The sequence below is a fragment of the Ylistrum balloti genome, unplaced genomic scaffold (genome assembly GCF_031769215.1).
Source record: "Ylistrum balloti isolate Yb309-2 unplaced genomic scaffold, AGI_CSIRO_Ybal_v1 Utg369764, whole genome shotgun sequence".
Taxonomy (NCBI): Eukaryota; Metazoa; Mollusca; class Bivalvia; order Pectinida; family Pectinidae; genus Ylistrum; species Ylistrum balloti.
This window is the reverse complement of record NW_026781961.1, coordinates 1,682,754-1,826,932: the sequence shown is the minus strand read 5'-3', so window position 1 is coordinate 1,826,932 and position 144,179 is coordinate 1,682,754. Positions and strand designations below refer to the sequence as shown.

Here is a 144,179-nt window from a genome sequence, read left to right as displayed (position 1 = left end):
CTACACATAGATTTAAAGAAAGAAATCATCAAATATAACATCAAAGACTACCTGGTACATGCGACTCAAGTGGAAACTGTCGTTATGTGAACATTGAGTAGTCCTACCTCCTGTGGTGACTGTCGTTATGTGAACATTGAGTAGCCCTACCTCCTGTGGTAACTGTCGTTATGTGAACATTGAGTAGTCCTACCTCCTGTGGTGACTGTCGTTATGTGAACATTGAGTAGTCCTACCTCCTGTGGTGACTGTCGTTATGTGAACATTGAGTAGTCCTACCTCCTGTGGTGACTGTCGTTATGTGAACATTGAGTAGTCCTACCTCCTGTGGTGACTGTCGTTATGTGAACATTGAGTAGTCCTACCTCCAGTGGTGACTGTCGTTATGTGAACATTGAGTAGTCCTACCTCCTGTGGTGACTGTCGTTATGTGAACATTGAGTAGTCCTACCTCCTGTGGTAACTGTCGTTATGTGAACATTGAGTAGTCCTACCTCCTGTAACTGGTATGTGACTTGTCGTTATGTCGTTATGTGAACATTGAGTAGTCTTACCTCCGGTGGTGACTCGTTATGTGAACATTGAGTAGTCCTACCTCCTGTGGTAACTGTCGTTATGTGAACATTGAGTAGTCCTACCTCCAGTGGTAACTGTCGTTATGTGAACATTGAGTAGTCCTACCTCCAGTGGTGACTGTCGTTATGTGAACATTGAGTAGTCCTACCTCCAGTGGTGACTGTCGTTATGTGAACATTGAGTAGTCCTACCTCCAGTGGTGACTGTCGTTATGTGAACATTGAGTAGTCCTACCTCCAGTGGTGACTGTCGTTATGTGAACATTGAGTAGTCCTACCTCCAGTGGTAACTGTCGTTATGTGAACATTGAGTAGCCCTACCTCCAGTGGTAACTGTCGTTATGTGAACATTGAGTAGTCCTACCTCCAGTGGTAACTGTCGTTATGTGAACATTGAGTAGTCCTACCTCCAGTGGTAACTGTCGTTATGTGAACATTGAGTAGTCCTACCTCCAGTGGTGACTGTCGTTATGTGATCATTGAGTTGCCCTACCTCCAGTGGTGACTGTCGTTATGTGATCATTGAGTTGCCCTACCTCCAGTGGTAACATAGTGACAGTTACCACCGGAGGTAGAACTACTCAATAATTAACGATAACGGTGATCTTCGTCTGTCATACACAAAACATTAGAAAGGCGTTTTTGGTTTAATTCCCAACATTTTATGAAGCTTTTAAAGTTTGTTGTCTATCTGATTTATCGTTACTGTCCAAATACCAACGAGAAACCATATATTTATATTATTCATTTCTGTGAACTAAGTTATGAAAGTAAGCCACTGGATACTGTACTATATTTGAAATGGTTGTCTATTAAAGTTCACACGTTCACTACGTAAAACTGAGACGTTTTAAAGATGTTTTTTATAAATATTTCAGATTTTTTAGTAACTATCTTCTGATCTTAGTATGTCTCTTATACAACTTGTGTTTGTGTAAGTCGATAGTTGGTATTTTGAATAATTGTGAGTGTATAGACAGACGAGGCTGGTACCTGAGTGCAATCAGTCAACGCAGACATAACTGATTGTAAATGAACGTTTCACACAATTGAAGCCATCTTTATTTACTTCAATGTCATGGGTCATTCACGATCATTTGCTCCGGTCCCGGCTCTGGCTTAGCAATTAGAAGCCCTTGTTGTTTTTCCGGTCGAAGATAAGTGGTGGAAACGCCTCGTGCGGCACACTCACAGCGGTATCTGCAGATTTGCGAGGTTTGTAATATGAATTTTTGTCATTACATTTTACTTTTTTTCAGTTTTTGATTGTAATCTAATCACTTTTGTTCGTGTCGAAGCAATTGAACATAATGATCGTGATCTTTTTACGGTCCGACCACGGCTTAAACACCTTTACGCGAGATTAACGGAAATTAAGGGGTTATCTATACATCATGTTACTCCGGGCATATGTCGTTTAATTACATTTGTTGTGGTATGGAAATGAAATTATGATTTTCTATGAAAGAAATAGCTTAATCCCTTCTCGGACTCCTCCTTGGGACTCATCTTTATCGGACGTTTCACAATATTCCTCTTTCGACGAGGAACATTGTCAAACTTCCGATATAGACTAGTCCCAAGGAAGAATCCCAGAAGGAGAAATACATGTAGATAACCATAATCATACTTAAAGCCTCCTTACAGTAAAACGACTTCTTTCACGTTTTTTTTTATTATTGCATTTAAATATCTAGTGTATCATCTTATGAAGAATAACAACTGGTTTTATCTGAAATATGCACATAAAGACGTTAAGTAGTAATTATAAAAGGGAAATCCTTATATCTTGATCAACAGTCTGGATAGGTCAATTTTGGCGTCATTTATGATAATTCATGCGTACAAAGCATTGTGCCAGTAAACAAAAATGGATTTAATTTTCTGCCTGAATCGTTCGAAACAATATTGGTGATTGATATCACTGATTTTGTAATTTGCATTGAGTTGGAGTTATCAATTAATACATGCTACACCCATAAAAAATGTGGTGCTGAAAAACAGGATTTTACTTACTGTGTTACTATTGTCACTGTCATATCTGAAAACATCATGTAATGGTGTTTAAAAAATTAACTGCCTTGTTTTCAAAACTGTTATGTAACATTATCAGTGCTACATTTGAGAGAGATTTCCCCAACCCAAATAGGTGGACTTTGAATATCGGGATAGTACTCAGGGTTTTCCATAAGAGCCGGTCGCCGGCCAATTTGACTTTGATCATTTGGCTGCCTACACCAATCCAGTTCCGTAATAATGTTCCGTACACGACTACACGTACACGGCAGGCCAGCCTCCTACTTTCACTACCCAGCCTACTACCCTGGCACTTTAAACATAACTGTAAGACACATACAATCAAAACAAAAAAGCAATGTTTGTACCTTGATGTTCCTTTAATAATTTAGATTCAAGTAAACTGTGCAACACTTATCAGAGGTCAAAGTTGAAAAAAAGTATGAATGAATACAATTCCAAGCAATTGATGAAATATCAAATAAAAGACTTGTGTAAAATATAATTGGAAACACTTCTGTGGTGGTTTGTGTTTGTAGTAATAAAGTTCTATCTAGTTTCCTTGTATCAGTGTAGTTTAATAAGTGTATACATACAGGGTTTGGATGAGGAGTGACAATTATAGAGCTTTCTCTCATACTTAATAACAGAAAGAGGTCAGATGGGTAGACCATATTTAGCTAGATATTAGATATGATGGTACAGACAAGTGTCACATAAGTTACATAAGGCACCAGCAGACAGATGAGCACTGCCACACCGACTACACACAATTCACATGGCCCTATCTGAATGCTGACCACGTGTAAACCAACATCTGATCGCCTACCTTATCACAACCTAGGAACAGTGTACATGCACATTTCTAGCTATACATTTGTATTTCAAACTAAATTACTTTATGAAATTACTTTGCTAAAATAACATATAATGGTTAAAAAAGTTTCAGTGCAGCTTGTATATCGTGTCAGTATTATCACTCAGCTGACAGAGCATGCTTTATTGGTTCAGTTGGTGGAGCCACTCAGTTATCACGCTGGAGGCTCCGGTTCAAATCCTGGTCACAGTGCAAAATCTGTAATGAGAAGAAGTAATGTAAAACCCACTGCCATCAGTGGGGTTGTAACTAGCAACCCCTCTGTCTCCAGCAGGACACTCTGAACTTTTGACTAAAGTGAAATTCCCACAAGCCAAGACTAGTAAGGCAACCTGTACTCTCAACTTCTACATCAGAACATGTTCAAACACATGAAGGTGACAAGGAACAGTTTATAAGCAAACTTCATTGATTAATGATTTTGGCTATCTGTCATTTGGTCAAAAAATTTTCTCAGTAAAAATAAGATTTTTCCATCTACCAATATCACTTTATTAGAAAAAAAATGTAATATACAATTTATAAAATGTAATATGAAACTGGTTATTAACAGATAAGAAATATTTACTTAGTATTAATCATTTCATGGTACAGAGAAGAGATAGCTAAGTAGCTACATTATATTACAAAAAAGGAAGGTCAGGAATGTTTAATCTTCTTTTCCATGTCATGTTCAGTTAGTAAAATGATAATAAATTTGTGACTGTGTAACAGTGTTTTCTTCTATTTAACTTGATAAATAATTCTAATATTATTAAAACTGATTGTGACTTGTCAAGTTCAAAATAGATAAACATGAACAAAAATATACAGCTGTTTACATGTCCAGGTATAAGACTGGTACTGGAACTTAAAAACCAAGATGAAGGAGAATAATACTTGGAGAATAAATCTAGGTCATATTAGAACAATATTTTGCTAAGATGATGTTTATTTTGCTTTTCTACATAACTGTTAAATATATTTTGGTAGACTTATTACCAAATAAGTGCTTAATGCAGGATAGATAAAAACAGCCCCACCCCTCCCCTGCCCCTAAAAATGAAATATCAGTGTTTGTCTTTTGTGAATTCTTCAGAGACAGTTGTATAATTATCATCATTGTATACTGTACTGATTCTCTACCATACACTGGGTCTATCAGTCAGTCCTGGTACCAGGTCATTACAGTGATGCTAAGGTTAAGATCATCTACCTAGAAATGTTTGTCAGGCAGAGGTGTATCCACATTATACACAAGAGGTTACAGGTATGTGAAATTAAATACCATTACTGTAGGTTAGATTTACAATATTTAATTGTAAATAAATTTACCTGAACTGGTGTTTATTGAACCATGATGACTTCAGCTTTTATTTACTGTTGATATATGAGTGTATATTTAAACTTATTTTAAACTTCTGTTTACTTGTCTGGAATTTCTGTAATTTCAAAAAAGTGGAAAATCTAAATCAACTTTAAATTAAACTGTACTGGAAAATTGAATAAATTCATGTAAAGCACAGATACAAACATACAGAAAATTAAGAACAACAATCCAATTTCTGGCAAAATATCAATTTTTGGTAGAAAAGCATACAAACCAATTCAATTTAATTATTCTGCAATAAATTCCTCCCCTCTTCCAACCCTGCATTATTATTTGATAAATATAGATTTTACTTACTATAATAAATTGTATAATTAGAAGTTTGGTAATAAAACAGCTGTGATAACTTGTTATAATGAAATGAGATGATAGACGGACTTAAATTATTCCCACTGTTAAAAAATCTGTTGGCAAATCTTCTGCTGCACTAATTGTTTTTAATCTCTAACTATTATACATATATTTCATGTGCTATATTGAGAGCAGAAACAGCTCAATTAGTAGAACATTGTCATGCACAATCTGATGAGAATATCAGAGTTGCGTGGTATGATGCTTCCTCCTCTGTGTGTTTCTTAGGAAGATAAGGGACAGCTCAGTCTGTGTTGTTGAGATTGTGTTCTTGGGCAAAGCACCAAATTTCCTCGTATTGTTCTGGATGGTAATGTGATGAACCTCTTATATGTTACTAAGTGAAGTGTACTCACCAGGTCTAAGAAGTCTCGGCTGGCCATCTTAAAATAGCCCTGGCTGTTCACAGGATGATAAACCCTTGGCCAGCAATCTAACCAACAATAATCTATATCCAACAAATGATTAGTACAGGTAATTGATTAATTGCTTGATTTTCCTTATTTGGTAATTAAATATTTATGATTCTGCAGCTGCAGCGGCATTGGACAGACAAGGGTAATAAGTAAAAAGCTTGTTTGCACCTAAAAACTTCCATACACTAAATATATGTTAGAACTTTTTGTATGATGTTATGAGTGTTTATGTGATATGTGTTTGTGATGGGATTTTAATGGTTTGTACTTTGTAACCTGTTAATGTTACTGGAATTTGCTACTGATTTTTATCTTAGGTTTTCTGGCTATCAAACACGTAGCATGGTAAGAGATGATAGAAAGGATAATTTTCTCTTTAATTCATCAATCTTCCTGTGATTTGATGTGGGAGAGTTATAAGTAGTAAAGCTGATTAGTTATAAAAGATGATGCATTTTGTTCTTGCACTCATTATATGGAGTGCTTAACAAACTGAATTTTTTTTATGTTTTTTTTTTTTTTTTTTTAAATTTCAGGAAAATGAGTATGAAGCCGATGGATGTTAAATACAAGCTACACTGAGAATGTTCAACGGAAAAGCAGAAGGATTCCCTCCATCAGGGAAGGTCCCAAATGGAATAATCTCTTCTGTACAGGTAAGCCAGATCTCTCTCTCACCTGTTTGATTTAAATGATGAAAGAGTGAATTTTAATATACATGTAAGATTTGTGATGTGTTGGCCATATGTCAGGCATCTGTAAGGCATCAGCTTTTCACTTTAAATGTCTTATTTTCAATAATAATCTTACAAAGTTTGTGAAAAGAAATTACTTAAACCTATGTTCACAGGGATAAAATTTGCTAAAACGCTCACACGACTTCTCAATTATCGAAAGCCCAGAATCATGATTCTTGGCTGCATTCAATTTTGGAAATGAAGCCCAACAAAATATTTGAAAAAGAAATCACCTTGACCAATATTCAAGGTCAAAGGGGTCTAATATGTTAAAACCATGGAATCATGATATTTGGATAGAAACTGTTTTAGATGAGGCCAGATAAACAGCAAAAAAGAATGACGTTGTTACATATTCAAGGTAACAAGGGTCAAAAATGTCAAAACTTTAAAGCAATTTATTCTGATTGATCAAAAGGCCCAAAATCTTGATATATGACTGTTAGGTTTGCTGAGATGAAGCCTGATGACATGCCCGAAAAGAAATGACTGAGCAACATTGAAAGTCAAAAGAATTAAAACAACTTCTTCAGAACCATGATATATGCTTAGTATGTTTCCAAGATGAATAAGTCAGAATGTATGAAAAGAAGTGACCTTGACCCCTATTCAATGTCACAGTAGTCAAATTATAGAATTGCTCAAATGGCTTCAGAGTACCTGCTCATAATTTGTAATGACTGAAGTTATACAAGATCCATCTAGCTTGTGTTTAGGCTTCACCTTGAAGTGTAAGCATGCTTGTTTCAATGATACACTGGTAGACATAAGTTAAATGTAAATGACTTGTGTATTTGTGAAATATATTTAATACCTTGTGTACAATGCAGGCCCATTGGGCCTCTTATTATTGATGTTGGTAAATCTCACAGACTCTTCATCATAGTTCAGATATTGATTATGATAAAAGTACATACAAAAGCTATTTATAGACCTCCATGTTTATTAGGTGATCATGTGATCATTGATTTTTATCATGATATTAATCCAGACATGTATATCAATGGGTTACAATAAATCTGAAAGAATGATGACACAGTTCACACAGGCTCTGCAGTATTGACTAGATAAGGTTTACTTACATAGATAAGTACCTGTATATGATTTATAGAATTTATATCATTTAAGGTGTCAACTACCAACACTATACAAAAAATACCCTAAAGATTAAACACCCTTCACTGAAACTTCTCACCACTTACAAGCAAATGATTGTATAGTGCTATTTTTAGCACAGATCTATTAGGGTCATCAGATAAAATATATTTCAGCTTTAAGTAAACAACATTTTGAATTACATACTTCAAATTTTTAATTTCACGGCTAAAAGTATTCTTACTAGTTTTGTCTGTTATCATGGCTATAATTTCTGTGATTGATGTTGAGGCCAGGACCTTTCAGCTGATACCTTGCTTTGACATATATAGTGTTGATCTAGATTACAATTTGTATAAATGCTAGAAAAAACATTAAATTCATAAAAGGTATCCTTGGGTTCAATTTAGATAAACTTCATACGGTATTTGTAAATTTGTCTATTTGTAAGCAACAAGAAGTTTACTAAGGTGTATTGGGTGAGAGTTTAAACTTGGATACTGTTTGGATTTGGTAGTGTGTATTTTTCTGTCAGGGGATGTTTTGCTGCTGTCTATAAGATGTTTAACTGCATACAGAAAGAAATTTCAGGGATCTTAGAACAATTTTTTTCATCTTTCTTGTCTGAAAGTGTTTTTATAAATGATGAGAAAACTTTATGTTGGTAATAGCATGATTTCTTTAATACCAAAAGAAAAAAGGATTTCGTGTATGAGATATTGTCTTACTCAGGAAACTGGTTTCTTCACTTGCTCATACCTGTTGATAAATCAATAGAAATTCATATCAAATATTTAGGCTTAATGATTAAAAGAGATGTTTGGTACAAGTATGCTTTTCACTGCTCTTTCACAATTTGGCCTAAATACGATTGATGTACAATATCATAATGTTCAGAGTCTTGGTCGAAATAAGCTGAGTTTCATAAAAAGGAGAGGTAAAATAATTTCATATAAGGAGGGTCAAAATAATTTCATAAAAGGAGGGGTAAGATAATGTCATAAAATGGGGGGAGGGGGTGAAATAATTTTATAAAGGAAGGGAAAAGAATTTCATAAAAGGAGGGGTTAAATAACTTCCATAAAAGGAGGGATGAAATAATTTCATAAAAAAGGGTTAAAAATCATTTCAAAATAGGACGGATAAAACAATTTCATAAAACGTTGGTTAAAAATAATTTCATAAAAGGACTGGTAAAAATAATTTCATAAAAGAAGAGGTTGAATAATTTCATAATAGGAGGGGTTAAATAAACAGCAATAAAGCCTGCTATAATAAATCTAATAAAGCTGTCTCTTACCTAGGTAGCTATATTATACCATTTTTCATTTTTTAGATTACCTACCCTCATTTTATGTTTTTTCTTGCTTCAATTTGTCATGAATTTGAACCAACGAAAAATTGACCACAAGACAATCATTCAGAATTCTGCATCCCAAGGATTTGTTAGTACCCCGGTAATGGTCATTATAGTGATCTCATTGAGAAATATTCTATTTCTTTGTAAGACATGAAGCTGGACAAATTTGATGCTCATAATTTGTTTGCCTGTTGGTTCGGTTGTTATATACCTTGTTGTCATTTGAGAACGTGACATTACTTACTTGGATTGAACAAGGTTTACGTGTCGGGTGTCGGCGATGAAGCAGAAGACACTTACTCTTTCAGAACACCTGGTCTTATTTTCCTTGTGCTTTTTCAGGAATCACTGCATAAATGTTTCTTTTGTTCATATGTTGCCCTGGTTTTATGGAATATGTGTTTGCATTATGATTATGTTGCCATGTGGGTATTTTCTTGATGCATTTTGCTGAGCTTTAATAAGGAAACAATTATCATACAATATATCATTACAGTCTCACTTCTTCTTATTTAAATTTTATCATGAAATGAAAAATATGTCACCACAAATCGTCTGATCATGGGTTGAAAAAATATGATTGCAAGGAAAGACTTTGACACTTTTTTCAGAGTAGATATTGAACGGAATGATAACTTATATAGAAATCTACATTGTCCCTATGTTTTTATCGTCTGAGATTATTCATGGCAAAACCAAATAGGGGTAATACAACTCAAATTATTTCACATTTAAACTCTAAAACTACTTCATTAATGGACCATTGAATCAATATATACATGTGTATTCATTTATTGATTATTGTGAAAATTGAATTGACTCCAATCACAACATTTCAAGCATATGTACATGTGTACATTATATGTTACTTTTACACATACGTGAAACATTTCTGAGTTTTTCCGAAAGTAGATTGAGCAATGAAGTATCTAATGCTTTGGCATTTATGTTCATGGTAAACGACAAAGCTTTCCATGCAGGCAAGCATCATATGTTTTAACTTATAATTAAATTATGTTGTTTTAACTAGATGTTAATAACTAATTAAAATGATTATTAAGAAGCTACACTTTCATGCCTGTCCTTTAGATTCATTCCTGATAATATGCAAAAATTATATACATGTATATACTTTACCTTCAAATCAGTGATACATGAATGATATACCAGGTAACTTTAAGTAGCTTGACAGAAAAATGTAAGCTAGCTTTGCTTGATTTTTTCTTCATATATACACTTTCAATAAGCAAACATCACATTTAGTATCTTATTTATTGATTCCTTATGTCAGCCCCACCTTGGCTTGCCCTGCCGTTACCTTGACCAATGCCCTTTCCTGTCTTGCCCCACACTGCCGTGCCCTTCCCTTCTCCCATTACAGCCCCAGCCTGCCATTTCCTTACCTCCCATGACCTTCCATGCCTTGCTCTTTTCTTCCCAGCCTTGCCCTTACCATGACCGATGCCCTTTCCTGTCCCACTCTGCCCTTACCTTGACCAATGCCCTCTCTGCTTTGCCCCACACTGCCTTGCCCTTACCTTGACCAATGCCCTCTCTGCTTTTCTCCACACTACCTTGCCCTTACCATGATCAATGCCCTTCCCTTTCCTGTCCTTACCTTGACCAATGCCCTCTCTGCTTTGCCCCACATTGCCTTGCCCTTACCATGACCAATGCCCTTCCCTTTCCTGCCCTGCCCTTACCTTGACCAATGCCCTCTCTGCTTTGCCCCACACTGCCTTGCCCTTTACTGCCCTGCTTCCTATTACAGCCCCACCCTTTCTTGCCCTTCCCTTACTTTGACCAATGCCCTTTCCTGTTTCCAAACATCCTTCCTAATTACATGTGTTTAGCTTACCTTGAGTTGAGAGGTACCTCCTATTCAGTTTGAGTCCTTGATGTTAATGATGTATTATACTTATCATTGATCAAGGCAAAAAAATAACACCATATGATTCCTACACGTTGATACATATGGAATTATTGAGAATACTTCATTGCTGTGCTATTTATAAGTGTTATTCAACGGTATCTATCATGTACACCAATAATGAGTATCTCCACTGTCATTAATCTGTTTCCATGGTAACAAGCTGTAAACTCACCAGTCGCGTTTGATGTCTGTACAAATATTTATTAATCCTGCTCTCACTTCTGAGTTTCCTAGCTGGTTTTCAATTTCCGTCGTTTTCTTTGGCTTTTTGGGTCACCAAGTGAGCTACCTTACCTGTAGGACTTACCTGTAATGAACCAGGTATTTATCAGGTACAGGTAGATGTGTACATGCTACCCGCCTAATTAAGCGACAGAGTCATCCCCGGAATCAACAGATAGGAAGGCTGATGGATACTGATGTCTGGGATTTTACTTAATCTGGGGTAGCTGTGTTAATTTGCTACGGACACAATAATCATCTGTTTTTACCAAGGTATTACGTTCACAGATGATCTACAACACAATGGCGTATGATTGCTCAGTTTGAATCCAATTTCTAAACTGTCCTGAATTTTGACTTAGTGAGGAAGAATAACAGGTATTATTCACTGACAAACAGAGCCTGACCAGGATATTGGTTTATAAATGGGTTTCTGTATCAACACTATCTATTTGTGACAATTTTTATTTTTGGCAACATTTTAATGGTCTGGGTTGTACAGTGATATGTGGGATATGTCTTAATCAGTGCATGTGGTACACATAGATTTCTGATATCTCAAAGTTTGTATTAATCCACCAGCAATATCTGTGTAAAACCGTCTGTGGATGGACACAACACTCAGCACTGTAGCTAGGTGAGATTATGATGTTTTGTTTCTTTAAATTTTTGAAAATTTGAATTTGAGTTCAGAATAATATGGATATTTTCTAGTGAGTTATTGGTGATCCTTGGACTTGAATATAAGCTGTTGTTTGACTGCTGTGAATGTGGTGACCATGGGAGGTTGTCTTGGTAAGCAAAGTTACCATCCCTCAGATGAGCGAGGGATTGAGGCTCAACATGAGTCCCCTATGGTAAAAACAATGGTCCCAAAAGTAAGGAAGCAACAGTTTAAAAAACGAGTATCCACAAGAGGTGTAAATTTTCCTGAATTGAACGTCAGTATCTCGAAAGAGATGAACATTGACAAGCAATATCGCTGTAACCTGCATAAGACAACTGGAGATCATATTAAGGAGGGCTTCACATTTGGGCGCTTTCCAAAGTGGAGAGGATATAAGATGTGTGGTTTGTGTGAAAGTGAGGTCAACAGGACAACAGTCTATGCTCAGAAAAATCACCAGCATATTGTGGAACACAAGCCCTTATGTAAAAAATGCAATGCGGCAGCGGTTGCATATGGTATGAACAATAAACATTCAACATCTGAAGGGCAGAATCTCACCTACACCGCCCTAACACACCTTCTAGCATTGGTAAGTTCTGGAACATTTCCTTCATTTTGTTAATGTAAATAGAATAGAAGTTCTTGTAACACAACCAGTAGAAGATTAGAGTGTGACGTTTCGGTGACTACACAGTCACCTTCATCAGGCAATGACAAATGCAGAGCTTACTAGCACTTACGTACGTTATTTACAAGGTGGTAAGGCATTAACCAACTTTTTTAGCTGTAACATAATCCTTTGTATTCTAAGGTCCAAAATAGTGTGATGAGATGGTAAACAGATTACAGACTACAACATACACAGATGGTAACAATGTGTTGTGGTACGCTCAACACTGGTCATTTGTCTGATAAACGTGACCGTGTTGCCTTCAGAATGTCACAATAAAATTTTCTTCTGGTTATGTTATAAAGAACTTCTATTCCAATGGAAAGTTACGTTTAAAAACCACAATTTTTTTGTTAATAGTGTATTTTGTTCTGTCCAAAATTTCAACTTTTAATTGACTGCATACAAGGTATAGCAAAAGTTGTATAGTGTAAACATGCCATTTTCTTTTGCAAATTTGCAAAAAGTAGCTGTTGTGAGGATGATGAACAAAGTTTATATAGTATAATATATAGAGGCGACGATGATGGTTTACAACGTTTATATAGTATAATATATAGAGGTGATGATGATGGTTAACAAAGTTTATATAGTATAATATATAGAGGTGATGATGATGGTCAACAAAGTTTATATAGTATAATATATAAAGGTGATGATGATGGTCAACAAAGTTTATATAGTATAATATATAAAGGTGATGATGATGGTTAACAAAGTTTATATAGTATAATATATAGAGGTGATGATGGTAAACAAAGTTTATATAGTACAATATATAGAGGCGATGATGATGGTTAACAAAGTTTATATAGTATAATATATACAGGTGATGATGATGGTTAACAAAGTTTATATAGTATAAGATATGATATAGTATAATAGATTTAGGTTGCACAGCAGATGGCTGCTGTTTAAAATATTTCTTTATTTAATTTTTCCAAATTTACTAAAAGACTCGCTTAACTACTGCCATCCATTCATTCAAAGTTCACTCATATATAGACGTTTTCATTGTTTGTCAGCGTTGTTGATATTTGTGTTAAATGTGTCACCACATATCAGACCTACAAACAGAATTGTATATAAATAGTAACAGTGTTCATTGTCTGTTCATAAGCATTGTCCTTGATGATGTATGAATAATCTACATATGACTTTGGACTGCGTTATTTAAAACAGCTAGTCCTCGGGTCAAAGCTTGGTGTGTTAGCCAATCAAAACATGTTTATATTTTAATCCAAACATTGTTTAAATGTTTTGTCTAAGCAACAGTTGTAATAATGAATTAGATTCTTCCTGTTGTGGTAGAAAATGTGTTTATGATCACAAACTTGTTGTGATTTGAAAGTTACCCAAGAAAGAAAATGTTATAAGAAATTTTGTTTACTTTAAGATAGTCCAAGTATAATTATCTCTATTACTGAAATATCACTGATGTTGATAACATGAATACCATGCACTAAGACCTCAGCTGGTACTTTTTAGCTCACCATCATCAGTCTGTTTGGCCATCCTTAAACAATTTTTGATATTGCTATTTCGTGAGAAATAGTGGATGGATCTCACTCAGATTTCATATGCATGTTCCTCTTGGTCCCTAGTTGTGAAGGTTTGATTTTGGGACTGATCAGAGAAAAAAATTATTGAAAGGTGACCATCTTTAATTTGGCAGTTAAATATTATCATTGCTATTTCTGCAAAGGAGTGTTCAAATTTTGTATTACTAAGAGCGAAAATAGAGAAAAGAAGTAAAAAGAAGGGAAAAGATACATTTTTTAAAGAACAAATAAAGATCAAACATTAGGTGCCAAGATCCCAGGTCTGGGTTTTAGAAGACAACCATAATCACCTCCGTATCTAGACAAACTCGAAAACCTGTGACAACACTTCAGTATACTATATTGACTCTTTCTTTAAAAATTCTTTTGCCATTCTGTGTACATTAGAAAGAACATATGACATGAGCTTTTATCATATATTTTTTTCCACTAATATGATGCTACAGTTGCTGTGATTTGTATGCATATTTTGTGGCAATAATGAGGCTGATGGAATTGCATGTAATATCACTACACATGGTACACTGATTCTTGAAAGTCAGCCATTAATACATATGTAGTCATGGAACAGTCAAAACACCTGTTTAATTCCATTTTTTAAAAACCTTTAACGGATTTTCTTTTGATAATTTAAACTGTTTAGATCAATTTTTGTGATATGTGTAAATACAGAGGTGAAAAGCTGAAAGAATGGAGTTGTGAAAAGTAAATTTTTTTAAGAAATCACTAACAGTAACTATGATGATGTTGATAGACAAATACAGTTTTGCATATCATGTTATGCAGAGGATAAAGCAACCAACAGAATAGTAAATAGTTTTGCTGTCTTGTTGATGGTGCAGCGTGTAGTGATCGGTTGCCGCGCTTTACTTGGCAGGTGTAATGTAACGCATGAGTGGAAAGATATCAGCATGCGCACATGTTGATTGGTACAGATGCGATCAAAGTGACAAAAGCATTTCTCGTAAAAAAATTTGCAAGTGTAAGTGTTGAAATTTGTCATTTGGATAAACAAACTCAATTGAATTTAGTATGAACTGCTGGTCTGATACTAAAGTACAAAATGTGACGATGGTTGTTTCACAAATACCAAAATTTATGCATATGTTTCACATATTCTACATCTTTTACTTTAACAGTTTAAAATTTTACAAATAGCTTATAAGTTATGTTGATACATCTGTATAAAGCAAACCATTATGGAATGAATGTACTTTTCTTCCAAATTTACACAGGATATGGAATATAATGAAATATGCTGTTATAACTCTCTTGGAAAAATATGACATTGTGCTGATAAAATTTCTTTATAGATAGAAATGGTTTTACATGTTTACTTTCTAGAAAACAATTTTATTACATTCTTGTTTGGGAAGTATAGAGAAATATCTCATTTATAAAAGTGTTATTTTTCACTATTGAAAAATAACTTGTTATTTTTCTCTAGCACTTTCATAGACTTACACCAATGAAAAGAGAGAACACAAATCAATTTAGAAAATTGACGAATCATAAAGCCCGGTACAAGAAACACAAAACCAGAAACCTTAAGAGATTGTTTACTAGTAACATAATCTTTAATTCCATGGTAAACTTTCATTTTCATGGAAGACAGCAAACATGGCAACACATACCTGGTATTACCTTATTAGAAATTAAACCGAAACCCCAACCGAACGTCTTAAAAGCAGTGCTAGCCTTTCAAGAGTATTCATTATCATCAACAGCGACAGCTTAAGGTTGCCGCCATATTTTCAGCTGTGTAGTAACTTGTCACAGGTTAAACTCTCTCAGCAGATTTTGTCTGTTAGTGACATTATTAACAGTGAATATGAAAAAATTACATTGACATGTACTGTGAAGTTATGATGAACGAGTAGTGTCCAGGAAAAGCTTAATCAGCTTCGACCTTTTATCTCTGCCCTAAATATGCCAGTAATTTGGCTATTTTTGCTAATGAAAATGTAATAAATAGAATATTTATTAGTGTCATCAGTAATAACAAAAATATTTCATTTGTGTGTTTAATATTTTTTGTATCTTTCACTGGTGCTGTGCTCTCGGGAAAGACACACTTGTGAAATATGTTTGTTATCACTGAAGACACTATCATTCATTCTCTACTTACTGTTAGGGTCTGCTAGAAAATGCCAACATAACAGACAAGAATACGGTTTTGATATTAGAAGTACATATTGGTATGCATTGGTTGATAAGCTGTTTAGAAACTATCGGTCATATTATTGAAATTTGTAAAGAGACAGATGTGTTTACGAAGTCACAAAATGAAGAGTGATTATAAAGATCAATCCCAGGTAACTGAAGTCCCAATAGTTCTGAGATACAGATAATATTCACTTCAGAATCAGGTAGATTCTATATTTCTGGTACCTGTCAAAGGTATGTTGATTCTATCAGTACACAATGATCATTTTACTTGCTTTATAAAATTATAAAAAAAAGTGTAAACAATTTTAAGCATTCAAATGAAATTATAATCATTTACAGACACAATATGTAAAACTTTCACAGAAATATATAAAATTTGTCCAAACAAGTGTTTATGACATCTCCTAGGTCGGTGGTACTCATGTTTGCTAATTGTGCAAATAAATACTAGAAAAGTGACATATGATAGCCTTGTTTGTCACCATCCTTTTGCTGTGGTCAGCGACCCCAGGAATAACAGTTAATCTGTTAATGTAACAGTACAGGTAAATCACAGAGATGGACATTGGAAAATTGTTCAGTACATATGCTGCATAATTGTTAAATGTATGTTCTTGACCAGGAGTTATCTGTAGTTTAAGTGCCTCAGCTCTATGCAAAGTGGTGAAGTTATGCCTTACTGCACGAAGTGTCCATCCTCCGTACGAACCTTTTCTCCTAAAACTTCCTTCTACATGTATTTATAGAAGACTTTGAGGATTTTGACCAGATTTAGTCAGAAGTATCCTTGGAGAAAGAGGGAACAAATTTCTTACAAATGATTTGTCTCAATCTCCAAACGGCTGAGGAATAGGTGCCTGAAACAGGAAATTTTAAAATCCTACTTCTCCTCTAGGAATCATTGGATTTTGATCTAATTTGGTCGGAAGCATTGCTAGATTTAGGAGAATCAATTTTGTATAAACAGAAGGTCTTGGCCCCCTGGGATGGGAGGGGCAGGGACCAATGGGGAAACAGAGCAAATTCTTTAAAATCCTACTCCTACTATGCAAGCTACCCTTGCCTGGTCCTATGTGCTGCGCCGTTTTGTACTTCCCAAATATCATTCCCTTTAATATACAACACATATGTTCTTTGATGTGACCCATAATTTGCCCTGAAGCAGAATTACAGCTTGTTTTGAAACCATGATGATGTTGTATAATGTATAGAAAATAAATATTACGAAATGAAAAAATCTCAGCCATCAAAATCAGTGTCTTTTGCCTGTCTCACCTGTAACCTGATCATCTGTTTGGAACATGTTCCTTATGTAATTAACCATACATTACCTGCCAAATTTAACATATGAGAGTTTTTGTGGATGTTGGTGTAGAGTTGCAGTAACAATAGTAATGTGCTGTACTAGCTTTGTCCATGTATAGACATGTTAATGTAACCTTTTACAATATTCAGAACGTTCTGAAATTGGATCATACGATCGTCATCATAAGGAGTTATGGGCCTTTAATTATGTAATAGTTTGTTTTTTTATGTGAGTTTTGGCATTGGGACCAGTAGTATTAATGTTTATGTTCACATTATGTAAAGATGTATACCCCCTTTGTCCTTTGTTATATATTCCAGTCAGATGGTAAATTTTCACTTTTTGTTATTGTGTACCAAAAATAGAACCTGTATTTACATTTCATTTAAATTCTTGGTTTGAGGTTACAGATAAATGTCTTTTTTTCATGTCTTAGATACACACATATACATGAAACACAACATGCTGCTTGATGTTAATTTCTTGATAGTGGACTGTGTTAACATAAAAGCTTTTGTCTCACTATTAAGATAAAAGCCTGATTGTTGATTAGAAGACATTATTTTCTATGATTGATATCCCTGTGAACGACGTTAGTATCACGGCTGGGTAGTGTATCTACTCTCTCCTTAGGCTATTCTTTCATGGCTGACGTGATATGGTGACGGTGACATCATTATATGATGCATTGTTGTTTTGAATCAATCAGAACTCTTCTTTTCTTGTTTATATCTATAAATAGGATGACCGATATATCACTTTTGTGATCATAACTGGAGCTGCCTGGAGATATTTCTGTTAGGAATATTAATACACAAGATGTTTTTATCTAAATTGTCTTTCCTGTTGTTTATTTTAAATTTAATTGTTGTGCTCATGATGAACTCAGAAGAAATATTGAGTACTTCAGCTTAATTTTATAACAAAGATTCTTTCATAAAGTCACAATCTGCTTGATGCAAGACAATGAAATACTATATATTTGTTTTTTTGTAACATGGGTCTCCATTACTTTGATTGCTTCTGCTGGGATTCGAACCAAGGACCTCACTACTTAATAGATGGGCTATTTACCTGCCAGGCTGTTTATTATTTGATTGGATGATGTACAGTGAAACTGTCAGTAAACAGAATTATTCAACTGCCCAAGTTGAAAAAATGTTTTTTTTCTAATCCTTGGAGAAATTAAATCTGGTGACTTCTGAAGATAAAGCTCAATGGGAATTTTATATTCCTGAAATTTGTGTGTTACCCTAACCCTAAGTAAAACAATATTTCATTTTTTTTTTTCTTTTTAATTATTTTTTATGAGGATTAAATCCTTTCAAGAACTTCTGCTTCCTATCTGCTTCTGCTTAAGAGAAACAGAAAGGTTTATGGTGACAAGGCTGTAAAAATGGATCACAGTCTTATATAAAATTCATTAAATTTGAGAAAAATTTCTGATGCTTCTTTCAAGATGGCTGTTGTTATGAAAATAAACTTGTTGTTTCTTCTCTTGAACTAGATATGTATCAAAACAGGACTTAAATGTTGTTAAACTTGAATTTATGTCTCATGCAATCAGATAGAACAAGATTTGTATTAATCAAAACATTTAAAGAAAATTTTACACCAGTAGAGCATCATTAGTTCTGTCAGAACAAAACCAATATTGCACATGTTCTGTGTATGACAGCCGTAGAAATAAGAAATCAGGGTGGTCGGGTGGCGCAGTGGTAATACACTCGCCTTTCACCTAGCCGACCGGGGTTTGATTCCCGGAACGGATGTGAAAAGGTAAGGGGTCACCTGTCCGACCACGTAGGTTTTCCCTGTTTTGCAATTGTTGTAAGATAAATAAAGTTTATATTTATATTAAATCAGAATATTTCTTAATAATTGATCTCCTTTATTGTAATATCAAATGCATTTGTACCATTGTGTAGTTGCTGTCTTAACTGAACTAATTATTTAGGTCAGTTGCACTCCTGAATACAGCTGATAATTGTTTAATGATATTGATCTCTGAATCAAGGTTAGCTCAGGAGATCTTGACAAATTTATACAGTTGTAGTATCCGTATTGTAAAGACTTAATTACAACGATGTAATGTTATCAATCTAGATAAATCCATTAATTTGGACCCAGTTGACATGACACATCCTAGTAATGTGATAAAAAACCTGTTCATTTTGAAGGGAACTAGAAATCAGTTTTTGGCATAATTGAAAGTGTTGTTTTATCATTTACCAAGCAGCATTATATATGTTTGTGTTATTTATATGGTCATATTTTGTTTGTACTGCTCAGTAAATATAAACAGTCATACCTCTGTCATTCAGAAAATATGAATGTCAAGGCTTTTTTTTACAGTCAAGGGGAGATAATTCATATCCAAGAAACAGTTCCAGAAGTATAACTTGTTAAAGGATTGCTTAAATTGATGGTATTTTATCAGTATAATCATGCCCATTATAATGGTTTAGCAGACTGTACAAATTCATCATTCAGGTTATTGGCAGGGTATGCAGTCACATATTCTTTGTCACCTGTAGAAAATGATGTTATTGCATACTGTAAATGACATGCTGAATTTGGCTTAATATAATTTCAATGCATTATCATTTTTTGGTGAATTAGCACATTTTTAAAATTTGGACACATATCTACCATTATTGTTGTAATATATCTTTAACTACATAAAGGAGAGCTTTTGCTGAGGGCTCAAGGACCATTGAGACAGATGAGGCTGTTACTAGTGGTAGGACCAAATATGGGCCTCACTCCCACAGGCACTCGAGGCCAGGATATTATTTTTTAAACGTTGATTTTTGTTTTAGCACTCATGACTGACGTTATTTAAACGAAATATCAGCAGAATTCAAGTTTATGTGCCGGTTGACAAATCCGAGGTCCACGGTGTATTTTTAATGACCGTGGACCTCGGATTTGTCAACCGGCACATAAACTTGAATTCTGCTGATATTTCGTTTAAATAACGTCAGTCATGAGTGCTAAAACAAAAATCAACGTTTAAAAAATAATATCCTGGCCTCGAGTGCCTGTGCTCACTCCCAATAGGATTTATTTCATAATATGGTTTAATTCCCAAGATTGTTCCGGCCTTAAAATTTCCTTTCCAAATGATCAGTTTTTCCCTAAATGAGATAAAAATACCCTTTCCCAAATTTGTTGAAAAGGGTGTTTTAAAGAAACTGTTGTATGATTATGCTGTGCTTAATGTACAGGTTCTTTACCAGACCATTTTGTCCTGCTCAAAAAAAAGCAAAAAAAAAAGCTGAAATAAGATTACTACTAATAAATGTAGGTTAACAGTATATTGCATAATTTTGTTGGGCTCTCTTTTTATTTATTTATTTTTTTTTTTAAATATCTATTTCGTGGATACTTGTTATCTTCGTTATATTTAGCTCTATAAATCTACTTTATCAATACCCAGATTGACAGTCTGTGGACATATCATTATTCCTGGATCAGGAATTACGCATGAAATCATTGAAAATAAATCTCCCCGGGAAATTAATAGTTTTATATTCGCCCATGATAACAAAAAATGAATTGTTTAAAAATAAAACAAGAGTCCGTTAAGTACTTGTGAGGTAAATGTGAAGTTAGCTCTTCATCATTAGATGTTTCCTTTCCTGTCAGACTGTACTTTAATTAAACGTAAACCCCATCACTTATAAAGTCTTAATATAATTGTGGAACATGATCCCAACAGAACTCAGTCTTTACAATTAAACCTTGTAGCTATTTGCATGATCATTAGAAGACAAACATAATGGTTTGATAATGTAATAGGTACCATTGTTATCCTGTAGAACATTAAGTCCAGAAGGTTCAGGGAATCCAGGGCACAAATTCTAACCCTGCAGAGTGAAGGGATTGGCTTATTACAGGACAGTTAGTGAATTAGCGATTCTGAAAACTACTTTTGATAGCAATATGAATGGACTTATCACAAGGTATAAGCTTATTTCCAGATATTTACAGTACCACTGTTTGTGGAATGGAAATTTCATGTTCTTAAACCGGACTAAAATGTAGTTTTATTAGTTTATGAATTTAAATGATAAAATGTAAACTTATGAAGTTAAAAAGAACATGGAATTTTTGGGTGGGAGTAAATAGGCATAAACAAATATTGTTTTGATTGTGATTGTGAAATTGATATGTCTATGATTAACAGTAATAACAGTTCTGTAGGTGTGTTCAATAGTCACCTTTCTCGGGTACAAACACGTTCACGTCATTTAAAAATATCACATACACGATCATCATCATATGCATGTTTCTCACGAAAAAAATCATCAACTAAAATTTTGTTATTATCGTGACATGCAGATTGTGTTAATCTTCAAATTAGACAGAATCTATGAGTACAAAAAGTAATGTTTTGCCTTGTTTATTTAATATGTTGATGGGTGTGTTTACTTCACTGGTATGGGTATGACATAGCCACAGGTGTTGTATATCATTAATGTCTGCCAATGATATAAAATAGATATGGTGTACCTGATCGACAAGGTAACTTTACTTCTGGTGCAGTCACCTCAGATTTAAAAATACCCTTAAGGTTCACCTGTAAAATACACACACACCCGTGATATAATCGCCAATCCTAGTTGTAACTTATTTACCTGTAAATAAGTAAAAAAATTACAAACGTCAACAGTGAAAGGAGAAACTTTTCACAAAGGATATCCGAATAGTGAATGACGGATGAGACTTAACCCCACGATTGTCCGGTGATTCAGACGACTGAGACAGAGTATATATGGGATTGGGGGGCCTCTATGTTGACATGCCTGAGTGTCACGTAAGGATGTATAGGACACAGAACGGCAATTATACACATCATATATTATAGTCATTAACACACTCTAGGACGTGTGTGTGTGTGTGTGTTATACAGTAAGTCAGTTGTACTGATAATATGTACAAAGAACGTTTGTGATTTTGACGAAGGAGAAAATTTACTCTTAAAACGTACAATGAGATTCAGTGTTTAGGTCTAACACTACAGGAGCAAGGACATTTAAAACAAAATACAGAAACATCTCTGTTATAACACAGGGTATCAACATTGTGTTCTAAAAACACAGAGAGACCTGGATTTTACAGCTGTCAGGAAGAGACCATAGTGTTTAAGGATTAGATTTCTGTTGTACAATTATTTGTGTTTAAATGTGACAGAAACTAGCTACAACCAGTATCTACCTATTACTGCTGTGGATAAAGAAGTCTGTACGTGTTCGGATACATTTAATACAACCGTGAACACAGCGACAGAGGGATTTTATGTTTATCTAGGATGCAGAATTTTCTTACAAAAATATTACACATGCATATGGAAAGCTGCTTGTCACTACTGTTAAAGGTAATTAAATTAAATTTCTGCTCTTTATTATTGTAATACTGAAGTCACTCCACAATCTTTTCCAGTGTATGATATTACCGCACTTCCTTTTTTGTCCCTTCTCTAGTTCATTCTGTCTTCCGACTAAATTCTTTATCTATTACTTGTTTACTTTTGGAATATACATTTTGAATTTTCAACTTTCCTTTTTAATTAAGCCTTTTATGCATATCTTTAGTTAGAAATCAGTGATCTGTTATATCAAAATGTACAATTCATGTTATTGACTAAATATAAGATAAAAAATGTTCGGAAGAAAAGTGACACTTAATTTATAAACTAATTAGGAATTAATAGGAATGATTTATTTATTCCACTATGTACAGTGTTATTATTCCACCATGTACGGTGTTATTATTCCACCATGTACGGTGTTATTATTCCACCATGTACGGTGTTATGTAAATATTCCACCATGTACAGTGTTATTATTCCACCATGTACGGTGTTATTATTCCACCACCATGTACAGAGTTATTATTCCACCATGTACATTGTTATTATTCCACCATGTACGGTGTTATTATTCCACCATGTACAATGTTATAATTCCATGTACAGTGTTATTATTCCATCATGTACGGTGTTATTATTTTCCCATGTGCAGTGATACAACACCTGTACTCCTGTTGTAAAACATGTACACCTGTTATAACACTGATCACTTGTTATAAGACTAGTAGACTTGTTATAACACCTGTTAAAAATCTGTACACCTGTTGTAACACCTGTTAAAACACAAGTTCACCTGTTGTAACACCTTTAAACATGTTAAAATACCTAGAAGAATTTAGGCATTTGAGCCAACACTGTTCATATTGGTAAGTTAGCTGGATACTCTGGGGTATGCAGGGTGATTGAGCAGTTGGAAAAATCGTGGCAGAAATATTTATTTAGTACCGCCTACTGGTATCACCTTCTCTGGGTCTCATCAAGACCAAATCAGCTAAATAGATTAAAGTACCTACTCTGATGTTGTTGTGATTGATATTAAAATACCTATAATTATACCTGTTATACCTGTTATATTACCTGGTACACCTGTTATACTACCTGTTACACCTGTTATAATACCTGTTACATCTGTTATAATACCTGTTATACTACCTGTTACACCTGTTATATTACCTGTTACATCTGTTATATTACCTGTTACACCTGTTATACTACCTGTTATATTACCTGTTACACCTGTTATACTACCTGTTACACCTGTTATATTACCTGTTACACCTGTTATACTACCTGTTACACGTGTTATATTACCTGTTACACCTGTTATAATACCTGTTACACCTGTTATAATACCTGTTACACCTGTTATAATACCTGTTACACCTGTTATAATACCTGTTACACCTGTTATATTACCTGTTACACCTGTTATACTACCTGTTACACCTGTTATATTACCTGTTACACCTGTTATACTACCTGTTACACCTGTTATACTACCTGTTACACCTGTTATATTACCTGTTACACCTGTTATATTACCTGTTATACTACCTGTTACACCTGTTATATTACCTGCTACACCTGTTACATACCTGGTACATCTGATTACAATACCTGGTACACCACCTGTTACTAACAGACCAGTGTAGATAAAGATGTAATATTCTGGCTGATAATATTCACATTCATCAGTGCCCCCTCAGCTTACACGGACGTCATCTACGTATTAAACATGTTTTGAGGATTATCTATAATAATTTGCATCACACTTGCAATACTACACATAAATTGTTCACATTAAGTAAAAGAAACGGAATGGAATCAACTCTGTTTGGGAAATCAAGGACTTGGGTAAGTTAGGATTCAGAAATCTAAAATTTGGGTAAATTAGGATGTAGAAATCTGATGTCATTTACATCTACAGGTTTCACTGTTATAGTTTAAATTTTGTGTATGGAAAGTCAGTGAGTTTACGTCAAGTTTTTATGCTTCACAATATCAGATCTTTTTCCACTTCTGTCTGTCAATTACAACCATAGTTTGAAATGTAATGCACTAATTGTGGTGAATATTTTCAACATGACAACAAAAATGGCTCACATAAAGTGTTAAAGTATTAACATGTAACGTAACCATCTATTTTCATGAATGACATAATTATTATCTTTTTGCCATTGTAATCCTATAAATTTACATATAATTTGTATCATACAATTCGAATCAAAGGTTGTAAGGACTGAAATAGTATTGTTACTGAACAGTCATAGACGTGGGTGGGCTTATTAGCAGACATGGTCTTGTAGCTTAGTAGATATATAGAAATTTTCCTTATAAGCTTTCATCAGCTACAACTACATGAATCATGGGATATGAATGTGGTCCTATGACACACTTGACTTAAAATATAATTTAGTTTATAACTGTTTCCAGCAGTTATATGTGTGGAGAATTAAGTGTCAATATCTGTATATTATTATAAATAAGGATATATTTAGATCTAGGAGTGTAATGGTGAAAGGGTCAATCATAGTTTAATATTCTAAACAGTTAAGTGATCAGTCGAACTGCATTTCTATATCTACATCTAGTGTTTTTTTTCTGTCACCTTTTGACAGTAATACGATGCTAATTCATTGAGTTTATGAGATGAAAGTTGTTTACCATACAAAACAATAAGATTTACCTGTACAGAGCTATAATTTTCACATGTGTATCTGATATGTAATGTAGTAAAATATCAAATGAAAAGTTCCTGATATATTTATAGAAAGTAGATAAGATTTCAGATGAAGTCACGCAGTGCACTGTCATAATCAGCATTATGTACATGCAGGTTGGATTCAATTATTTCCTTGTGTGTGTATTAAGTCATTATAAATAAATATATATAATATCTTAGCCCTGTGGGCTTATAATTACAGCTAGGATATATATGGTAATTATTACAGACAATCCCTTAAAAATACATTTTGAGTTTGGATAATAGATCTAAATTTTCTAATAGATCCTGCTTGTTTTCATATTGTGATGCAAATTCAATGTTAAAATTGTTAGTGATAGTGACCGACGGAAATCTGATACAGACATCATTTAAATTTCATGTAGATAAGGATTTGACAATATGGACTGTCGTAAATAGATAAAGTTCTCAATGTTTACCTTAAATTTTGAATTAAATGTTTCTTATACTTGAATATTTGCAAATGGCATTTTTTTATTATCAAAATCATAAGATAAAATACCTGACATTGGTTTGATGACTTGCCCAAGATGGTTCAGTTTCACTTTATATAATAAGATGGTAACACTTGCAGTGTTAAATCATAAGAAACATTTTTGAAGAAAAGTTCTTTTGGAAAAATGTCGGCCATTTTGTCAATGAAAGTGACAGCTGTAGTCATGGAAACATCACACATAAATGTTTAGTATGGTCATGATATTACTTGACAATGATTGGCATTGAATGTATTTCAGTCACAATTTACTAATACGAGTGAAAATCTAATTTTGATGTTCAGAATTTGTTCCTATTTTTGGATCATTAAAGTTCAAAGGTTAATGTACTTTTCTGAGACATGGTGATCTTATTTGCATATTGATGAGCCAATCAGACAACCTACGATGTATTCTTAACGAAAGTGTCAATGAGGGGCGAAAAAATGCTGTACACAATATATATAATTTTATATTAAAAGGTTATGGTAGAAAGAAGTTCTACAACTCATTTTTCAAATTTTCAAATTTAGAAAAGACATGAGGCGTTATGTCGGCCAAATGATTTTTCAATCAGGTGACAGATCATTAATGAACCACACAACATGCAGATTCATATTATTTTATTCCTTGTGTCACAAGAAATATCGGAAAGTAAACATTTCATATACAGCATACTCATGTGCAATAGTGCTGGACAATCAGTAAATCAATTACCATATACAATGCATTATCTTAGATGAATTGTAAATCTAAATTAAATCAAAATGATATTTAATAAAGATTGAAGTTCATATGCCAGCCATAAACTGAGATAAATCCATTCATCATATCATACATTTTCAATCCACACCTCTATAGTAATATTGACAATACACTATTTTCAAGATTCTGAAAATTACATTAGTAATACTTTGTGTGTACATTTCAATTAAACAATGTACAGAAATATTTTTAAAAAAATTGTGAATACAGGTACAATATTCTGTAGACACAATAAAACTTGGTTACTTCAAATATGTTATAAATACAATACTGCACAAATCCTAAGACAAGTACAGGAAAAATTGATGATTTGATGGGCAGGTTTGTATATAACACGTCTTCAGTCAAAATCAAAAAGGAATGCTGTGGTGTTTTAGACTTATTACCTGTACTGAATGTGTGTCACTGGGTTATGCAATTATAACCTTTCTCTGGCCTGAGTCTGTACATCAGGCAAACAATCCAGACATAATTTGTCTGGTTTAGAGTGAAGGAAGGGGAACTCAAGCCAAAAAGCTTTCACTTCCTTCTATTGAAACATGTAACAAATTTTAGTCGTTTATTTCTTTATTGATAGAGAGTTTGCTATTGATGACAAAAAGGGGCCAAAAGAAATCAGTGTAAAAAACGGTTTTCTAATAACTAACAAAGTCAAATTCGTGATTAAATAGTCACCAAGGACTGAAACGTGTTTACTGGGATCTCTGATGACTGTATAGTATAAGCTAGTGACTATTAAGTGCTGTGGAGTCAAGTTTCTATACCATAGATTTTGTTTATAGTCTCCAATATAACAAGGTCAAGGGTCAATTTCATTTATTTGATGATAACTGATAGGTATCATTTATCTGTTTTACCAGGAAGGAAATGTACTGGGTGTCTCATCTGTACTCACTCAGATGGACATTCAGGATTTTCTATGGTTCGGTTTTTTCATAGTTTTTCTGAAAAATGAAGCAAAAGTGATTTGTTTCACGAAACTTACAAAGAGGCCAATTACTTTCCGTTTTAATTTCATTTTCAAAATATCCATTTAGATTTTTTTTATTGTAGTTTCCTTTCAGAAATAACCATTACAATATTTCTTTGGACATTTAGATAAAGTCCCGTTCTTTACCGTTTCAACGAGTAAAATTGATTCACTTTGTGTGAAATTTGACTGCTTATATCAGTTATGTTACACAGCGCTCTATTGCATTGGAAGTGTCCTTCTAAAACCAAACATGTACTGGTAATTGTTCTTATTGTAAATTCATATTTACATAATTCATTCAGATTACGCTGCTTAACATTCATCTTCGTGTTATTTAAAATGAATGTGTCAACAAAGATTAAGATATTTTGATTTTAATTAAATCAGTTTAAGTTAAATTAAGGAAGTAATTTGATTTCAGACATGATTAACACATATGACACAGTAACCTTTCACACCTAACATAACTTAGCAATACTTTGTTATTGGTTCTTCATCAATGAATGAAACATTTTAAAATCTAGGTCACAGCCATGCATTGTTTTCATTTTTTTTTTTTTTTTGAGAATTCAAAATGCTAACTTAAAAATGAGTAAAAACTGGTTTATGTCAAGTGATGGAAGAATTCAAAATATAAGAAAACAGATAAAACTGTATGTTATGTTCATTGTGTCTAAAACAGCTGCTACCTTTGGATAAAAAGTAGCTATGATAATGAGAAAGGTATGTAGAGATCAATTCAGGACAATATACACATATATACAGTACATATATACGGGACAGAAAACATTTATCCAGCAATTAAGCCAGTTACATTACCTGGTAATTATTAAGGCTATCTGTATAATGTGTCCTGCCCCCCCTCCCCCCCCCCCCCCCCCCCCCCCAACCCCACCCCCAACGGAACACCTCAATTATATACTTATTCTAACGTTTTGTGGACATTTAAATTTGTGGTTTAAAATTACCCATGAAATCAATGAAAACTTTCAAATTCCCCACGAAAATCGAGAGTAATTCTCAGATTATGAATACAGTTTCAATTTAAGGAAATTCAAATTTATTTTACTCGAAATTCAGACAATTAATTTAAGAATTAAAGAAGAAATCATCATTTCACTCGGAAATGATGAAATGTAGATAGCGACATGATATGAATAAAAAGGTCTATCTTATCGAATAGAACAGATATTTATGGAATGAAAACAGTGATAAAATGTCATTCATAGATAACATTTGGCCATGAAGAGCTGTGTAAACTTTGTTAGGATATTGTGTCATCCAGGAAGTGCGTGGAGTGTTTTCACTCAGTCTTTGATGTAAGCACTCCTACAGTGTTGTTTATGATATATTAGTCATAAGGTTTCCGACTGGATAAATGTTACATAATCACAAAAGTATTTTCATTTACCCTGTATATTATATAAGATGAATCAGTTCTAGTAAGTAGATTATTAAATTGTTAAAGTTTTTAATGTATATTTCGCTTCTCATGAAATTCTTAATTCTAGATTTAGATGATCATATTGCCTGCTCATGAAGAGCAAATCTTTCAAGAAAAGAAAAAAGAACAGAAAAATAATGAAAATTTACATAAAATTATCACAAAATATAATATATAATTTGTCTATTTTGTTCAAGGGTGAATTAGTAAGAAGTTTAATGTATACTATAAAGAAAAATAACTGTCATGACTTTTGATTTGGTTCGTGAAAAAAAAATCTGAGATATTGGTTTTTTTTCATAAGGGTTATCAAATGTTTATGCAAAATTCTAAGACTCCGAAAAAAATAAAAAGCTAATTTCATAGATCCTCTTTTGACAACTTGAAATTTGTAAGCGTTCACACATTTTTAAAGTTTTGTCCTAAATTTTATACATGGGCATAACAAGTAATCATTGGAAAAATCAAGTTGGATGTAATAATGCTTCCTAAAGATATGTGTGATTTAAACCTCACCTTGAAGGGTTTGTTTTGTATGTGGCAGAATTGGACTTCAGCATGCAGACCATTGCTTATTGTGTTTAAGGCTATTAAAATTCATATTAGATTAGACTAGAGCTAATTAAAGCATTAATTGTCTCTAAGATTAATTATAAGACACTGACAGATAACAAAGATTTATTAAGATACATGTAAATATTTAAGTAATTTAGGCACATATCCTGTATGTGCTGTGGTGAAAGTTTAGATCAGTTTTAGCATATTTAGAGAGAACATTTTTTAGTTTTTTTTTAAGTCATTGTCTATTTAGGAAAATTCTGAACATTTTTAAACACTGAAATTCCAGATATGACTTGTGGAAGCCTGAATAGGCCACTCGAGGTCTGTATTACAACGATCAGACTGCATGTGGAATGTTTGTATTAAATGCAGGCTTTATTTCACCCTGGAACACATGTCAGTAGTCAATTCACTTTTTGGTCTGAATTGTAAATTGTGTTGATATTTGGAAGTAAAAAAATATAGTTTCAGAGTGTATATACAGAGAATCTGGTCATTCTGTGGAATCCAAAGTGGCAATCGGATGTATTGGGTTTGCGAAGATATCGTAATGTTTGATTGGATCTTAGTTATATAAGGGACCATTGAATATACTCGGTTTGTGAAGACAATGTAATGGTTGTTGTAGTACAGGTATTCAGATACAGTATTTATCCTTCCAAAGCCCAGTTGGGCTTATTACAGAACAATGAGTTGATATTTGTTTATAATCTTATTGAATTACGATTTTCATGGATGGGCTTATAAGGCGACTTGTGGGATTGAATGGCTGGATGGATATAGTAATTTTATTGATGCAGCAATTTGAGTGGACTACAAATGGACATGCAGTCAATATGATGAGATTTAACAAAGTCTTTATAGAAAAACCTAGGTCTGATGTAATAGTAAATCACTGTTACAATGTTTGTATTTTACAGACTGCCTTAGATCTGACAGCACCTGCCAGTGACGCGTTACTGAAGAACCGAAAAAATGCTTGGATACAGCTGGCTGGTCATCCAGGTATATATATATATCTTACATGACTTACCATCACATACATCACAGGTAAATCTAGGGCTTTGCTGTAAACTTACTTAATTTGGCGCCATCAAATTTTAGCTCATGACTACACTCTAATCCAATTATAATTTGTGCATCATTATTAAACTAATAATTACTACTTTTTGTATATAAACAATATGCAGAAACTGTAATTAGTACAACTAGATTCAAGCACAACACTTTTATTGCAAACAGCAACAAAATAAGATTTCTGTAAAATATAGGGTTATAGTCTATTCATAGGATAAAAATCACTGAAATCTCCCAGTCTGCCATGTGTGTTTATGATATATTGCTAAAGTAACAGGTGGAGAATTTTTGATTAACCTAAAAACTTGTCATTGGTAAAAGTGTTGTATGGTTGTGGTTACTTAGCTATAGGTTTATCGTCTCCTTCACTTGTCCTATTTCTGAGTGTTGTTTTGCCAATGAAGTCAGTGTTCTGGCAGTATTGTTGTGACTATGTGATAAATTGTGCGGAAAGTCTGGTGAATATGTTCCACAACAAACATATCCTAAATTTGTTAGTTTGATGACTGCTATTAAAAATAACAAACAGTTCATTCGTAATGTAAACAGTTAAAACAAACATCATTTTGGTGTCCTTACAGGCTCATTTGCCCCAGCTGGCCCAAATACCATCTGGAAACGTCGCATCACCAAAGACAACACTGAAACGAAGGCATATGAGGCCCTGATGGAGGACACGGCACACGATATTGTCCCGATCTATTACCGTGAAGTGGAATACAATTCTGAGTGTATCCTTGTTACTAATACCAAACATGGCATCTCCCTGGCAACCATAGTTACACCAACACAACATATAGATATATCTCCCTGGCAACCATAGTTACACCAACACAACATATAGATATATCTCCCTGGCAACCATAGTTACACCAACACAACATTCACATACATCTCCTTGGCAACCATATAGAGTTACACCAACAGTGTTCATACAACTTTTTTCATATAAACCATGTAACCATGGTGATCTTACACTCACCATAGAAACAAGGTGCTGGTAACTTTAGCATGGTTCTACAACTACTTATTTGAGTCAGGTAATTGTTATCAAAGAAATGTCTAGGAACCATGGAAATATTTCATATCTGGTTTTTGATCCTTAAGTATTATTCAGTCTTCATAGAGATGGAGGATCTGTTACAACACTTCACCAACCCAAACATCATGGACATCAAGATTGGGAAAAGGTGGGTAAAAGATTGAATTGTGGTCAATGGATGGTAAAGGTTTAATTGTGATTAGGGAAAGTTAAATGTTGAGTTCTTATTGGGGAAGGTAAAGGCTGAATTGTAATCAGGAAGGTTAAAGGTTGAATTGTGACAAGGTAAGGGCATAGGTTGACTTGCGATAAGAGAAGGAAAAAGGTTGAATTGTAATCAGGAAGGTTAAAGGTTGAATTGTGACAAGGTAAGGGCATAGGTTGACTTGTGATCAGGGAAGGTAAAAGGTTGACTTGTAATTTGAGATCAGGTGAAGGTTGAATTTTAATCATATAGATGATATCAAAAATTTCATATTGATGGCAAAATTTAGAATGATTTTGGTATGTTGTATAAAAAAAAATCTTCAACTAAAACTGGTTTCAAAAAAGCATTATTTGTGATTGGGAAATTGAAATAAAAACTGTTTAAATGGACTTATGTATATACATTAGAGGTATAAGCTTCTAGTTTGATTTCCTAAATATTCTGTATATGTACAATACTTGTAACATATGAATGTGAGAAATAGAATATTGTTTTAATATGATTCTTGAAAAGTTGAGAAAAATGTTGATTCTTTGAAAGTTTGGATTGATCTTGATTCATATGAAGTTGGGATAAACATTGGTTCTTGTGAAATTGGGATGAACATTTATTCCTGTCAGATTAGTACATATAAATATGTTAACCCTAGTAAGATTTATATGAGAGAAGTTTGATTTTGTATCAACAGAACATTCCTAGAGGCTGAGGTGAAGAACCCAGTACAGCGTCAAGACCTGTACGAAAAAATGATAGCGCTTGATCCAAATGCTCCCACAGAGAGTGAACAGAAAACTAAGTCCATTACCAAACTGCGATACATGCAGGTGAGGTTTAAAGTTAAAGCTACGCTGATTTAATTGTTCTTGTAAAAACTCCAAGTTTTCGAATATTCAGTAGATATACTTAAAATCAGAACCATTGTCCATCCTGGTTCATATTTATGGCAGTGTTGGTCCATAGTGTCTCTCATAAGTCCATGAAGGAGAAACAAAGTGATATTTCATCACTTTGCTTTACTGTATCTAATTCTAAATTTGAGTCATAGGGCAGAGAGGGTGATTTTTACTTGTGTGTCGTTTGCACAATTTTTCATTATTTTTTTCAGTTTCGTGAACAGGAGAGTTCTACAGCTGAATTTGGGTTTAGAATTGAAGCACTGCGGGTAAGTAAGATTGAGACATCGTAAATACATGATAAGTTTGTCCAGCAGTTACATTGCCACACTCTGAGTGGATGAAGAAATTCCATTCTGTATACGGATTCAAACCTTAAAATAAGACTTTCAGTTACTGTATTTAAGTAATGATAAGTTGGAATGTATTTGGAGATTTTAACTAAATTAGGAATGATCAGTTTGTTTATATGTAAAAGTACCGAATACATCTTGTATTTTCAGTTGTTTTTATGTTCATGGGTTCATAACAAATATCATTCATCTTTATTTTTCAGCTTGCGGGAGAAGCTCCAGAGACAAATTTAAAGAAGGTGAAGACAAAAGATCAGGTGGGTCAAACATCATAGACTTGTCAGATATGTTTTGATTCAGAAGATATACCTCATTTTGGCCATTTCTGCTTAAACTTTGAATAAATTCATGCTTTTATTTTGGAATAAGCTTTAAAAAAAAGGGAACTTGTTATAGTCAGATATTGTATTTGATTCTGTTCTGTCCTGTTAGATACAAGTATGATGTAACGGTACATCCAGAATAATTAGTGAATAAGATGATAGAAAATAGTTTTGTTTTTGTGTTGATCCAAATATAAGCCTACCAGTAGTAGTTTTATAAGCCCATGATCGGTATAAGTCCACCCATAAGGGTTAATGTTCAGCTGAATTACAAACAAATGCAATTTTATTGTTCATAAATGAGCCCAACATCAAACTCCATGACTGAATTTGTCTGCCAGCTCCAAGGCTTATTGCAGGATAAATATGGTCAAACTTGATCACACTTTTTTGAGTTTGATATCCATGATATTTTGTTGGTGAAGTGTTGTTCACTGGTCCAAGTTTCACAAATCTTCCTTAACTTGAAAAATATTCCTTAACTCAAAATTGTCTGTCAGAAAGCATTACATATAAAGTTAGGGAATTTCATTAAATTTAAGATTTTCCTTAACTTATGTTATGTATTTCTGTAGTAGGTAAGATTCCCTTAAGTTAAGGAAGACTCATGAAACATGGCCCTGGGCTTAATACAAAATAATTACAGTTTTACGAATAGAATTAAAAACCCTTACCAATGTAAATGAAATTGTAGAATTTAGCAGTAATTTTTGTTATAAGATTCTTCACCAAAACAGTAAAAAACATAGCTGATAACATATCATAATTTAAGTTTAAATACCACTAGTTGTGAAGACAATTTAAGGTTTTTTTCTACTTCTTTTAGAATTTGTGCTTGCTAAAAAAGTACTTGAGGAACAATGAAAAAGCCAGATGTGAGATTTGTGAGAAACTGCGCTGTGTAAGGAGGAAATTTGAGAAATCAGCATTCCTAATGTCACATGAGGTAAGGGGTTCACTTTTCTTTGTTAGATGATATGCAAGTTTTCATCATTTGTTTTTATAATGATGTATTGCACATTAAATCATATTGGCCATGTAAAATTTATCATAAAATATTGTATTCCTTATAAAGTAAAAGTTTTGGAATGGAGGACATTTTCCATCATTGAGAAAAATTCATTAAATAAGATAAATATCCATACTTTATAACAAATTTACAAATGAAAAAAATTAGCTGATAGGGAGAAGTTTCCTTTTGGTAAAAAGACCAGATATGACTTCTTTTGCAAGTATCTGGGTTTAAGTTTGACATATGTTTTGCAGATATAACAGAAATCAGTGTAGATTCATTTGTTGAAATGTTTTTCTTGGTGTTTTTTTTTAGCAGAAACTTGTTAATTACACATTACAGTATCATTAATTCTAATTCTCCCAAAAAATGATAACGAAGAATAGAGAAATTAATATGGAAATCTTGTAAAACCGAAATAAAATAAAATCACAATCACAACCATTAATTAGGAACTAAATTAAGATAAGAATTAGGATATCGACACTGAAACCTATAGCTTTTAACACATCAGTTTTTGATATGACTATTTACAGATACTTCCCCTATCAGCTCTCATGCTGATTTAGTGATCTAGACTTGACAGAGTGTAGGTTGATATAAAAATACTATGTTATGTTTCATTTCATTGGATGGCACGTTTGTTATCTTGCAGATGATTGGTAGTTCCTTGTTAGTAATGTATGACAATGAAGGTCACACAGGAGTGTGGATGATAGATTTCTCCAAAGCGATGGCAGTAGACGAAGGCAAATTACTAACGCATAGAAAACCATGGGTGCTAGGCAACCATGAAGATGGCTACCTATCAGGTTTAGACAATCTAATCAAGGTATTTAGAATTTCAGAATACTTATTTTGAATGTCAGTATTATAACTAGAGCTCTTTAAAATTTGAAAACACAAACCTCAATTCATTATTTAATTTTCAATTACAGACAAAAGTATTTTAAATCTAGATTGCAGTTATGATTTGTAAACTTGGTCTAAATAATTTCACTTTCAAACATCAATTTTTTGTGTGTGTGTTGAAAACAATTAATATGTAAATTCAAAGGTGAATTTTTGCAACAAATCCACAACAAACAGTGACATTTTCATTTTCTTTTTCATTTATTTTTTTCAGATATTTGAAGAATTAGAATTTCCAGAATCTAGTAAAAATTCTACATCACAGACTTTTCCTTCGCATTCCACAACAGAACGGTGAAGTTACTATGTTATGATGACCTTGGTCAAGGTCGGAGTGTTATGATATAGAGGTCACGTTCACATTGACCTCAGAAATACATGCTGTGATAACAATGTTTTTTCTGTGAAATTGATCATTAAGAGGAGTTGTCACAAGTTGCATAGAGACTAGCAAGTGTCAAAAAGTTTACACACCTTTACTATAAGTCTGGTCAGTGTTGGAGTTATCTCCCCTGGATGAAAAGCGGCATAGTATATACAACTATACACTCTAAAGCTTTCTAGTTGATGCTTTACATATGGTTGTCAGCCTTTTATCTTATTTCAGTTAAGGTAACCTGTCATAACTGGGATATGTATATTTGATTAATGGAATCACTTATTTAAGATGTTGATTTTTAGTTTGAACTTTTTTATAAGGCAAAAAAGATTTCAAATTCACACATATATGTTCTGAATTTCCATGCATGACAAGAATAGACAACTCTAAAGGGCAGATGTGTATAAGATCCCCCCTCCCATCCCAGAAGAAGGGGAGATAACCAAATCAGTAAATACTGTGTTACTGGTAATACCTGATTATCTGATGATAATGTATTCTTATTGCAATAATTCAATTAATTTTGTCTGAGTTTGAAAAAGTATGTTTACTTATCAAACACTAGGTTGGAAAACTCAATAGGAATAAACAATATAAAGATAAAAATAAATAAGTCTTAATGAATTAGGTATAAAATGTTTGTTAATTCAACCAGGGTAAATATTGATGCAGGTTAGAGAATTCTAAAAGGGTAGATAACTCACTGATCGATTAAGGGTAAACAATGCAAATTAACTAAATGTATGGTAATTGTTATAAAAATTTCATAAATAATTGCTGATTTGCAAATATCCCAACATAATTCATGTTCAAATAATGTTATATCTCTTTGGTTACAATATTTATCTTGATGGGGAAATTTTTATAGAGAAAGTCAATTAATTATATATGTCAATCAAACAATTGGATGTTAAGGGCTCACTTGTCTTCATGCTGTGTATCAGCCAAGGTTGTAACTTAATATCTACAGTCTATCAGAAGCATTATATACATAATAACAGTCAATTTATTTTATAAATCCTGCATTCTTTACATCATTACATAGAAGGTAGATTGAGATTGCAAGTTTATTATAAACGATTAAAACATTTACAAATTACAATTTACATGTACAACGCCAAAGGTGAAATATGCATGATCGCTTATGTAGACAAGTCAGAAAGTGATAGCACAATTCTCGCTTAAAGCAGAGTATATATATAAGATGAAATAAAATTTTATACTTATGTAATAAAAAAGTAAAAACTGTTAAAATTAGAGCAATAAAAAGAAAAATATTCAGAGAAATATACAATTATTTTGGATTCATTGCAGTGTCAAGATAAAACCCTTTTTTTAATAAACAGCAGTAGAATTCTTAGCACTATCATTTCATTTTGTGCATTCTGTTTCGAGGTGCAATATTCAAATTTGATATTACCAGCATTGATTGATATGTAATATGAATACATATACTAATTGATATATTGAGATATAAATGTACCCTATTTAACCTTCAAAAATCCCAGGAGGCCAACACAAATTTTTACTTATTATCAGGGTTAGGCATAATCAGGGTTTGGCTTATATATTGCAGACAATTCAATAACATTTTTTTACGATAAAAGTAGTGTATATGGGTGGGCTTATTACCAGACATAGGCTTATTGCCAGATAAATTCTGAAGGATTTAGGATGCTTTTTATAAACAATATTTTTAACACAATAAATGGGTGTTATTCACCTCCAAAAGCATCAATTAATTATTCCAACTGTTGTATAAACATACATGTTATACCACATGTGGTGCAACACTTCAAAGTGATTTGATTGGATGACAGGGTGAACTTTGCTTCATGCGCTCTCCCAAATTGAAATGCACAATAAGTGTGATTCACAAATATTTTGTTATAATTTGAACTTTGTTTGGATTTCTTTCCTTCATTTTGTTTGAAGATAACAAACCAATCTATTTCCAGTTATAGTTAGGAAGAATGGCAATATTTCCATTTCACTGTGTTAGAAACAGGTCACACAATCTTGTGTTAACTTATATTGGAACAATTAGCAGAGATCAGTGTAGGATATAGGGGAAAGTTACCTTTATGAGACTAGGGGAAAATAACTTGGGTTCCAAAGGATGCGAGTAGGAGCCTTCTGGGCTTAAAATGATTTACAGTTATTCAGCGCTTTGTGATTGACTGTTCTAACAACTTCAGAATGATGTAAGACCATTTTTAAAACAGAATACATATAAAATCTATCAAATGGTACTCTAAAACCAATAAAACTGAAAGATCTAAATGTAATTTCTGTTGAAATAGGGGTAATCCAAAGAGAAAAAATAGTAATTTATGAAAAATAGGTTATTGGAAGATTCAAGAAGAATATTCTGTAAGAGAGGAATTTGAGGTATTTGAGAAACTACCCAATACTGGTAGTAAAATAACCCAAGATTGATCCCTAATCAGATGTTAGCACATAATTACCGTTTCTGCAAACTAGGGCATTGATGGATTCAGTCATTCACAATTATTGTTGTATAAACAATATACCCAAGTTAATAGTTAATTATTTGTCTGCAATACAAAATTTCTGTATTCTGTAAATCTTGGGTTAGTAAGATACAAATAATATATTACTAAAAAACTTAAAAAGAGAACTGAAAGGGACATTTCCACAGTTCTGCAAAATAATTTACACTCTAGCCCATGAGAGCCTGAGTGATAAAACAAGACAAGTTTGAAAGATTGGATGATGAAAATGAAACAGTGTCAGCTATATGACTTGTGAATTGGTATCAAATAAAATACCTTTAGATAAGACCACCTCTAACATGTTTACATTGTACACTAATTGGAGTCCTATAACATGATTTCTGAATTGTTAGAATTTGAAATGTTACTTCTCTTTACTCTCAGCAAATTAATATTTTCACTAAATTGTTGTGTCATACATATTTGTTTTCTAAAATTGATTTTTCAAAATGATCTAATTTGTAAAATTCATATCAAATCAGATATAGAAGATTTAAAAGAGGCACAAAGAAATATTAATGATCTGTTATTGCTGAAATATGTTACTTTTGGAAAGCTAGTTTTAATTGCACAAAATATCTGATGTTAAATGATATTAAAGCAGTGTGATATTTAACCAATGGGGTTTTTGAGCAATGCTGTGTATGTTTTTCCATTTTTGAAGATTGAGAAAAAATCAAGTCTGTTTAAAAAATGTTGAAAAGTATGATTTATAGTAAGGATGAAAGGACATTGGTTATAGAAATAACCTCTTGTACCTGTATGTATTGTCAAGGAAAAACCACTATAATTATATCCCTTATGATATTTACGAAACTTTTACGAATTATGTTTTTATGAACAGATTGGAGCTGCTTTGTCTATGGTTGTGTTTTGTATATTTGTAATGTTATATTTGTTTCTGGTTTTAAATTAGATAATCATGGTTTGAAGTAAAAGTACTTCTAAACCAAGTATCCTTGTCATACAGAAAGTAATTAATGGTTGAAACCTTTTATTTCAAATTTTGATGAATAAGAGAGACTCACAGAAATCAGTCAGTACAGTATAAACGTTTAAAATTTAGTGCAATCATATCTTAGAGCATTGACAAATGATGAATTCACATATGTACATGAATTGCGACATAAACAACATGCAGAAAGAGCTATAAGCACATTAATGCTTTCAGTTCAATGCTTTCAGCACAAAAGATACTAAAATATGATAAGCGCTAGTAGCTCGGTCTAGCAGTCAGATAAGTCAATTACGACAATGAAATATATATAAATATTTGACATGAACAATTGCATTCACATGTAATATTTCTGTCTTTTTGAAATGCAGAGTTATCTGCCCTTGTGAGAGGTGTTGAATGACAGAATTGTTCATGTCAAGTATATGTATATCTATATCATTATTTCAATAATTCAATCATACATGTCACATGTATGTATTGTGTGTAACATACAAGAATTACTTGACTAAATCTTGGCTTTATATTTGGTGTTAATTAATATGTAAATTACTGGCAAGATGTATGTACTTTACAACATAATAGCTGATTTTATTTCAGTGTTGCTCTAGAATAATTGATTTTTGTAACATTCAGACAGAGTGTTTACATCATAAAGGATTGATAGTAACCAATACAAAATATTTACATATTAAAGTAAATAGTTACAAATATGTAATATACATGCAAATTGATTTTTTTTTAATGTTTTTTATAGTCTACTTGTGTAGGTAGGGTAAATAGTTATGATGACTTGTTTGTCCTTAGAAGTAATTTTGAAAGTAATTTTTTCAATACATTCCTAGATTTTAGACAAGATAGATACTTTAGAATTGATAATTATGTCAAACTATTTAATTTGATTTCTAGATATTGAGTAATCATGAGATTATTAAGTTTTTTGAAACTCATTTTTTAAAGAAAACAGTTTTTATATCTGACAAACATTTTGAAAGTAGTAAATAAAATTAAAAATTCTGAAGATAGGATTATCTATGTGTTTTTTTTTTAATTGCATTTTTGCATCTTAAGTTTGCTCAAGACATTTTAAAGGTTTGTTGACAATGTATATGAAGTTTGATGTTGTTGCTGAAGATTTAGTGTGTCTCTTCATTGCTTGTGAAGTATTGTATGGGGTATGTTATAAGCATAGTTAAAACCATCTTTGCTAGATACACTGTATTTTAATTACCCGATAGATTTTGAATTGAAAAAATTCCCCAAAATAATGGTAAATGATTAATTAATTAGTAATCTTTATGAATCTCAGAATTTACAAATACTTTATTTTGTTTATAAAAATGAGAAAATAATACAGATGGACTACAACAAAATCCTGACAACTCCATTTTCCTGATTTGACAATAATTGTCTGTTTACTATGTATTTCTGATATTAATGTTTTTGACTACAAAGTCTCCACTTCAAGTTATATAAGACTTACCACGTAGGATATCTACAAACTTGTACGAATGGGCAGTGTGGTTTTATATGTAAATAGAATTGATGAAAAATTATATTTAAGTTTCTCAGGAAGAATCGTTAGCTACAGTGACTTGCATAATTGAAATCCATCATATATACATGAACATATATATATATATATATATAAATGTGCATCTGATTGAATAAAATAAAGAAATAAACATAATCAGATTTTGTATTTTTATCTTCTTAGAGATTTTACGCTGGACAAATAAAAAAAATAGTGGACATTTTGTTTGATTATTGACCTATGAACTGACAAGGTCATATTGATGGGGAATTTCCCACATAATAAAATGATGTTAGAGGTGGGGTGGGTGAGATTGGGATGAGGCTTTAAATGATATCCAAAAAACCAGGAATGTCCAGGTTATAAAGTTTGATGCTCTTCCATGACTGACCTTGGCGTCTCTTTAAATATGAATTAAGTGTACATGTGTTATGAACAAGGTATGGTCAATAATGAATGAACTGCTAATTGTTTACCCCATAACGAGGCTGTACTATATAGGGACCAAAGGTGTAAACATCTCTACAGTGGTTACAATGTAGAAATATCGAAATGTTTTTTTTTCAGTAGCATTAATTAGATGTGTAACACTTTTATGTTTCCACACTCTCTGTTCCCAACATTCAACAATATTTGCAAATGCATATTTTAAGTTGATCTACGTTCAAAGTTGTTAAATATTGTTTCAAAATCACAAATTCAAAAATTACGATGAAATCAGTGTAGGATCATATCAGTATAGCATAAGATCTCACGAAGTAACTGTGACAAAAACATTTCTGAAAACAAGTTATATCCATTTGTCGTGTCATACATGGTGACTAGTTTTGTCTCTCTTCCAAATCAATTCAGAAGAGAACGATATCCCAACACAGTGAAGAAGTGAAGGTAAAATTTAATGATGTATCATTCTGTTTAGATTGTGTGTGTGAACAAAAAATACATCCATATTCTAAAAATTTGAGGAAGATTATGGTGTAACTAACTTTGTCATCATGGTCAAACTGGAATTTCGGATCAGTTCGATACCCCTTAGTATTTCCAGATTATGTGATCGATTGGGTTTCATTTCCGATAACAAGTTTTTGACCGCCTTCATACCATTCCATGAAAATACGTAAACTCACATATTGATGAACTATGCTTTTTGAGAATTAGAAAATTTTAATAGAAATCATTTGCATCCAAGATATTAAGAGTATTTGACATGGAGTTTGAGTTGCTTGGTGCTTGTTAGTATGTATGGTGGTTTTTGTGTTATTCAACCTGACAGCAGAAGGGAATATGACTTGGATTGACAAACAGATTTTAGACAGCAAGTGTCTTCAATTAAGCATAAGACACTCACCCTTCCAGAACCTATTGTCTTATTCACCTTCTTTTATTTCTTTTAACAATGACGAAATTGCTGGATATACTAACAAGCACAAGGAAATAATTTTCCTTAGTAATTTTGGCGACCATTAAATTTCCACATAATCTTCCTCAATCTGCATCTCTCGAAACCCTGTTGGAAGTTTATCCTTCAGCTGTTAACATCTTACACATACATCATAAAACTGGAAGGAGGATTTGGACATCAAATCAACTGATATATCTTAATGTGATAGATTGATGATGCAGGTATATCACTATCTAGAAATGGAAAGTTTACATTAGCCGTTTCTGGTAGTTTTATTGTAAAAGAAGACCAAGGTAAAGAGTTGATGTTGAAGTGTCTTATATGTGTTTAATTTAAATTCTTGCGAGGATATACGATGGAACAGGTTAATTCTTTTGTTTTTAAAGGAAAGACTAAACATACCTTAAAGTTAAAAATGACGGAATTCGAATCGTCTTTGTAACTCTTCGATAAACTCAGCCTTGTGTGTAACCAAAAATAAGGCAACTAAGAGAGGAATATAGTTTGTTCCCTTATCTTTTAGAAGAACGTACCATCAATGTAAGTTAAAACTTTTATGGTAGATTGTATTCATACAAAATATGTATTTAAAGTTTGCAAACTTATTTTCAGGAAAAGTGTAATTATAAGAATATCAGAATTTCAATGCGTGATAGAAGATACTGGAGAGGTAAGAGTATGACGGAGTCATTATTGCAAATTTTGCAGAACATGAACGCCTCTTTTGAAGTATAAAATACATTGCTGACACAGAGGGGCGTTGCAGTGACTATGCTTGTAGTGTTTACTGGTAGTATTGTGGTATTCATATTATCATTAGAACACTTATATACAATCATTGACAACAGTACTCTATCAATGGCAAAATAAAAGTGAGGTGTATAGAAGATGATTTGTTTCAAACCGGTTTTTCTATTGTTATCTATGATGTATATTCACCTACAATTACCCTTAACTTCTGCAATAATGGTAGCAGTCATTCTCTCGCGTCAAGAACTTTCCTTTCATAGAAAAGTGAATGACGAAGAAAGTTTGCGATCATAAACTATAGTGTATTTCTTGAAAAGGATGTCTGTCAGAATGAAACTAGATCAATCAGTATCCTTGTTCAGCATGGAGATGTAAAATCCATAAATGAAGGATATACTATTAAGTTTGCCTAGTGGTTTGTTGTATAAAGTTAGTTCTGATTTCTATTTTTTGAATATGAAATTACTTGCATGGATTGATCAAGACCTGCATGGTGGGTGTCGTTGGTGAAGCAGAAAACGTTTACTTTTCCGAAACACCTGGTCTTACTCTGATTTTTTCAGCACTGTAGGAATCTTTTGTCTACAGCTGCTTGAGTGCCGTCAACTTTTAATTTGAATTCAGGTTTTAATAATGATAATAATAATAAATCACCAAGTAAATACCAACATATCACCTTAATCATTTTCCAAAATTAAATTCAATAAAACTAGGACAAATTTGAACAAAAGAAAAAATTACACAGAGACTCCTGAAAAAGTACAAGGAGAATAAGACCAGGTTTTCCGAAAGAGTAAGCGTCTAAATGAATTTTCATTGTTTCCTTGATTTTTAAATTGAAAACAATTCGTATATCAATGAAAATAATTGTTGAACTTCAAACTGCGCTGGTTGTATACTGCATTTGAAGTTAGAAACAGGCCATTATCGATATACCAGGGGTTATGCTTACTTTTGCTCTCTGCAACCCCTGCAGAATTGAAGTCCCATAAGCGACACTTTGTAGATAAGACAAGATGACTAGTTTGATCCTTTGATGCACATCAAACGAATCTCGAGGTCAACATGGTATGTTGTATACTGACTTTGAAGGTGTGTGACAGTGTGTTCGTAATCTTCAAAGCAGCGTATCAGTCTGTGATTGGTCAGTTTGTTTTTCTCCTGAAATCCGCACAGATCTATCAAATTACTTCGACTGTGTCGTCAATGTTCCAGGGGTGCACCTAGCGAATGTGAGCCTAATTCATGGAATATCGAGGGTGGAAAAAACATCCATATACACTCTTTGCTATATGCTCCACGTCAACACCTAAATAGTCTACATCAAGAAGACGACAGGTATTTCCCGCACCAATGAAAACGTTCGTTAGACTCATTATGATACGTCAATACAAATTTCGGCTTGGCCGTAAAAAGTGGAAAGTTCCTCTTACTTAAATACGTAAAAACAGTTTCCGCTACAAATTAAAAACATGAAATCATAAGTTATCAACTAGGTTTATACAGCCAAGAGATAAGGTCAGTGCTGTCACTTCTATGTGTGTGCTTTGGGAAAGTGTCATTAATTTTGTTAAAATATGCTATCAAATAAAGCTTATACTTTCAAAGTTCTGTTCAGGACCAAAAAAGTTATTTATTATCATTACATCTTGTATGTTTTGGTTGTAACTATCAAACATCATTGTGATAAAATATTTTCTGTAGCTAAATCCAACCAAATTAGATAGGATAATGTGGCACTTTGAGATTCTTTTACAGATGTGTTTATATCAAAGGTAATATTAAGAATCGATCAATGAAAAACGTTTGCGATAATTCATGTCGTGACATTCTCGTCCGCATGAGAAAAACACCAGGTAAGTACTAATTTATGAAATGAAAGAATCGTTAAATATTTTCTATTCTCTGTCTGTTGTCTGACATTTGCATTTATTGAAGTTTTGAAAATTCCTTATAGTGAAAGGAAATTTTTTTAAAATAAATGCTGTGATGCCTGCAGTTTTATTGACAGGCGAAGAAAGAAAACTATTTTATTCTTATCATCGCACATGTAATTGACGTTGTTCTTAAATTATCAGATTAACGAGAATTAAGAAATTTATTAAATTATTTGGCTAGTGTACCTTCTCGGCTAGATTTTGCCTTTCTTTCGATCGCGCCAAAGCTTAAAAATTAGCCCCTTAGATTCACTGACGAGTCCTAGACGGACGAAACAGCTGTATGACGCAGTTTAATTCATTGTAAGACTCCACTGTATCTCACTCTAATTTGTTAATAGGTGTTATTCACTTGATAATGTGTGGTTTTTTTTTTCAACTTTTAAAGAATTTTCGTGTATTAATTCTTTGCATAATTTTCATCCGTTTCATCGATTTTAAATTTTGATAATTGTTTTGTTAACATATTTGTATTTTGTTGTTGTCAACAGATAAAAAAAGACATATCCATATTAAGATTGTTTTATTCTTACATTAAGTATGACTTCTACACAATGCCGGGCCCAATGGTGAATGATTGGTGATGAATATGTTCAATGAGGACATGAAAACATTGTCATGATAAAATAAAAAGCTTATGCATGGAATGTATGGTCATGTTGGTCATTTAGATATGAAACATTTGTAAAATATCAGTAAATACTATTCAGTGAAATCAGGCCAGCCAAGACTTCCGACATTACGTAACGTTCAATTTTCGAACGGTTATACAAAATAATGAATTCAATTTAGATTATTTTCTGTACAAACCATGTTCGCTCTAACGAGGTTTCACTAAATACAATACAAAATATCACTGAAATTTCTCAAAAATATTTTGATTTTACATCATTTCCTTTCATCATTTTCACAAACAAAACTTTTCTTTTTGTATTTTTTCCTGAAAGATAAAACTGAAAACTAAAAGTAAGAATTTCTTTTAAATACTGGAAATAAGTGCACGAGACGTTGCATAGATATTGTACAAGCAGAACGCTGTGGTCATGCGATATTTTTTTCATAAAACTAGCACCTACATCCCCAGCCTGTGTTTAATGGCACACGTACTGTGAGTTATCGAGATTTGGCGGTGTTGATATTTTCGCTTTAGTAATACCGGAGAAATTATCACGAGCTTATACAAAGGATTACTATTTTCAGCTAAATCTGTTCTTTTCTAATTTTAGTATTATATCAGTTTAGAACGGTTCTTCTGAGAGTAAAATTTAAGATGTTTGCAACAAAATATTATCAATAAATATCAATAAGGTTGAATTACTTTATACTATGTATCGTCAAACGCCAATATTCTCCCTTATAACACTATAATATATAATGGTTTAATAAAATGAGCCATTAATCATTTTATATAACCCTGTTATATTATTTTTGGAATGTATAGTTAACTACAGGAAATAATATTTAATGGTAAGTATAAGTATATAATACCCACAGATAATTTCTGTGTTGATATGACGTCACAAAAAGTAGAAATGCTCATAAATAAAAAGGTAGTATATGCGTGAGACATTTATCTCATAGAAATTGAGACATTCATTTTTTCGGAGTTTTGCTGTTATATAAAACAAAATATCATATACACTAGACTGAATTTAAATACGAGTATAAACAAACACGGCAGTATATTTTAATGTTTTTGCTCGTTATAATAAGCTTGATTCTATAAATTTACTTTTATTTAGACGCATCCCCTTGTACAGTCCCTATACATATAAATGATTAACTTTGTACCCAATCTTACTTTAAGGCGTCTAATCAGGCGAAGTGTAATCACGGCGAAAATCAGACTAATTTCAGACCCTTTAAAAATAATATCTGGATATAAAAATATGAATTGAAAGACATTTGTGTGTATTTTCTCTCTTCCGTCTTTCATGCAATTCAGTCTCGTGCCAAATCACGTGATTTCAATATTGACAAAAACAATCACGAGATTGTGCTATCCTCTATCATTTCTATATTTTATGGTATATACATATTTATATGTATAGATTTGCAAGAACACAAGTGCATAATGGCATTTTATCAATGATAACGAATTCTTGTACTGTTCAAAACTTCCATGGAAGCCAATATAATATCTGTTTTTCGGGTTTCGAGTCCGGTACTTTCAAATGTTTATAAGTGACAAGTTTCCTTTATGATAATGTAAATGCCATAGGGTATTATATCATACGACACTATCAGTACTAATTTCAGAGTCCTCATTCTGAAACCATGTAACATACAGCACAAGTACATCCGCACTAATACATGTGTAACTCCTGACATACACAACGTACACAAATTCCCTCAAGGTCCTCTTGCGCATGTTCACACAATACATAAATCCGTTCACGCATGCGTATTTCCACTTTATCTCAATCGATCACCGAACATTCTTTGGTGTTGAGGGAAGTCTCCTGGTACCACTAGTTCCATTTGTCATAGTTGGTGTGGTTCGACCCGAGGGGGTTGACCTTCCGGTGAATGTGGGTGTTGTCCGTCCTGTGCGTGTTGGAGTTGATGTTTTGGGGGTAGGAGTCGTTGCTGTTCTGTTTGGAGTTCCCGATGGACGGGAAGATGATGTCGACCTAGGGGTCGGCGTCTTTGAACGTGAAACATAAGTCGGAGTAGGTTGAGGAGTTGTCGACCTTGATATTGTATTGTTTAGCCGAGATGGCGTCGATGGGTTGCGCGAGCGCGAGCTAGACGGCGAGGTTACATTCGTGGTAGAGGTGCTTAATCGCTTCGTTCTTGTGAGACTTCCAGTTGACCCTAAACCAAGAAATATTAACAAAATACTTAGCAATGGTATTCACTTTGTTATTGTAAAGTATTTTATCTTTTATTTTCAAACAATAAGAAAAAGGGCGGACATTTTGACTAGATGAACTGTGATCCAAACGACCACGGATAGAATATTCCAATATAGGAGCAAAGAACTTATTCAAACAGACCGAACAAATGTAATGATGTGATGTATAATCAACATTACTGTCCGTCTCTCTATCGGCACAGATAACGATACATCAGCCTCAGTTACACTATCGGTCTAAAATTGCAACTTCAAACGGGAAGAAAAAATAGCTTAATGTTGTCATCTGATCAGTTTTTCTACTGTATATACGACGTAAATGAATTATTTGAACAAGAGCTGTGATCAGTTTGTATAAAAAAAACGTAAATTACTTCCTGACTATCTAGTCATTGTAATACGACTGTACAAAAAGGGAAATAATCGACATATATCTATATTTCATGAGCGGAACAAATTGGTATTAGCAAAGTATACTGAATATGTTGGAACTCTATCAGGGTGTCTGAAATAATATCAAAACATTATTATTTAGCATGTTAGACATCACAATGATATATAAATAGTAGGACAACTAGACGACTGAATACAAACAGAACAAATATGACCAGCATGTGAAGGTGATGTGGGAGGGAATGCAAGGGGGGAGGGGAGGCACGTGCGAAATTAATTATCAGTTTATAAAAAACATGTGCAAGGTGCTGTTACATCAAACACGCACGTGCAAATGACAATAAACGTAATGTATCACTTAAAAGAAATAACGCAAGAAATTCAAATCGAATATAGCCACTGTTGATTCAGAATCAATCACATAGGGAATCGATAAGTTGGAATCATATATCTTTCTTTCGTAAATCATGTCATTTGGTAAAAAATAATACTGATGTAATCCTAATACCAAATAAGGCGAACAACGTCATGCACATACTGAACACCTTTAACATCAAGATCATACATAAACATGCTTCTTTTCACCTAAACCTTCTCATGCAAAAATACAGTACAAAATTACATGACATCGAGCAATACTGAAACACTCATAAAGCATTTCAAAACATGAAAGGCAATTCAAATTTTATTTTCTAATATCTTATATATTATGTAGTATATAAAGTTATGTAAATTAGAAGATAATATAAAGAAGCTGGTACGGGAAATTAAAAAAGCTTATTGTCAACATTGTGAACTATTATTTATGTATATTTCAAATATTAAGTTTGGGTGATTGCTAACTAGCGAATTAAACCATACCACCAAGTTACAGCGAACTACTAAATATCTGTGATACGTATTCTCCTCTAGCATTGGTATTGCTCATAAAATGAATATCTTGAAACACCTTAAGAATTCTGCGAAAAGTCATAATTTTTGTTCACCTTTCATGTGTTTATAAGCTTTTACCTGACCGAAAGCACGTGGATCTGCATGGAATGATGATGAAACGTCTGACCCAGAATTTAGAATTTTTTATAACTACTGATGACATAGCACGTGTTCTACATGTATCTTTAATGTGTATACTACCAAATTGTTTGTGACGTCTACCTTGATATCCCAAAATATGAACAAATATTTACATAGAAAGATCCTGCTGCACTTTAACTGATGACATGTGTAATATTGAATACAACTCATAATTTGAACGGAAGCATTTTTTTCTCTTTATCGTTTATACTTAAGGAAATCTAAATTCCATAAAAAGTATTTCATTCTAAAGCAGATTGGTTTATTTGCTTGGCTAGATAACCCCAAATTTCACGCCTTTTCATTTGTGGAAAAAATTGTAAATAGATAAAACGATGATTAAAATGTTCTCATAGCCGGGTCAGACTTTCATATCGTCATTCCAAGTGCGAAGGTATTTTATTTAATTGGATCAGACCATCCACATACCAAAGTCTGCGTTTTTGTGAATCCGGTTGACTGAGGGCGAACCACCTGCCCCAGAAAGATTGATCATTGAAGAAGTCACCCTACTTCGGCGCAACGAACGGTCCCCAGAACTTCCGGCTAGAAGAGAGCAATGTCATATTGTACCGTAGTAGTTCATCTACGATACAAACGTTTAAAGGATGTGCATGTCTCTACGTTGTTCGAATGTCTTCCATAGAATGTAAGTTTACCAAGCTGTGTTGATTAATACGTGTACAGGGGGTAACCACTCACCATTAATTATGCATCATAATCTTTGCCGAAGACGTGCTCATGGGACCAGATAACATAAAAAGGTAATACATCATGATTTGTTTCTGTTTTCATAGCCTATCAGCTACAGACAGGAAAATAAAGCACAAACGTCAAATGTTTCTCTTCTAGCAACTGATTTCAAACTCAATGCAACTTTAAAAAATACTTTTTTAAATACTTATTTTTGGATGAAATCGTAAAGCACCTAGCAGTTTCACTGCGCAACACACACAGAAGTGATATGTTGGATTTGAAAAGATGTAGTACCTCTTTCAACTAAGAAATACGCTCCTCGCGTTTTGTTAATCATTAGTGAAGTTTAGTCCATTTTTCGACCTGTTGAATGTTAGTCTATAAAGACTGTTTGGTGCAGCCGATACTTGTGTGTGCTTATAGTAATGGCATGTTGGATGTACAATTAGAATTATCACATGTTAGGCGTGAAACATACACAGAACATTTAACGATGAAACACTTGATTCTTTCCGATACCAGAATGTTGAAAAGATTAATAGAAATTTAGATAAATCAGCTAGGCGAGACCCCTCTGTAATTATCTACTCCTTATCCCCAATTTATTTCCTGTTACTTCAATTAATGAAAAATGTTAAACGTTCTTTAACATATTATGCGGTAAAAGATGAAGTAAAATGAATTATATAGTATATACGAATCTTAGTTTATATAATAAATGATACGACAGCATTAAACCTACACAGAGTATGATAAAATATTAGCGTTTCAACATTAGCGAAAAAATATTTCAAAGCTAAATTAAACGTTGTGTATTAGCTATGTAGCATTTAAAGTCAATACTAAATTATGTTTTATTATCATTTTAGCAATTACGTATCAAATTCACAAAAGTATTATTCAGAAATATATATGGCATGCCCACTAGATACCCATTGGCAACGTATTTAATATCTATTAACTAAGTAAAAAATATTAACTATCTACGCTAAAAATATGGAAATATAAGTAAAAGTGAAATAAAAACTAGTTTACATCAATTATATTCTAATTAGCAGACAATATGGATCAATGAATATAATTTTGAATATTAATAAAATTGTAATGAGTGTAATAATTTTCTTAAATATTTGTCATCGATTAAAAGTAACAATTCAACACGCAAAGATACAATACTTTTGTGAATTGATAATTGAGTATTAAAGAATAGATATGAGATGAAGAAACACTTTACTGGTGCGAGGTCGCCGTACTATCCAACGGACATCTATAGAAACAAAGAAAATCACGTTTCACTACCTAAGTCTACGTGGTATACCTGAGGAGACCGACGAAGCATATCCCGTATCGTTAAGTTTGGACTTATAGCCAAACGTGCCACTACCCTTTCGGGTCCGGAAACTGGTCTGTCCTTCTGGTGAGAGGGTGTCCCTGAGGTCAAAATTAGTTCGTCCTTTTGCTGTGGATACAGAAGTTAGTATATCCGTCACCATGGTTACGAGCGACCATTTTTGGTCGTATCACTATCACCTTTTAGACAACCGTTTGAGAGCATTTGTATTAACATCAGTGAAACAAAAACACCAAAACGATTGTTGAGTAATCAATTGTTATTCTTCTGTCAGTTACTCTTTTAGATAAAATTTTATCGCAGTATATATATTAATCAATTTTGGTGTTCAATGCTTCAGTCTCAGAAGGTTGCAGTAGACCTGAAATAAAGGCTACGATGCACATCACATTTCACCATTACCTGAAACAGGATCGATTTAAAACAAGATGCGTTTGAAAATTAGTTTTTCCCACCACGTTTCAATATTAACTCGTTAAACATTCGACCTAACAGATGCAAGTCTGTTTCATCAATCAAATCATTGGGTGAAACATCCAACCGACACCGATCGATTTTGGAAATGGAACTCTCCTCATTTTGGAGGTACTTACAAGTTGAAGTTGAGGGATATATTACTCTTTCGCCTGTTGAATGACACATCAAGTTAGTGAAACAAGAAGCGACAGTTAAATCACAACGTAACCCAATTCCCAATCAAGACAGTAATCTTGTTGTAATTAACAGCAAATTTTAACGTGTATACAAATAACAAAATATTGAAAAACAAGATAAAAAATGAGTTTAGTATATCGACAACGTAAACAAACAGTCACTGGCGTATGGCACGTGAAAAAGTAGCATTAAAATAGTTTATTGAAAAGGCGATATCATACGGCAAAGTGACCGTAATAATATGTCTTTGTATATATACAATATGTAAGTAATGGATATAATCAAAAGCAATTTGCTTCGAGCTCTGTGTTAGAGAGGTGTTTTCCGGTTACTGTATTTAATGAAGCAAAGCAAGTGTCCAAAATTAATGTTTGGTAGACTCTGTTATATCAACACACGAACTGTTATGGTAGATTTAGGACGCGTACATCAAAGACATATTTATTGTTTACACATGGAGACGACAATTATGTTACAGAATGTTATTGCAATTCAGTCCCAAATAAATAATACTGAAACAAAATATAACAAGTGAACAAAGTTTGTAATCTAACATAACTAGAATATCGCGCAACGGGAAAAGGTACAGGAAAATCAAGAAATGAGTTTACAATATTAAAAATGTTCCTAAATTCGATGCATTAACTTCCTCCTCAACCAGTTACTTTAAAGAACAATATTAATGAGGATGGATTTTTTTAAAATAAATTAGATAATATATCGACAACTTAGTCATGAAAAAGTGGTATTCTAAGAGTAGAATATTATAAATGAATTATGAATCAATTTATACACGGTATCATCCATCTTGCATGTCAGTATTCATGAATAATATGTAAATACAACGTACCTCGACACGGGTCATTTGTTTCTAAGAATTCATCTAGTGTGACCCAGCCTCCGCCAACTCGCACCATCACTGTACTGTTGAGGAACCGCACAAGTCGTATGTTCTGTTTCTCACCAAACTAAATTGAAAAAATGAATCAAACTTCATTTTTTTATCTAATGGCATTCATAAACATGATTTTCCTTTTACAGATACATCTATAAATTGTATATTGATACTAGTATCTAAGTGTTACTATAACCATACCCTGTACTTTCCCTCTGCAAGCCTCTCTGCTCTGAATGGGTTTCTACACTGACAGCCAGATATTTCTTTCTCAATATTATCATGGATCAGTTCTGCATCCGTCATCTGCCGGTTACTGCTGTTCAGTCGTGTCTTTTGCTGCAATATATCCGCCAATCTTTTATTAGTATACAAAATATCAGTTGTCAGATTATTCATATCATGAAACTCATCTACTTTTTTTAATCTTAATTTAACAGGAAATACATTTTAGATGTTTCATTTATCTAAAATTTATGGGTCGTTGCTTTTTAAGTGTATATAAACTGAATTGCTCACGACAGTTATTTTGACGCTCAGTTTATTCGATCTTTTTTATCGCTATTTTTAGAAATTGGTTTGTTCTGGACTATATCTAATAAAGCCGATAAGAATTAAGCATAAAATATTTTTCAATGACAATAGTTTATCATAATCAGTTCTACGTAAAAGTGTTGATCCAATTGTAATATATATATATATATGTATGTATATAAGCCTTTACTCGATAGAGGTTTTAATTGTTATTTCCTCTAAAAGAAATAATATCTTCAAAGCAACAGAATGATTTGGAACAAAAAATGTCACCACATTGAATCATTGCTGCATTAACAATTGACTTGCAAGGTTTATCGTTTTGAGCTCTATGATGTATTGATTTTGAATGAACGCTAACTTACATGTCGTGTAGGCTTTAATGCTTCAATGAAATCTTTGTATTCTATTACGTCTCTTCCATCTCGATCAAAAATATCGAATACTGCGTGAAGCTCTGTCCGGTTAGTAGGGAAGCCTGCAAGAAACGTTATTCACAAATTGACATTTTTTCTTGAATTTAATATTTAGAGTCATATGACAATATAAGATAACCCTATTGTAATATCATTTTCTAACAGGAAGTATTTGTTTGTCCTTAATGTTTACGCACAGGATTGATCTGTTCTTGTCGTTGCTTGAACTTTGATAATGCCATCTTGACAATAAATTTGGTTTACATGTTCTATTACAAAATGTTAAGACATATTCTATGTTTAATTGACTACTTACGTGTAATCAGCATCCCGTTGACGAAGTCATCCCTGAGTAATAATCCATCACCGCGCTTATCCTGGCGTCTGAAAAAATCTGTTATCCGCATCTTTTTGGCTTTAATCCAATTCAAGTACTTGGTCTTCCAAACACCAAAGTCAAACGTTTTAAAGCTTTCCAACTGTAAAGCAATTTTAAAATGCGGTTGAAATGTTGCATAATATACGGCTTGGTGTAATAAATGCTTGATGTTGAAAGTTTTCATTAAACTAACAATTTTTATCATATATATACATATATATTCATGATTTGATATATCGCTCTGTTAATGCTATATTTCGGTTTGTGTGGCTGTCTTTGTCTTTTCCAATGTATTGAAAATTAGAAATGGTTCCATATAGACTGACGGTTTTATATTTTCTTTATTTTTACTTTTACGACACGACTTTTTTAAAATTGAATCACACACTGACTGCGACCGTTACATGACCTACCTCAAGAAGAGTGTCCAGAGCATCCTGTAGGTTCTTCTTCCGGTCAACGGACATGCGCCATACAATCCTCCATTTGTTTTGTAAGGTTATTACCCGTGGATTGAAGATGTCACTTTCATTTAGCTTCATGTTGCTAAAAATATATTATGTTAATTTATATAAATAGAAGCTGATGATAATCCTGGAAATGTACTTCTCTGAGCGCACAAGTTTTCATGTAATTAGTACAAAACAAAAGACCATTGCAGACCCACATCTGTCGTGACGTTTGCAGCACATAACAAACATTATGGTTACTCTTAATATACTGCAAGAGGTTTTGAGGGAAATATTTAGATTCATGTTTTATAAAAAGATAAATCTATAATTCGATATTTTGCTGTATACTCTATATATTTATGTATCATTTGTTATCTTACCTGCCGTGAATACGTCCGGGGGACTTCGGCTCCGCGTTTATAATTTTGGTTAATCTCTCTACATCGTTATTTTTACTTGTAATTTCCTCGTGGAATTCCTACAAAAGAACACCATATCATCAAACCAGATTCATCACCATTTATTAAGTAAGCCGAGAAAGTAAAATGTAAACGATATCAAAAAGACCACGTGATACAGACTTTGAATGATCTGAACTTTACGATGTAAGTAACAGATTCTTACCACATGATCCTTGTAAAGATCGTCTACAACTTTCAGGTCATCTGGTATGGGATCCCTCTCTTTGGTAGACAACAGGACCTGGGCATCTGTTAGCCAAGCCAAGAGATCTTCCACAAGGGCGGCGTTGCCTTGGATACTGCGCAGTGCTTCCTGTAACCTCTGACCCCTGTTCTTCGCACGTTGCAGTAACTAAAACGGGACGAAATTTTTTTGTAAAACTCAACCTCGTAAGAAAGGTTATATTTTGTTTCAGGTCAATAATTAAAACAATAAAAACTACAACACTGTTGGTCTTACCTGGTCCCATCTTGTTTGTGTAATGGTGAGGTAATATTTCACGAATCGTATGGCATTTGGATGACAGTTTTGTAAAATTTCTTCCGCTAAAAGTTTTATTTTGTCTACACATTCCTGATGATTCCTGAGATCCTCTTGAAATTTCTGAAAAAAGACAATTTATGAGGAACAGTAGAATTAAATGATGAACTGAACTGTATCATTTAACTGCTTCTTTCTTTTAAGACTTGTCAATGAGGGTAAGAGCCGAAATTTTGAAACCTAGGATCGACTGAAATGTCAAAATCGAGATGGTAGGTGTAAAGCCTTATTAATTTTAAGAAAAAGAAAAAACATCAGAACAAATCTCAATAAATACAAACATTTCGTTAAAATATCACTAAACCTACCAACTTTTATTTATGGAAGTTAAGTGACGTTCTTACCTCGTGCTTCTCGATTAACTGAATTATTGCCACCTCATCATCGGGAAGCGCTTTATACTTAAGTTCAGCTTCAGCCTGAGGCAAGAACTCCCTCATCACTTGGACAACATCTTGGAATTCCTCCGCCTAAAAATGAAAACAGTTCCAAATTTAGTTACAATTTGCTGAAATACACTGACAAAGCGAAGGGATGTTTGCTTTACGGTCTTTGTATCATAGAAGTTGCAGGTTATCTACCAGTGGAAGAGTATGCCAGTATTTGACATCAATCAAATGAAGGTAGATGACAGAAATTGTAACAAAACGATTCAAGATTTGTGTTTTCTTCCTTATCATGTTGTAGCATTATCATGTACCTGAAGAATTCTGACATTGACATATTTCGTGAGGAGCCAACTATTTATCTCACAGCACTATATTCTGACCAGTGAGGATAGCATACATTCTCCAGGTAAATGATAAGATACTGATGTATATTTACCAGTTGAAGTGAATCACGCAGTTTGTTTTCACGGTGGTCACTGAGCCTGTTGACCCGATCCCACGTGCTTTCCAGCTCCTCAAGGTGTGCGGCTGATACGTTCCCGGCAGCCTTCATTGCTGCTACAGTCTGTTCCCGAGCCCCTAATTCCTGTTGCATACCCTTGATAAGAAAGAACGTCGCATTAACCAGATGTAATAAAGCTAAATTATTTACGTGACCATTGTTACGGAATAACAAAACATAAGTTAACGTTATCTATTTTAGACGAAATTCATGACTGCATATATTAGACATATATCTATATAAAATCATATTACATATAAATCTACTTTTAGGTAATAGGCAAGATATTTGAGGGTCAAACTATAGCAATTTTCTATGACTGTTGGACTTTTGTAGTGACACATACGAATAATCCAATGTCCAAATTGCAACGTCTGCATTACTGGTATTTGGATTAAAAGCAGATATAATGCCATGAACATTTGCCATGTTCTAATGTCTACGGTACATATTAGAGGTCAGAGAGTGAATAATACACATATGAGTCAGTCAGGACTGGCGTAAGTGATGTCCAGTCAGCAGGTAACAGTAAAATTAATTTGTCGTAGAAATGTGCTATTACGATGTCAATCAAAGGACAATTACACGGCCAATTGTCCATGCCCGAGGCCATGGCCTTAGAAGACCTGTCTGAAGTGGTCAAGCACGTGCCCTGCGTACATACAAGCTATTAGACTCCTACAAACGTTTACAGTGGTAATTTTGATATATATTTTGATAAATAATAATACACAGGGATATTTATGGCACATTCTCTTAAGCCGATGTTTACCTTGTGCTGCTCAATGAGCATATGTATGGTATCCAAATCGCCTAGGACGGGCTGGTCCTCCGCCAGGGTGGCTTCCGCCTTGCCCAGCCATTCCAGCAGTGACGTCAGAGCGTCCGTCACCCGCCCCGACGTTAGTAACGCCTCGTCCAGCTTGTTCTGGCTGAAATAACAAAACACGGAAAGTCATATTACTGACCAGTGGCAGAAATGCAATCGAACTTAGTGTCATGATAAAATAGTATGCAAGTGTGTTTCACGAGCGAACGTATTGGCATTCAGCGGCTTCTGTCTTGATACACTCTTTATTTATTATCTATCCGATGAAGCAGAAGAGCTTGTTCTTCCGGAACATATGGTCTTGTTCTATTTGTACATTTTCAGAAGTAACTCATTTCAATATTAATAAAATACACGTACGTATTTATATATAAATATTTTGGTACGGATTTGTTGATTTCTCTGTTAGTCTTATTCCCTCTAGTTATTTCCAAAATGTCCCATCGTTCTACCCCTATCCTACTCTCCACGTATCCTAATCTCTCCCAAACACACCATCCTTATACCCAATAAAAGCAACATTCTTTAATGCAAACACCGGTCAGGATATATCTTACAACATACCCCTGTGATAGGAGGTCAGAACAATCTTCAGTATGATAATTCTGACCTGTCGGTATACGTGAAGTATAGGTCAAATCACATGTTAATACCCGGTTCATCTACCCCCATTACACTGAAAGTATATAATTAACTCTGGCGTGTTTCAATAACAAGGGGGTTGTTCGATGTTTGGGGAATTTATCCGCCAATCACCTATATAAATATCACGACGGTCAACCCAAGTCTGGTATGGTGTTCAAGTTATTGTATCGAGGAAAAGACGCTTATTTGACAAGATTAGACTTAACTTAAATATCTACTGACTTTGCAAAACCCTAATTTCGGTTGGTTTTCCCCACTAACATGTATGACTATACAATATCAGTTCTGCGAAGAAATCACTAAAATACAAAGAGACATGTACAAGCTAATTTTACATAAGTTATAATTATTCCTGGTAACCATCCAATCATATGAATGTATGTTACTGCTTAAAACGTTCACGACCTCCTGCATGTCTTGATGAAACACTCAACTATACGAACTTTTTCAACAGCGATTAAAAGTTATTTATCAACCACAAGAAACATACGATTTGAGTATACCTAAATGAATACGCGTCTACGTCACTAAAGAAGTGTTCTTACCTAAAACATGTAGAGAACAAACCGAGAGAAAGACAACGTGTTAAATAACTTGAAAAGCTCCTTTAACGTACATGATACATTATAGGGTAACTAATGGAGTATGCTCTACCCTCGTAGTCCCATATTCATTAATTACTATGTCACTGCTGTGCACCTTCGTAGGAGCAATGAACGGTCTCAGATTCGGCAGTTAAAATACTTGGATTCAGATTTCACTTGGAGACACAGCAACAAAAGCAATTTGGAATGTCAAGCCAGTGGTGTACAAAATTAAGAGTTTTAATAGGCTATTTCCTGTTTGACAAAACTTTTTAGACAATGACTTGGTAGACAGTGTAAGTGATCAATGTCAATTCGATACCACGTGACCGTGATATTTCTTGTATTTAAGCCAGCTAGATAAACACCAGTAAGACGATATTATCAACATGAAGATCTTAAATACCTATAAAGTTGAGATCGGAACAGATTAGAACCTAGTACGTTCTTAATCTAGGGATACAGACTTCGTGGTCATGATATCAGTAATCTGCATAGAAGGAGATAAATGGAGATTTATGATGTGTTTTAGCTCGATGGTCCTTGTCATCTTTGATCTAAATTTAAAGTTCGTTTATATATTTCTGAAGCTTGCATAGAATTCTTGTTCAAAAATGAATACCCAATGGGGCTGTAAGATTACGATGGGAACTCATTCAGTTCTTTTATTAACTGTGCTTCTACAAACGGATCAGAACAATTAAGAAATCAGGAACGGTGTGACTAGAGACTAGTACATAGTTTGGCACCAACTTTATTGATTTTAATATCAGTCTGAAACATCACTAGAGATAATCATTACTGCTGCCATTCTTTTGTTTTTATGCGAACTTTGCATTCCTAACTGTGTCCTACTTGTGTTCTGACACCGCAGTGCATTTTTGACACAGGCTCTGGTCCCATATAGGATGAACCTATTTACAAATAGTCACGGCCCCATCTACATTTATACACTGACTCACCTGTGTAAGTCTCACCTGTATGACTAGGTGTACGACCAGGTGTGTGATTGAACAGACGTTTGATCTTTTCCGTTAGCAGTATAAACTTCCCCCTATTTTACATTCCACAATTGTCATGTTTAAAATTCCCCCATCGTACACAATGATGTTGAGATGCTCGAAAATGGAACAAACAGTCAAAAAGCGATACCATGAAACACCGGTTAAAACCAGATTACGTGAACAATATGGCACACATGACAAAAAAGAGTTCTGAAACGCATTTATAGGTATTGGTACATGTACGATACGTGTTAACAAAGGATGAATACAATATAATGAGACATTTTAAATTTTACTAACGTATACTATTTAAGTACCTTTCCATTCTTACTCTTGGGCTAGATAAGGTCTTCAAGTTCAAATGGGGGTTTTGTTAATTCGTGCCATATTGGCAACAACAGTTATTCTGAATTGTTGGCACTTGGGTGACTGCATAAATACACCAAGAACATGTGTCACTAACCTGTATGATCACGAGTCCAATTATTGGACAAACTTGGCATTTTACACCCTACACAAAGGGGTCAAAAGGTTCAATATTACTCAGAAATACCCAGCGATTTATATTGCACAAATATCTCATTTTTATCAATATTAAGTTATCAGATATATCAGATGATAGAAAAACCAGAATCGATAAATGTCAATAAAGGTAAATCTGGACAATAAATACGGGGAAGGCACTAAAATCAATGGTTCCTGCACCGGATTTTGTACCGCTGATGACGTGTTCCATCTAATCTAGAAATCTCTACAGATCGTTGACGATCAATTAATGTAAACGTCTAACTTTTTATTACTTAACTGTTTTTATCTGGTAGTTGGAAATGAGATGTTCATATGTTTTTCCAAATTATTACATCACATAATAATATAATGATCTTAAGTTTACATTCCACATCTCAACATCTTAACAACCTCGTGGAGAATGACATTTCATAATAAGAAGAAAAATCCCTTAATGTTTATAACATGATATAGGTAGATGTGATTAAAACACAAATCTATCCAGAATGCTTATTCTTTAATTTCTCTTTTGATTTTAAATCAGAGCAAGATACTTATTCCAAGTCAGGTAAGCGTATTGCTGGTAGATTTTACCTGTAGACTTAGTGAAATGTCATTACTGGAACGAATACATCAAATTATCGGCTACCTGTCAGATATTTAATCCTGAATACACAGCAGGGCTAGCTTCAAGCCAGACAAATTGATGATATAAACATTCAAATGTATGCTCAGAATTATTCCTCTTTCTGTATTTTACCTCATCACCAATGTTTACAATACTCTTTCACCTGTAGTATAGTACCATATGGATTCCTGTCGTATTTATATAGTGCTGTAATGTGGACTAACAAACAATTTCCGATGTCCATTTCTCTGCATATGAATAACAAGCTGCAAAGTCCAAAGTCGAACTAGGAGATAATTTAATACAGATTCATATGCCAGTTTGTTTTACGAGTATTTTTGATTCTATAAGCCCAGGTGTGAACAATTTTGTACGCTTAAGCTACCTTACGTATGTATGGCAATATTTACTACAATCGATATCTCCCAGCTGCCACTTGACGTTATCGTCTGCTCCAATAGTAATCTCCCGCCATAATTCCCCGTGCATATGAATTATGCACGAACGATACGGCATTATTCCTAACTCGGCATGCTACCGTAGTGTGTTGTAATCTTACGTTCGCGACATTGGTAAGTTTATTACATTATATACAATACATAATTCAAATTTGTTATGATATGTAATACACGCGAAAAGAGTATGCTAACTTATGCAATGACAAAATCCCGCCTTTGAAAGGACGCTATTGAAGATGAGTGGAGTGAAACCCTTTATGAATATATTTAGAAGAAATCACCTACAACTGAAGTGTGCATAAAGAGAGAAAATAGTCACCCTAAATCTTACCTACTATACATATTACACCTTGTATTTTCACAAAGTAACACCTGCCTGGTAAATGTTTTCATGCTACCTTATAAAGTGTTTTAATTACGATCTAGGTAAACAGAGATCAAACAGTACATTTAAGCTTCTCAAGGATCAGACAGGTAATCCCTGTATCATAATTGGATTAAGAAGTCCTATTCAAAGTACAGGTTATGTGTTCTGTTCCTCTGTGCAAAGCCTGACTGAATGGTTTATACAGACATTGGGTTATAATTACATTAACGCGACATAACCAGCAAGTACGATGGGACGAGCCAATGAACCAGAAAATAACACTCACCGTCAGAAAGAAATCACCATAGTTACTCAACTACATGAGTGCATTACGACCGCACCTTTGTTGCAACTCCGGTAGTAGAGTTACTTATACGGAAACTTTCATTTTGTCGATGTCCTTATTTGGATAAAGTATAGTGTATGTATACAAAAACTGATAGGTTTAGATATATGAACTGTACACATGTAAAATATAGGTGAACTGAGAAACATATTTTGTAATCATATTTATACCTGTCGATTACAAGTACCTAGAATACAGTACAAAGGTAAAGCTCAATGTTACACCTGTTTGACTAGTAAAGCACACGTACAGTTATCTGAACACGACGCAGACGGACAAACATAATTCCACGACATGGCGGAAAGATATCCGCCATATCACATGTTTATGTGTAAGCGGACTGAGAGATGCGACCAACTTACCTGGGAGCTACAAACGTCAGTCGCGGAATCTGTGTCTGATCCCATTCTCCATTGTTTACATCGTCCCCATCAGGTAAATCCATGACCCATGTAAGGGGCTGTGCACTAACTGTTGGCCCCTTTTAGGGTACCATCAAGTATATAACGAGAAATCCATGAGAGCTATTTAAAGTTAAGATGGCCCCGATGTTTTCACACACACATACATGTTAGAGTGGGTTCTGTAATGTGTGCTCAATCAGGTGCGACCTCAGCACTCTACAGACTCAGGTATTCGCAGGTAAGTATTGACAGCACTCGCGTCTAATGCTAATATATTATCCTTGGGTCGTTCGGTAAATAAACGCCTTTGGGAATCATTCTTTCCGTTCACTTTTTTCTGTAACCTTTAAATAGACATGAATTCCAGAGGTATTCATACTTTTCTTCAGGTGAGTTATTTAAAGATTCTCAGTTTTTGTACATATAAATGTGTAATGAGATGGCGGGAAATGTACACACTCCAGATCCCTGACATTACCTTTTCGTCTAATATAAATTTGAGTCGGATGATATACACAGTTTCACGTGACGTGTTTAATTGTAAATAAATCCAGGTATACTTGTGTATACATACAGAAAATATTCCACCTACTCAAAGAACACACTCCATATTATGAATGCCAATCTTGTTAATCCAACAGTAAACACAATCATACCCGTAGAACTGTAGTTACTGATATCAGCTAAGTTATCACTCTCCCCTTACACCAACGTGTACAATCCTATGTAGGTATTTAGTCATCCGTATATAAATAACATTAAGGTCAGAACCTGGATCTACATCTGTACACAGGTCGACACATCCATTTGTAGTTATCTGGTGTTTGACAGAGCCGGTAATCCCTCCAGTTTACCATTGAGTTTTCGTATCAGTGTAAGGTGAAATAACCACCGTCTACAATAACCATAGCCTTTCCTTCCATCGTGTACTGTAATGTTTCGATGGTGGACGTGGCAACAGGTGAAACTGATTTCCAACGTCTGGGATAGCGGTTATAGGTCAAACGTCAGGTAGATACAGGTGAGACAGATAGGAGAGCCCTTATATACCCATAGATGTAATACCTAGCTATTGAAATGTTCATTAATATATATGTAATGTCATTATTGTCGAGCGTTCTGCCATATCTGAAGGGTGTAATGACATAAACATATATTTTTAAAAGACATGGCTAATAACCTTAAATAACACAAAAATAAGATAAAGCTCAAAATCACACATACACAAGTTATTTCTTATCACTCTTTCGCCATAAATATCGCAATTAATTATACGGAAACAGAACACCAAACTGTTTAGAAAGCACGATGAAGTATATTGTTGCAACATATATGAAACAAATTCCTCCTATTTTCATTTTTCTTATGTGTGTAACTCCAGGTCAAAATAAGCAAATACATTAGATACTGTAATATACGGAAACGTGAAGAATGTGTCTGATAGAAACACGGGCATCAAACGACTTTAATTATCAACATTAATTAAAACACGACCATAACTATCAGGTACCATGTCTTTCCTACTTGTGGGACACATTTTCATGCATAATAAAAGATAATCAATGATTGAGGATTTCTCTCAGTCTACACATCATTTCCGACAGATCACTATTTAAGTCATACTCTCCGTTCATCCATATTTAAGTGCAGTTGCCTGTTTACGTTATATATTGGACACAGAGCGCATGTAATTAACATTTTAATGCTTTCCGTCTATTGGTTATGGTATCCCATATGGGCAATAACCTTTTCTCAGTCTTGAACTCGTACTGTGAGAGACAAGAATACAAAGAGAAAAATAAATGCATACAAACACCGACAGTACAACTCAAAATATCATTGGAACGCCGGAAATTTTTTTCTGTGTATCTTCCGATCAGATACGTTGTCATACCCAAAAATCAGTATGGTATTCACATGACATTGTGAGATTATAACATAACTATGACAGGTAGGGATATAAAAATGTCTATAACACAGGTGCACAGTCGCAATTCATTACAATATTTGACATCGTCGTTAAACCAGTTCGGAACATTCAACTGACAGTATACTTAAAATTGCGTTGAAAAATGATGACACGAGAGGTATCTTATGATTTATAATTTTGTTATTCAATTTCCCACTCACAACCAAATGCTATTCCTCCATGCAGAACCATTTTACTATACACATCATGCGTTAATAACAATTTTACAGTTTTCACGAAACTTTCCATATAAATTGTATATCATAACTTGATAATTTGACACCTGACCTGGAAGTACACGCAATAATGCCAAAACAGGTTCAAAGATGCAGCTACATCATATGTACACTCTTAACAACATATACTCAATATTGCAATATGTAATGCACCGACAATGAAAGTGACAGGTGTTTTCTTTTGTACATAATGTTGTAAATGGTGTCACAGACAATGTTATAAATGATGTCATAGACAGTGTAATACATGGTGTCACAGACGATGTAATACATGGTGTTATAGGATACTCTACTGTAGTTCTAAAGAAACAGTAAAAGGTATGTCTTGGTCTAAATATGGTAGCAGAAATGATGAAATGTATAAACGGTTTGTCCAATCATTGGCTTTATTTGCAGTTGAAAATAACTGTACATTCCTTCGATACATCAAAATTTATCAATCGATATTGATTTCACTATTCCCTTTCCTTGCCAATAGCAATGTTTCAGATATAATACTTGGACACAATGCTGCATCGATCTTTATTTATTAATAAAACTGACAAATGTAAATTAAGTAGTTTTTATAGGAAGCACATATGAGATAAAATAAACCGCACACCCGTTTACTATGTCTGTGTTCTATGTGCTCCTTACATGACTGGCATACAATACTAGTGAACTTTAAAGTGGAACACAAAGAGGAATTGTTCTCGGGGTCAAAATACTTTCTATGGTCCAGGTGGACAGTGATTAATTAGATACAGAAAGAGGCGCTAGATTTAGGTCGATCAATGACACGTTCTGTTAGCTAGCTGGTATTGAAAACGGGAATTGTACGCCATTCATATATTACAAGCGTGAACAGGAGTTAGGACTACAAAGAAACAATTTCTAGCAACATTTTGCGATTATTGTACATACAACACACCTGTGAATAGTACCATTTACTATATATTAAGTGACGATGCATTTGTGCCATACATAACACTGCATCAGACAGCTGTTTCATCCTGCTAGAACTTGGTAGTGATGTTAAGGACCTAAATTTTGAAGTGAAGGAGACGACTAAGGAAAATACAAAGTGATAGAAAGAAATGTCAAAATCTAGATAGGAAGTTACATTAACTCTATATTTTTTCGGTATAATATTAAGCAATAACTGCTAGATTATACCAACACAATATTAGATATTTATAAGTGTTGGATACATTACACTATTCACAAGGAAACAAACGAACCTTAGTGATCATCTAAGAGATGCAGTCAACACGTATACAACTTGCTTCACTAACCACCTAAACAATGTAAAAGATTAATTCTTCAGTCGACAATACACACCTGATATAAAATCTAATGATTACACTATATAGGACCTACACCATATAGAAAGTAATAGTTAGCAGAAGACTATAGAAGAAATCGAATGCCCCTATTTCCAAAATAGAGAAAATAGGTCAACATGGCGACTGTAAAATGTCTTCATTGTTTACTGAAACCTCTCCGATTTCATCCGCTTGTATTTTACACAAAAGTACCAATTTGTATTTTGTTTAAAGTATTATAGAGTTCGATGTCCTTTAAAACTGAACATTACTGTGTGGAGTTCAGATGTTATCGGGTGCGACTTTTCAGTTATAACCCCACTAAAATGCGTTGACGAGTATAGATTAAGAGTGGACCTCTCTTCAACAATTGTTAAGGGACATAGCTGGTTTTTGACGAGAGACATTAAGCCAATCCAACTCTTGTATCAATAGGTATAACTGGTGTAGCTTTTGATTTCATATTGCCAGTACTTTGAAATTATACAGACAAAAGAAATGTTGGTTAGTTCGGAGGTACCACAGTGCAATAAATAATTGCTTTGCATGAGAACCTTTATGTCATATAACCAAGTGGCTCCTTATAAGGAGTAAACTAAATACGTTTCTCTGGATTTAATGTCTTCCCATGTTTAATTATTGAACGTTTGAGTCAGATCAGAAATAGCTGTGGTATTGCACAGGAAATTACAACGTTGTAAGTTATTTTTTCACAATATGTGGGTGTTATTCAACTCCTAAGGCAACAATCAATATCACAGTTGTATAATCCAAATGTTATACCACACGTTGAATAGACATTTACCGCGTTTTGATTGGCTGAAGCGATGACAGTTTTTGCCGGAAGGAACACAATACACATGGGTAAAATATGGTCCATCTTTGAATAGAGTGGCCCCTTTTATTGTAGTAAAAATGTCTCCAAAAAACTGTTGTTGTATATATTTACTCCCGTTGAATGTTTTTTAAAAGTTACCAAAACATTCGTTAAATCTCGTGTTTTTTGTAACATTTGAAAAACAGCAAACGAGAATGGACGGAATATCATATCAATAACTACTTTCTATAAATAAGACCATAATGATATTATACCGTCTTTACTCTTACGAAGCCAGTAATGGGTACATGTAACTTCCCACACCATTACAGAGACATGGTGACTCATAGCCAACCATATCTACACATACATCATTCAGTTATTGACACTAGTACCCAACACTAACCCTCGCCACCTGCATTTTACAAGTACCCACAAATAGTTTACTCAAAATTTATCAACACTACAGAATGCTCTACACAAACGAGATAAATGTTTTACTTCTTAATGTCTACTCTTGCCATTTGTATAACCCGATACATCCATCTCTCTACATCATACCAGACATATGAAAAAGGAAATCCAGTAACACAGCTCAGTGAATAAAACGTCGTTAAGATAAGAAAAAGAGGGGATACAAGACCTTGATAAAGAAACATTCCATTTCAACAGATAATGAATAAAGTGCCACATAAAGACCACAGAACTAATAAAACGACAAAAATATAGGTAACGTTAGCATTATCTACACAAATTGCACAAAGATGACTTCAACATTACATAACGACTTACACAAAATTTTCAGAGACTAAATCATACCGGAAACGAGTCTTGATAAATCTAATAAACACCACAGGCGTTACAAGCAAAAGTTGAAAACATCTGATGACCGACATCCGACGAAGGTAGATTTATTCGCGAGTATGGCTTGTTGATAACGGCTAAATTGTGGGTTTATGGACCATTTAGGGATACATAGCCAGCTCTTATCTGGCAGACTTACATCCGGCCGTCATGTTGACCATTTCCTTTTAGATACGGGTTTTGGCACTTCTACGACCCGTAGTAAATACGCTGAGACTCGTGTAGTGAAGTAATAACAATTTTGATAAACCTATTGTCTGAACAGAACGTCTTAGAGGCAAATCTCATATACTTGTCATGACTTGAATGTAATGTTTGAAACCATGTTTGAAGACAAGTGGACAATAGACGGAAACCTTGTCAGCAATATAACGATCTCATCCTACACTATGAAAAGAACTAGCTATTTCCGTGACTTATAAAAATTACTAACTTAAAACTGATATTGTAATCCTAGATGTGTTTTACAGAGAATTATACAAAAAAGAAACATGTGAATAACACCTTATTATACAAATTTGGATACGATATACGATACTGTAGAAACAAACAATGATTCTAAATGCGTCATACAGCTGTTTCGTCTTTCCTGGACTAGTGATAGTGAATTAAAACGCGGTATGCAGGTAACGATAAACCTTGGAAAGTAGCTGGTACACCGTAGATTAGTATTTAGAGAGTCAAATCGTTTACATCATACGCTTAAGCCGCTACATCTAACATTACCAAATATGGCACTGAACTGATATCGAGATTTCCTAGCATCAGACAAAACAGTATATATAATATGTTTCTTATCGTTACCACCTGTAGTATTGAGGCGACTTGGGTACTAATTTATCCTCAGAAATTAAAAATGAGTGATATCTGATTCACACGAGTACGCGGTTACCCAGACAGGATACGTCATCTCGCATGATTACAGACGTACTTGATGGGGTGTTGGATTCCAGGGTTATTTGGCGACCTCAGTGGATGTCAATACAGGTCGTGTCTTACAGCCTTTACTAGATGATTCATATGAACATGCAACCGTAAATGCATTTGTAGTTTACATCAAGTGAAAGAAAGTAGAAATATGAGAAAAAAATCTCGTTAAGCTAATTGTTTAAAATGTCCAATAACTTCGAATACGACAGTCCAGTAAAGCTTAAAAAGACACAGAAAAATAATAATCTTTTATGATATTATACTTTTATGTTATCAATCACTATAGGAAGAAACACCAAAGATATGAGAAAATAGATTTGAAAGAAAAAGTGAAAACATTAATGTCTCACAGAGAAGCCATTTAAACGACATTTTCTCCGACCAAGTCAAGGGACACATTAAGTCAACTATTTCTAATGCCTGTTAATGTGGGTTATAACAAAATATTGGGCATGATTGGAATACACGTGACATCAGAAGACTTTTCTTATTTGTACAATATGCATGCTGTTTTCAAATTTAGATAAAGATTACATTTCTCAATATAACCAGTTTCTTTATAAAGATTCGAATGAGGCCCGGCGTGTATATAGTAGAGGAGTATAATGATTACAGAACCGTATATAACTCTGTATGTTCTTTTGATGGTTACTTAGTAGGATATTTACAGCAGGTAGTAAACGTGTTTGTGAAGAAAAAGTTTAGTTATTTTGTAGATGGTGACGATAACGATGACATTATACCACACCGACATCCCTATATTTTCACAATAGACTCTTCTTTCTATTAAAGAAGACGAGGCATAAAGTAAATAGAGGTTAAAGGTTCTCATTTGACAAAACTGCTCTGTCACAGCCTTCACCAAATATACGGTACATTGAGTTTTATTTTCGGTCTCCCGTGTTTTTTGGCACAGTTGATACACTATCCGACAATAACACTCCAACAAAACATTACTTCCCAAACAGGTTTTTTAAGTGTGCCCTCTAGTCACGCTTTTCTTCGGCTGACTTATATTGACATTTTCATCTTTCTATTGTTTTTTATTTGACATCAGTTTCCCAAATATCAACAAAAGAAAGATTTACACGCAGACTCATGTAAAACTACAAGGAGAATAATACCAGGTATTCCGCAAGAGTATGCGTCTTCTGCTTCATCGAAGACATACAGCATATAAACCTTGGTCATTCCTAGTAAGTAATGGTACATTCTCCAATGAGAACAAGAAATACAACGATAGAGCCAGTAGACAAGCTATCTAACATCACACACGTTCAGCTTCGTTAGTGAAAGCGGTTTACGAGGATTGCAAACGGACGACAGCCAAAGTGATGTAGCACTTACAAACATTAACATTGCCATCCTTTGTTAAGGAAAGAAAACATTTGTGTCCTACGTTCCCTTTATAATCTGTAGAAAATGTCACAATTCAGCAGTGTAAGATACTTAACGCTGTTTTACCATAAACCATGAATGCATACAAACTTACCTTCTTGATATCACGGATCTAACTGAGTTCCATCTATCCTTTAAGTCATCGAGCATCTGCTGTAGCACCTCCCTTTCAGGGTCAGATTTGGTGCACCTGTCTTTGAGGTTCCTACCAAGACGTGTTGCTGAGTAGAATGTAGTATGTTTACCGGCGAGCTCGTGTTGGAACCGCTGTAGAAGATCCGACACAATATAGAGTTATTACATACAACAATAAATCAAATGTATACCTTGTATATCAATTACTTATAGTTGTGTGATTTAAATGTTGATTGATAGATAATAAACTACACATTGTTGGTTGAAAATGAAAATTCAAACTTCAATTGGTTAAGATATTATTTGGAACTGCCTATGTAAACTCGATAACACTATGACGTATTATATCTGATTAATTTTTTATCTGGGAAGTATTGTTTAAGGCTGGGAGTATCATTTTTATCGTTACAATCATACGTTTTGTACGATGATATCATAATAGTGGAATGTATTGGTGCACGTATCGATAAATAGATAAATAGAGATAGGCACACTACTGTACGAATCGCCTCATCCTTATACTCTCCACATATGATTTATCGATACAGTCAAACCAGTGCATTAACGTATCAAGTAAGTAAAGAAATGTAACATAACATCAGAAAAGACAAAAAGTAAATAAAGAAAGAAATAAGAAGGAAAACATTATTACATTTCACAAAACCTACCACGTGTTCATGAGATTCTAATCCTAAAAAGGAAATCAAATATCACAAGCTCGATGTCGAACTGACAACAACTTGCTAAATATCACTTTTGTAAACTATGATAAACTGTTGGATAAAATGAATGACATATACACAGAAACTAGTTACTCATCATGATCAATCAATATGATGCAGCTGTGTTCATAAACATCTGCTACATCAGCACAGTGTAGATCGTTAAAAAACAACTGCCCTACATACGAGTTACGATGTTTGTCACTAGAAAAAAACAAATGATCTCCCTTGATTAAGTCTTGGCGTGCGACAGGGTAACCTTTTTTGAGATATTGCGTGCAAATACAAACACGGTTAAGTAAATTGAGGACGCATGCTGAATAGAAAAAAACCGTTTTTAATGGAATTAAGATATTAGGGATCAACGTTGTATGTGGTAGCCAATACATATATTTAATGAGTTGTATTTAAATGGTCCTTTGCATGTTGCATGTCTTCTTAAGCAGCCGGGCTGTACAATAGTGTTCAATTGTAGTATATATCAAGGCCATTACAACATCAATCATTATATCAAATCACATATTTGGTAATTTATAACCATTGTTGTTTGTTCTGCATGAGTGACGGAACAAGGTAGGTAGAGACTGCCTTGAATTGAGCACACGCACGAATAGAACGCGTTTCGCATAATTTTACATATGTCCATTATATATTAGATATGGTTGAGTGAAACTTTCGAGATTGTTACAGGAGCATGACGTATATGAATATCCAAAGTGTACAAAAAATGTCACAACTTAGAAATTCATATAGAATTACACAGATTGTACAAAAGACAACCATGTATATAAATACAATACCGCCTTAATATACAGTTAGATACAGACTAAGAAACCTCAAAAGTGATTGAAAAAAGTCAAAATCTACGCAGGAATGGTCACTAGCCCTTTTTTCAATACATTTGTTGATTTTCATATCTCAGATCATTTTAGAAGAATGTCAAGTATGAATGTACATTCTAAACCGTGCCACTATTCGATTTTGTCATTTCGTGCTTTTAATTAGGGGATATGTCTTAAATATCACTTTCTTAAGTATCCTAGTAGACTACACGCCGCTTGCATTTAGTACAACGGTTACTGTACTAGACTCAAGGTCAAACATGCTCGTCTCGTGCTCGTCTGCCTGGTGTCAGGACAGGTAACAGGTGATTAATTACATGTGTTATATTTTACGTTAAGATGCGTTGTATACATGGAACTAAATGGATTTTAATTTCTTACAGTGCAACAGAATGGTCAGGATTATGATTATGTCCGAATAATTTAAACAAATAAAAGAATACTTTACAAGAAAACAGAATGTAAACAATATTAAGATGACTGTCTTCCTTATCTATCCACAGTTAACTTTAAGAGTAAAAAAAAGCGAATATTCGGATGACAAAAACAGAACTTTCTCACAATGGGTTTTCTCCATAACGAACGACAAAGATGTATATTTGAATCTTTATTTTCCGAACATCAAATCGAAATCGTAGCAAATGTTTACATCTGTCAATGAATCATTGTTTAGGATGAATACATACCTCCTTCAAACACGAGGAACAAATAGAAACCAAACGATGTATGTTTACAATGTAGGTCAACGAGATACAGGTGAGATTCCTAGGTAATTATGCATGAATAAGAGAGGCTTAAACCCAACCACACCTGTTTAAGAAATATATAACTTACCTGTATATCTAAGACTTGTTTGGTACATACAAAATATCACAAATATTCAAACTAGGTAAGAAATCCTTAAGCACAATTGCGTAAATCCAGGTTTAAAGAAAATCCCGTCAGTTGGTTTGAGAGATACAACCAGTGTTCCTTTAGGATTCCATCACAGCCATGAAACATACACCTAAGTTAGTCTGTTTGTGGAAAGTCTGGTCATCAACCAATCAGAAAGCATGTTCAACGATGCATGAACACCTCTTCTACACGAGTGAACCTCCGGGGTTTAAAACTTATCTGATGCACTACCATAAACACAAACTACGTTAAGACCAAATACAGTAAAGCTTGTAAAGAAAAAAAAAAGATTTCTCAACTTAACGCTATTGTTAAAAACAACGCATGCGTGACAGGAAGTTTAAAACATTCGGTCGCTTTTGTCCAAGCTGTGCGATAGGACGTCCAAGGAGAAAGGCCAATATTGTTGAGAGAGATGACCATACCGTGTCAACATATGAACTTGCCTGCGGCTCTGTGAAACTGTTAGCTTTGTGCAGTTTTCAGGGTAATATCTCCAATCATATTAAATATGATTCACAATTACTTTTTTAAAACTATTTTTGTAGAAGCAGTTGCAACAGCTTTTGACCGAATGACATGCTCTGACGAAGAAAATTAAATTTGTCGCTTGTAAAGCTTAATTAATTTGTAATACCAGAAATATGTAGTATTTGAGATGACAATACTTATGAAAGTTTGTATCAACACAGAGATTGAGTTAAGGATACTATAGTAGTAAATTCGTCCTGGGTTAACATATATTGTCTATTAACAAATCAAGGAATGATTTTATTCTATTGAGGAAATGTGTTGAAAGACTTACTGATCTCGATGAAAAGGCCACAAATGCCTTTTCAACGTATCTAATAATAGTCTTGATAAATTTATGTGTCTGTGGAAAAGAGTATGATCATTATTTAATTTATTATGAATATTTGATGATAGGGTAATACGACTTATGCCCAATGGATATGAATATATACAATTGTAATAATCTGGTCGCATTCTGGATAGTAGAAAGGAAAAGTCTAGCAGTGTATGTATATGCGATGATAATTAAATCATAGCAAATATTGCTTGAATATCATTGAAAGGAATAAGTGGTTTATTCAAACAGATGAATAATTGTAAACATATTTACAGGTTTTAAATGCCGCCCATGAAGATAGTTACTCTTATGAAAGTTTGATGGATTGATAAAATGGTAACATTGTGACACCGTTTTTATCAATTGTGACTCTGAGTATACTTTTAATATGATCGATACCGTTGTAGCATACATAAGGATCTATACATCTGTACACAACATTAAACATACCGCCTTCCGTTTCTCAATAACAGCTTAGTGAACCCAAGGTACGCCAAATGTTGAATAGCATGCGTACCTATGCTTATGCTGTATATATCAATTTTAATTCATCAATATTGTGATACGTCGCGTAAAGATTGAAAATATGCACAAAGAAATAATTTTACGATTATGAAGGGTCTTTATAATACATCTCAGGAAGACGTATTGTGATACCGAAGATTTAGAGCACACACAAAACATCATCTATTTGATCATAAGACATCGAGAATACACAAACAATTAATAGGTAAGCATACACACATGTCCCGTATCAATATATTGATGACAAAAAGGAATGCTATTAATATGTCAACATTGATGTCGGTACAAACACAATGACACCTACACCACACATATATACACGTAAGCAGAAGATTTATGGATACATATTAAGAACTCCAACAAAAATGGCTGGTGAATGAATAACAACAAAAAAAAATAAAATTATATTATCAAAGTTTATCAAAATTAATTTTAAAAAAAATGATTGTTATACAAGGACAAATAACATAAGCATAAGAAACCATAACTATAAATGTTGAAGACACAATATAGGAATGGAATGATCCTTCGCAATGAAGGATCTTACACGCTTCCCACACGAAAAGAAAAATGAAAATGTTGAAACAACAACATAGTGATGGGAAAAGCACGTTCACCTAGTTTGATAAAAGTTAAATACCTGATGAAATGCCTCAGCAAATATTTTCTGGAAATTGCATGTAAATGTGTTAGTAGATCTAAAGTTGTTTATATGGTATTGTCTATTAATTTACCAATTATTATTACACTTGTAACTTCTGTCTGAATGTCACGTTTTCATTTCTAGCAATTTCACATACTTTTATCAGGTAACAAATTTTGTAATTTCGCAAATGTGAGTTCCCGTTGTTCAAAGTGAACATCAGTTGTTTAGAATTGACTGAATGGCACGTGTTTATAGAATATAATACTAATATTATGTACAGTTTTAATGCATCATGTTTGTATCATATTGTTCGTGTGTTTGTGATTCATTTATTGATGGTATCATTCTATAGGGTACCATTGCTGTTTCACGTGCGATTTAGATATAATATGCATATCACAATTATGCAATAATATAATGTTAGCTTATTGTTATTCCATACGTTTTGCATGCGTGATTTTATCATACTTCAAACAATAATATTTGATGAGGTACAGTGGCACGCCTTGTTCCTATTTGCTTCATTGTTGTTTTGTACTGTCTTGAAACAATGGGTGTTTGTATTTGAAACGATGATGGAGAATTGTAGTGTTGGTAAATATAAACCGTGTTTACTGTCACCAAATTAAATGATATGACTGCAAACTTCGTATGGTTTATATACAATCCTGACAATCATACAAATGTATATAACATTTCCAGAAATCTATATATGTACAAATACATATTCAAATAGATAATACAGCTCTTTCAGTGGATATATATTTCTATTAGCATACAAACGAGTAAATACTGTTCACTGTTTACATAAATTCCTTTCAAACTGTGTTGTAAATGAAATAATATTGAAATGATAATATCAAGTAAACTAGTTCTTGATAGTTCTTGAAGTTTTCTCTATTTTCAAAGTACTATGATGTATTATATAATATTGTTGTTTATTCTATATCAAGCTACTTACAATGATGACCGACTTCTGTGGTTTTAAAGAATAACCGGTTCCTTCTAATCCAGGACTGAACGTTTGTTTTCCTTGGAATCACTCATTGGGAATACTTTACTACTTTCTTTAAAATCCACAATAAATAAGTTTAAATTCCACCATATTTCTACAACTGCACATACATAGCGGTAACTCACCTTTAAGTCATCAATATTTTCTTTCGTAGCTGACCCTTGGGCCACAGGCGACATAAATTTTGACACCGTCTTTGAACTCTCGTCTAGCCAATCACAAAGACCCTTCCAGGCATCGTAGAACTAGTAAAGACAATGACAGAACAGGAGATTAAGAAACACTGACAGCTCATGTGCTCTAACCAGACCTATGGCCTGAAGATAGACGACTTCATTCAGTGACTTAAATACCTGTATATTATGAAAATGTCAACAGGTGTAAAATCATTTCTGATATTATTCTATATTTGGAATGTTCTATATTTAAAATAGGCTACCTATGAATAAATCTGTATTAAATAACATATTAATACCATTAATTTTCTGAATTACAGAGATAATATCTATCTTAAATACCTGTTGATTTTTTTATATCAAATTTATATTTACATAAGTGTTTAATATTTCATACGTACCCTTTTATCCTCTCTATACGCATGCTTGAGAAGACGCCCTCTCTCGTCAGTTCTGCGAAGAAGTTTCTTCCATCGTAGTCGTATGCCTACTAGAAGATTTTTAATGTAAATTGTGTCCTGTTTTCGGCAGAAATGTTTGAGATAACTTCCAGTTCTGTCAAGTGTCTGCATCCGCTCTGAATGTTGGTCTAGCTCTTCTTTCATTTTCTAAAAATAAATATCGGAGAGTTATTTTTTTGGCTTTTTGGCAACTTATGGTAATCGCAGTCACCACGACGATTTTACGAAAAAAAACCTCAAATATTACAACTGCAGCAAAGAGCGGTTTTGACCAGAAAAGAGTCTACTAAAATTGTGTTGTATATATTTATTTGATTTGTTTTTGTTTCTTTTATTTTTATCAACCTAAACACTAAAAAACAATAAGAATGAGTATGCAATACAAGATTTTTTTTTCATAATCTCTATTGGAATCGCCGTTATTTCTGGGAATACCCTATGTCAGAATCCATTCACACCCCTATCTTACTTACGTTGTGATCGTCCAGCTGTAGTGTGACTTTATCTACTAGCTTGCTAGGATATTTAAAGTTACGCATGGCAATCTCGGCGTTATTTAGCCAATCAGTAAATGTTTTAAGTGTGCCATGGAACTCGTCTACATTTTCAAGATGTTCTGAGAGCTTTTCCTACAACAAAGAAAACATATAAATTAATAAAGTATCCAAAGTAATTTATCATGTGTCCTAAATGTATATGTAAATAAGAAAAGGACTGCATGCGCTTCTGTTCGACGTTAGAGGTAATACCATTTTATCAATAAATACAAATGCATCTATCACTTAGTGACACTCACGAGATTGGAACATTGTAGCGGCAATCTCGTCTTCTTGGCAAAAATGTTTTATGCAAGAAATATATAATGAATATCTTTCCTTTTGCGAACCAGCATTAGATTTGCAATTAAAATAGCTTCCTATTTAACGTTACATATTTTTCACAAGTATGATAAAATAAGTAAAAATTCGAGAAAAATATTGATATTCCATCATAATCATGAGATAAACATGATATGCAATGCGCAACCATGGAATTTAAATCACCATGTTCGAATGGCTGATTTTCTACATTTAGCCGATAAACAGGCCATTGATCCCTGTATTATCCCTAAGAAATGCAATGATAATATGTACCTTTCGTTTTTGTGCCCGGTCTTTGGTATCGTTCCATCTGTCTTTCAACTTCCGGAGCCGGTCCGTGACTTGCGTAACGTCCTCAGGGTCACATTTTTCACATATTTTCTGACCCTTGGCAATCAGCGCCTGACTTAACTCATCCTTGTCTTTTAATGCTTCGTAGCGGGCCTATATCGTGCAAATTACATACAATAAGTTATATATTGAAGTTCACCACCTCCTCGCAACCATTAAAGATACATGCATCAAATATATGCAAAGGCAATAGATCTGATCTTTCTCAATACCTGAGAGACCTCAATCACTTGCTTAATGGTTATATGATACTGTGATTGTTCAATTCATGCTTGCTATATTAAATTATGAATTTAATCAATTATTACACGAAATATGTATTATTAAGCATTAATTGCATTTCATTTAAGCAATCACCTTTACTGGTGACGGTTTTGTAGCTGAAACAACATTAAATGGGCTATTTGAGGTAATGCAAAATCAGCTTATTCCTATGTGTCTTTGTTAGATACTAAGTTTTTATCATAACTAACCTCTTCAACAACTGTTGAACTACCAGCAAGTATAATGTTCTTACCAAATAAGCCTCGTATTGAACCTTGGATGTTTCCGGAAGTGCACCAAAAGGAGAGGCCGATTTGAGTTCCATTCTCAGGTCGTTTACCCATTGTAGAAGGTCGTCTACATCGCCCAGATATTTCTTAACCTGTATATGATAAAGAACATTAATGTTAGTGATATATCGACGACGAAAGAACACTGCCTGTCGTTGGTCAAATGAGACTTAGTGGTAGGCGGTAGCACGTAGACAGAGAAAACGAAACTATCCAATCTTATGTAAGTTGGAAGGTGAAAATATCGTTTCATTTCACCAGTTAGTTAGGCATCGATATCGTAAGGATAATTACCGAATTATTGTCCTATTAAGTTAGGCTATTAGTAATATTTCATTAAAGCATAGCCAACGTCTTGTCTAGCTTTCAATACTTTTACTTTATGTAAGAAAATGTGACATGAAAGACTAGTGTGACGCATACCTGTCTGAGACTCTCTTGAAGCTTTGCTTCTTTGTCTTTTCCGTTTGCCTGAGCGGCTCTCATAAGGTCATTCATGACGTCACGTTTCTCCTTCAGTGCAGGACTATCCTCCGCATCTTGTGATAGAAGTTTAGTGACAGCATTGCTTAGGTTTTTGCAGTTGGTCTCCTGGGCTTTCAGATCACTTAGTTGTAACTGTGATGTGAACAGAAACATTGCAAATTATTGCACATATGTGTCATATGTTTCGACAATTTTTCAATTTTTATTTTCAAATTAAGCACGAATGTAAATGCATGACAACAGGTTAATGGGACACATTTTAAATAGACGTTCACGGAAAAGCAATTTTACAGTTAATATTCAATGTCTAGCAAATGACAACATGATTAGTTTACGAACATATGTAACTGGATATTTCTAAAGTAAACTAACTGCTTTAATGGCGCTTACATTTGAAAGAGAATTACATTATTCCAGTCCAGTTTAAATATTTCTAGTATGTTCGCCTACCTGTAATTTTTTCATGTGTGTTTCGAGACATTTTGGATCCCCTGAAACGTCATCAAAACCAGTCAGGTCTTGATGAACCCGCGTCAATGAGTCTATAGCTTCATCCATTCCTTCTTCTATTTCTCCTATCTTCAACTGCATGGCTTTTAACTTTGCCTGAAAATAACAATTTAACACAAACAGTTTATACAAATCTGCTAAATAAAACCTTTATTTTAATATTTACCGGAACATCACTAATTACTCACATACAGACGCTGATTGAAATTTTCAACGAGATCGTTTATTCATTTTTTTCTTCAACGGACGTTTCTTTATTTTCTATCGGGAACAGTGTGTTCATACCTCCCTATCAGCGATCTTTTTCAAGACATCATTCCATCGTCCATTGGCATCCTCTACCGGTCGATGTAGAGACTCTGCTGCAATTGGTGACATGTCTTTCAGGGTAGATAACTCTTGGTTCAACTGCTGCATATCGACTACGTGTGGATGGATTTGGGATTTTGAAAACTGTGAATAAGCAAACTAAGTTCGTAAGAAAATGTTGTTATTTCAATGTAATAAACCTGAAGAAGAGAACAGTTAAGGTAAAATACGTTTGGAATTGATGGCAACTGAACACTTCTGCAATTATAAACATGAGAGACGCTAATTTGAAGAGAAAGAAGACAAAGAAAGATGTATGACTCTCACAATGGAAGGAAAGCGATAGAATGAAATAAGCGAAGAACATTGCAGCTTCGCAAAGCTTGATAACGAAAATATGTTTGAACATAGAATTTGTATTTTCGTACTCAGTTTCGTATAAAAAATTGTCTGAATTCAAACTATTCTAAGATACGATTCCTTATGACTGATATAAGTATGTAGATACAATGGACAAGTCTATTCTAGCAGCTTATATGATAATCATTTACTCGAACCTTGGTATAAGTGAACGTGAACGTGGTTTATGAACAAAAGCAATATCTCATTGAAGATCAAATTTAATCGATATCTTGAAAACGAGAGTAACATTTCGTAAATACATAAAAGTTACTCATGTTCACCAAGAAGTTAAACATCAATATAGTTTAGATTTTGTAAAACAAAATGGATAAGAGTCCATTGAGTGTTTTTCCAATCAATAATGCCATATTCATGAAGGTTTTCAGAAGTATTTCTGCATTCATTATAGCAAGGTTCAAAGTTCATTATAGCGGGGTCATGATATTTGATATACATGCATCTACTAACATATCTGATGTAAGTTTGATTTATCTTTGCAATGTCAAATGAAAGTCAGAATCGATATCGTATACACATGCATCAAAGTGGAATTGGGGGACTAAGCATGCAAAATTCTACTAATCTTGTTCATGCGTATCGTTATCCTAAATAATTACAAAGTGTGCAATGTGGGGATTGAAAGAACAAGATCTAAGAAGACTAATTAATTGAATGATAGAGGTAATCATGAAGTCAACAGAAAGAAACATTTGTTGTATCAAAATATGTTAATACACATCATAACGTGATACACAAAACAAACATATCAACAAACGTGAGCAAGACATGTTATTACTAATATAAAAATACAAAAAGCATCACAGAACCTCTATCAATTAATAAGATATAACTGTATCATGACTGCAAATATTAAAACAACGCCTGTCAAAGGTTTTTAAATGCGTAAAACTAGGTTAAGAAAAAGGAACTCCAAATACATTTTGAGCACGGTATGTAAATTACGGAAGTGAAAAAAACTATAATGAGACAGAGTTATGATAGCGACAGAATTTAATTAAAAACTTGCAAAAATACTGATTTGAAGAATCTGAAGCTTCCGTAAGTATGAAAAATGATAACCATTAGGAAATTAAACTACTAACTTGCCGCAATTTATTAGAATATACAAGCCAAGTATCTTACTACCAAAACAATTTTGATACTTACAGCGTCCTATAAGTAAAATTTGAAAGTTGAATTAATTTCGAATCTCTTACACGTCTATTCTAGCATGCAGATACATTTTGTGACGTATCTACCGATTGGAATGTCATGTATGAAACTAAAAATGCCTGGGTCACCGAAAAGGTCATTACATCAACTTTCTAACATTCTATTCTGTTTATTTCGTTTTTGTTTACTTTAAAATATTTTTCTATAAATAGAAGAAGAATGGGAGAGTGACAAAACTGAACAAACGAACTACACATACTAACCCCATTTGTATCATAAAAGCCAGCAAAAACCTGGAATTCCATCAACAACTTTATACAATATTGTGTAATGACATTATACATTGACATCAAGTACAGATTGTGCAAGAAACATCACTTCAATTTGAAAATTTCCAAACAAGGTTACTGTTGTCTTTGTGATATTAATATACAATTCGTGGTACAACCAGTTCAGCAGAACTGACATTACAAACATGTAACATCCGCAATGCTAAATCACCAAGATTTTCTACATAGACATGGACTGTTAAGGTGTTCACAAATATGTATGCATAATTGACGACTGACATTTTATGAGATCTGAATCACATAATCTATCAATATTCTAGGTAGGTATCAGACATCACATCAACAGAGATATATTAAGTTAAGAATATTCAGACAACATATTGTATATATTCCTGTACCTATTTCATAAACACAAAGAAATCGTTTTGCATCATTTAGATACAGATATTTGAATGTGAATCTGAATATATTTCAGGTATCGTCAGATCGACAATGTTTCAAACTGTCAATCGTTACAAGACACAGTTCTGTATGAATGACGACATTGCCAAATGTAATTCTGGATATGAAACGATCTGAATACAAAACAAAAATAATGTATAAATAAAATCGACGTACCTTTAGTTCTTCTATTTGTTGTTTGACTACCTCAGGCTGAGAAGACACGGGCTTCAGGGAGTCTAGCTTCTGTTCTGTCATGGGAAGCCATTCCGTAATGGACTGGAATAAAATAGGTTAGGGGTTGTGAAAAGGGAAGATAACTTTAACCATTCTACAGGGCAAGAGTGATTAGTTTTCCTAATATCAGGGTTAGACTGCAGAATTTCCTGAAACTAAACTACGAGTGCAAGTTAATCGCTACAAATAAAATTATATTTACATATATTTTTTTCTGAATTTAGCTCATGACAACACATAAGAAATTATATGACTTTAATTATGAACTTTAAATCTGCCAATATATCACAGATGCTAAATTTATTCTATTTCAAATCGGATGCAACCATTTCCAAAAAAACTGTTTCACATCGAGTTGTTGCATAGATACGATGTCAGTGTTAATCCATATCCGTCTAATTCTAATTATTGTATTAATGAAACGAAATTTGGCATAGTTAGGAGGTAATATATTATGTGTTGATGATAAACTACAGGGTGCAACAAAAATAACTAAAAACATCTACAAATCCACTCACATCAAGGAGGTTTTGGAATTTGTCTGCATGAGAGAGGGCATTCTTCAGGTCATCTTCACGATCACGAGATATATCATGTACATCATCTGCGATGTTGTGTATGTCCTCGAGTTGTTTCCGTATCTCGACAAGTCCAGGATCGCCACAGAGTCCACTTAATTTTTCACCTGATTCTCGACATTCTTCAAGGGACAATCGAGCCTTCCCCAACTCCTTACGGAGTTCCTAAACATGGTTAAATCAATTTATGAAACATTTTCCAAATATCTTTGATATGATGATATAAAAGTTAAAAATCCAATGCAAAGATACAGGCAAAGAATTTCGCACTTTTAAAGAATGAACAAAATATACAAACTCACCTTTAATTCCTTTTGTTGTTCTTTGACTGTAGCAGGATCAATACCAGGCGGTTCCTGTGACAAAAGGTTATCCTTAAGGTCTCGTAGGTTTGACATGGTATCCGCACAGACATCAAAGAATCTGTCCGCTACCTGAGATGCTTCAAGAAGTGCCCTGTCGCGTTTTAAAGTCCCCTCTCTGATTTGGTTATTAAGGGTGGCTATCTCTGTCACTTTTTGTCTGAGATCGTCTCCTGTAACAAAAACGAACACAAAATAATGAGCATCTCTACAATACCAAATGGCAACGTTAATCCTTACCAAACTTCAGGTCAAACGTTTTCTTTATCGCTGGTCAATGCAAAAGATATTTTGTTCATATTTTGTCCCCTTTTCATTCATTTTGATTTTGGATATCTGTTTGCTTTTACATAGATTTTAATTCATTTCAATAAGACATACTTTCATAAAAAAAATATTTGACACCACCTATTTAAAAGCTTTCATACAATAATAACAAATTGCGTACAACACAAAAGCTTATCATAAAATGCATATGATGATAGGCAGACATGGAAGAATTATGTTTAGAATAGGTTTCCTAGATCTAAAACAACTAGAAACATAAAGTGTAACCAGCATGAATCAATATACAAAAACGTGACTGAGAGGAGGATGGATGGAGGGACGGGAGGACAAACAATGGAAATGTTATTATGCTAAAGAAAATGCAATGATCATATATCCAGCAAGCACGAAAATAATCTATAAAAGTCCTCATATTCCCAACCCTCATACAGAAACCGAGGACGAAATATAATGTTCCTTAAGGTTTAGAAACATTAGATATCGCTTTTGCTTTTGAGTGTTGATAAACATTGGTATCAAAAAGAGTTATAGCGTAATTACCAGAATAAACTGGCATAATATTAAAAAATGAAAATGCATTTCAACTTTCCAAATTTGCCAGTTTCTTCCGAAAACTTGCTCCAATAAAAGTGGTTGAGCGTTCACGACGGAAAATTAAGTGACAATTAAGGAGCGAAGAAGGCAAAAACATTTGACATATGTTATCAACTGATGAACAGTAATATTATTTTACACTATGATAAAATATTTTATAGGTGTTGGTACTTACCATCAGTTTGATCATCCACGCCCTGTGACAACATCCTCTTTACCGACTCTTCCACACTGACCAGAGAAGGTTTCAGGCGCTCAAGGTCAGACATCAGCACCTGTTTTAAAAGCAGTGAGATAAACATGACAATATCTTCTAATACGCAGCATAAACATCAATTATCTATTAATATCAATTAATTAATCTAAGTAACAAATTAAACCTTTTTGAAAGACAGTATAGACGTATAAAAACGCAACATCAATCAAAAGATGCTTTTATACAATTTTAGAATTGTAATACAGAATGTACAAGTTATTTCAGAGATCAGCCGTCCTGTCATACGGTTAATCAGTACAGTGAAATAATTACGTTACCAATTAGTAAGAAAATATTAATAATTTGTTTCAACTTCATTTGTTAATTCACCAGTGAATTGACAGTTTCAGTAATTTGATTTGAACACCCATCTCTAGGCTAAGTGTATTTCTAAGTGTCATACCTGGTTCTCTTTCAGCTCATCTTTGAGTTTGTCAGGATTGGCTGGTATCGGGTTAGCAGTGGTAATATTCCTGTTAAGATTCGAAAGATCGTCTAAGAGATTGTCCAGTGAATCAGACACGTCCTGGGTCATCTGAGCTCGTGACTTTGTCAATTCCTGTTCCTTTTCTTTTGAAAGTCCTTTTAGCTTCTCATAGCGTCCATTGTAAGTAATCAGTTTGTTCTGAATTTCTCCAGCATCATCATCACCACATAATTCCATGAGCTCCAGGCCGGTATCGTTTAGATCATCAATAAATGGCTTATGATCATCCACCTTCTGCAGGGAACTCTGTGTAGAGAATAATGAGAATTGAAGACATGTCTCACTGAAGTCTAGCCAACAACTACATAACATTTCCATTAACATCATGACATAAGAAACTTAAATCATAACAAATCACGGATACTACAGAAGAACAGTTGAAACAAGTTGGTAGTGGAATGGGTTTTACCGTTCTGAGAACGAGCAAACTAAACATTTCATCACTGAAAATCAATTAGGCAAGACTATGTAACCTCTTTGATCAAGTACAAAACCTGACATAAATTTACCTTAAGATTATCCAGCTGCTTCCGGACTTGTTCCAGATTTTCCCCGGGCGTTCCTTGTGATTTTATATCCGCCTCCATTTCATCCAACCATCCTTGGATTTCTGTCTGATTTTCACTGAAGTGTGTGGCCAATGGCAAAGCAGCTTCCAATTGATGCAACCTGTCAGCGCTCAGTTGACACACGATGTCGGCCTGAGTTCGAATACTGTCCAATCTTGTTTTTATCTCATCCGTTTGTGAGTTTGTCGTTTCACGAAGCATTCTATTGCATTTGTTGATTATGTCCTTCACCGCATTGCGTTTTTGATTCAGGTCATCGTTAAAAGACTACAACAAAATTATGTAACAGAGGTTATAATGTCAAATTGATTGATGAATGAATCTATTGTTTTCTATCTATCATGGACGCGAACTGTACAATAATTCATTTTTGAGGGATTTTATGTTCGTTGTTTTCGTCCTAAACCATGAATTATATCCAGGAATTAATTATATCCAGGAATTAATTATATCCAGGAATTCATTAACTGATAAAAAGACTGTAGTGGTTTTTGCATCCTTGTGCTCAATTTTTCTTCGAGATGAACTGCTCACGAAAAGGTGATTGAAAAGAAAATAACGAATTTGCAGTCACTCGAAAATTAATGGTTTTACAGCATCAAAAAACATTAAAAAATAACGACGGTCTGTGTCACTGGTTATTATATTTTCAAATTTGAAACTCGTAAATAGAGAATGTTTCTTTGAAAAAGGAAATTATGTAAGTAAATCACGTATATCGGTCAAAAATAGAATTAATTTATGAATTGTTCCTGAATACGCATTTCATCGCTGATGGTTCCGTAACATGATACCGTAACGTATTGACTTGACTTCCGCAGCAGAAAAAACATTGCTTTAATGATAAAGCGGATGAATCATTAATGCGTTTTCACGACGGATGCAACCAACATTCTATTCAAAATAATGGAAATATGATTTACAATTCTACTCACAAGGTGATCTTTCAACTGCACAGTAAGTGTTTCCGGTTCTATACTGATCGGTTCTGCTGTGTTGATTTCATTTTCAGCCTTGTCTAAGTATTTTAGCATACCGTCAATTTCTGTCAATGCCTGTAAAGAGTGATAGACCCAAACATGCTTTCATTGCAGAATAAAGTGGCGGGTTTGGATCTAATCGTCCACATGTCGCGGAACGAATGATCCAACAAAATATCAAGAAAAACATATATCATTTTCTATTGATTGTTCGTTGTTTTTTTACAACATTTTGATAACTCATATATGTAATCCAGTACAATGCAAGCAGCAACATTTAAATGAAAATGTCGGCAGTGCCAGGAAATAAGATGAAGAGACATATCAACCTTTCATTCATTAATGTAATTTGTTTCACTTTAACAATTAATTTACACAATTAGCAGGATAAGAGAGGGGCGTTAAATGTGTCTTCCATCGATGTAAACAATACTGATAACCAAATGTTCAAATCGTATGACGTATTAGGTATTGATGACGTACCTCTAGTGAAACTTGTTGCACAAGGTGTTCGGTGAGCTCATGCCACTTGCCTTCCACCTCACCAAGGCATTCTTTCATGGCGAACTGGTCACATACCCGTTCATCATCCATCACACGGCTAGCAGCTGCCCGAAGATTTTCCATGTCAATTTCTCGTTCTCGCTTTTCCTGATAAAGTTCGTCCACTCGTGCTTTAGTTGCTTTCTGACTAGCACCCCTGTTCCTGGTTTTAAGGGAGGCAACAGAATCGGTCAGCCAACCGTCCATCTGACCAATGTTAGCCTCAAGATCATTCACCATGCCTACCACATCCTCTAGCTGACATGTAGAGTTCTGTGCCTTCCCTTCCACATCCACGATTCTATTGAAACACATTTAATGTTCTTTGATGAACTTTCTACAAAACGTGATTAACTGCCCATCGGAAATGTACTCCTTTAAGATATGCCATATTATGAAATCATTTTTGGTCAGATAAAGTTCATAATATGAAAGACATTGTTTTTACACTAAAAGGATTGAAACATTTTGTACTTTTCAAGAGTTTCCGTGTAAATCTGTTTTTGCTCATATTTTGTCCTAACTTTTTTGTATTTAAATTACTATTATGATTCTGTTGACATGTTGGTGTTTTTATTGTTTTTTCCTTTTGCTTTTACCGAAAATAGTATAGACATTACTACGATCATTTTTTCCGTGACCGCTACCACTATTCAAACTATGACCACGTTTGACAGTCAAGTCAGCTTATTATGAATAACATCTACTTTACAATACTTCTTACCTCTCTGAAAGATCAAACACAGTCTTCTGTGCATCATCCCCGTTTGACATATCGGCGGCTTCTGTTGAGAGTCTTTCTAATAAAGTCTTATTGCTTTCAATTTCTGCATTCATTAGTCTTTGTTCCTTAAGTTGATGAGCCATTCGATCTTTCTCTAAACTTATCGGCTTTTTCTCGTTGAGAATATTTTCACACTCTGTCATCCATTCATAGAGTCCATCAAGGCGGTTTAATACATTCTGTTGTTGTGAAACTGCTGTGTCCAATTGTTCCTCCTTGTCTGTAATGTCCTTCTGCAGCGCCTCATGAATCTGTTTGTGATCTTGCACTGCTTTTCTCACTTCATCTGACTTTTTCTTCATGTTCATATCATTAAGGCTTTTACCTAACTTATCACCCATTTGCGTAATGTCTTTGAGGCGACGTTCCTGGCCGATAAGTTCGGCTTTAAGGTCCTTTAATGTATACAAATCTTTTGTATCTCTTTCCGGCACTTTCCCGAATTCTTCGTCATTAATACCACGTAATTTGTTTTCAATACTGGGATACATCCCATTTAGTTTATCATTAAGATCATCGAAGGTTTTCTTCATTTTCATTATTGAAGATAGTTTATCTAACTGTTTGGCGCAATCTCTGGAAATATCTTTGTACTTCGCTTCGAGAGCTTCGATTTCGTCATCGATGATGTCATTGTCAGCCTCTTCACTGATTGGTGGAAGTACGTTGATTTTCTGTCTATACGTTTCAGCTTCCCTTTCGAAATCCTGTAAACCAAAGAAAAATAACATGAGTCACGAGCATGACATATATAAACAATACATGGAGATGCAAAACTTTTGAGTACATTTGAAAATATTCAAACAACAACTGTGCCTTAAATGCATTGCACTAACATAAAGACTTGGTTTGACTGTATCATTATACAATTTACGATCACTGAAGCAACACCTACGAACAACCTCATTAAAGTTACATAATATTTCTGCTGCGCTGACAAGTATGCGCGTATTGTTTGCTATGCAATTATGAAAAAGACGCAAAGTGACTGTATATAAATAACATAGATATCTATCCACATATGGGGCTCAAATATAGCTATGATCCCCACTGGAATATGTAATAAACTGTACTCGATATTATTATGTGAAGTGAACACGATCGATCACGATATATGGACATCCCACATGTAACGCAATTCAAAGAGGAAGGCTTTTGCAAAAACGTTTGATTCATAATTTGTATATATATTTGCGATGCAAGCGAAGATTTCCTCACAAAAATGTTTCAATTTGGGTAGTGTCACGTTTTCTACAAGCTCATCGAGCCTTGATGTAAATCTGTGGATGTAGAATGTCCAGAAGCTGAAATATATTGTATCATTTCTTATATAGGTAATGTTATGCAATGCCTTCACATCTGTATCTGCTCCGCCTAAAAACCGTCAAAATGACCTCTGATGACCCACACTCTGGGCCATAGTCTGTACTAACACAGGAGACCATTAGTGACCAAGTATGACAATTGAATAGTGTCTTGATGAACATCGTTTCAGCCTACAGGGCACGTTCCACACTAGTGAACACTTTTAAGCCATTTCTGCTGTGATACATAGGAAAACAATGTAAACAAGACCGAAACATATTCCAATACCTATTATACACATAAAACGACATACCGTCAGAAAAAAGGACATCACTCAACCTCACATATTAAAATAATTGTGTAAGTGTACATAATTGTGCAAGAGCACAAAGTAAGCAATACGTTTCAATACACATTAAAACTAAGATACAGTATAGTGATTAAAAAATCATACATCTGTTTCGTCCCTCTCGGACGAAATTCAAAACTGGTTAAAATATATGCCAAATTCCAGATGGAAAAGTGCATGACCCCATGATTAAATTCATCTAATATTTTTATCATCTTTTCCAGAACAGCGAAGATTATATGAGTATCGATTAAAACATGAATGCACGTTGTTGCAAACAAGGAAGAAAAACGAAGAATAACGTCTATAAGTAGACATATACAAGAGATTGTATGTACGGAAAGATCAATTTTTTTCTGCTTTTAAAATTTTATGACATACATGAAATTGCAAATAACTCAATAAGTTCGGTGGTTTGTATGTACGCTTATTTGATTTGTTATATATATATACGAACACGAATGAACAGGCGCCGTAAATCTTAGATATCGTTTGCTAACATTCCATCAGTTAATTACGGATGTATTTGTCCATTATTTAACGAAATAAGTGGAAATGCCAAAACACTGCCTTCATATTAAATTAAAGATTGTTTCATGGTCTATAAAGTAAACAAAAATGAATAAAACCTGTTAGATTACCAAGACAAATACCGAGAAAGTCTCCAGTTGAAAAACTATTTACAAACGGATATTGCCTTCTTTGTAAATGGCTGCAGTACAGGCAAAATGCAGACGGACAAATGCAATCTTTATTTTGTAACAGTAGATATGGAAAAAAGTCAACACAATACAAAAAGACCATTGTAATATAATCTCAGTCGTACAATATTGTATCAGATCACTGCACTGTAGTATAGTAATGTACATCATATCAAATAATGGTCCTAGGCACACAAGTGATGAACGTCAATAAATCGCATGACGTTCACCTTTAAAACATGGTGATTTGTATTAATGTAGATTTTAATGTCACTGACAGTAGAGGGTAACGTTTAACATAGGATCCAGTTTAGGAAGACACTCAGATTTTACAGTTAATGCCCTCGAGATGTACTTTACACACGTTGTAAATTTCCCGATATAAAACTTCGTAACCTTTAAATGGCATGCCAACGCGTATATCTATATACATTCAGGAAAATATGCATATTTCGTTTAATTAAAAACACTGAAAACGTGTTACTACTGGTATGAATTCTTGAGATTTAAATTGATTTGGGAATATTTATGTTGTTGTTTACACGTCTGTAGCTTTAATTAAATCTGTTTTAGAAAAAAAAATATTGATATTCCTATCAGGCTGTTTAAAGGCTATCATTTTGGGCATTACAACACGTGAAATGGGCCAGATCACCAACTGGTCGCCATAACATAAAGTATAGTTAAATATGTAGTATATATGAAATACAAAACAAATATGTACACGTCCTATACATAACTTATTCTGTCTTTGATATGGTATACATTTTTAACGTGTCGAACAATTAAACACTGTCACAAGAAAGACGAGAATGATTAAATGGATCACAAAGAGGGTATGTCATACAGGAAATTAATGCACAATATCTTCGTCTTGAAAGGACAATATATTGATTTCATATTTAAAAGGAAAAAGTGTGTAAAGAAATATCTAATATTCTATATGAAGGACTAACAAACAACGACATTACCGGTCATACTGATTTAACAAAGACTGGCAAAGAAGTCTTTTACATATTTCAACCGAACGTTAGTATACACATAGCATCATAAGCGAAAGCTAAATCACCTACATACACATCATAGTGATTCCTTAACCCAGCCATAGACTCAAGACTGGTAAATGTTCTAAGCAAATACAAAAAGAACCTAAAGATCGATATAAACACATGAGAGATATCAAAGGTATATGCAAATAAGAATTCAAATAGATCATACGTATGTGTACAATACTTTGCCTTACATCAAGTATGTTATCAAAGGCGTCCAGGTGTTTCCGCGTACACAGAGTGACAGGACGGCTGGACATGTCAACTCCCATCCAGCGTCCGTGCTCCAGACAGACATTTTCATCTTTACAAGTAACACAATATTCCGTCATGACAGTACCCGAACATCACAACACACGCCATAACAGTCAAGTCGATATCACATACAAAAGCCACGCTAGTGTAAGGGTTCAGTGAGACCTAGCCAAGCATTACATCCCGGTTGACAGACACCATGGTGACAATTTTGTTAAAATAACTGGAAATTTATCCAATATATTATTTACAATTATCGATTATTTCCAGGTAAAACATATCCGTCGGTGTAACCAATTCAGGTTTCAAAACCGGCGACACACTCCCAATGGCCTGGGACAACACATTGAGGTAGGCTGTACTGTATACAAGTTCTACCTTGATGACAATACACAGTAAGTGGTAGTCAATAAAATATGGAAACAAAACCGAGAGCAGTCCAACATGAAAGTATATCGAACATAATATTATATGCTGTACACACAGTGTCCAAAAATACACATCCAGTACAAATCGACCAAACCTTTATCAGTTAATACCCTTGTGTGTTCTGGAATGAGGATTGGAAATCGATCCCATGGAAGGGTAGACTTACCAGGGATACAACGTCACCATACGGTGTTAAAGCTCAGATAAAACCAGGCTTCATTATAAATATCACTTTGAAAGCCAGATTGAACAGTGCATTGTCGCGATAACAATTATCGCCTTTTTTGACATTCATTATATTACCATTATTCATGACGGTCAGTGTTGCAGAGCTTACTATATTACAAAAGGGTTATTCAAAGATACATTCATTATAAAGAAGCTTGATTCTAAATCTGGTCGTAACTTTATACATATTAAATGTGACTATATCATTTCATTACCAAGTAAAATTTGTTAGGATCAGTAACACAGGGAACTTTAAACTCTTTACTTTGATGTTTACTTGTGTACATGTAAAGGAAATAAAACTATAACTTAATTGACAACAGAATGAACAAGTGAACGCTTGTTAGTGAATGCGGCCAATTGTAAGATAGTTATTTACAAGTGAAAAGAAATAAACCCAGTCACTATATCACCAGTCACTTGTAAAGGCTCCCTTAAGTTATAGTAGTAATGCATCAGGGAACATTATATTTTAATCTTGTTTTTGACTTTCAATTGACATGCAGGTGAAAGTGAAACAAGTGATGGAAACGTGGGTGCGGAAGAAGATGCGGGAAAGTAGCAAAACTATTAAACAAGGAAGATCACAAATGAGAGACATAGAACCAAGACATAGACAACGTATAGTAGTTTCGGAGTCACATGGAAATAAGAATAAAATATGTCACAGAGGTCACATTTTATTAAAGCCTCCGCTAAGGATCAAACCCAGGATCTCTGGTGTACTAGTCTTTCGCTCTAACGGAAAGGCTTCTCTAGTCAAGTGGTATATTGGGGGCTTTATAAGAGTTATGTACTTAACCCTCAAGAAATATATCATCCTTGATGGAGTTTCTGGTGTTACAGCTATGCTTGTTGAAATGCTACTCCCAAGTCCCTTCACGGAGGCCGATGTAACAGAAATCATTAACGGGACATCTAACTAACTAGTCTTACGCTCAATTGATGTAGCAAAAGGGCAGGAAATAACTTGTATTTCTGTTTCTATGGAATACAGCTATGCTTGTGAAAGTAACGGACACAGAAAAGGAGGGACAAGCAGTTTAAATAAAAAATACACAAAAATATGGAAAACAATGAGTCAGGGGTGAAACAAAAACAGGGTGCATAAGATACAATTCCTAACGAATGGATAGAAAAAGGAAACAGGAGACATCTATCGCTGTTATTTATAATAACATGAATAAGCAGAGGGCAGCATGGAAAAATAAGAAAGCACAGAAAGGATCAAACAGTAACTTAAGGTAGAGGAAGGGCAAAGAAATGGGATGAAACATCAAATGTTTCAGCAGTAAATTCTGTCCTGACATCAATTTTCCGTTTATCCAATGTCCCCTATAAGCACACGGAGCAATTTAGCGAGAATTGCACTCTCCTTTACACAATATATACTTACGTTGTTATTCCAGACAAACGTATCGTGGTGTAAGTGTGTACAAAAGTCTATTTCGTCGTCATCTGAAGCCCAAATACCAGGTTGTTTCACATTAACATCATTATCCAGATCATTGAAATTATCCGAGAACATTCGTTCATAGTAAGGTTCTGCCATAGCTATGATACACCCAAAACTTTATCGAAAGTTGTTAAAACACATCCAAAGGGAAAGCAGTAACTCAACAGTTGATATGTTGAACATTCCGAAATGCACCTAATGATTTACTAGTGAAGATATGATAAATCAAGTGGTTTATCGAACTTCGACATGATTCAATGCAACTCATTTGAGAGGTAGATACTGGACTACTTATTCCAGATAGATGTCCAATCCAATACATGCTCCAACACTGATGTACACTGTCTGTCTAGGAACATCATGAAGACACAACAACCCGATTTTGCAATCGTAGGGTAGATTAATCACTAAGTTTGGGAGAAATGTTACTGAATATAGGCACAAACATCAACAACATTCCTTTGGGTTACAGAGTTTTAGACCGGTGACATGGCAACTCATATAAACACTGTGGTGATATACACGAATTTTGTATAAACATGTCCAAAGCTCTCAGTGACCATCATTTGGTACCTCTCCACGTATTTATGCTATTTCTCCAGAAATATGACAATTCATGCTGGATCATAACAGTGACGTTACTGGCTAGGCGAATAGCTGTATCATAGTTCAGTCACTGAAGGTAAATCAGGGATGAATTCGTGCAAAACGTTTTGATACATCACCTGATTTAACTGTTTTTGTACCATTTCCTCTTCCCTGAATGAGTTTCCTTTCAATTCATGTGAGGTTTATTTAATTTCACTGCCTAAGGGACCGTGGAGAACAGTCATGCACCGTTTCATATAATTGTCCGATTTTACAGTCAATTCATTATTTTTCAGAAAATGGCAACGTACAATACATCAACATTTCATCACTTTATAGTTAAACTTCTGGTATATATTTTTCTACCTGCCTGCAAATGACATTGCCGATTCAACATATAATCAAATTTAGTCATCCGTAACTAATCCCCTAATATCGCCAAACATCACAGAATGTCCAGTAGCCACTCTTCAAAATTTTGCATGGTCAATTATCTAGAACTACACATCATATATGATGACTTTTTCTCAAACTTTTACATGGATACCACTGATTCAAAATTAATTCTTGGAGTGTGCTGTGGGTAAAGATATCGACGGAAAGTAAAAATCAATTAATTCCCTTGAATGTGCTAGGAAAATGTAATTATGATTTACAACCCTAGGAGATTGTCCTAATCTTTATGTATAAGTTTAATTATCACATCTATTGACAATTGCACTCATCTTGCCATTTTTTCACTGCTATCCATCCATAGGGCTGCATCCGGTGAAATGTTAAGATTTTGCTTTCACACCTATCAAATACAGTGGCATACTTTCTTAACTGAATTAAATGAAGAACAAAACCGACAAACCCCTGCGTGTTATTGGGAAGGACGGACCATCTACTTTCCACCTTTACCACATTTTTACAGACTCGGTCTATTGAATCATCGATTCCTTAGTGACGATTTGTCTACGATCTCCTTCCTTGTAATTCATCGTGTGTAATATTGGCGTAAGTCTTAACTATACAAACATTTCATTCACATGGAAGAGAGATTGGAGAACCCAGATTAACCTCCATTGATTGACAGTAGGGTTGTCGTATTACTGATATGATAACGCAAAGTATTCGTAAAGAGAAAGTAGACCGTGTCTTGATTAGACGGTGACTTGTTTCTTTCTGTGTTCCGATAGCTACAAATGTCGGGTTAGATGACAAACGAGCTAGTCGATAAGCGTAAATGATGTATGTTCACAAAGATAAACTGAGCAGTATGAGGAAAGTTGTATTATAGCTCTGTGTTTTTCATTCAAGATAGTGTAAAGCAGTATTACAAAGGAGAAGTAACTGGATGTGAGTGATCTTGAAAAAATATTAACTCAGAGAAGTCAAGTATGTTGAAATGTAGTCACATAACAGTTTTATAGACAGAAATCAAAGCCGGTAATATCAAATTTTGCTTTTTTGTGTTACAAAAGAACTTATAGATACTGAAAATAAGTAAGCTGAAACGTACAATTACCGTTTAATGTTAAGGCACCGTACAGTGGATACTTCAGTTGTGGATAGAAACGTAACAATCTTGTTAGCCGTGAACCCACTGTGTAAACGGATTATATAGAGTAAGTAAACTAGATTAGGAAAGCCGGCTTACCAAACGACGGTAATCAATACAGCAATCCATTAATATACCCCGGCGATTGTAATATGTTTACACTTATATTGTCCTTGTCTATCACTCCATCACATACCGTGATATACTAATCATTGTCTGCAACAGGAACATGATATATGTATGTCGAAATCATGGATATACTCTTGGGTTATAAGAATTTTTATAGAGTTTATTAAAACGATACAAAATAAAATGACATCCGAAATTTTCTGATTTAATAGTATTCTGAAATATCTAAATGGTTATGATAGAACATAGATTCACGGAGGGGCCATTATTCGCTATTTCACGATTAAAAAGTTTTCAAAATACGAATAAAATTTAGGCTCTTCGCGAAGATATTTACCAACTTTGACCAAAAATCTAAATGTTCACAGAAATATACGCCCAGCAAAATGAAAGTTACAAAAATTGCGATATCGCAACTATTCGAAAGTTTGAAAGGACGATTGTACAAAAGAATCATAAGTGAACAGCACTTTTTAACATAAATAGTTTTAGGGACTGAGAGACTGCAGAAAACTTATTGCAAAACCAGTTATTTTGATGAGTGGTAACCATGCCTTGTACTTGACCAGCTTAGGTCTGTGAGATGCAGTCAATCGTAATCAGGGTTAGAAAACAAGCTGCATAAACAAACTAAATAAACACGAAATCCAAACTGACCTTTCACAACAGATCCTTTACGTACACATACATACTTAATGTCAACCGGAATGGACATTCCCACCCTTAAAGTTCAGGGTGGTCAGCTAAGTACTCGCATACCACTTATTGTTATTTTGAAACATTTTCCCATATCAAGTGTGAATTGTACTCATCATGATCATCAATTACCGGTATAATTTTATATATCTTATGACAATGGCTTTGAACAAAGTTCCATCATTTTTATTTTATTTTTTTTTTTTTTTTTGGGGGGGGGGGGGGGGGGGGGTTAGTTATTCACTTAATGTAACGGCAAAGAGTAAAACATACTCACATTTACAGGTTTATCATAACATTTAAGTTTTCACGTGAGAAATATTTGTTTGAATAGATTGTATAACCACATCTTATTCGACAGTTTACTTCGTACATTACACAATGATAATAAAGGAACACTGTGTATACGGAGGCGTTATGATATAATCCGGACAATCTCTCCATAGGATGGGTGGTATTCCGGGCGCGATGCTCACGAGCTATTTCTGTGATACCCGATACCCGTTATAAGTGACAATGGCTACGGAAGTAATCGAGTCTGGACTATAATGCCTTTTATGTAGTAAACAATACCACTACGTAGTAAATTATAGACATAGAACAACCAAGTACTGTCCGGAAAAACTGACCCCTGTCCATTACAATGAAATGCGTATAATACCATGCTGGTAAACGACAGAATTAATGATCCGTATCCCGGGTTTCTTCGGTAAGTTGTCGACGAACTATTTTGTTGGACAGTAAATATATACTGTTGTGTCTCGTTTACAGTTGTGATATAATTGTTTCCTGACATTTCAAAACCGACATATATCCAAGATGTTCACAATCAAATGTGCTGCATTTTGCTGCAATATGACATCATGGTATGCCATCTAGAAACAAACACATAAATTCAACTGCAGTACCAATCCTCTTGCATTCTCTTGCAAAACATAGCAAACAGTTGTTTCGCAGCCCTGTTGATTATGTTTGTTCGTTTAGGATATAACACATTTCAGGTACGTGCATTGAAATGGCAACACACCAATCTATAGTCGTTTAACGTGCCATTTCATATAGCCTTGGTATTTATCCAATCAGTTACATATATTTATTGTCCAAATTAACAAATGAATCACAATGAATTTGTCACAACACAATCAAAACAACATACTGCAATACGGTAAATAGATATAGTTTAGCACAGCACAAGGATAAGAAATGTGACTATTTCTGTCACTGGCCTCAAAGAACAGTCATTGTTAAAACGTTTCTGTTTCTTCTCGAAGGTAATTATCATTATTTAACTATAGACTGGACTAAAGACTAGATTTAAATCTGTTCAATACTTCATGGAAATCATACCCTTTTGTAACAGGTATATTTAACTGCACGATACACATATAAAGTAAAACAGCAAGGCATCAGCCCAGAAATAGACACGTACCTCGCACATCCTCGTGATACAAACCTGATGCCAGAATCTTACCTCAAATATACTCTCCAAACTTTCAAAGTCAGATTTACAGGCAGCCATCTTTCGAATGACCCGACCTTATTTTAGAGATAACATCCAATCGAATCTTTCGTTACAAAGGTCCATTCATAATTTTATCATTCTCGCTTGTTTATATCCATGAGTGTGTCTGCGTTTGACGGAAGTGTCCACAGCAGGTACAGAAACTATCCACAGCCAAACAGGACACTCCAATCAATGGATTAAATAGCTATTAATACTCTACTTGTCTCAACACAGGGAACGGCTCCAAAATAGCTTGTAAGACTGAGTAAGCATTTAATGGTCCAATGACATCGAAGGCTTTTTTTGCGACACTTGGTTAGTACTTAGCAAAAGCAAGCGGGTAAATCCTACATGACGATGAAGTTGTACAAATATAACCGTAACTGATTTCACTGCAATTCTAAATACGTTGCGCCTTTGCGTTACTCCGCCGATGATACGTCCAGATCAGCCTAACTAATAGTATGCTAACCACAACACAGTTTACAAACACTTGTGGGTACAGCGTTCATTGTCCGTGTGTACAATAAAGCAGTAACTACACTAGGTATACATATCAAGGTATACATACAAGGTTCCCTGACTCAAAGCATTGCATACTTAATCAGTATTTACTGTAGTTTCCTATACGCTTAATCTACATATCATTTAAACATATAAAACAATAATGGCTTCCTGTGCTCATATTTAAACACTGCAAGCTCATATATGCAAATTGGTAATGACAATTTTCTTATACATTCTATGTAAAGTAAAAATTGTCTATGATTCTTCAGATAACCATACTTTGCCTGGTTTACATAGGAGAAAGGAACATTGTCGGATGGATAAAAACTCAACAGTATACCCTGTTATATGTGTAACACACACCCTGTATTTAAGTAAAAGTTGCCTCCCTATAAACACCAGATGGGATATACTTGTCCCTAAATGCGTTTTACAGAAAGTGATTCTTTTTAATATTTGACAAAATCACTATTCTACTGCACCAATGAGGGTCATTTCATACGTTCTGATCACAAACCGGGCAACAGATTTGTATTTTTGTTGAAAAAATGTTCGAACTATTTAGGTGTATTTTGTTTCCAGCTGATGTATTTGATACAGATGCATCCTTGTATGTGCATCATGTTAATCACAAAAAGTTATATATCAATATAACAATATTATTTCTGTTGATTTATTGTTCTATACGAGAAAACTTTAAATAGATTCATTATCTAATGTTTTTTTTTAATTTATCTTATCGCTAAAACGATGTGTAAACTTTTGCAATAGATAATTTTGATTTTTGAAACTCAGTGGGAATAGAAATATATTTGTTTTATTTTTTCATACAGCGGAAGCTAATTCACTACCTTAAATCTGATTATTTCATTTCAAAATATTTAATGTAACTTCGTTGTACTTAATAGATTGATTTGTGTACGAAATACATACAGTACGAACACACCATGTATTCCGTAGATGTAGGAATTAATATCATACCTTACATTACATTTCATTCTTTTGAATTGCTGTTAGAATTAATGGTATTCTTTACCCTACAGTGCAAACTATGGCTGTTGAAATCTGACGTTGGATATTTGCATTTGCTTAATCATTAAATCATGAATATTTTTAACTTTACCTGCATAAACATAATGCTATGTTTTTCATTACGATTACATGATATATGTATATATTCTAATCTGCAAGTTGCATTTATATCTAACCATTTTCTTTATTCCTCTCTATCATTGTTTCTGTTATTTAATTTACAATTATTTATCGTTATTCAAAAATAGAAGCATACCAGAAATCACAAAATATTTATCTCATTTGTTCGATATTGTAATGTCATCATATTTAGGAATGAAGGTTTATCAATTAACAAGTATTTTACTGTGACAATGTTTAAACTAACAGTATAGAACCTGACTACTGTCCTCAAAGTCACAGTAAACATCACAGTATATCAAATAGCGAAGATAATGACAATATCACCAATTATCATATCTAAATTTTTGTGAAGCATAAGGTCGTCTAGTTTGTTTCTTATTGTCTTTGACTGTTGATGATTAAATTCTTTAACACACATCAGATTCATATCTAGAGGGTCAACCCATAAATAACTCTAACAGGCCAGTGTAGCAGGATACGGTGACTGCATTGATTGTCCTTAGTCACATGTCACGATCGCAGATCACTGCTTTATCGTTATATCGCACGAGGAGAAAAATATGTTCCAATGTAAAATGTTAAACGATAAACATTATTGACAGACATTTAAATTCGTTGAATGACCTATCGTCACTATTCTGTGTTATCAGACCAACTAAACTCTTAAACAGGACCGTGGTAGGAAATGGTCACTGTAACCATACACACACACGACTTGGCTGGGATCAACAATTTCATGGTTAATATGTGCTCTTTTTTATTTACTCTTTGGATCAACATAAATTCTATAATTATAAAACGATGGAGAATGACTCAATTGACAGCAAGTATTTTTATGATAGAAGATGTCTAAAAGACATTAACGTTCGCGCTTCCACAGAGGTCTCATCTTTTGATAAATTTTCAGACGTGACCTTTGATCTTTCATTTAAGGACACGATGAAAAACCTGTTGTTATGATATGTCGTAAATATGAACCGAACCTGTTGGACAATTCTCAAGATTTGGCATTGATTGGGAACGGAACAAATATGGGTAATATCATAAACATCCCTTTCTTTACCCCCATAAATTGGCAAAGATATTAATATAACACCATTGTTAATAGTGTGATGATTTGTGGTATTCTTATAGCGTTACATTACACATTGATATATGTACTATAAACGATTGTGTTAAGTTTAAGGTGATTCTTGTAACATCATATAATTTGTATTGGGGAAGAACTTAACTCACAATGTTCCGGAAAACAATCTGGCAAAGCATAAAAATAGTAACATCCTAGTTAAAGAGGTCAATTAGTCCATAAGGATTGGTGATCGTTTCCTGATACTACGGTAGAGGTGTCAGATATCTGATGAATATGCGCACCACAACTACACGAATAGTCATCGGCTATTTATGCCAGATCCAAGTTGAATAAGTGTCCTTAACTTAATGTGGCGTTCGAAATTTTTTCCATTTTTTCCATCTTAAATTGTGGAATTTGTATCAAAACGAAACCAAAGGCTCGAACATTTTAAAACACAAAGTAAGTCAGTGTTAATTTAAAAAACTTAATATTACCGAAGGTCAAAAAGCTAAAACGTCTTTTTGTGATTTATTCTTTGAGTAACGGAATATATTAACTGGGAGAAAAACAACAACACCCGGATCTATCGAATTTCAGACCGGAACCATACTGTGTATCACAGTGCCTTTGTCTTGTCAATCATAGTAATTTAGGGAGCAGTCTTTAAACCAATATCTGTAGTAGTAAATATTATGCGACGTTGAACTGAAGAAATGATGTGATTGAAAAATGAACGCAAACATCATGAAATTATCTAAAGTAACAATTAGTTTTTACCTGAGAACCGTCTCTGAAGCTGTCGGCCATCTTAAATGTTTGCATCATTTCCATTTCCTTTTCTTGTAATTCCTCCACGAAATCCTAAAATGTTTAAATTGATTTGAAAAAAAAAATATTGCAGCTATCACAACATACACACTAAATAATATGTTAGATTTATGTAATGAAATCTAGTGGGTAGTGTTCACACTTGAAACATTATCTACGCTCGTGTTTTTCCTCATATTTCCCGAATTTAGAAACGTTTCGCTGATATTTTTTAAAATACCCCAGAGGATCAATACTACATAGAATCACTGTAAATGGTGAACTAGTATGTGGGATGGTCGCCAGTACTTAGAACTAGGGGAACAATATGGGGTGCATTCGTGTGTGAACACTAGAGTTGGTACATTTTCCGTCCTAATTCCTATACATTATCCTCGAAAAGACAACAAAAAAGTTTTTTTCTGTTGTCATTATGTGCAATGAACCGTCACAACACGTAACGTAAGAATAGGTACTTAGTGTGGATCTTTGCAAAGTTTGACATCCGCAAACGGCTTTACAACACAAAAATAGGTGAAAGAGACAATGTGACGACCACTTAATCTTCACTGACATACATCTCTGTCGAATGATTCTGTAACATTAACTTGTACTTTAACAGGAACTGACACACGATGTGTGTAGCTAGCAGGATGTACCCACGTATCATAACATCGATATCCGCACTTACAAAAATGTGTGTTTTTCCAAATGTATCTCTTTGATTGCACTACAAGGTTATGAGCTAGGAAATTGTGCAAAACACACACAGGTGAATAACGCCTTTTAACATAAATCTAGATAAGATACATTAGAGCCAAAAACAAAAGATCAATTGGCATCATATAGCTGTTTTGTCCTTCTAGGACTCGGGCTAAGAGTCTACATTTAATACCTCGGAGGCGACTGATTAAATTCCAAAGTCATCGAAAAAAAAGGTCAAAGCTTAGATTGGGAGGTACAGAAGCCCAATAATTCGGAAACTTTGGTAAATTTCATATATATAAAAATTTTAGAACAACGTCAAGTACGTGCCACAATTCGTATGAACTAAAACGTGGCATGCAGATTACGGCAAACTACGGGAACTAATTTACCACCACCAGTGTCTACCATCTGTAATCTCTAAGATTGTACAAAAGACACGCATGTGCATAGCAACTTTTAATATAAATTCTGATGGATATAGTAGAGGTAAATAATGAGTTAAACTGCATCATATATCCCAATTATCAATGCATTTAATGCTTTAGATACTGGTATGAAACGCAAGTATGTTTACTTTGGAATTTCAAACATTCAAATGTCATGACTCTATCAAATCACATTCTTAATTTTTAGAGAGTTTTGTTATTTTCACATAATAGTTTTGCAATGTAATAAATATTCCGAATATTTCAAAATCATTTTATTGGCTCACCTTATACTCTCTGTGTTGTATTTCCGGGTCCTCCCGTGACGTCTGTAAGTCCTGTGACTTTTCAATGGCTGTATCAAGCCATTGGTCGAGGTCTTGGAGAGAGTTGTAAAATTCCTCAAGGTCATCGGCCATCTTGTCAAGCCTAATACACCTGCTTTTCGTCTCTCCAAAAGCCTAACATACACAAAATATGTTTATAATAGCAACGAATTGAAAACATTCAAACGTCTTTGGTATGGCATGATTTTTCTCTCCTCTGGTTACAATATGAATCGTACAAACTTTATTTAAATGCAATGCACCTTATATTTCTTAATATTACGTATTTCTTTACTTTCTACAGTTGCAGTCTTGGCAATGCAATTCTGCAAAACCGAAGTTTTCTTTTCTTAGGATATTTGTACAATTCGATATTAAACTTACCGCGTCGAAGCGCACTTTAAGATCTGACACATTGAAGCGCAGCTTCTGCAACTGTTGGGCTCCATCTTCCTTCATCTGAGATTTGTTATTTTCGATCAACTCCTCAGACAATTGTATGGATGAGGTCACTTCCGGTTCATGTTTTTGAACCTCTGCTTTCAAAGCCTGCAAATAACAAACAGCAACATAATCAGTCGTTTGTATGGTGTAAGATGAATCGGTGTGCTGTTTATACTCATTTCCAGTCTATTTTTGTCGTATATATAATCCTTTGAAAATGAAAATTCATTGTGGTCAAACAAAAGCCTTAAGCAATCAATACAGTAATTCCTATATGATGGTGAAGGAAAACACAGATCGTCTAACACGGACTAAGGTCAGCACAGTTGAATTAAGAGGAGTCCGATTTCACTGCATTTCGTACTGGGTAACAACTTCGTCACGACACATCTTTTTAGGTTAATGTAAGATTATATAGTAGCTGTACTGCAGCGATTGCACTTCTATGAAAACTGATTAGCGTCTTGATAAAATATCCATTAACATAAACATGGGAGATGTTAGACGTCGTCATAATTGATAATTGTAGCTTAGAAATGATATCGCAGGAAAGCACTTAAACTTCCATCCAGCCAAATTTAACTTCAATAAGTCACAATTTACATTTCCTGGGTCAAGATTCTATATTTTCTCATTTCACAAAATGAAATAAAAATTGGTAGATTTTGCCTTGTTCATTCACTGTCCTTACACGGTATACCAACATAGGTTTAAAGCAAATCCCTAAATTGTAGGACGACAACAACACGCATCTACTTTGTATTTCCTATATTTAAATATATAGTGTCCAAGCAGCTTACTGTATTAATCAGTGAATCCAGTAATCTGTTTTGTAGGGAACTATAACGGGAAATGTATGTCCGAATGCAGATTCCAAACAAAAATAGATATGTATGTATCGGTAGTCCACATGCTGAAGGTCTTGTCAAATATGTGCAAATCACTCATTGAATAGGTACACCAATGCTCGCAACACTGAAGGCAACGTCTTTGTAAATTTCAGATAATCAGCAATCACTACACGTCAGACATTTAATCCCGTCTGCAGCCGAGTTATAAGTAAAACATCACGCTTACTCATTCTTTCTCAAACACTGCCACTGACAACAAACTTTACGTGTGTCATTGAAAAGTTGCACCAACGAAGAGTTGAGTACGCATCGCTGGTTATGTGCCAGGTGTGTAAACTATTGTTAATCTTTGTATAAAGAACCTACTTTATTAAAAGTCTATTGTTCCTAGTACGTTTTGCTTTCCTGTAGTGTGTATCCCTGGGTATACCATGACAAGCACCACTGGCTCTCAAACGTCTTAGCATCCACATAAAAGCCAGGCGAGGGATAGAAAACTCTTATAAAGAGCCCAAGTACATGGTCATCAATAATATAAAGATGATAGGGTATCTGTAGCATCACTGACGATACACAGCTATGGTAGGTCTGTGGCCGGGTGGTATGGTACCCGCGGGTGCCATGAGAGAGCGATAAAGCAACAAGACTTGCGTGTTACAATATATATCGCCTTTAATGGGTGGTCGATTTTACAATAAATATTGTCAATAAATACGTATTTCCAGCTGTGAATGAGGCAATATTCCTTCCATTCGTCAAAGGAACATCAACTTATAGTCTAATATATTGTGATCTTTGTCTCTTTCAGCACGAAGAACCCATGCATAATTTCATAATCAGCACGTTCTGACAGAAATCTTGTAAACCGTCTTTTCTGCATTATCTGTTATAACTTGAGAAAGTGATTGAGGATGTACAATAAAACTGGCGTGAAGGATAACCATGCTTTACAACCTATGTCAGGTACGTGAGTAGAAGTTTGACCTCGTTAAGGTGATGTTGTTTGATGAAGCTTAAATTTCCATGGTCCGTACTTAATCAGTCGGTATCATAGGTTCGTACAGGCCAAATACACCAAACTTCTGTATAGACCGTCTAACAAATACCAGCACACGGGACCTTTCGCAAACATGTGAAATTTGTTTCGGGACGTAATCATGACGATAAATGATACCAGTCTATGACTAAATAGACTTTAACTTGTGTTAGGATAATAAGAGAGAAATATTTTTTTTGAAATAATAGAGGGAACATTGCCTTGTTTTAAATAAGGATTACACTTAATATATTCTAAAGCCTTTTTATACTTTCTATAGTGTTCGTCACATTTTCAAATCAGTATTCCAAAGGAAACAAAGCTTTTAATAAAAAGGAGCAAAAAAAAAAAAAAAAAACAAACAAAAATATTAAGTCATAGAACATTAGAAAAATACTACAAGGAATTGCTTTGAATGTTATCATCCTAATCAAATAGAATTGCACAGGATTATTTAGATGGACAGATATAGTCCTTTATAATGATATATGATTGTATCTTGGATAAGACGCTGTCATAACGAAAGGTCAACCGCTTAGAGGAACAAACGCAAAAAACACGAGACAAACTCTGCTTCGTAACATCGGAACAATTATGATTTTAATTGGGAAAACAAACCCTTCAGTAAACCATACACAGACACTCGTCTACGACGTATAGGGGTCCTGACCGGCTAGGTAAGAACAGAAATGCGATGTGTTTTGACTGATAGCCGGAATGTTACTGCACGCCCTGTAACGTTAGTCGGGATGTTTACGGTGTGACGTCACGTTATCAAGAGTATAAATATAGCAATCAAGAGGACGTTAGAGAACAAAGTCGATACCAAAACCTATTAACAGGAATCAACACAAAATTAAAGAAAAACTCTCGTTAATCCCTATCAAGACGCTAAGAGGTGACGGTAAATCTCTGTGTGGAATACAGTTGTAAAGTTATAAATAAAGCCTTATACGCTGAGAGTATGACTACCGATCTCCATTAGCCAAAAAAACATTCACACAAATACTGTATATACTGATATCAACTTATCCACCAACAATGGCCTACGATGCAATTATACGACTATTTTCAATACCGTCAGGCAATATCTAATTACACTGTGGCATCTTCAATGGATATCGGGAACTAATTAATAGTTGTTGGCTGATTGTATCAACATTGCCTATCAGGATATTTTTCAATATATTTGTTATTCTGATGAGATTACTTTGAGACATAGCATTCTGTAAGAAATATATACTACAATTATAGTAGTGAAAATTAAACAAACCTACACTAGAATTTAAGACTCACATGTTCTAATAAACAAAACCAAAGTAATTAAAGCATGCAGTTCATTCAATAATAGTACTTACTTACTCATTCAGCAGATACAGGTGATACAGGTGAATGTTTATGATGTAGATACATATCAGTTTAGGTAAGTTACCTAAGTGTAGTGGAGTACATATACGAAAAGGTACAAGAGGATTGTACCTGGACAATGCGACATAGATTCATCTTAAGGTGAGACTAGTATTCTTGTCCCTTCCGTAAGACCAGCACATTCATTATGTGAAGTGTAGTGACTATCCGCCCAGGGATAAACAGTTAAGGCAATCACGTTCCACCTGGACAGCGTATACTGTCAGGTACAAATTACCTGTACTAACTGTCTTAATAGATTGCATCCCAGGACATAGGGTGGAGGTATATAAACGACATATTTCAAACCGAAGGAATCTGATCTGAACAAGTCAGAGTGAATATATCATTAAGATACTGTCCACAACTATATGGGAAATGCCATACAAAATCCATCATTTAGAGATTTTTTAAAAATTCAGAAATATATGTAGTAAGTGTTTAACCCCGACTTCTAAAACATCTGTTGAGATATAGAGTTACAGTTTACAAAACAGGAATACAATATAACTCCTCCGTATCATCTTCCTAATTTTTCTCCTAATTCATTTATCGTTACTCGGGTATTCCTCCCAAAAATTTGATTGTAAATAAAAATTCGTTGTCAATTATCAGAGCGTGAATACGATAAATAACTTTAAAATACAAACAATTCAGTGTTAGAGCTTCATTACAATTCATTAGCTTAAAATAGTCGTACTTAGTATAAAATAATCTGTCCATGTAGATGCCCAGCCAATCGCTGGCATTCTATCAGAATAAGGACATTTATTTACTGACCTCTATTTTTATATATATGAAACAGTGAAGTTTAATTTATCATACATGTACATTATCTCATAACATGAAGTTTTCTGGTTTTTTCATTTGCTTTAACTAACAATTTTCTAATTAATCCGTTGTTCATATATGACCTGTTTAATTGCCTGTTAAGGGACGAATTGTGAAGAGTCATTAACATGTCATAAATTATTATAAAGAAGTCCTCTTTTTAACGTTAAAGGGAAACAACTCTATTTCATTTTCACTACCTGAAGAGGCACTGTCACATTCAGAACTCAAAACCTTTGACCAGGTGTCACCATAAGAATAACAACGTGTCAACGGCATGGAAAAGCATCCCATCTATAACAGCAATATACCCGGATGTTCTGTGTACAGCCGAAAATCTATGTATCCGAAGCTTGTGGAAGTTACTATTTGTTTGACTACGTCACTAGATTGAGTCTAGATTAGGTCGAACATATCGTCAGATAGAGACGCTAAAAGCAGCCAGTAAATTAATTCATCGAGTAGAATGTGCGAGAAGATTATGTTGTGTTAGACTAGATGTACTGAGTTGTATACTTAAAATCATGATGAACTGTTACATAGTGAAACCGATTAGACAGTCAGTATCATTCATGCATAAGGTCGGACATACTGTTAGACTGACTAGCATTAGTCATGGCCATTTACGTAATGAGCCGTAAAACTATACTGCACTTCTAGTGGATACAGATAAACCTAAATTCATTGAGATGTATGATATAGTTAGTAAGTCTGATGCTATAAGTCTAAGGCAGTAGACAGTATCATCAAATAGATATCAAATCACGTCATTAAACCTTCCATTGTCATGTTTCTTAGAAGTTTTGGTCATTCCTAGTTTTCACACAAAATGAATCCTCAGGGATGTTATTTACATAAATGCATGCTTACCTCTGTAGCATCTTTCTGCAGACGAATCCGCTCCAAACGTTGACTTGGTTTCTGTCTAGAAACGAGAGCCTGTTCTATACCATGTAGCCACTCTGAGTTCTCGCGAATGTCCACTAAAGCCCTAACTACCTCTTCATCGGACCCAAGAATCACACATCCAGAGTCAAGGTCCATTTTCACTTTGGAGTTCATTGTCAGGAATCCATTTGCTAGTGCATCCCGCAACGACATCTTGTGGTCGTTTGGAGCACAGAAATCAGTCGTCCTTGGGTTCACTCTGCCAGAGTCAATAAGCTCTTTGAGAGTGACAGAAGAGTCGATGAACTGGTCTGGCCGAATGCCAGCATCGATAACCCCACGTGCAATGGCTTCGGCCAAGGACAGTTTTTGCCCAGTATTAGGATCGATCATGCTTCCTGAGACGGGATCAAACCTTCCAGATGCCACAAGTGTTCCTAGTGAGACTATATTGTCGTTGTCCTTGTCCACCACGAAGACATTATCCAGGTTAAGAAGTCCCTGACTAATAGCTTCCTGTATTGAAATGGGTCTTGCTCCCTGACTTGAGATGAACTCCCCAGTGGTAGGATCAATGTATCCATCGTCTATAGCTTGCTGCAGTGACAACTTATCTAGAGCATCAAGTAACGATGCAGCTGCTTGAGGATCAACTTTCTGAGTCTTCAATGCTGCTGTAAGGGGCATTACCTCTGATGTCTTGGGATTCCTGAACTCTCCTTGCTGTACGTTAAGGACTCCTGCCTTTATCGCCTCCTCTACTGTCATTGTTCCTTCACAGTACGGAGATTGTACAGCGGGAATGCTTGTGTCCATCAGTTTTTGTAGCCGTTCCAGAGTTTGAGCAGTTCGTGCCATTTCTTCAGGATCCAAACGGCATTTTACGACACCTACTTTCTCAGCTTTCGAAAGTGAAAGTAGTTCTCCTGTCAGTGGGTTGCAATACTGCGCAGTGGCGGGATCATATCGACCTTCCTCTATTGCCGTAGCCAAACTTATCAGTTTTTGGGACGGCATGTCATAGAGGAAGATCAGATTTGGGTCCACAAGTTTCTGAGAGATGGCGGCCTGAAGTGATAATGTATGCCCACTCTTTGGGTCCGTCACAAGTCCTGTCCCTGCATCGAATCTTCCAGAATCAACCATTTCACCCAAACTGTTTTCTTTGTAAGCTTCAAGAATTTCTTTCAAAAGTTCTGGTTCTATAAGGTTTCTTGAAGCAGCTTGTTCTAACGACAATTTGTCACCATTTGGAGTTTTGAATTCGCACTTGGCAAAATCAATAATGTCTTTTTCGAAAGCTTCTTCGAGTGAAATAGGAAGGTTATCGCTCGGATCAATCACTGTTCTCTCATTCGGATCGAAGTGTTTCCGAACTTTATCGTACATGGCACGATTCGGGTTCTTTCTGAGCCCGTCAATGTCATCGAAACCGTCCATGCTATCACCGTCACCAGAAACAAACTTCTGTTGTTTGACTTGAAGTTGTTGTACTGTGAGAATCTCATCTGGATTTGCGCTCTCTGAAGGTCGTAACGGCACGCATTTAATAAGACCCTGTCTGATAGCGTCCTCTAGCGGTATTTCTTCTCCTGTATGAGGGTTCCTGTACAGAGAGTTTGCCTTGTCAATATAGCCGTCAGTGATCGCCTGTTTTAGCGACACTTCCTGGCCCGTGGTAGGGTCAATAACTCCAGTTACCTTGTAGGAAACATCTGTAAACTCCACAAAAGTGAACGGAGTACTACCGTCATAACCGTCTAATAATGCTGGATCGGCCACAAGGTAACCATTACGTACAGCTTCCAAAAGGTCAACCTCCTCACCTGTCACGATATTCCGGTATTTCCCAGCTCTAGGATCTAATATACCCGCGGATATAGCTTCCTTAACGCCGATCCACTCTCCAGTTCTCGGGTCGACAACGCCAGCAACCGGGAATATCTTTGTATCCATAGTATTCCTAAGTGGTGAGAAACCATCCCCATTTATTCCACCATTTGTCAGATGTTCCCTATAATCCACCTGGATCAACCCCTTGTGTATTGCTTCCGGTATTGACATGGTTTCTCCCGTGTCTGGGTTGATATACTTTCCATGAACCGGATCCAGAATACCTTGCGACATGGCTTGAAACACGCTCATCTTTTGCCGCGTCCTTGGGTCAAGAACACCTGTCATGACAAATGAGGAACTTTCCTCTACAGAGTCAGGAAGGTCTGCCGCAGATTCACCAGTGGTGGCTACAGAAACAACACGTTTCAATTGTCTCCTCTTCCTAGGGGGCGCCACTGGTCGCCCACCCTTTTGCCGTTCATGTATGTAGATATCCGATTTAATTGAACTCCACACGGTTTCCTTTGTCGTCAGATCAACATCAACTAAAGGCAAAGCCCTGTAAAGACAGAAATAGTTACATTGGGATCAGTAATATATTTATGATAATTGCGATGATTAATTGCAATGTTGTTACTATTTAATACAAATCATCAGTAAAAACAAAGCAGACGTTAAATATCTTACCTTTCGAAATAGGCCCTTGAACTGAACCTGTTTCCTGACTCTACAGTTTCCTTAATTAGGAGTTTTTCTTGTTCCCGCATGGAGGCTACGTGTTCCTTGTAAGACTTGGCGTAACTCAGTAGATCCTGAAAAGGCAATGAAAGGTTTATTTAAAAGTCAAATACATATGTGTAAATATTACTTCAAAGCCAGTTCAGATAAAAACCATACAAAATTTCTAAAACAACAAATAATGTTTAATTTCTTGTGTCAATGACAGCAAAAATATTGCTTTTAGATGCTTCCTAAAGCAAAATAATAAATTAGATAATAATTCAAGGGAGATAATCGTATTCACCTTGTAATGAGTTAGGACCTTGCCATTACAGCGCCACCGTTGCGCTGAACCGTTGGTGGAGTCATGGTCACCTGTCATACATAAAGATAAAGTAAACCATCGTGGTACAATTCAATCACAATTAGTTAGCGTATACATATTGAAGTAAGTGTGTGAGTGACTGGGTGTATAAATCTTTAAAAAAATCGATAGATATCGCCTTTTTCCGTTTTCTGTATATTTGCATAGGATGGTCCCAGTTTCATGAGCGTTTCTTAGCCCAAGAAAATGTCTTTATTTCAATTCTTTCTTAGTTATGGGATTATCTTTTTTTTATTCCCGTAACTTCTTCACTTAAAGAACGCTGTGAAACTGAGCCCTGACCGTCTGTCAATTTTCTGCCTGGAATATGATCAAGTATCTATATCTTATTTGTTATATTTCTTCGTTATCAGGATTCTTTAGAGAATTGTTTTCACTATTTAGTAAAATATAAAACGTGCCATTTTTTATTAACTTTATTGTGTTGTTTTACTTAAATATATACCTGGTTTAACTTGACTTAGAACTTTCCGAAATTTGGTAACATTTGACATCATATCCCGGAAATCGGAATCATCTGCCGTAAGGGGGCGCAATAGTTGAACTGCTTCGTTCATCAATTTCATTAGGTCAGCTTTTTGTGAGGTAGAAATGTTTCCCATCTGAAAGAGGTGGTGGAAGAAATTAAACATAAATACCAGACGATCTTGTAATGTGTAATTATTAGTAAAACTAATTGAATGCTGTTTAAGGTGGAATAAAGCGGATTTCGATAAAAAAAAAGTAATACAAGAAATTCACAAATACACCATGCGTCAGAAAAATAGCAAGTGCCTGATTGATGACTGTTCGAATAATATGGTGAGAAATGTCACAGACGCCCTAAATCGCATCTCTAAAACGATCTATTTAATTTTTTAATATTTGTTTTCTTTTGTATCTTAATTCATATAAGATAGCACATTAGTGAAGGCACTCATTTTTATTCAACTTTAACTGACATATATAAAAATTTATATTAACGCTAATGTTACACAGTCTAGCAACCCTCTTACCAGGAAAGTGTCACTTACACCATACAGAAGCCATAGATTTAATAAGTGTTTTGAATGCGCCGAACTCTACGAACGAAAATGGTTGGTTCTTAATCAAGTTACATTGTATAACCGGTCCCATTGATGGTCTATATGACATCATTGACTTTTGACCCTAACACTGACCTCTGAGGATGGCGTGTCATCAATGCTGTTTGTGATATATTGCGTGAGTTGGATCCGCAAACGTTTCAATGTTGTGTCCCAATGGACTATCATCTGTTCTTTTACCCTGAAAACAAAAGCAATACGATAGAGAAAAGAATATCTGACGAAATAGCAGAGAAAATTCAAGAAGGTAACTAAAAGTTTCTCTTTTTTTCAAATTGCCTAAAACAAGACAGCACATTATAACATAGGTACATTTGTGGCAACAACGACGATGAAGAAGACAATATTCATAACTGGTCTGTAAGTTTGTATTTCTATTCCAAAACTTCACTTGAGAAACACTGCTCTATGTTTCCCAAACTTTTATAAACATGTAACCTTACTAACCTGTGAGCCTGTACGACGGCCTTCTTTTCTGGGGGAGGAATGACAAGTATAACACCGGGCACTTCCGCTTCCGCACCGGATTTACTGCGTACCTGTCGAACGGAGGCGATTAGGATTCAGTTTCAAAAATGTATATTTGATATTTTAAACGAAAATTAAAAGCGTAAAAGTGACTGTCGTCATAAATACATTTTTGAGAAAACCACTTACCTGCCATTTGTCTCCGTCGGAGTTGTCAAGGAGGAAGCACTCTTCACCAACTTCAAGACTAATCTAAATATAGAAAATTCTTGTTGGTAAGTATGTCGCAATCACGAGACATAAGCTAGATGTCATACATTCCAACAACGATTTTTACGAGGTTTTGAACCTACTATAAATATATGTCATAAAGTCCATTATTTGAAGATCGCCTTGACAAGATTAACCATCTCTAACCAAGTATTGTGTTAATTTCTAGTTTCCTGTACTAGAAAATGATAACTAATTGTTCAGTTACCAATCACAAGGATTTTTGTTCCGAAGAATTCTACACTATCACGTGATACAATACCCTAACCAAATACTTGGTACCTACCTCCTGGTTTTTGTAGTCCACGAGAGACCTGACTTTGGTAGGATAGACCGGTGGATCTCTCCTGAGATGTACCGGGTAGATAGATGTACTGGCGTCACTCAGACGATCAACACGAGCCTGAAAGTCTAACAGCCTCCTTGTGACGTCCTGTAACAACAGAGAAATTAGGCAGGTTAGATAGAGTTCCAAAAAAACGCCCACGATCTGAAATGGTTGTTCTACCACCATAATCACAAACGCTAAATTTTAAATTAATAATCATGGGCAAAACATGAATATATAACTGGTTTTTGAAAGATGTTTACATTTTTTAACGAATTTGAAGCATGTGACACAATCCACACAGTTACGTCATACCTTGAGGTGGTTTATAAAGACTTCCGGTTCTCTTGTCTCGACCTTTGATCTCATGCCTTCACTGTTTATTAACCCCATATAGTACTTCATGTCTTCGTCCAGGAATTGAATATCATGGTAAAACTATCAATAAAATCATATTACACATTTTAAAGAAATTTTATGCACAGTAGTATGTAGTTCCAGTGGTGCTGTCAAAATATTTGATAATTTGAAGAATGCTCAGGAAAAACTAATGACATTCAACTAATTATTCAGCAATTCAATTACTTTTCATTAATTCGTACAAAAACATAATACTATCAATTGATTAATGCATTGATTCCTAATAGGAATAAATTAATATCATAAATGGGATTCCAAGATTTTGACCTAGATTGCTAGTATTTTTCGTTGCTGATCACGTGACTTACCCGATGGTATTCCCCGGCATGACGTATGTGCTGATGTATACAGCCTGAGACCTCTGACAGCCATTCCCAGCTATGACGTAGTGCATACACACACTCCTGTGTAAAGGCAACAGATCGTCATGTATCTATCTTATTGTGGACACTTTCGTTTCCTTATCTTGACAGGTATACTTATACAGGTATGAATACATATAGAGATTTAGAATTTTTAAATGTCGTGTTGAGTAATTTTCGAAGAGGTTTAAGAGGTATTTTCAAACGTACAAAGACTTCGAGAATTTTCCTTAACGTGAGGAATATAAAGTGAACAAAACTTCGTAAATGACTTATTTTTAATCACAATGACAAATCAGACACTATACTTTGTGCATGCGTGATGAGGCGGCCACTGCATCTTCTCTGTAGACGCTTTCGAAAACTTTAGGACGTTCTGTCAGATAGAGGGCACGCTCCTCGAATTCTGATTGGACGTTCTGTAGAACATCCTCGACCTCATTTACATACAGTAGTGTTTCAAGGCACCGCTTCTTCTGCAACGCTTGATCCTGTGGAAGGAAAACAAAAATATGTTGATGGACGATGCCAAGACCGCCGAGAAAACAATAGGTTTTACTTATTTTTTCTAATGGTTTAGTCACTGCAGTTGTGATCACGAAATATGAAAATAAGATATGTTTCATTCGTTACGAATAAACACCTAGAATAAGAATTTCAATCTAGATCGTTCAGATTGTGGAAAATAATCTTATGTGTTGACAAAGAATTTATGATCAGAATAACTTGTTTCCTGGAATGACCGTCCCATGAACCACTAAGGTCTCATTGTGGCGATGTCTCCTTGAAGAAACTGGTTACTACATTACAGAACAAGATACTTGAGGGCCGGGATCTCAGCTCCCCGAGAACTACAAACCGTCAATCTGAGGGATCGAACCATTTCACCTGGTAATCGATTCGTCCAATGCTCTAATGAGTGCGTTTTTCTTGGCACCCATAGAACACTATGTACGTTGTTGGCAATGCTGATTTCTTACCTCGAGGGTGTTGTACTCCTGTTCCAAGGTTTGACAATCTTTAGCATGGCTCTGTAGAGATAGTAAACATTGTTTTATAGTATAAGTCTTCTATCAACGTCTTGGCATAAGTTTATAGAATCATCGTATATGAAGGGTATATCACAGAGTATACAACACAACAATATGGCCGACATTAACGAAACAATGAACGAAAATAAAATGGAATTGAAACATGCTCTTTCTGATGAAATGTAACACAATGAAATATGATGTTATTTAACACACGAATGGCGAGAAAACATGAATGAAAATTATTGACAAAGAGACATTAGCAGCAAAACACGACATATATAAACATGTAGTTTGATATTACTGTATTATTCGCAGCAACCAGTTTCTATAGGAAAAGTACGTTTAACATGTAGTTGGACATGTTTAGAGTTGAATTTCATCAAGTGTAAGAATATAAACTTAGTGAAGCAGCCTTCAAATTGCCATAACTGTTCGACTTAAAAGAAAAAAATGAACTCCCTTAAACTGACATCGACAATAAACTAGGACTTGGTACACAGTCGAACCTCGTTATTTCAAACTCGTATAACTCATTCGAAGCATTTTGTCGGTCCTTGCCTAACTTTACACAAAACAATCGAACTCGCCTAAATTGAACACTCGGTTATCTCGAAGTCTTCCCATGGTTCCGTTGAGGTTTGGATATATATATTTGTTTATTTAGAATAAAAGAAGATTATTCTATCAGGTTTTTCTTTTCTTTTAGTATTTTTATCGTTAAGTAATTATTTTTTAACCATATAAGTGATATGTTTATAACACATATAATATGAACTATGGGATTGAAAATTACTTACAAATCCATTATACGAACTGGTGGCTTGGAATTAAAACTCAGCCCTCTTGCATGTAGCTGTGCATGTACTATTTCTTTATCAAATTTCTGAGCCGAAGGTATCATAAATATTTGTATAATACTAGAACCTTCATGTAAGTAATCTAATTTGATAAAAGGGAGATTCACGGTGTTGGTGAAAGTCTTACATGGGACATCATTCCCGAGATTACCATATAAAACACACATCAAAAGTCTGTATGAAAAATAGGGTAAAACTGGATTTTCTCTCAAAGGAATTCCGTACAAAAGAATTTATCTGTGTATTCACAAAGGAAGCCATTACCCATACATGGGTAGATGGCAAGGGTCGGTACACATGACTCGGGAATATAGGGACGTACCGTACTCTCAATGGGTAGACATTTTTATATCAACAGATAGCTTAACATTTCAGCAATTTATTTACTTATCTATTCACTTTTTGCTTTCAATTTCAATTATTTCCAATTACGTATAATTTCCCGCCTGAAATATTTACAAAGAAATGCTAAAATTAGGTTTGTGTGAATAGATTAACAAGTAGCAGACTGATGTCTCGCCTGTACACGGTATCAGCCGAACTGATGTCTCGCCAGTACGCGGTATCAGCCGAACTGATGTCTAGCCTGTACGTAGTATCAGCCGAACTCATGTCTTGCTTGATGTGTTTGTAACGGCAGATAACAAGTATGTATTGGTGTATAAATCAACCAGCCCGGGAAACGGCTGAATTATTTATGAAGACATGATATGATTTTTTAATATACTTGTTTCTAACTCTGTATTCTCGGGGGAGGTCGACAGAAGGGTGAAAGTGCAAATGTCAAAGAGCTAAGGAACAAACAGTGTGTAATGCAAATTGCATATACAACTTTGAAATATTACATAAAAATTCACAATTTTATCGAAATGTACATAGATATGTTTAAGGACTGTAAGTACTGTACTAGTTCAGAGACCCACACAAGCCCGAGCGACTAGCTTGGTTTACACTAGCCAATCAGAAGAGAAATACAGCTGTACATGAATTAGATAAAAAAAATAATTGTAAACACTAAACAATCAACTGTGCTCCAGTTTACTTTCCTCGTGTACTTTAACACTATGTTATATATACTTGTATCTAACAGCCAGTTGACCGTTCTATTGTGCTATATCATAATCGGATTTTGAATTTAGTTGGAACGTCTACCTGCATAAATAACAGTTTAATTCTCGGTAGTCAACTACATCCACTACCAGTGTTTAAAAGTCCAGTTTATTCATGAAAATACAACATTATATTCGGAGCACTGAAAACTGCACCTGCAAACAACAGAAAAGTGCTGAAAATAGATTTCTACAAAGACGGATATATATAGAGCAGACAGTAGACCGTCCCCGAGATTGTTTTAGATGTTACACTTCCGTTTCCTGTTTAATAAGAAGCAGAGATGTTGAATATTAGTTTCGTTTAGCGTCGTAAGTATGGATATGACGTCACGATTTTCTCGTCTTCATTCGTTCTCGAAAGCATGCTTTCCTTTCCAAATAATCAAGACATCGATTTAAAAAATGTATTGATTTATCTTTCCACGGATCGCTTGCCATGCGTAGAACAAAAATCGATATTTCGATACTTTTCGAAGACCTCAATTATCTAAACCCTCCTTCATGAAACTTCCCTAAATTAAGGAATTTTCGTTAAAATCGTCCATAGGAAAACATTACCTAGGATAAGGACACTCTTTAATATAAGTGTTTCCTTAACTGACGTACTGTTATTTCTGTTGGAGTTAAGATTTCCTTAAGTTAAGGAAGGTTAATGAAACTTAGGCCTGTCACTTGAGATACATGATTTCGAGACTAAAAACATTATCTAAATATCTTTGCTGTTATAATGAATACCATAAATGTGTCAATAGAGTTACTATGGGCATGTCATCCCGGAAGTCTTCTCTACATACTGCAGGTATAATTATTTATTGATAGCGAAGAAATTGGAAAATATTTCCAGCGTAGGATCAATAGGATCCTAATAACTCGAGCCAAACACGAGGAAGGGAAAGCGACGTGACATCCATACCGTATGACGTTTGATAGTATGAAGCACCAGACATCAACTGTACGAGACAGATATGTCAGACTAACTACCCCCACAACACCAACTAACTACGTCAACACACCAATCCACACAAAATTCTTTGTTTCCAGATTTCATATCATAATGTAATAACTTAATTAGATATTACGTTTAATTTCTGTCTCATTTTTTGTTCTTGACGAAGTTGAAGTTATTGAAATATGGGTCTAGTATACACAAACTGTCCAAGACTGACTCCACCCGTCAAGATGGTATTCATCAACGTTCGTATCAATATAACACAGTATCATAATAAAATATAGGATATGCATTATTTATAAGCTTGTCTGTCCTTTAGTATGATGTGCAATGTACGTGTATATAGTAAGGTAAATATTTATCAATGGTTAAGTGCGTACATGTGCTCGGATTGATAAATTTATAGCTAAGACTGTTGAGTTATGTACCCTTAATAGTTACTACAGTCGCTAATTCGTCCGTCTGTTCAGGAAAAACAAAATCTTACGAACACCTAATCACATGACAAACACTAAGTCATAGGGAAGTGGGTAGATTTAATCCTGGCTATAGAACTGGGTATGATATTCCAAACAACCTCACATCACATAAAACGGATTAAAGGAGAGATGCTAGATTAACGTCCGACAATAGACATAGCTTTAGCTGAAACAATAGACCTAACCGGAACTACTGAACGGGCACTGGCCGGAAGTCAGAATACTGACCGGAAATCAGAATACTGACCTCACCGGTCGTCTGTTAAACTAACATCAAAGCACTAATACGACAACTGAGCAACGTTAAAACGACTATACTGTCCCCTGCTGATCAAACATTTATTTTTGCGGCTCCATGAGCAACTGGAGTCATTCATCGGGTTTCCTTGAAACATCTGACGGCTACCTCACTGAACGTCATGCGGGGTATCCGTTCCGCATGTTATCCAGAGTGATCGGGGTCAGATTCCATGCCAAATGACACAACTGTTGGACAAATGGACAGATAAAACTATCGCTGAGACCAGAATTTTGGGGAGACAGCTGGTGGCTGTACAGAAATACTTCTGAAAAATATAAACCCAGACTGGTGCCAGATAATAATTGTCAGACAACCGACGGCTGTCGGACAGAGGCCGGGGGAGGGGATTGGTGCTGTGTTAGTAAGTTAGGTCACTCATACGTCACTCACCACACTCGGTTTTCTCCGCTACAAAGAAAAGTATTACCAGCTCCGCTATAATTAACATGGCGACAGATACCTGATGTCCCGTCCAATCACAATGACGCTTTACAGATTAATACCCAATCAAATCAAAGCAGCCCCTGACCCGGAAACAGAAATATATCTGTTTAGATATATCCAATTCAGATTAATGAGCACGTGAGAAATTTCAAAAGAAGGAAGCCAACCGAATGATTATATATAGTACATGTAAAATACATATACTTCGTGGAGATTTTGTTTCTATAAAAATAGATTTTATGGATAGATAATCAATATCATGCTTTACGTAAATAAGCAATTTCGGAATTTTCAATTTATCTTTGTCAAAAAGAGGTTGCATGGATGTTGATGTCAGCAGTAATCTCAATTTTTCTTTGGTATAATATTTTTATTTTTAGATATCATAGCTCAGACAAATTATCTCGCAAATAAATAAGATAGGATAGTTTGTGTAACGATATTAACATGTCAGTCTTGTCAATAATGTTTACAACCTAAATAAGTAAACATCAACAACAGGTGCTTTTTTAAATATATGAAAATGAATTATTCCTTAATGTTAATTAATGTACCGTGGTACTTGACATTCTCACGTGTTCAAAATCTAAAATGGCGAAACATACGAGTACAAACAGTGAATATAGAGAAAATATGTAAATAAGTACTCCGGCACTGACAGAGTATTGTAATGTGTCAGAATAAAGAAGTATAAACGCTTAAAATGCATGTAATATTCTGTAGTATAAGCACATATATGTAGCTGTGTTCAAATTCAGGTTACAAATCATTGTACAAAGTAAACATTTATTTATTGTTGACAAGTTTTCATCCTTGTAGGAATATCATTGTCTTCTGATATCATCCTGTATATGACGTCAAAAACGAATACATCTGATACGTGTGACGTCATAAGTATTACTGATCGTTATCATCATGATGAAATGTACTTCCATGGAATGAGGATGAATTAGAATCTGACATCATGTTGTAAATTTCTACATTTGATTACTTAGTAATATGGATCACTTTCCATAATGAGATATAACAGATACAACACTTAATGCTGTGATTGGATGTGAGACACACAAAAAAGTGATTCGTGATCAAATGATTTTTTAAAAAGATGAAAAAAAAAACAACACCAGGATATAAAAACCTGATACATGTATAATGTACTTTTTAAGTAAACATGAAGTTAGATTTCGGCTTTCACAGCCACAAGAAGATGATTTTTGTGAAGTAATAAACATACCACATTGAATTATCATGTTTCTCAAATGCGTCCAAATGACCATTTACATTTCCTTATATTGTCATCCAGCACGTAAATTTCCATTTTACCGCTCGGTAGATTGGAATACCTGTACTTATATATACAGGTTCTACCCTTGTATGGTTGGTTCGAAATACACATATATATATAGTGAAAATGTGAAATAGAGAATCAAAAACAATAATGAAGTTTAAAAGTTTCAAAATGTTTTATGTGTCGGGAAAGAAAGAGTGCTGAAAATTGCATAGTCAATCTGATATGTAACTGCATTCGGAACGCATCGAAAAACATGCATATGAACATGTAGCAGACACTAACGAGGTATGACACATGCTAACATAACATAATACTAGGAATGAAGTTAAAGATTACAATTCAAAATATTAGGAATATATTTTCCGGCAAATTAAAACTACAGATATATATATAATATGTATTATTATTATCTGAATGATAACAAAAAATTAGAGTTAAAAAGGATATTGGAATTTATATCTATACCTGAATTTTGTTTTCGCATAAAATTTGACGGATTTTCTCGCCCAAAAACTCACCCTTGCTCTTTTCACTTCATCCACCTTCCGCTTGATACTCTTAACTTGATCGGTTCTTTCCTTGGTCTCTTCAAGCGCCTGTTGGATTCCGATGTAGTTATTGCTGAACGGAATCTCTTGGATCAATTTCTGAAAACAGATTATTTAGTGCAAATATTTACATAAATTTCAGAACAAACTCAGCCAGTTCAACGTACACTAGTCTTTACAATGTATCTTGTATTGATCAAAACACTTTTCAGCAGTTTTCAATACGTGTATTTGATAAGAATTTATCATTATGCGTTTGGCTAATTTTGAATCACGTCCTTAAGGATCACAAATTTTCAGTATTCCTGTTTATCTAAGTATCTCCACAACTCTCCATGTGTAAAAGAGGACTGAGGCTGTAGTGACAAGACATCAAATGTATTTAGTTGTTTTTATTTGTGAAGAAATTCAAACGTTCTAGTAGAGCCAATTAGAGGAGAAGCGTGTCATTGCAGTACAGGTCGTCGTCATAGCTTCGGATGCTGGGAATTTTTCTTTAGTCGAGCGACAGAGAATTTGGCAAGAGACCGAAGGCTCGCTTACTCGAACACCACAGAGGGCAGGACATTTTCTATTACTCTTTTCTATGATAGATTTAGTGCCGTTGACCAATCTAAATTATTTCATACAATAATATGCCTGGTACCTTATCGGAGGTTTTAGTGAGTTTATCATACAAATATGTTATCTGACCTTTGGAAAGTGTTTTCATACTGCTGCAAGTATATAAATACTCATAACAATTTTAAATGATCTTTTATCAGTCTCTTACCACATATATAGGTACACTATCAAATGTTATCAGATATCAGATTGCCTATCTGACGTGCCGAAAAGGGCGTAAACTAAATCCTGATCAAAGGACACACCTGAAAAATACGTATTGAAAATAACTATTTTTTGTATATTTTTCCTCAAGGGGAATAACTCGTCAACACAAAAATGTGAGTAAAACAATTCATTGACGTGTTTAATCTTATTACGCCGGATGCGTGTGCAATATATGCCCTAAGCTTGACAAATATAAATAGTGTTAAAACATTATTGTGACACGTAATATTATATCAACGATTTGTTATGTGACACAGACGGCGGTCACATCTGTTTTACCGTCAGATACAAATATGTTTTACTTCAGGCAAATAGCGGCACTGTAATCGCATTATGTAGCCACAGTTAGTCACCATAAACAGAACCTCTCCATCATTTATATATAAACTATATTTCTCAGAAGTGGGACTATTCTAATATAACAAAACCAAATTAGAAAAAAAACAAAAGAAAGACAGAAAAAATAAAAAGACATCGTCAATTTCCTCGTCAATATTTGTTAGTCTTTGTCATTACTGGTGTTGAGTTGTAGGTTGGTCATCCGTACGTATTGTATTTACAACAAACGAAAGAAAAAAATAAATTATGACCTATAGTAATCTGTCTGGAGTCTATACAACCTGATGCAAGCACAATCAGAAGCGGACTGCTAGCAACACTCCAGTACTGGAAGGTTAAGCACAATTGTAGAACAGGTTTCTTTTTCGCGGCACGTTGAGGGGAAAACTCCCGTGGTGCATTGCACACCAACACAGAAAATCGAAGTTAATTTGCTTTCAATATCAAATTTATTGATTTTATTTGATTTATTTTATGTATTTTTTATGTCTGTTATTATTGGAATTAGATGTTCTCATACTGCTTCACTGCTTCATTGTGTTAACTTATTTCGATTAATCTAAACTTATAGGATTGGGCACAGAGGAGGAGACTTCGGACCTCCCAAAGCAAATTTCAGTTCATGGGAAAATCAGTAGTTGTTCCTCCTGATGAATATCAAATCATTTCCTTAACAGAATATACACATTTGTATGCTGACATCATCAATTATTGGATATTAATCAAGCAGGCTTATATATCCCAATCCCCTTCAAACTCTCTTATCCATGTAAAAGTGTGTACCAAAGACACGCAAGTAAATATAATTCTTACAATCGTTAATGGTCAATTAATTACATAGCCTATTTCCTCCATCTAGAAAACTTAAGGACAGTTAGTCATAAGTTGAATGAAATAGTCTCAGCTCTTGTGTCCGTTTCCGAACAATACAGAAAAATCCCGACAACATTGTAAATACCAGAGAAGATTCGTTCAAATATTGTAAAACACGGATAATGATAAAATCAATACACTGACAAAGCATGTCTAATTTACGTCTATTTAACCGATATCGGTTCAGTTCATGTAACTTTGATGATCATTATGTACATATACATTGTATGTCATATATTTCGTGTTAAATACTCTATCCGTGTTGACTTGTATTTTTCAGCAAGCTGAGAAACGGACCAGTCTGTGTTGTAATGGTTTTGTCCTTGGGCAAGACACTTTACAACGATTGTACTAAATGACATAAGCCGGACATCCCGTATGTTGTTCCATGAGGTAGCTACAAACTACTACATCGAGACACTGACTATAAACCCATCAACCAACAACTAAGATACTAACTTCAGGTATTGACCATTTCTTACACCCGTTACTAACATGGGGTCTTCTACTGAATTGGGTTTTATAGAGCAAATATTTCACTTAGTGAACACTGGATATACCCGACCTCTGATACAACACTCTTTGTCATAGCTGAAAATATATAGCTAATGTTTCTATTCTGTTATACAACCATATTACTTCTTCCCTCTGGCTGTGAATGAATGTTGGCGGAACAGCTAGCATAATCCTACTTTTGCACATTGTCATTTCGTTACAATATGTCGACAATTCTTATAAGGTAAGCGTTTTCCCAGCTAGGAATTTTCAATTGCTCGGCGACAGAATTATGTTTCTTATTATTTCTTCTTCTTAATATTTCATCAATTTGACCTCGTTTTAGTTTTTGAGGCAAATAATAGATTACAGGGATGTCACGTATGACATGAGTAGTACCAAGATTAAAACTGGTAAAGTTCCCTTTTCAATGACATACTAAAGATAACTCGGTGGTCTTCATGTATATTTTCCTTTGTGATATATGCAATTTTTTCGTGCCTCTATTTGTTACAAACTTCAGGCACAAAGTGCAAAAAGAGTTTCGATAAGGGGAGATAATCCGTCTATTTACATACAATGACCTGTTTCATCCGCCCTACATCACACCTGTTGTAGTATACTTCAGTAACTAGGTCTGTATCTTTATATCTACTTGACCGTCCAGGCATTTACTCTTGAAAAAATGAACACATGTGAATCAACAGCTGTTTTATCTCAACTGACTGGTGGGTCCTGATAAATGACGTCACGCCATCAATTACAGCTCCTGACTGTGGTATGTAAACTTACATAAGTTCTATTGTGTTGAGTCATCGCTGATAAGTGGTAGACATGACAGGGCAGTATGGATTTGTTGCCTAGCAACTTGGGGGCATTTTGATGGCGGACAGGTGCTGTGGTACACTAAATGCATTGTTTTCAATTACACAACACCTGAGAGCTGTGACGAGAACCATGCGGACAAGGCTCGTCTATTGCGAACCAGCTGATCACAGATTGATATTAACATAATTCATATCAAAGCTAGAGGGCAAATAACATGTATATTTCTGACGATGATTTTCGATGTCAATACCCTGTTCATAATAATGTAGAATAAACATCTGGATTATATCTATACACGTGGATAGAGAAAGGGATTCTTTAACTGTCAAGGTCCACGGAACGAAAAAATACATAACTGGCTAAGGGATTATTGCTGACACTGAGTAAAAGCGACCGGCTAGACGTGTTTATAAATTAAAACGATACCATCAAATAGCGGTGATACGGTCTTAAGATTTGAATTACAATATTTTGATTGTACTATTATGTTAAATGGAAACGGTATTGTGCTATTTCCTGTTGAATTAAAGTCTTACTTCTTTAGGATGAACAAATAATGAATGATTTATTTTGAATGTGCTACAGACAAGGAACTCGCGTCTCTGATGACTCTTGTCCGTTTATCCTAATTTCCCTTCCTAAGCCTCGTCGTTTCACAAAAACCTTTTCCGAGTTGTTCTTTTTAGATCTGTTTATTTATCAAACAGTCGTCAAAATGAGAAAAGCATGTCTGTAACCAGTTTGGTTTAGTATAATCTAGTTTTTTTTTGTCTACCTTTGTAGACTTTAATTCGTTATTTCTATGTTGTTTGTGTTAACCATCAAATTTCACATGTAATTAGAACTGGGACAGTTGAATTGAATTGAAATTCTTTGTTTAACTCTACCTTTACCTAACTCTAGATTTGCATGTAAATACACCGGTTGGTGGACCTAATGACCTTTTATGCGTTGATGGGCCGTTAAAATAATAATAATAATTGTTTGTAGGTCTTTTTACAATCGTTCCACTTATCTCTTTTTCTTAAAATTATACTAAACAAAATCTCGTTCGATATCTGGAAGTATATCTCCGAATCGAGCCTATTTTCTTCTGTGATAATTCGAAAATCTCACATCCACTTGATCCTGGATGTTTCACAGGTCGTGTTACACTGTAGGGTGACATTGACGTCTGAGTTTGCACTAAACGACCTCAGTGTATTACGATTGAATTCAATAGTATGTAATTAATGATGTATGTATTTTACGTAATTCGTGTCACAAATGCTTCGGTGTGAACGTATGTGACAAATTACGTGATCTTGATAAGCGAGAATCGTCCTGTCGTGAACTTTTGAACAGATTCGAAGATTGTAAACATTAAATGGACATTTAAGACACATTCAAAGCGCCATTTTGGAATTTAATTGAAGGGCGAATCCCCTTTGCAAAGATTTATACAATACAACGTGGAAACATGTACATTTTTGTACACTTTATCTAAAGCAATCTGTGTATAAGTCATGATCTTAATTTTCAAAGAAGTATCTATCTCAAGGAAAGTTTATATTTATGTAAACTTGGGCCTCCCTCGCGTCGGTTGCTACGGAAAAGTATGTATTTTCTATACCAATGACAGCGTTACAGATGTAGAAAATCTATTTAATATTCACAAACTGTACACTCCTGTCATTATCAAAAAGATGGTAATCTGTGACCAAGAACTCAGTCAAGCATAGTAAAGTTTCCTTATCAAACATATAGCAAACCCTGTTATCAAATTATTCATCAAATGTATGTACTCCATTTTTATATATTTGAAATTTATTTTTAAGATTTACAGAACATCTTGATTTACATTTCAAAATATGAATCAAATGTTTTGACTTTTGCCAACAGAGGAAAGTTTCTGCAACATACAAATGTACATCAATGGGACGCCGGTCTATTACTTTTTAACTTCCCCGAGAGATGATCGATGCAAAATGGTAGTACTCAATTGTCTGGCTGGTTAGACTAGATTTAAATCTCGACTTCAGTGATGGAAATGTGTTTAAATCTTCAGCATACATGAAGAAATATATCCAGTATATGATGCTAAAAATGTAAGTTTACACACAGTCAGTATATTGTAAGCTCGACGTCAGCGTCTCGAAAAATACATGGGTTCGAATTCCTGTACATCTGTGATCGCCCTGTGTGGACTGGTGTATATTATTAAATATTGTTTGTAATGATATTCTATAAGTTTTATAACTGGGACGTTAGAAATACGGACGCGACACGAGCAGATCACCTATACATACATGTCACATTTACAAACACAATCCCCGTGAGAGTGATACATATGATAAGCTGAGTCCCAGTCTAACTCAACTGACTGAGGTGACATAGTGATGCCGATATCAATCATATAAATTAATTTTAAAGGGAGGTAACAAAATATGCTGCATTATCCAAAATCTAGATCAAAAATTCAAAAGAGTTCGATAAAATTTATCGCCATTATCAACCTTTTAATATTTCCAATAATCCATATATGGACCAATAAGTTAAAAACAGACAAAAGAATATAAACGCGTGCCCACACTAATGGCTGACACCTGATATTATCCACTAACAGTTTTATCCCTTGATGTTATATGGGCCCTCATAACATGGTGATCTACACCCACCCCGCCTTAGTGTCTCATACCCTTATCGTAAAATGCCTAAGCCCCATACTTACGGGGATTATCGTTATGGGGCACCTCTCAACCTCGGCATGTGGCGAGTGTTAGACAAGGGTGCCTAGTAGTAGGCTGTCTGTTATTTGTCGCTCTGTGCGATATTGTTGAATTTACATGGATAACACAGGGGTGTCCACTAGTGTTTTGACTGTTATTTACTCTATACGCACGTGGATAAGGCAGGTGGGGTCTAATTGTAGTTTAAAATTTGTAATATGAAGCACGGATTTATTAGATATAGATCTACATTTGTATGGAAATCCGTGTCAGAAGCGATTAGGATAAAACTGTTTCATGGACATAAGTAATTATGTTGTCTACGAATTATTGTTTTTCTTTAAACACGTACGTAATGTTCACGATATGAGAATGTTACCTAGTATTTTCTAGTATCAGTTATGAAGTTATATGAAAGTAGAATCCGATGGTAAAGACGGGTCGTTTGTCTGTTATTTCATGAGAAATAATAAACAACACAGCCAACTTCATAACACACTCGCCTTTCACCTAGCCGTTCGGGGTTCGATTCCCAGACGTGAAAAAGTAACACGAGGTTTTATCCGGGTACTCAGGTTTCCTCCCACAGAATGATCCCACGCGCGCTTCCATCCGGGCCATCAATAGTAATAGATATAAGCTTAAAGCTTGTTTCACAATTGTTGTAAAATAAATAAAGTTTATATCTAATATTTCGACTACTGTTTTTATTTACTTTTTTTTTTATTTCATAAAATTTTAAGAAAATATATCATGCATTCAGGGTCTGACTAAAATAGGTTTTAAGTGTTGTCGGGTCTGACTAAAATAGGTTTCAAGTGAAGTCGGGTCTGGCTTAAAATTAACATCAAAACGACAAATCAGCTCGGGTTTTAACATTGATCGTTCTCAGTCCCTATCGGCTGTCAAGCTTAGAGCGAATTGAAGGGACGATACTCTGAGCTATCAAAATGCTCAAATCATGCTGTTGACGAACACACATTGATATATTAGTGTTCATTTTGGTAACTGTAAAAAATTACAGTCAAATGCCATCCTTATATGCACGTCACTGCACGAGTCAGTGACGTACAAGTGACGTATTTAAGCATATCTGACCCAACTATGTTTGATATACATATGTACAGATGGTACATATAGTCCTGTTTACTAGTTAATCTACTCTTCTCTCACGTCAAATTAAATTATTCATACACTGTTTCTGTAATGAGCCACAAACAGTATAAGTAGCTGTACTATATATACACACAAAGGTGTACATCCATGTAGGTACTACACAGTACACACGTGCATGTAGATACTAGACTTATACATTACACTCGTGCATGGATTAAGTATAGGTAGATTAAAAGGTGCATACCATACATCGTATGCATATATGCAAATGCATTGTCAGAAAATGTCCTGACGCCTGATTGCGTTTTTTAAAAAATAGTTTTCTACTCGATGTACTGGGGTGGAGAGGGGGGAGGTTGCCTACGTCGTTGTCTCTTTGAATAATTGCGTTATCGATGTACTGGGGTGGAGAGGGGGCGGCTGCCTTCATCGTTCTTGTCTATATCAAAAACATGATGAGTTGCTTTCGTCTTGGTTTGATAATACGTAGCACAGTTTAAAACGTTGTGTTTATATTGACAACCTGATACGTTCAATACACATTAACCATGGTTACTCAATATGATGACTCGTTAAAGAGACATGTATTTGTGTACAGGTACACTCTACATGTACGTCCGTTCTCTGACGTAATGTAACAACGCACTTACATATATATCTAAATTCGTGGGAAAATGACTCAATGAGGCAGTATTTGCTATTCAATTTCATTTCATCGAGTTCACGCGAGTGTGATTAAAGATACACCCAGTATGAGAAACTGATTACACTATATATATCTACTGGTGTAATTCATCTTTAAGTAGTCGTAATAAGTCTGTGTTCTACCAGAAAACAATGCACGAGCTCCTTGAGTTTTTGTCTAATCACGAATTAAGCCTTATCTGTCTGAGATTGGCATCGACATTGTTCAACGATTTGGTGGTCCAATGACCGTATATTGTTGTCTGTGTGTAGGTCTTCAGTTTACCCCTCCATTGTTGACGTATCGTTACGGTATGCCAGAATTACACGAATGATAAAAACTGAATTTCGTGGCCGATACCAGGGAAGTATTTGTCGTAAATACGTCATTGTTTACCTGCAAATTGTGTGTAGTTGTAATCATGTGTGCATACATGTATCTATACATATCTGCCCACATTCCATAGATTTTTACACTCGAAAAGACAAAATGCAATTAGCACAAAAGTTACGAATATCCGTCAGAAAAAATATAAATATCGTTTTAGTTTATGAAGTTTTAGAATTAATAAATAGATTTCCTTTGTGTACCTTTAGGCGCCTCAATTTACCTGTCATCTGATCGAGTATATCGATCAATACAGAATGAATACCACAACAGGTAAATAAAACAGATGACAATATCATAGACAAAGTTTGGTACATAGTATGTTATTCTGGTTATTATAGACCCGACAGGTGTTAAAACCACAGGTGTGCACGAAGTATATTGAAATATGTAGAGGGAACTCCCTCTCTATCTCAGGGTAGTTATTTATAGACAGGTATTTAAATATGGTGTCCCACACACTCAACTGACCGGTATAACATTGTGTACAGGTGTAAAAATACCAGGTACGCTTATGTTGTCCAGGTGTGTTAATTGAAAAAGACTTACCTGTTTGTCTTTGATAATTCCAATATACTGATCGGGTCCTCCCCCGTCCCGTCGGGATCCCATGATTTAACTGTAACACAGCAATATGTATACAAAAATGAAGTCAGTCATCTTGAAATGACACATTCAAGTTCACGCATGCGCAAAGTTAAAATGACTTTATCTGCTTCCGTATCACATCAAACGAACATTTTCACCTGTGGGCGAATTCACTAATCAATAACAGAGAGCTACAAATTGAGGCGTCTGTATCCCGCGCATCTTCTGCTGAGGTAACGTGTAAATTAGAAGTCACAGGTGAACAGTCGTACGCTGTAGGTTGATTGAAGTGTGTACAGGTAAATCGCTGTCCCGGGGGTAACAACTAAGTATTTTAAATTCAACTTCCTACCGTATAAAACTTAGTCGGAATTAGTATTACACAGGTAAGGTGGAAATAAACAATTAGAATGTCAGCACGTGCTGGAAAGTGCAGAACTTGAGAAAATCACTGGCATGACCTTACAATCAATGAAAAGATCTTACAATTAACTTACTATCCCTTGCATGGATACTATGCTTTCCTGATATTTTTAAAAAGTATATTTAATCATGAATCTGTTTCCGGCAATTAAATTGATCAAGAGATGTAATGATTTTTTCAGTATATTTATGTGTAGGTGGTATATATATCTATGTAAACGGAAGATTCTTTAAGTTACTTTCAACTTCGATGTAAAGATGGTGATTTAAAAAAATGATAACAATAACATAAATACAATGAGATACATTTGTACATCGGTTACACTTTTTCAGATGGAAAACTAGACAAACAGTGAAAAGTTGTAATGTTACAGTGTAGTTTTGGAACTGTAAACACATATAAACATACGTAGGTTGAATCAAATCCATGCTTACATTTGTTTATCGCAGACGGTGTCAAACAATGGTTAGTGAGGAAGATAACATTTACCCATTGTTTTTGACACACGTGTGTAGTTAGGTGGAGTCTCACATACTTACATGAGTCACTGTACCACTTAATATCTCCCAATCACGTGCAACATTTACTGGTTTTAAGGTTTAAAAAAAGGCATCTATTATCAGTAGGTATCTATAAATAGATAGATTTATAATATATTTGACTACTTTGAGATACATCCGATCCCCTTAAGTCGTCGGCATACATAAATTACAGACGGTTTAAGAATTTATTTTCTTTTGGGTTGAAATAACGCATTTCATTATACCATGTAAATGGCGCCAATCCTTGTAAAACTACGCGATGTCTGATCGCTGTAACGTATTAGTGAATTGAGATTCGCCTCTTTTCAATATAAATATTGTTTCTAATCAATACATTTTTGGTGATTACGATAACGTGAAATAATCAATTAATGTAATGACTGAAGGTCACAAAAGACGGTTGATGTTACACGGTTTTTTAAGTTACTTAATTATTACCATTAATATATATATATATATGTCGTTTTTGCAATAAAATGGCGATTTCTTTAATTTAAGACTCAGTATTAATAATAAGGTATCAAAAAAAACTTCGATGATAAAAATAGTATTTCTTCATTGTTTCATAGAATAACGTTTGAATGGTAATATGTAAATTAATGTTTGAGTCTTGGAAGGTAAGGAATGAAAGAGCAAATGTGTTTTAAAGAGTGTCTGCTCTATGCTGTGGTATAAAAATTAATGCAGTGTGCATATTTAACATAACTGTCAGACTGTGAATCTAGTGTTAAAACGACATTAGAAATGTTTAATTATTTATATATGTGTGTTGTAGACTTAGACCAGACCGCTATATATCAGCTGTTTGACAGTAATCCAGTCGTGTACGGCATTCACATCAACAAACGAAAACCTGCCATGAAGGTTACGACAAACCTCGAAGACTAAAAAGTCACCGACACGTTATACCACCTGTAGTAATGAATATTGTACAAAATATGTCATTTGTTACAATAAACAATTAAAATATGATATCACACAATATCTGCGAAAGTAAAACTTTTCACAAACCACTGATTGGTTTTGATCAATCATGCACTTAACCCCATCTACAAAAGGTCCGCCACATGTGCAAGATTCTGTTTCTCGCATTATCACTGATAATCAAATATTTCATCGATATTGGTACTGATAATTAAGAACGAATTTTAACATAGGGGAACTTAGTTGAGTTTTCTGATAATTTTCCAAATATTATGAATGTTGTAAGAGGTGGTATTTTACACTCGTATTAATGTAAATTTTCACCTTTTCCTGGATGTTGCACTCACCGAAAGATTTGTCATCTCTCAGATAGATAATAAAGAAAGAGAGACGAAAATCAATACGATATGGTCACTCTTGAGTGATTCTGCATTTCAATCAATAACTTTATTTGATATTCAAAGTTAGATAAAAAAGATTTCATATCCCGGGCACCAAGTTATGATATTTCTATACAGATGTTACACTACTGTAATACAGAAACAGGTGTTGGAGTTCATCTTACCAGGAAACTTACACGGCAGGTAGAGTTCTAGATTATCATAACTCTACATGAAGCCGGCATACCAGAGTTACGTAATACTGAGAATTTGTCATAAATCAGAGATAAATTTGAAACGACCGAGTACGTAAATAGCTATACATTTTACAGCTGATGACAAGTACCAGGTAACTTTAGTGTTTTATCTTTATCATGTCAGTGGTTTACCATATTTACTCTGGATAAATGTGATGCGAAAATATAATTGTTTGACACGGATTGAAAATAATTAATATGACGTTAAAAGTTTGTATCAACTGAAATAGGGAATGTGACCTCCTCCGCATGTGCAGAATGACGCGATACAACGTGGATAACATATAATGAAAATTAGGGAGAGGTGAAAAATACAACCCACACATTCTGATAGTGAGTATTCTCCTAAATATTGCAAAATCCAGTTGTGCTGTAATGCCCTACCCTTAAATTCCGATGTCAATTCCTAGTTTCGTTTTTGTTTTGTTAAAATGTGGCCAAAACCGGTTTATCATGTTAAACATTTTAGATAATGAAGATCATTATTGGATTTCATAGCTGTTTTTCTCACAATGAATTGCTTGTATCAAGTAAACTGATATATATAGAAAAATATGAAACATTTCATTGACCCCTCTTTATTTTTTAAACTATAAATTCAAAATAATTTAAAGAAGATACCGTCACATATTCGTGTCATAAAATATTTTTAAAAAGCCTAAACGGAAATGGTTATTAACTTGTGTTAGAGAGGTGATAAAAAAACGAAATACGGAATTTTTTAACGAAGACCCAGTCTTAAAGTGTCTATTTATAGCAAAACCCTGATAAGTTTTCATTCCGATAAACGATATTTCACGTACAGGAAATGGTGTCATAAAATCATTATCATTTTTCTGTTTTCAAATTTAACTAAGCATTCTATTGAGGTAAAAATCGAGTTTCTGCTTTTCTGTTATGTTTATCAGCTGCCTAGTGAAATTATGTACGATATACCGAACACAGATGATTAGTACTTATTGGGTAATTTTTCTGACCTGGGGGGGGGTTGCTACAAAAGAGCCTATTTTACTCAGATTACCAGAGAAATAATATTTGGCGGCGCGATGTACCTTTGTTGATCTGTATATGAAAAAGAGAAATTCACGCTCACAACACAGCTGTAGGTAGAAGACTAACCAGGTTGTTTATCATGTGACATTCTAAAAAACAAACAAAAAACAACAAGGTCAAGTAGTTCGTTGACCTCAATCTACATGTACTAGGTTAAACACATATGTTTGTACTTACTCTATATCCAGTTCACGTGCTCAGGTGTTAATTACCAATTGTAAAGGTGTGACGGAACAGCGAGAATTTCAGTCCACGTATTAAAGTGTGAGCGGTATACCTGAGGTGAGTTTGTACTCCTGTTAAACACGGCGATGTCAAGTACTGTCACAGTGTCATAATTCAATTAGTTACGTTTAAAGTCTGCAGTGTACAGTTTGTCTCCTATGTGCTAACTATGTCTTTTTATTCAGTAAAGAAGCTTTGATTTCGAGGCAAACATATTTAAAGTCCAGGATACACGCACATTCCTTTACAAATATTTCCAAACGGAAGCATTCAGAGAGACACCATTCTCAATACCGTCGACCACCCGTAACCTCTTGTAAACAGCCATTTTTGTTTACTTTAAAATATTCGTGCAAAAGATATATGCTTAAGCGGCAGCAGTTAAAATGTCAACACAAGAAAAGGTACATTAATAACCTACATACACAAAGCTTCACAAGCTTATCAAAAATTCCTCAGGAAGCTGATAAGAGATATTTCCCAAAATTTTCTCATTTGATAACATTTTGCGCAATTTTGAATGTACCAAAAACACGTTAAATGTATAAGTCTTTGATAAAATGAAAATCGACAAAATTTTATTTTTGAATTAAACAGACAAGCCCAACCTTCACCATTAAGAAAACATAAAAGGCTGGCACGAATGGATAAAAATCTCAATCTAGTGTCAGATAACAAGACTGAGTAGAAAAAGTAATTGCATGGTGTCGTAATAGACATGCTCAGTGTATTGAACAAGGAGTTGTCTATTTCACCGACATAATTGACAGTAGTGTCGGATTGATTTCAAAGATTAAAGGTGATGAAATAGATGCACTGCAGTGCTGAAATCTACACAACAGGTTGATTTAAATCAACGCATTTTTTTCATGCTGAGATTTTGTATGGTACCTCTAAATAAATGCTAGACACGTTCCACAATCTAGATTATTAAAATACACTTCTTTAATACACAAGAATGAATTTATGAAATTGATAAGTCGTTTCGCTGCATCTAGATACACTCTATTTAGCAACTCGTTTGCTTAACTATTCAACCCATTTATTTCTTACTGGTCCAGATTAAGGGGAAAAGGTAGCATCATATGTTTATTGTATATATCAGTGTTTGTAAAAAGATTAAACATATTAATTGACACTTAGTTATAAGTGATTATAACAGGCCCTATAGTTATACCTACAGTTGAAGTGTAGGGAAATTACATGTCCTGTAAATATGTATACTATATAAAGCTTGGCTTGTATATTGTAATTTTATTGGTGATAGTAATAATTTAGTACTTTTCTTCAGATAATTATTTTTACCTGACGAACTGTCAGTACAGGTGAGTAAAGTGCTAATTTATGACATCATTAATCAACATCGGTTAGGGGAAAAAATCTGTTTGGATTATTATATACATGATGTATAAACATGTAAGATTGTCCCATGTCAGTTAAAATTACCTATCTGTCGAATTAACACGACGTTCTGTGTAATAAATATATTCCATGCAAGGCTATTCAACGAATTGCAGTAGCCCACCAATTGTAAACCTGTATGACAAGAATACATAGCAAGTGAACCCATGGCCTTTATAAAGAGACGTAGGTGATAGCGCCGGATAAATGTTTTCTTTGATGTAGGTCAAAGATCGAAATGTAGGTAAGAGTGACCTACTTTTGATACACGACAAACCGCTCCAACAAGATAAACCCATACCTTAAGTATTAAGACCCAGTAACAACCAGTGTAGCAAGTAGACCTCGGAGAATATGACGAAGGATCAACGGAAGTACAACGCAAAACTATAGTCCCCCACCTGGTTCACGATGGGGGACTAATAACTATATGCAGCATGGAATCTCGCTACAAGTTATTCGACCTTAAAGAGACACAAACATTTGTGGAGCCAATTAGATCAGTTTTAATTCGCTTGATAGCCTAAGAGATAATGTCTGAACACGAGTATTTTTTACAAATCTGTAATGACGCTGTCGATACATCTTCAAAGAAAACAAAACAATGTCAGTTACACCAATTGATCAAGACCAACATTCTAAAAAGTTTTGCAAATTCGTGACAATAGTGATAAAGAGTGCAGCTTTATATCACCTATCTGTGAGGGAGTTACTGACATATCACCATGACCCCCATTTCTATTGTGTCTACTGATAATCTAAATACCATCTATGGGCAGCATGACGAGTTAGCAGGCTCGAGTTTCTTTTTTCAACAAAGACAAACCATTCACCTGAAAGCTGTCTCCACTGTTTACAATGTATTCTGGGGTGTTACGATATCTAAATATTTGATCATTTTGTCAATATGACCCCATCGTTTGACCTGTACGTGTCAAGACGAGACCCCTCAAGTTGATCCATTCAAATGACACTCGAAAGCTAGCACGGTTAAGACAGTAGCACAGGATAGAGAGAACGCGCTGTAGGTATACATTTGTAAGCTGCACTCTTGAACATTGTTCGCGATGTGTCCATATTTTACTATGATAAACTGCAAAGTCTGCAGTAAGACAGAAATCTAAAGAGAATACTGACTTTTGGCAATGTGATGAACGTGAATGAGACAAAACCTAGCAACGGATGGAGTCGAGTAGGCGGAGGACATGTAATCAACCATCCGACCAACCAATCAACCAGCCAATCAGCCTATCAACCATCCGACCAATCAACCAACCAACTAACCAACTATCCAGCCAACCAACAACAAAAAAACCAATCAACTAGCCAATTAGCCTACAACCAACCAACCAATCAAACGACCATTCAACCATCTGACCAACCAACCAACCAATCAACCAGCCGATTAGCTTAATAACCAACTGACCAACCAATCAACCAGTAAACCAACCGGCCAATCAGTAAATCGACAAACCAGCCAACCTGCCAAGCAATCAAACGACTCACTAACCAGCACACATTACGCATTCCCCTGTTTCCAGTGCTAAATATAAATTGATGGCCAGTCATACTATATTAGAAAAAAAGAGTAAAAGAAGAGAAGAAGCAGAAATGATTGCAAAAGGAGGAGGAGAACAAACGGACAGGAAAAAGAAACTATCCTTATTCAACATGTTCAGTAACATCATGAAATGCGCTGTGTAGCCTAAGCCACTTGACTTGTCTTATGATATAAGTAGATAGATTATCTACACCAATTAACGAGCCAGGTTGTAAAAAGTAGGACTCTCGAACATTGAAGAGCACATGATCGAGTTTCCATGAGAAACAGGTAAAATGATCAAGCATCAGCTGATCGCATTGACGACTACCTGTATAACAACGAGCGTATCATGCGAGTAACAGATATCACCAAGATTGTACAGAGGAGGTGTACATGTACCGTGCTAATATAATATAAGGATATACCACAGATACCTCGCTACACATTATAAATTCAAGCGTAAAATGGGGTCTATCATGCGATGTGCCAAAAAAGCTCAAACAAAGTGTTAGGCAGACAGAAGCGTTAGATGCAGTCTTTCATGCATGTTTTGTGCACACAATGTGATGTGTAGTTTCATAGTGAGCTCATGGTATCACAACTTAACGACAAAGAATTTCTATTTTTTGTAACAATCTCGACACTGTAGCCAGTTTTTATACAATGATGAGCGACAATAAAGGCGTGATATTAGACAATCTAGCCTGTCAGTGAGCGGCTGATGCAATATCCTTTATAAATAAAACGTGATCAAGAACTACCCAGATAAACAATCAAACATGTGCTTGTGAAAAAGTTCATACGATTTCAACGCAAGTAATATTTGAGCTACTTTGTGATTTGTTTGAACATGAAATGCAATTTATCTCAGCGTTGGTTTGACAACGAATGTTTACTGAAGACAAATATGTCGGAAACAACAGGAGTTGATGACGAATTTGCTGAATTGACGATGTGAGCATCCCCAAAAGAAATACAGATGACAAAATGCAAATGGCTGTTTTCAATAAAGTTGGGGTTATGTGTTAATGAAAACAAGATTATAGAGCTTAAAGGCGTAGCGTGGCTGAGAACAGGATTCAATAGTTCAAAGGTCACAGAAGTGAATAGCACCATTACAAAAGAGTTAGACACACTAGAGATAAACAATGAAGTAAACTACATCATACAAATGTTTCGTCCTTTTAGGACTCGTCAGTGATGCTACATCATACAAATGTTTCGTCCTTCTAGGACTCGTCAGTGATGCTACATCATACAAATGTTTCGTCCTTCTAGGACTCGTCAGTGATGCTAAATCATACAAATGTTTCGTCCTTTTACTCGTCAGTGATGCTACATCATACAAATGTTTCGTCCTTCTAGTACTCGTCAGTGATGCTACATCATACAAATGTTTCGTCCTTCTAGGACTCGTCAGTGATGCTAAATCATACAAATGTTTCGTCCTTCTAGTACTCGTCAGTGATGCTAAATCATACAAATGTTTCGTCCTTCTAGTACTCGTCAGTGATGCTACATCATACAAATGTTTCGTCCTTCTAGTACTCGTCAGTGATGCTACATCATACAAATGTTTCGTCCTTCTAGTACTCGTCAGTGATGCTACATCATACAAATGTTTCGTCCTTCTAGTACTCGTCAGTGATGCTACATCATACAAATGTTTCGTCCTTCTAGGACTCGTCAGTCATGCAAAGGGCCTAAACTGCAAGATCTAGAAGGTGACTGAGGAAAATTCAAATTTAGGTGGGGAGGTACACTAACCGAATACCTCAATAAAATCAGTTTATTGTACAATGAAAACTCTAAACAAAAGTATGGTATTGTTTCATTGCAAATTCCAACGTATTTACACACAAACAACGTTTTCATAAACTCCATATAGCACCTATTCAGTGGAAATTTACCACTAGTTATAAATTCCCCTTGTAATAAATGGAGAGGTAATACAAAATACAGAAATAAAGACGGCTCTATAACCAAGATGATGACTCAAAACCACCATTACCGATGTAAATGACTGATAGTGTGCAATGCTAAAACTGAAAAGTTCATGTTAAGTAACATTGATGTGTTTCTGTGGAATACACACTAAAACATAAGGTATTATGGACGATGAACTGTTGAAATTTGAGAAGAAATATTAATGGTTCTTAACATGCCACATCAATTTCGAGCAGAAAACCAATCACGAAATACGCACATGGAATATATACTATACCTTTCCTTATTGAATATGTCAAACTTTCTAAAAAAGTCTCCCAAAAATATTAAATTTTGAATTTTATTACAGGCAAACCATTATGTAACAACAGTACAAACTCCATGTTATGTTTGATTTATCACTGCGATCTGCACTCTTTAGCTCCTTGATTAATTTTGATGTATATCTTGTTAAATATCGATATGCTGTACAGTAAACAATTGATAAAAACAGATCAGAATCGGTATTGTATTGCATGTTTGACTCGAATTCACACCGGCATCGAAGTGATTCATTTCTGTGATACTTTACTTTACCTGCGCAATTTCACATGTATAGAAAGGTCATTTAAGGTGATTCACACTTTAAAATCAATTAAATGCTTTTATCAGCATGTTACTGTTATGAAATGAATTTGAATAAATCAATTGTTCATACATCCATAAAGGTCTGACCTTTTAACATTGGTAAACATCAACTGTGATTTACGTTGGTATATACATGCAACGATTTAATATTTAGACGTATACATGAAAGTGCATATCATTTGTCATTAACTTCCTGGGGGATTAGTTTTTATCGGTCGGGTATTAGTATAACAACTCATACACTCTTGTCGACAGTTTTTGTAATCCCGTCACTTAAATACCAGGAAAGGCTTGTTATCGTCTACATTATGTATGTCTTTAGCCTCATATAAAACTGCAATATGTCAACTGTATGCATTTGCTGTAGAAAGAAGACCTTTTGATTGTAAATAAAAATGAATTGTTATGATAATATCACTTTCTGGCACTATCCAACCAAGTCCTTCTGTGGCTTAGACATCAAAAATAAGCTTGACCGAAAAAGGAAAAAGCTTGATTTGTATTCAAATTAAAAATTACTAATACTTAGACTTTGTTACAGAAATATCATTCCGAACAGAAAAAATAAGCAATCACAAATTACCATTTTGACTTTATTGAACGGTCAATACCCAAAAAGGGAGATTTATGAATGTGACATTTATTCCAACATTTAGTACGTTTTCAATGGAAGTACTAAGCCACACTTTTCAGAATATTTCACCACCTTAAGGGACCTAGTTTTTGGATAACATTTTGTCCCTTGCATCACTGAACAGTCCTTGAAAGACGAAACAATTTTAGGATGCATTTGTATTCACTATTTTGGTCCCCTGCATCAATGACGAGCCCAAAAAAGGACGAAACAGTTTTATTATACAGGTTGTTATATATATTTTAGCGCCACTGAAAGTCGTATGATTACGCTTAAGTGCTGTATTTGGTATATATTGTAACTATTGCTCTATATATTGAAAAGTCTTATTCACACGAGTAGCAGTTTTACAATCTCTCAGGTTTCATTCGTTTAACGTTAATGTACACACAGATGCACTGCGAGCTGAAAGCTTTTAAATGTGATGACCCATAATGGATGTAAATTTTCTTTAAAGATGTATTAAAATTTATGATTCAACGATCTGCAATTGAAATATTGAACTCTGTTGACACAATGAACTGCCGATATCAAATATGACTGTTTTACATATCGACATTTTTGTCATTAACTCGCTTTGATCACGCGTAAAGGAAAAATATGGTACAGTGACCAAACCATATCATTTTATATTGCTACAGAAAATGTTTTGACGATAGATGTATTGACATGATCTAGAAACATATCAGGAAAACAGTGAGAAAATATAATAATCTTAAACAGGTACGTGCGTGAATAACCCTGAGAAACATGAGATTTCAACTGTTAACCGTGTTCTCTTGGATAATGATACACCTTAAAACGGATGACCTTGTGATAGTTGTAAACTACTAGGAATAGTCACATTCCAGTGTAGGATAATTATAGGCCACTATATTGCAGTAATAAAATTATATGATAGTGTAATGTAAAATAAGAAATCGTGACCAAGCAAAATATTACATGAAAATAGTTTACAAGCATTTGTGTGAGTTCATCCGTGAAAACACAATCTTAACACTGGATTTTCCGCTTACATATAAAAGAGGTATTGTTGTGTTAGGATAGAGTAACCATGGTGATGTTTTATCATAAAATCAATGTTAATGTTTTGTTGTCATGTTACTAGCAATATTTTGTGAAGATAGTACAGTGTAACAAACCAGGATGTCCAGATATAAAACTGAAATGTCCTAATATGTGTACGGATGGTGAAGTTATGATTAGATTCAGCGCTAAATTATGTCATACTTCCAACGTTTTTTGATCTATTAAAACCTCGCACTATTTCCATTAATTAATCAACAACAACAATATAAACAAAAGCAACAACAACAACAGCAGATGCAACAACAAAATACTATCAACAGTGCAAAATATGACAAAGGTATGTCAACACATTTCATTTTTTTAATCTCTATTCGACTGAATTACCTCCCTTACTTCGAAGAACAATTAATACATCAAGCTGCTAAGGTACCAATCAAAGAAGACAGAAAATTCTAATATTTTTAGTAGATCCAAACATGATCTCTCCATACAGCTAGTCACAGGATTCGACAGCTTGTAGAGATATCATACTCATACAACAAGCGATTCCATACAGTTTTGTTGTATACTGCTTACATAAAACGATTTTACACGCCTCATAAGAGTCATGTAACTGTCCTTCTCTGATAAAATCAGAAAGTAAACGATCTGTTCAAACGGAACCAGGTATACGGGTAGATTCATAGTGAACGGATCGGATTTCAAACCCGTCGATTAACTACTGTTCGGGTGTATTGATAACCTTATACATGACATTTTGTCACTTGTCGGTATAATTGAATCATTGTGCCTTTAATGGTTTCTTTTGACCTACTTTGGAAGAAGTTAAATATAGAATTAAATGTCAATATCGATCTATAAAGGCTAAACTACGAGTTGTACATATAAAATAGATAAAATGAAGTCATTACCCTCCAGGTATCGCTCACTAGAATCTCATGTGTAGATAGGTAAATAAACGAGTGTATGTATTTAATACATAACAATACGTTATGTAGATTAAGTAAGGACACAGTTGTATAACGTAAACTATCGAATAATGAGGCTCATGAAGAATGAATGCACAAGAAACATGGATTCATCCACGTTGCAAAGGATCTAACGAGTGAATTTCGGACACGATATAAAAAAGGAGGTCACAAATGATTGAATATAGATGGAGAAGTGCATTAACCCCGAAGTCATATAAATTTCCTCAGTAGTGGATCATTTATTCTGAACCAGAATATGACACTGTAGTATTCCCAAGTGATGAGTTCTAGAAGGACAAAACAAATGTATGATGCAGCACCAATGACGAGTCCTAGCAGCACGAAACCACTCTATGATGTAGCATCACTTGCAAGTCTACAAGGACGAAACAGCTAAACTATGCATTTAATTCCATCATTTTGTTCATCTGTATCGAATTCTAAATGTGCATATAAAGGCGATATTCTCAAGTATGCCTTTTTACAATCCCTCTAAGTACGTCACTTGCTCACTTTGCGTCTCCATAGTTGGACACTTGTGCAGAAAAAATAGTATGTTTTATTGTATATTGACTATCTAACCTTAATTTTATATTGAAAACAATCTTCTAGATCAAGGACACTTGCAAAGGTATTAAGAAATGAATGGAATTTCTAGGGAAAAGTAGACATTCATGAGGCTTGTATTAACCCAGTTGTGTATGTGTTATAGTATCTAATTTGTATGTAACGTCTGTCTATCTACTCCGCCCTGATACCATCAATAAGCAGGACATAAATCTTAAAACATTTACTTACATGTAACACTACACTGTAACACTATCGGAAAGGCACATCTAACAGTAGTGGGAGTCTACAACAGCACAAAGACGTGACTTGTATTCTTTATCAGTAGGAAGATGTCAGAGAGACCACTTTGTCCAACTATATCTAAAACTTTTAGAAACCGCACATATTGCATTCAAAGCCATTCGGTCAGTTTTGTACTTAAGTGTTTTTCCCGTAAACGACATTGCAAAAGAAGTCGACATTTAGATACTGATTTTAAATGTTTAAATAGAGTACGAGTTTCACAGAAGTAGAGTCACAGCAGCTGTAACAGATAGGTAACTATTTCTTGAAGCTTACGTGATGTCTTGTTTTATAGTATACAACGTATATTATAGTACAAGAACCGGAAGCACATAGTCGTGTGGGCATTGATAATCAGACAGTAGTTGCTGCGGTAGCAGGCCAACATGGAGTTAAATCTTTTCTTATTACCTCTACAGGAATATGTTTTCGTGAATTATTAGCAGCGTGTAATATACATTACATAAAACATATTTTTACATAGTCATAGTATTCCATTTAAGCATTTTTGCTAGCTAGAGCAAGCAAAAAGCGGAACACGTGATAATTGCATGCAACATCGACATTTTCAAACACGCTGTTCCTCGCCTTTCCTATCCGCCAATCACACATTTAGTGAAAATACTTGATGTTCGTGTACTTTTATATAAAAATAAGTATATGTATTTATTTGAAGCTTTTCATTCCAGCTAAGATACACAAGAAGAAAAAGATCCTGTTTAGATATAGAACATAACGCCGTAGTCATCCACCAGCTGATATAAGCGAGGTCTTAACCTCTCATCCCATGTATCTGTGTAGATGTACATTAAACATCCAATAAATAGACGCTATCGGTAACGTTTATATTGTCATTTGAAACCCTTACTCGACCTGAGGTTGACCTCTCCTCTTTGAAATATTCTAGGGTAGAAGTACGCTGAGCGAGAAATCTTAGCTTGAACTATACTCGTTTTGGGTAAGTACATATCTTACTGTTTACACCACTTACCCGCCCACCAACATGTAACTTGGGTTACAAAAACGAGGGTGTTTTGCATAGAATTATTTGACGAACGGTCGTATCAATAAAGTAATAATTCAAATGATACTGTTGACAAGAAAAGTTTTTAAGGCAATGCTGTTCACCCTGTAATAATTTGCACTGAACATGCCAAAAATTACACAAAAGACATACATATAACAAATCTAGAGATAAAGACATAATAACCACATGATGACTCGGATTACATCATACATCTCAGACTCGTTAGTGATACTGGAAGCCATAGGAGTTGACTTACAGAAGACGACTAAGGAAAGTCGACATTTGATAAAACGTGGTTTATTGTGTTTTTTGCAACAAATAACCCATTAGGTTTGTGCTGCATATGACCTAAAACACCCGATGGAAAGATGCCAATGTTGCAACAACCGTGACGTTCCTAACTCTTCATTTTAATGTATTCACCGGTTTGTTAAATATTATGTTTTACACATACATGAAAATACGTTTAAATACAGCTTTCATATATATAACGAAATTTCCACACAAATTCTTAAACAAAGCAGTATGATCAACAGAAGCAAACTCGAATGATGTAAAATTTGGAAGGCCACCCAGAAAAATTAAATTTGACACAACCAGTAGATTTAGATGTGACGGTTCGATGACACGTTACTGTACATATGATTATAGTACAACTAAAACATTTGGTCGATTCCGTACCATTGCGTACACTGTTTTCTACCTCATTGTACATTGGATTATAGTACTATTGAAAAAGTTGGTCGAAGTT

The 144,179-nt window shown here is 34.5% G+C and overlaps 2 protein-coding genes across 2 annotated transcripts; one reads left to right on the top strand and one right to left on the bottom strand.

Annotated features, from left to right (window-relative positions):
* Nucleotides 1–11,730: 11,730 nt before the first annotated feature.
* LOC132543774 (inositol-trisphosphate 3-kinase homolog) lies at nucleotides 11,731–36,447 on the top strand. Its single transcript, XM_060207298.1, has 10 exons — nucleotides 11,731–12,210; nucleotides 30,585–30,669; nucleotides 31,323–31,472; nucleotides 31,859–31,931; nucleotides 32,680–32,815; nucleotides 33,097–33,153; nucleotides 33,441–33,494; nucleotides 34,387–34,506; nucleotides 35,228–35,404; nucleotides 35,699–36,447. Exons 1-10 carry the CDS (start codon nucleotides 11,731–11,733, stop codon nucleotides 35,780–35,782), a joined length of 1,416 nt encoding a protein of 471 aa, XP_060063281.1. The 3' UTR covers nucleotides 35,783–36,447.
* Nucleotides 36,448–47,385: 10,938 nt separating this feature from the next.
* Nucleotides 47,386–108,870, bottom strand: LOC132543777 (microtubule-actin cross-linking factor 1, isoforms 6/7-like). Its single transcript, XM_060207301.1, has 39 exons — nucleotides 107,836–108,870; nucleotides 102,781–102,945; nucleotides 102,358–102,531; nucleotides 100,908–100,991; nucleotides 87,105–87,871; nucleotides 86,321–86,681; nucleotides 85,793–85,912; nucleotides 84,798–85,124; nucleotides 84,205–84,534; nucleotides 83,721–83,820; nucleotides 82,604–82,836; nucleotides 82,242–82,466; nucleotides 81,664–81,765; nucleotides 81,019–81,048; nucleotides 79,157–79,324; nucleotides 78,812–78,967; nucleotides 78,299–78,493; nucleotides 77,839–77,967; nucleotides 77,244–77,414; nucleotides 76,584–76,739; nucleotides 76,051–76,257; nucleotides 75,599–75,718; nucleotides 74,453–74,479; nucleotides 69,936–70,108; nucleotides 57,324–57,483; nucleotides 56,486–56,647; nucleotides 56,005–56,130; nucleotides 55,580–55,723; nucleotides 55,283–55,471; nucleotides 55,039–55,136; nucleotides 54,620–54,752; nucleotides 54,144–54,306; nucleotides 53,777–53,889; nucleotides 53,079–53,216; nucleotides 52,833–52,950; nucleotides 51,922–51,954; nucleotides 51,296–51,436; nucleotides 49,711–49,827; nucleotides 47,386–47,774 (listed from the first exon to the last, which is right to left on the bottom strand). The coding sequence occupies exons 1-39, from the start codon at nucleotides 108,868–108,870 to the stop codon at nucleotides 47,386–47,388; spliced, it is 7,779 nt and encodes a 2,592-aa protein (XP_060063284.1).
* Nucleotides 108,871–144,179: the final 35,309 nt, after the last annotated feature.

Coding starts and splice junctions, on each gene's coding strand:
- LOC132543774 (XM_060207298.1), top strand. CDS start 11,731: ATGGGAGGTTGTCTTGGTAAGCAAAGTTACCATCCCTCAGATGAGCGA. Junction 12,211..30,584: donor TAACACACCTTCTAGCATTG/GTAAGTTCTGGA, acceptor TGTATTTTACAG/ACTGCCTTAGATCTGACAGC. Junction 33,495..34,386: donor AGGTGAAGACAAAAGATCAG/GTGGGTCAAACA, acceptor TACTTCTTTTAG/AATTTGTGCTTGCTAAAAAA.
- LOC132543777 (XM_060207301.1), bottom strand. CDS start 108,870: ATGCCGTCCCAAAAACTGATAAGTTTGGCTACGGCAATAGAGGAAGGT. Junction 102,532..102,780: donor TTAAAGTGCGCTTCGACGCG/GTAAGTTTAATA, acceptor TGTGTATGTTAG/GCTTTTGGAGAGACGAAAAG. Junction 55,472..55,579: donor CACAAACAAGATGGGACCAG/GTAAGACCAACA, acceptor GTCCCGTTTTAG/TTACTGCAACGTGCGAAGAA.